This window comes from Leptodactylus fuscus, chromosome 5 (assembly GCF_031893055.1).
Source record: "Leptodactylus fuscus isolate aLepFus1 chromosome 5, aLepFus1.hap2, whole genome shotgun sequence".
NCBI classification, from domain to species: Eukaryota; Metazoa; Chordata; class Amphibia; order Anura; family Leptodactylidae; genus Leptodactylus; species Leptodactylus fuscus.
This window is the reverse complement of record NC_134269.1, coordinates 14,129,079-14,255,202: the sequence shown is the minus strand read 5'-3', so window position 1 is coordinate 14,255,202 and position 126,124 is coordinate 14,129,079. Positions and strand designations below refer to the sequence as shown.

Here is a 126,124-nt window from a genome sequence, read left to right as displayed (position 1 = left end):
AAGGCAAAGTCCCACCGCAGGAACACAGTGACTCGAGTATAAGCCTGGGGGGGGAAATGCAGCAGCTACTGGAAAATGTAAAAAATTAAAATGGTCAGAGTTTTTGGGTGCAGTAGGTGCTGGGGAAGGGGAGGGGGTGTTTTGGTTGTCTGTCTGCCCCTTCCCTGAGCTTGAGGACTGGGGTTTTTTCCCCCACTTGGAATTCAGTCTGGCTGACTATAGGGGATCTGCAGTGCTCCTATTAACCCCTTCCCGACAGAACAGGAGCACTGCAGATCCCCTATATTCAGTAGACCGGGCACTGTCAGACACAGGGATACCTAATGTGTATGTGTGTCACAGTCATTCTCTACTTTCAGCCCAGTTTTTTCAGCACAAAAACTGGGCTGAAAGATTTGGCTTATACTCGAGTATATACGGTAGGTGAAAAATATTAATGTTAAAATGAATAAGACTGATAAGATTTTGGGCTATCACTAGTCCAGGACTGCAGCTGCTCGCAGGTATACATCCTCTGAGCCCTGTGTATTCTGCCACCATCATTGAATCTCTTCCAAGCCGATCCCAGTTTAGGACGTGAGGCTTTTACCCCTCTCCAGACTGGATGTTGTACACCGCCTATGGCACGCTGCTATATACGGCAAAGATGGGGGACATAGGCTGAGCTATTGGCTATGAGGTAAGCCAGGTAGGAGAAGTTGTAATACCATTAGTGTAAAGGTAAACCATGAGAGAACCTGCTGCCGACTGCTAAAGAAACGCAACTTCATCTTCAGCAAGACAATCGCCAAGATGGAAAGCTAAAGCTGCAATGGAAGGCTTAAGATCAGCAACGCTAATGTCCTGGGGTGGACAAGTCACAGGGTCTACACCTAGAAGACCAACAAGAGGAGGTCACCAGTAATGGGGAAACCAATAGTGGAGGAACCTGCTGAAGACTACAGGAATTTTCTGTGTGATAATGACCCAGACTAAATGGCCTAAAATCATCAAAGTTCATGTCCCTAGGGCTGGACACGTCATTCTGTCTGAACCTAAGATGAAAGATAGCTGGGGAAAACCTGCTGCCGACTGCAAGAGAACCGCAACGTAAGAGTAAGAATGATTTTTAGTAGGACACTGAAATATCCTATAACGTTATAGTAGATGGTGCAGGAACCAAAGAAGATAACGAAAGAGGGGGGGGAGGAGCAGGACCTGCACATCCTCTGAGTGAGGTCCTGCGTAAGACAACAGAGTGGTATGGCCCACCGATGTCCTCACATCTTCTAGCGGAGATGGGGATAGTATGACGAAGGTTGCACAAGCCAATCTTCTGGTGGATCATATCTGGACATAAGACAAGGGGTCCTCTGCTTTCTGTAGTGTTTGAGAGAAGAAATGTGGCAGCCACAAGATGGCGCTCACGGCCAGCACAGCTTTCCCGCTACCTAATATTTTCATGTTGAAGTTCATTTTTAAGTGTGAACCAAGGCAAAAAAATAAATATATTTTTTTTTTTTATAAAATTTTATTAACAAAATGTTTATATCTATGGTTTTACACAAAATAAACAAGTTGTAATGCACGGACACAGTGAACATTACCACACACACAGCCACTCTCCTGCCTGCACTCATACAACATATACACATCAGGAAAAGAAAAGTCTCTGTCACAAACCAGGGGTCTCTGTGGTAGGGGGAGGGGATGGTTGAGGGGTCTTGCTTTCTCCGGCAGGTGGGAGAGACACAACTATATATTTTTGCATTCCACTACTGCCTCCGGTGGTGGAACCACCAACACCACTGTTCTGACCTCCTGACACCAGTTTCACGATGGGCTGGACCCCTGGGGGGCAGGGCGTAGAGGGGGAGGGGCCGCTGGAAGATGTCAGAACCTGCAAAAGAGAAAAAGGTATAAGTGAGGAGTCAAAGGAAATGAAGATTCAAGAGGAGAGAGGAAGAAAGCGAACCGCAGAGGATCAGTATCGGGTGAGGCAGAAGAAAGCAACATGGAGATGGTTAGTGAAAGCAGAGGATGACCAAGGAGGCCGGCCAAGAAGCCAAGGAAAAAGGCATGAGAGAATACAGACAGAGATAAGAGAGAAAGCAGAGAGAGGAGAGAGGCCATGATGGAAGGTAGATCGAGCCAAGGTAAGAGCCAAGAAGGAAAGTAGAGCGAGCCAAGGTAAGAGCCAAGAAGGAAAGTAGAGCGAGCCAAGGTAAGAGCCAGGAAGGAAAGTAGAGCGAGCCAAGGAAAGAGCCAAAAAGGAAAGTAGAGCGAGCCAAGGTAAGAGCCAAGAAGGAAAGTAGAGCGAACCAAGGTAAGAGCCAAGAAGGAAAGTAGAGCGAGCCAAGGTAAGAGCCAAGAAGGAAAGTAGAGCGAGCCAAGGTAAGAGCCAAGAAGGAAAGTAGAGCGAGCCAAGGAAAGAGCCAAGAAGGAAAGTAGAGCGAGCCAAGGTAAGAGCCAAGAAGGAAAGTAGAGCGAGCCAAGGTAAGAGCCAAGAAGGAAAGTAGAGCGAACCAAGGTAAGAGCCAAGAAGGAAAGTAGAGCGAGCCAAGGTAAGAGCCAAGAAGGAAAGTAGAGCGAGCCAAGGTAAGAGCCAAGAAGGAAAGTAGAGCGAGCCAAGGTAAGAGCCAAGAAGGAAAGTAGAGCGAGCCAAGGTAAGAGCCAAGAAGGAAAGTAGAGCGAGCCAAGGTAAGAGCCAAGAAGGAAAGTAGAGCGAGCCAAGGTAAGAGCCAAGAAGGAAAGTAGAGCGAGCCAAGGTAAGAGCCAAGAAGGAAAGTAGAGCGAGCCAAGGTAAGAGCCAAGAAGGAAAGTAGAGCGAGCCAAGGTAAGAGCCAAGAAGGAAAGTAGAGCGAGCCAAGGAAAGAGCCAAGAAGGAAAGTAGAGCGAGCCAAGGTAAGAGCCAAGAAGGAAAGTAGAGCAAGTCAAGAAAGAAAGTAGAGCGAGCCAAGGTAAGAGCCAAGAAGGAAAGTAGAGCGAGCCAAGGTAAGAGCCAAGAAGGAAAGTAGAGCGAGCCAAGGTAAGAGCCAAGAAGGAAAGTAGAGCGAGCCAAGGTAAGAGCCAAGAAGGAAAGTAGAGCGAGCCAAGGTAAGAGCCAAGGATGGAGCCTAGAAGGAAAGTAGAGCGAGCCAAGATTAGAGCCAAGAAGGAAAGTAGAGCGAGCCAAGGTAAGAGCCAAGAAGGAAAGTAGAGCGAGCCAAGATAAGAGCCAAGAAGGAAAGTAGAGTGAGCCAAGGTAAGAGCCAAGAAGGAAAGTAGAGCGAGCAAAAGTAAGAGCCAAGAAGGAAAGTAGAGTGAGCCAAGTTAAGAGCCAAGGATGGAGGGAGCCTAGAAGGAAAGTAGAGCGAGTCAAGAAAGAAAGTAGAGCGAGCCAAGGTAAGAGCCAGGAAGGAAAGTAGAGCGAGCCAAGGTAAGAGCCAAGAAGGAAAGTAGAGTGAGCCAAGGTAAGAGCCAAGAAGGAAAGTAGAGTGAGCCAAGGAAAGAGCCAAGAAGGAAAGTAGAGCGAGCCAAGATAAGAGCCAAGAAGGAAAGTAGAGTGAGCCAAGGTAAGAGCCAAGAAGGAAAGTAGAGCGAGCAAAAGTAAGAGCCAAGAAGGAAAGTAGAGTGAGCCAAGTTAAGAGCCAAGGATGGAGGGAGCCTAGAAGGAAAGTAAAGTAGAGCGAGTCAAGAAAGAAAGTAGAGCGAGCCAAGGTAAGAGCCAGGAAGGAAAGTAGAGCGAGCCAAGGTAAGAGCCAAGAAGGAAAGTAGAGTGAGCCAAGGAAAGAGCCAAGAAGGAAAGTAGAGCGAGCCAAGATAAGAGCCAAGAAGGAAAGTAGAGTGAGCCAAGGTAAGAGCCAAGAAGGAAAGTAGAGCGAGCAAAAGTAAGAGCCAAGAAGGAAAGTAGAGTGAGCCAAGTTAAGAGCCAAGGATGGAGGGAGCCTAGAAGGAAAGTAGAGCGAGTCAAGAAAGAAAGTAGAGCGAGCCAAGGTAAGAGCCAAGAAGGAAAGTAGAGTGAGCCAAGGTAAGAGCCAAGAAGGAAAGTAGAGTGAGCCAAGGAAAGAGCTAAGGATGGAGCCTAGAAGGAAAGTAGAGCGAGTCAAGAAGGAAAGTAGAGCGAGCCAAGGTAAGAGCCAAGAAGGAAAGTAGAGCGAGCCAAGGTAAGAGCCAAGAAGGAAAGTAGAGCGAGCCAAGGTAAGAGCCAAGAAGGAAAGTAGAGCGAGCCAAGGTAAGAGCCAAGAAGGAAAGTAGAGCGAGCCAAGGTAAGAGCCAAGAAGGAAAGTAGAGCGAGCCAAGGTAAGAGCCAAGAAGGAAAGTAGAGCGAGCCAAGGTAAGAGCCAAGAAGGAAAGTAGAGCGAGCCAAGGTAAGAGCCAAGAAGGAAAGTAGAGCGAGCCAAGGTAAGAGCCAAGAAGGAAAGTAGAGCGAGCCAAGGAAAGAGCCAAGAAGGAAAGTAGAGCGAGCCAAGGTAAGAGCCAAGAAGGAAAGTAGAGCAAGTCAAGAAAGAAAGTAGAGCGAGCCAAGGTAAGAGCCAAGAAGGAAAGTAGAGCGAGCCAAGGTAAGAGCCAAGAAAGAAAGTAGAGCGAGCCAAGGTAAGAGCCAAGAAGGAAAGTAGAGCGAGCCAAGGTAAGAGCCAAGAAGGAAAGTAGAGCGAGCCAAGGAAAGAGCCAAGAAGGAAAGTAGAGCGAGCCAAGGTAAGAGCCAAGAAGGAAAGTAGAGCAAGTCAAGAAAGAAAGTAGAGCGAGCCAAGGTAAGAGCCAAGAAGGAAAGTAGAGCGAGCCAAGGTAAGAGCCAAGAAGGAAAGTAGAGCGAGCCAAGTTAAGAGCCAAGAAGGAAAGTAGAGCGAGCCAAGGTAAGAGCCAAGAAGGAAAGTAGAGCGAGCCAAGGTAAGAGCCAAGAAGGAAAGTAGAGCGAGCCAAGGTAAGAGCCAAGAAGGAAAGTAGAGCGAGCAAAAGTAAGAGCCAAGAAGGAAAGTAGAGTGAGCCAAGTTAAGAGCCAAGGATGGAGCCTAGAAGGAAAGTAGAGCGAGCCAAGATTAGAGCCAAGAAGGAAAGTAGAGCGAGCCAAGGTAAGAGCCAAGAAGGAAAGTAGAGCGAGCCAAGATAAGAGCCAAGAAGGAAAGTAGAGCGAGCCAAGGTAAGAGCCAAGAAGGAAAGTAGAGCGAGCAAAAGTAAGAGCCAAGAAGGAAAGTAGAGTGAGCCAAGTTAAGAGCCAAGGATGGAGGGAGCCTAGAAGGAAAGTAGAGCGAGTCAAGAAAGAAAGTAGAGCGAGCCAAGGTAAGAGCCAGGAAGGAAAGTAGAGCGAGCCAAGGTAAGAGCCAAGAAGGAAAGTAGAGTGAGCCAAGGTAAGAGCCAAGAAGGAAAGTAGAGTGAGCCAAGGAAAGAGCCAAGAAGGAAAGTAGAGCGAGCCAAGATAAGAGCCAAGAAGGAAAGTAGAGTGAGCCAAGGTAAGAGCCAAGAAGGAAAGTAGAGCGAGCAAAAGTAAGAGCCAAGAAGGAAAGTAGAGTGAGCCAAGTTAAGAGCCAAGGATGGAGGGAGCCTAGAAGGAAAGTAGAGCGAGTCAAGAAAGAAAGTAGAGCGAGCCAAGGTAAGAGCCAGGAAGGAAAGTAGAGCGAGCCAAGGTAAGAGCCAAGAAGGAAAGTAGAGCGAGCCAAGGTAAGAGCCAAGAAGGAAAGTAGAGCGAGCCAAGGTAAGAGCCAAGAAGGAAAGTAGAGCGAGCCAAGGTAAGAGCCAAGAAGAAAAGTAGAGCGAGCAAAAAGGGAATGCAGAGTGAGACAAGGGAAGGGCTAAGAGGTAAAGAAAAAGGAAACAAGGGAGCATGTGGAGAGGCACAGAAAAGCAAAGAGACGGACGTCAAAGAGAGATAAGACACGGAGCAACAGAGACAGGGTGGACAAAGGCATAGGAGGAGGACGAGGAGACTTGGGCCAATGAAAAGAGACAGAAACAAGATCTACAATAAACAGAAAGTAGTATTAGAGAGTAGAAGAACATGACAAGACAGAGGCAAGGAGAAGAATGAGACAGCAGTAAGGAGAGCGGAGCACACAGCATGATGGAGAAACACAGATGAGACAATATGGAGTTACCTGGGTCCCGCTGCTCCCGGCTGAAGACACCACAATGTACTTGGTGGGTGGTGGTGACGGCTGGGTGGGAGTTGCAGAACGGGCACTCACCAAGGTCTGTACTGGCAAAGTCAAGGACCCAGTCAAGGACCCAGGCACCTTAATAATTCCTGGTGGACGAGGAGATGGCGTGATGGAGCCGGAGGATGGCTGAGAGAGGGTGAGAGTAGGACGTGGCTGAGAGAGAGGACGCAATGGAAGAAGAGACAAGATGGGGACAAGAGGAGACACAAAAAATACATCATTAGGAGTCCATGGTAAATCTTCCCCAGGTCACATGTTACCCCCAGGGAGATGCTACACTGCGACGCAATGCTTAGTGTTACCTGAGTCACTGTCAGGGTGGTCCGGTTCACCTGCGGCCCTTGTAATGCGCTCTGTGCTCTGGCCTTCATCACGTGAGAGCAGAGTGTAGGGCCCAAAAACCCGTAATCTGTCCGGTACGCATCAGGCGCGTCAGGAGGAGAGCGGAGCTTCACCAGAACCGGGGCTGTATGTTTCTGGAATATAAACATATATGGATATGGATTTCTGGACAATTGTGCAGCACCGGATGCAAAACTGGTTGTTGCCACTAGGTGGAGCTCTGTGTTTGGTTTGTAACGGGGTCAATAAAAGCCATAAATGCATATATACAGATCCCCACCTAGTGGTGAATACAGTGAGGTGCAGTGTGGACGAATAGTGTACTGCTAGACGGACAGAAAGTGAGAGGCCGCATGCAAAGAAATTATATAATGCAGTACAAGACATTACCAGCAGGAGGCTCTGCACATGGTCAGCTCCAATCTTATCAATGTTGGACAGTACGGGCCCCTCCAGGACTCCCCGCAGTCTCTCCCCCTCCACTTGTAGACGAGGAACAATCAGAGTCTTAATTACCTAAATATAGAAAAGAAGGAGATCAGACGCAAATCTGACAACACATCTCCATAACATACCGACACCCACAGCACACCCCGAAACTCACATCAGGACCGAGCTCTGCCAGGCCAGCAATAGATCCGTATCGTGTAGTCCAGGGAGTGCGGTCATCAACCCAGCTCTGCACACGAGAGGACAAACAGTATACATAAGGGCAGTATTATAGTAGTTATATTATATTGTTACTCTTGTACATATGGGCAGTATTATAGTAGAGATACAAAGTTACATACACTATAAATGATAACATATGACATTTCTATCCATATAGAACATCTCATTTTCTTTTCCTTTATTGTCTATGACTCTCTTACCTTAGTGAACGTCTTGGTTATTCGTGACTGTATGTTGTTGGTGGTCGTGCTGAAGTTCTTGCAGATCTGCGCTATAAGTCGGGCAGCAAAGTCTCTTAGAGCCCAGTGATTGTCCACATCCGGTCGTAAACACAGCTGCCGACTGACTATACAGGTCATCACTGCTGGGATCAGTTCGTGTAGCTACCAGAGAGGGAAATACAGGGTGATATTTAGGACCTGTATGTCACATAGTCTGCAGCTCATACTAGACACACGTGACATGCTCGATCGGAGACTCTGGGTGCTTACGTATTTCTCCAGGTAGAGGGTGGGGTTGTCCATCAGAGCCTTCACCATCCTCATGAGATAGATGAGCAGGGCCAGGTTATTCTGGACAACATTGACACGAACCTGAGGAAGAGAAAAGAAGCAGGTGAACAAAGCAATGAAGACTCAGAGCTGCGTGTCCCCTCTGGATAGGGAGTGGATGGCATCGACTAGTCACATCATCAAAGTGATTTTGTTGCAGAAATTTTTGTACTATTGGTTATTAATGGAGACTTCTATAGTGAGGAATCAAAGGGCTCTGACATTAGAAGCCACGACAGCGTGCTGAATGCAGAAAACCATCCAGAGGTCTAGACAATCCTCTGTGAGCTAAGCACTCCATGTTTTAGTCTGACACATTGTAACAAACTACCTCGACAGCATGGAGACTTGGGTCGCTGATCCCTTTAACTTACAGAAGATTCCTTTGGCTGGTTACAATTGTAACCATCACTCAGCTGTATGAAGTGGTCACAACATGGGCCAAACAGAAGGGTCAATAGTCGCCTCATACATAGATCATCTCATACTCACCCCTTCTGAAATGAAGGTGCTAAATCGGGGCAGCATCTGATACAGGCCAGGGTCGGTGGCAATGCTCTGCAGGGCTTCCTACAGAAGAACCATGAATGAAGCAGTGTCACCACACACATAGACATGACATGTAAGTGGACACGTTCCTGTAGGTCTACGTACCGCTCTCTTGGCCTCACAGGAGCCGACACAAGCCTCGGTGATCTCCTTGTAGTACAGCTGCTGCTCCACAGACAGCTCGTGGATACTGCGAGGCTTCAGTTTGAGAGGAGCGCCCTCTAGTATGGAGGTCTTCTTCTCCTTACCTGGAGAGAACAGAGACGTGTCATATACATGACCAATACAATGACCTATAGGCCACACGTGTCAGCGGGATGCTCACCTTTCCCGTCCACAGCATTGGCCCCCTGGCCTTTGCCTTTCAGTCCTCCGGCCTCCTCCTGTCCCGGTTTCACGGCCTTTAGTGGCTCGGTGGCCTCGACCTTCTGCTGCTCCTTAGGAACTGAAGAGGGGGAGATAAAAATTCAGTGGTAGGATAAACTACGAGGCGACAATAAGTCTCCTCCCCACGTGTGAAGGAGAAGAAGATGGAGGATGAGAGCACTCACCTGGTGGAGGGTTCTCCGGGATGGCCGGCTGTACTCCTTCTATACTCAGCCAATGAGCTGTAAGATACAGACAGGTATATGAATAATGCAAGGATCGGTCATTACCACACCTAGTGCTGTCAGGGCCAACCATGACGCCTCTGAGAAAAGCTAAGTGGAGCCACCAGAGGTAACCGACTGCACATATTATAAGGATCCGCCACCATTGCCTATCATACAGTCACTGCTTCCAATGTGGCATCACCAGGACTAACAAAATCCTCAGGTCACTCACCTTTCAAGGACACGTCGAGGGGCACACGGGGCAGGGGGGTGCTGATTATATCACACAGATCTACTTCTTTCTCCTCGTAGAAGTGCAGCTCTCGTCCTCCACCACTGGCATAGCGGAAGGGCAAGAACTCCTTGGCATGGAATCCATATATCGGCTACCGGGGTAGAGAGAGGAAGGTTATTTACATCTAGTATACACATAAGATGACAATGGGGCGGTGTACAGCACTCTACTGGCACAGGATGACCTGAACATAGCAGGTGAGCCCCTAACATGCCCCAACCTCCTTACCTCTACATTCTTCAGCTTGAGAGCGGCATCAATGTCATTGGGGGTCAGCTTCTGTCTCTTGCCAACATGCATGAACTTCATGGCATCCTGGAGGGAAGAGAAGAGGGTAAGTTATATAAGGCAGTGAAGGAGGGATGACGATGGAGGGCACTGTACCCAAATCACAGTGAATAAAGGGAACTCTGCCCTCTAGTGCTGGGGGAAGAAGAAGAGTGCTGCCCTCTAGTCCCGGGGGAATAAGAAGAGCACTGCCCTCTAGTGATGGGGAAATAAGAAGAGCGCTGCCCTCTAGTCCTGGAGGAATAAGAAGAGCGCTGCCCTCTAGTCCTGGAGGAATAAGAAGAGCGCTGCCCTCTAGTCCTGGGGGAATAGGAAGAGCGCTGCCCTCTAGTCCTGGAGGAATAAGAAGAGCGCTGCCCTCTAGTCCTGGAGGAATAAGAAGAAGAGCGCAGCCCTCTAGTCCTGGAGGAATAAGAAGAGCGCTGCCCTCTAGTCCTGGGGGAATAAGAAGAAGAGCGCTGCCCTCTAGTCCTGGGGGAATAAGAAGAAGAGCGCTGCCCTCTAGTCCTGGGGGAATAAGAAGAAGAGCGCAGCCCTCTAGTCCTGGAGGAATAAGAAGAGCGCTGCCCTCTAGTCCTGGGGGAATAGGAAGAGCGCTGCCCTCTAGTCCTGGGGGAGTAAGAAGAAGAGCGCTGCCCTCTATTCCTGTGGGAATAAGAAGAGCGCTGTCCTCTAGTCCCGGGGGGAATAAGAAGTGCACTGCCCTCTAGTCCTGGGGGAATAAGAAGAAGAGCGCTGCCCTCTAGTCCTGGGGGAATAAGAAGAAGAGCGCAGCCCTCTAGTCCTGGAGGAATAAGAAGAGCGCTGCCCTCTAGTCCTGGGGGAATAAGAAGAAGAGCGCTGCCCTCTAGTCCTGGGGGAATAAGAAGAAGAGCGCTGCCCTCTAGTCCTGGGGGAATAAGAAGAAGAGCGCAGCCCTCTAGTCCTGGAGGAATAAGAAGAGCGCTGCCCTCTAGTCCTGGGGGAATAGGAAGAGCGCTGCCCTCTAGTCCTGGGGGAGTAAGAAGAAGAGCGCTGCCCTCTATTCCTGTGGGAATAAGAAGAGCGCTGTCCTCTAGTCCCGGGGGGAATAAGAAGTGCACTGCCCTCTAGTCCTGGGGGAATAAGAAGAAGAGCGCTGCCCTCTAGTCCTGGGGGAATAAGAAGAAGAGCGCAGCCCTCTAGTCCTGGAGGAATAAGAAGAAGAGCGCTGCCCTCTAGTCCTGGGGGAGTAAGAAGAAGAGCGCTGCCCTCTATTCCTGTGGGAATAAGAAGAGCGCTGCCCTCTAGTCCTGGGGGGAATAAGAAGAAGAGCGCTGCCCTCTAGTCCTGGGGGAATAAGAAGAAGTGCGCTGCCCTCTAGTCCTGGGGGAATAAGAAGAGCACTGTCCTCTAGTCCTGGGGGAGTAAGAAGAAGAGCACTGTCCTCTAGTCCCGGGGGGAATAGGAAGAGCGCTGCCCTCTAGTCCTGGGGGAGTAAGAAGTGCGCTGCCCTCTAGTCCTGGGGGAGTAAGAAGAAGAGCGCTGCCCTCTAGTCCTGGGGGAGTAAGAAGAAGAGCGCTGCCCTCTATTCCTGTGGGAATAAGAAGAAGATCGCTGCCCTCTAGTCCTGGAGGAATAAGAAGAGCGCTGCCCTCTAGTCCTGGAGGAATAAGAAGAGCGCTGCCCTCTAGTCCTGGAGGAATAAGAAGAGCGCTGCCCTCTAGTCCTGGGGGAATAAGAAGTGCGCTGCCCTCTAGTCCTGGGGGAATAGGAAGAGCGCTGCCCTCTATTCCTGTGGGAATAAGAAGAAGAGCGCTGCCCTCTAGTCCTGGGGGAATAAGAAGAAGAGCGCTGCCCTCTAGTCCTGGAGGAATAAGAAGAGCGCTGCCCTCTAGTCCTGGGGGAATAAGAAGTGCGCTGCCCTCTAGTCCTGGGGGAATAGGAAGAGCGCTGCCCTCTAGTGCCGGGGGAATAAGAAGAGCGCTGCCCTCTAGTCCCGGGGGAAGAAGAAGAGCGCTGCCCTCTAGTCCTGGAGGAATAAGAAGAGCGCTGCCCTCTAGTCCTGGGGGAATAAGAAGTGCGCTGCCCTCTAGTCCTGGGGGAATAGGAAGAGCGCTGCCCTCTAGTCCTGGAGGAATAAGAAGAGCGCTGCCCTCTAGTCCTGGGGGAATAAGAAGTGCGCTGCCCTCTAGTCCTGGGGGAATAAGAAGTGCGCTGCCCTCTAGTCCTGGGGGAATAGGAAGAGCGCTGCCCTCTATTCCTGTGGGAATAAGAAGAGCGCAGCCCTCTAGTCCTGGGGGAATAAGAAGAAGAGCGCTGCCCTCTAGTCCTGGGGGAATAGGAAGAGCGCTGCCCTCTAGTGCTGGGGGAATAAGAAGAGCGCTGCCCTCTAGTCCTGGGGGAATAAGAAGTGCGCTGCCCTCTAGTCCTGGAGGAATAAGAAGAGCGCTGCCCTCTAGTCCTGGAGGAATAAGAAGAAGAGCGCTGCCCTCTAGTCCTGGGGGAATAGGAAGAGCGCTGCCCTCTAGTGCTGGGGGAATAAGAAGAGCGCTGCCCTCTAGTCCCGGGGGAAGAAGAAGAGCGCTGCCCTCTAGTCCTGGAGGAATAAGAAGAGCGCTGCCCTCTAGTCCTGGAGGAATAAGAAGAGCGCTGCCCTCTAGTCCTGGGGGAATAGGAAGAGCGCTGCCCTCTAGTCCTGGGGGAATAGGAAGAGCGCTGCCCTCTAGTCCTGGGGGAATAGGAAGAGCGCTGCCCTCTAGTCCTGGGGGAGTAAGAAGAAGAGCGCTGCCCTCTATTCCTGTGGGAATAAGAAGAGCACTGCCCTCTAGTCCTGGAGGAATAAGAAGAGCGCTGCCCTCTAGTCCTGGGGGAATAAGAAGAGTATTACACTTTGGATGACCTCTGACCTGGAAGACCTCCTTTATCCTGAAGCTGACTTCTTGTGCGAGCAGTTGGCACGTCTCCTCCGATATCTGTGAGACTCCTATAGACTCTGCGATCACTTTCATGGACTCGCTGGGAAGGACGGCGTTACCGATCTTCTTCCCCTCCGCCATGGCAGGAGAGCGCGTCAGGAGAGCCTGTGAGGTGAAGGAGACGCAGACATTAGGAGCTTTGATACACCAGACTGTAGGAGATCGTCATGAATAATGTTATTTATCCCCTACAGTAAACGCCCAAATTAGTGGACATTGGTCATCCCCCCACCAAAAAAAAGTGATCAAATAACTGTACAAACCGGAAAATGGCACCAACAAAAACTACAACTTTCCCTGCAAAAAAAGAGCCCCGACATCTCCATCAACAGTACAATAGTCATAGGCGTCAGAATACGGCGGTCCCGGGACATCCGTGATTTATACCAAATGGCGTTTTATTCAGTAAGATCGGTGACACCCGAAAACCGCACAGTATAGGGATCTGACACCCGGAGCAGCACAGTATAGGGATCTGACACCCGGAGCAGCACAGTATAGGGATCTGACACCCGGAGCAGCACAGTATAGGGATCTGACACCCGGAGCAGCACAGTATAGGGATCTGACACCCGGAGCAGCACAGTATAGGGATCTGACACCCGGAGCAGCACAGTATAGGGATCTGACACCCGGAGCAGCACAGTATAGGGATCTGACACCCGGAGCAGCACAGTATAGGGATCTGACACCCGGACCAGCACAGTATAGGGATCTGACACCCGGACCAGCACAGTATAGGGGTCTGACACCCGGACCAGCACAGTATAGGGGTCTGACACCCGGCACCAGCACAGTATAGGGGTCTGACACCCGGCACCAGCACAGTATAGGGGTCTGACAACCAGACCAGCACAGTATAGGGGTCTGACAACCAGACCAGCACAGTATAGGGGTCTGACACCTGGAAACCGCACAGTATAGGGGTCTGACACCCGGACCAGCACAGTATAGGGGTCTGACACCCAGAAACTGCACCGTATAGGGGTCTGACACCCAGAGCAGCACAGTAATAATAATAATTTTATTTATATAGCGACAACATATTCCGCAGCGCTGTACAATTTGTAGGGTTCAAGTACAGACAGAAAGATACATTACAAAGAAAGTCATTTCACACAATGGGACTGAGGGCCCTGCTCGCAAGAGCTTACAATCTATGAGGAAGAGGGGGTGATCAGTATGTGATCTGTGAGGATCTGACACCCGGACCCCAGCAATCACCTGTTCTAGCAGCGGACAGAGTCTCCTATTACTAGTATAGGCTGGTGCTGCCTATAACAGACGATGTGCGCGCGCTCTGGGTATTGGATTCCCACAGATCACATACTAATAACCTACACAGTGGATAATTCATCAGTCGGGGGCCACAAAACCTCATTATTGTCCAAAGTGTCCTGCGCACTTAAAGGGTTAATTCTCATGATATAGCAGAATAGGAGGGGGTGATCCTCCATAACATATGGAATAACTCTATTGGGGGGGGGGGGTATCTGACATCTCTGTTATAAGTGCGGAGGTATCTGACATCTGTTATTGGGGGGGGGGGGGCACCAAAAGGGATGCTAAATGGTAAATCTAAGGATGATGCTGCTGCAGAACTTCTTGTTACAGCATAGTACACCAAGGACAGCCATGAATCTTCCACTTTTTCTTCACAAAGAGCAGCGGCGGCGGCTGAGGTTACTATGAGGAGTAATACAGCGCCCTGATAGAGGTGACTGCTATATACAGAGCCTGCAGATACCCCAGCCCCTCCTCCCCCGGGGTCTACCCCCCTCTGTATACTATTGCACCCTCTCCCGGACATGTTATATACTATAATATCAGCCCCAGCACTTACCGCCGCTCTCCTGGACGGGCTCCTCAATTACTTCCGGTTCCAAGGTAAACTTCCGGCAGTCTCCATATCAATACTATCCTGGCAGGACGGTGTACACATGATACCTATAGCTATGACTATGGTCCCATAAAACCTCCTAGTACTATACTTCTCAGTATCTCTATGTAGAATTATACATTATTAATCGTATCACCAAGATGGCGCTCATCTCCCTGCCTAAAGCTGTTCCCGGTTCACTATGTACCTGCTAGGACCTACAAGGCGCCGCGTGATCTAGAGCGCACTGCGCACGCGCAGACCACAGACGGCGGACTTGAATCTGACGCATGCGCAGGAAATGAAAAGAGAATGCCCGCGCTGCCTGTGCGCGTGCGCGTGCGCGTCCACGTTCCCTCTCACGATTAGCATAAATCGCCCTTTCATGTCTCGCCTATGTATACGGATACGACGTAGCGCTAGGTGAGGTAGATACATAGCTGTTTTTAGTGATATATCGTGGAGGATTATGGGAGTTCTGGTGCGCCCCTCTGTCCTTTAATTGGTTGAAAGGTTTGATTGATGGACGTGCGGTCCAATCAGAATCGAGAGAGCAGACTTGTGCAGTGTTTCTGGATATATAAGGCTGGTGCAGCGTCAAGATGGAGGTGAGAGCTGTGCAGTGCCTGCCTGGTGCTCACATTGTGTTACATCACACGTATGGTTAGATCTAGGGCACAGTGTATAGGGATCGGTCACCATAGTAAACCCCTTTAAGGCACCATTGCGTGTATTATATCATCCCCATTCCAGGGCGCCTGGATTACACTCAGTGCTAAATTCACAGTCTCCAGAATAACCGTAGTTGTGCCTTTAACAGCACTCAGGGGCCCCTGGGGTCCTGCATAATATTGTGGCCCCAATTCTACAGCCCCCCCCCCCCCATTCTAACGCCTATACACTAAATTTGGGAATAATTAGAGTACTGCTCTATGCATGTAAACAGATCCACCATGTGCTGTGCAAAAGTTTTAGATGTGCGGAAAAATTGCTGCACGGTAAGAATACTTCCAGAAACAAAAGGGTTAATAGTTAACGAAGGGAATGATGAAAAGAGACATGTAAATTCCATCAATATTTGGTATGACCTTTGCCCTTCGTCACTTCTTCTCGGTACAGACCATTTTTGGCAGAACTCGGCAGAGAGGTTGTTCCCACCATCTTGGAGAACTAAGCACAGATCTTCTTGGTCCAATCTTCTGCTTGGTCCAATCCGTCTGTCTCTTGATGTCATCCCAGACGGACTAGATACAGTCCTATGAAAAAGTTTGGGCACCCCTATTAATCTTAATCATTTTTAGTTCTAAATATTTTGGTGTTTGCAACAGCCATTTCAGTTTGATATATCTAATAACTGATGGACACAGTAATATTTCAGGATTGAAATGAGGTTTATTGTACTAACAGAAAATGCGCAATATGCATTAAACCAAAATTTGACCGGTGCAAAAGTATGGGCACCCTTATCATTTTATTGATTTGAATACTCCTAACTACTTTTTACTGACTTACTGAAGCACAAAATTGGTTTTGTAACCTCACTGAGCTTTGAACTTCATAGCCAGATGTATCCAATCATGAGAAAAGGTATTTAAGGTGGCCAATTGCAAGTTGATCTCCTATTTGAATCTCCTCTGAAGAGTGGCATCATGGGCTACTCAAAACAACTCTCAAATGATCTGAAAACAAAGATTGTTCAACATAGTTGTTCAGGGGAAGGATACAAAAAGCTGTCTCAGAGATTTAACCTGTCAGTTTCCACTGTGAGGAACATAGTAAGGAAATGGAAGACCACAGGGACAGTTCTTGTTAAGCCCAGAAGTGGCAGGCCAAGAAAAATATCAGAAAGGCAGAGAAGAAGAATGGTGAGAACAGTCAAGGACAATCCACAGACCACCTCCAAAGAGCTGCAGCATCATCTTGCTGCAGATGGTGTCACTGTGCATCGGTCAACTATACAGCGCACTTTGCACAAATAGAAGCTGTATGGGAGAGTGATGAGAAAGAAGCCGTTTCTGCACGTACGCCACAAATAGAGTTGCCTGAGGTATGAAAAAGCACATTTGGACAAGGCAGCTTCATTTTGGAAACAAAAATTGAGTTGTTTGGTTATAAAAAAAAAGGCGTTATGCATGGCGTCCAAAAAGAAACAGCATTCCAAGAAAAACACATGCTACCCACTGTAAAATTTGGTGGAGGTTCCATCATGCTTTGGGGCTGTGTGGCCAATGCCGGCACCGGGAATCTTGTTAAAGTTGAGGGTCGCATGGATTCCACTCAGTATCAGCAGATTCTTGAGAATAATGTTCAAGAATCAGTGACGAAGTTGAAGTTACGCCGGGGATGGATATTTCAGCAAGACAATGATCCAAAACACCGCTCCAAATCCTCAGGCATTCATGCAGAGGAACAATTACAATGTTCTGGAATGGCCATCCCAGTCCCCAGACCTGAATATCATTGAACATCTGTGGGATGATCTGAAGCGGGCTGTCCATGCTCGGCGACCATCTAACTTAACTGAACTTGAATTGTTTGTCCAAAATCCCTTTATCCAGGATCCAGGAACTGATTAAAAGCTACAGGAAGTGACTAGAGGCTGTTATCTTTGCAAAAGGAGGATCTACTAAATATTAATGTCACTTTTCTGTTGAGGTGCCCATACTTTTGCACCGGTCAAATTTTGGTTTAATGCATATTGCACATTTTTTGTTAGTACAATAAACCTCATTTCAATCCTGAAATATTACTGTGTCCATCAGTTATTAGATATATCAAACTGAAATGGCTGTTGCAAATACCAAAATATTTAGAACTAAAAACGATTAAGATTAATAGGGGTGCCCAAACTTTTTCATAGGACTGTATACTAGAATAGCTGTTGAGACCATATCATCACGTCCTGGTCCTTGTTTACGATGAAGATCGTTCGTCGGCCACCTGTTGACTATGTACGTCCAGTCGGTTGGCGGTCGTGTGATGTTATTCATGGACGTCCCAAAAAGATCAGCGCTCATTGAATGTTGGGCATATAGCCATGGCCGTTTCCATGATACCCCTTGGCCTGGTGGTTTTGTGATCCAGCTGAGGCTGAGAACTCTTGTACCCGCTGGGTATTAGAAGACCCAACTCAGATCTGAAGTTCTTGTTAGGAGGCTTCAATCCTTCAAATCACATGTACGGAAAAATCACCAAAAAATGTCCCGTTCCTGAAGTGGTTTATGACACCGGAAAGGTCTATCCCAGGCAAAGATTTCATATCCTGATGGTTCAGAATGTCTTGTTCAAGCTCTATCGAAGAAGCACCAAGAAACGGTAATGCTGAGGACTGTAGACACAATGGTCGGCCAAGGAACCTTAGTGTATCAATGGAAGACACTTCAGACTTCTCTTGGAAACCAGAAGATGTCCAGACGGACTGGAAGAAACCATGGGGAACCATTATCTACTGCCAAAAAGCAAGACCTGGAAACAAGGCCAAGTGGCTCAAAACGATTCACAAAAACATAGGAAATGGGGTGAAGAAAAATGGCGGCGGGTCCTTCAAAATGTGAAATATTTGTCTAACCGAAGAGCAGGAGAATAATGAGTATCTGCAGGTAAATCGTGCTGGAGGTTCCTTGCACGTTTGGGGCTACATTTCATCAAATGGAATTGGGTTTGGTCAGGATTAATGGTGTCCTCAGTGCTGAGATACTTATCCATCTGGGAGGCGTCTGATGGGCTCCATATTTGTTCTCCAGCAGGACAAGAACCCCAAACCTACAGCCAATGTCATGAAGAACCATCTTCAGTGTAAAGAAGGACAAGGGGTCCTAGAAGTGATGATATGGCCCCCACAGATATAGCCCTGATCATCCAGTCTGTCTGGGATGACATGAAGAGACAGACGGATTGGAGCAAGCCTACCTCTATAGAAGATCTGTGCTGATGGGAACGACCTCCCCGCCGAGTTCTGCCAAAAACTCTTTGTAAGTGTGCGCTATATAACTATGTCATCATATTGACCGTGACCCTCTCTTTGCTCCCCCCTCTACAGTACATAACCTCTCCGCTCTCCTCCCATGATATCCCTGGATCTCCTCATTCTGTCCATATCCTCCTAGAAGGTTACTGCCGGGACGTGGGCACCGATTGCTTCCAGGCCGATGGAACGGTCACCCTCATCCGTGGCCCCTTGACAGTACTGGTGGACACCGCCGGCCCTTGGTCCCGGGATTTCATCCTTGGTTCTCTTCAGAGCCGTGGAGTCTCCCCCGAGGAGGTGACTCACGTGATTTGTACGCACGGACATTCTGATCACGTGGGCAACCTAAACCTGTTCACCAACGCTGAGATCCTGGTGTCTTACGATCTGTGGCGTGGCGGGTCTTATGTCTCTCACAACTTTCGGGGTGGAGAACCCTACTTGTTACCTGGAGGAGAAGGGTTGAAGGTTGTGCCCACCCCAGGGCATACAGGAAGTGATATTACCCTTCTGGTCCCGGGGACGACACTTGGCATGGTGGCAGTCGCCGGGGACGTATTTGAGAGAGAAGGAGATGAGGACACTTGGAGAGAACTCAGCGAAAACCCAGACATTCAAGAGAAGAGTCGGAGGAGCCTTCTGGGGTTGGCTGACGTCATTGTGCCAGGACATGGTCCGCCATTCAGGATCATTCGTGCCGGCCAGGAACCCGAGACATCGTGAACATTGGGGATCTAGATGGGGTTAGTAGGGTTGAGCCGAGCTTGAGATTTCAGGATCGTTTTTAATATCTGATTTTCGATCATTTTCCAGCCATCCCGATCGTGAAATTTGCTTGATCGGGATCCGATCTTTCCCGATCGCTCAACCCTAGGGATTAGGATGACGATCAGTCCATGTACATGGAAGTTCCTCTACACTAACCATATGGAACATGGCTGTCCAGTAATCCAGAGTGTCTGATAGTCCAGCCCCTCAGGGATTACTGTAATGTGCGACCCCGGCCCCTCAGATCTCCAAACGTTACGTTCATGGTGCTCACATAATACTTGAATCATAGCCCCACCTACAAAATGGCTGCTATCTCTGTGTGGCGGTGACACGTTCTTGTTTACCTTGTTGTTAAGAAAGTGACTTATTGTTTATATCATTATTGTTTCTGGGGAATATTTTTGAATTTATTTCTTTGTGTTAAAGGGGGTAAATATTGGGACACCCCTTCATAGACCGTGTACTCTAGACCACCAGGGAAGATGGAATAAAACCTGACACCACCCTAGACCTCCAGGGAAACAGGAGTTAGCATCACAATTACTCTAGACTAGTAGTTCTCAAACTTTCTGAAAGTGGAACCCCTTTGGGTGAGACTTTTTTTTCGGGACTCCCAGTTGCCAAACTTAGTCTCGTTCAGAGAGAAAAATCAGTCTCTAGTCTGGATTATAGCTTTATACTTCTTCTGTTCCTTTACATATGCCTGTTACACACACAGCTCTGCTACCTCCATGTTTCTCCCACACACACATCTCTGCTACCTCCATGTTTCTCCCACACACACACACATCTCTGCTACCTCCATGTTTCTCCCACACACACCTCTGCTACCTCCATGTTTCTCCCACACACACATCTCTTCTACCTCCATGTTTCTCCCACACACACATCTCTGCTACCTCCATGTTTCTCCCACACACACAGCTCTGCTACCTCCATGTTTCCCACACACACACAGCTATGCTACCTCCATGTTTCACACACAGCTCTGCTACCTCCATATTTCTCCCACACACACATCTCTGCTACCTCCATTTTTCTCCCACACACATCTCTGCTACCTCCATGTTTCTCCCACACACACAGCTATGCTACCTCCATGTTTCTCCCACACACACATCTCTGCTACCTCCATGTTTCTCCCACACACATCTCTGCTACCTCCATGTTTCTCCCACACACACATCTCTGCTACCTCCATGTTTCTCCCACACACATCTCTGCTACCTCCATGTTTCTTCCACACACCCATCTCTGCTACCTCCATATTTGCTACACATACGGCCCTGCTGTCTCAATGTACGTCAAACCCACAGCTCTACTACCGCCCCGTACATGCAAAACTCTGGTGCTTTCATGTTTTTTTTCCTTTGATACAAGCGACTACCTCCATACACTCAGCTCTGCTGCCTTCATGTGTTCCCCGCACTCTGCTCTGCTATATCCACTCTTCCTACCCGCACTTAACTCTTCTACCTTCCCCTCTACATGTAGTCCTGCACAGCTTCTACCATACACTGAGCTATTCTACGATAAGCTCAGACCCTGCATGTGACTGGTCACATTTTTGTGACAATATTAATGGTCCTCTAGTGTTCTAGACCACCAGGGAATTAGGAACTAATGCCTCCAGTATCGTAGCCCACCAGGGAATCTAGCGTCAATGTTTTTGCTACCTTAAATCTTCAAAGAAGTTGGCATTGACCTCTCTATTACACTAAACCATCCTGGGATACTAGGCATTAACACCTTGACTATTCTGAACCAACAGGGGCGTCCTCTGGGAAATGGACATTAACCTCTTTACTATCCTAGACTACCAGGGAAGTGGACGTGAATCTCTGTACTCCCCTAGACCACCAGGGATATGGACATTATCTTCTCTACTAACCCAGATTACCAGGGGAATGGACATCAACCTCTCTGCTACCCTAGACCACCAGGGAAATGGACATTAATCTCTCTACTCCCCTAGAGCACCAGGTATATGGACACTATCTTCTCTACTAACTCAGATTACCAGGGGAATGGACATTAACTTCTCCACTACCCTAGACCACCAGGGATATGGACACTATCTTCTCCACTACCCTAGACCACCAGGGATATGGACACTATCTTCTCTACTCCCCTAGACCACCAGGGAAATGGACATTAACCTCTTTACTATCCTAGACTACCAGGGAAGTAGACATGAATCTCTCTACTCCCCTAGACCACCAGGGAAATGGACATTAACCTCTCCATATCCTAGACCTCCAGGAATATGGACATTATCTTCTCTACTAACCCAGATTACCAGGGGAATGGACATCAACCTCTCCGCTACCCTAGACCACCAGGGCTGTCTGAATTTAGGCTGACATCTTTAATTTTTCACTGTTGTCTAATGATTGTGTCTTGTAGCCTGAAAACTTCTGTACTTTACTCGCTGTTTTCAAGATCTCTGCTTGCTGTCAGTGAACAGTCACGTTTGTTTCTACCTAATATTTTCTCACAGCTGAGGTTTTGCTACAATGTATTAGTATTGTGTAGTCGTAAGCGGCAGCACAGATCTCATCCGTCCTGGACTTCAGGCCTTGTACATTGCGACGTGCTGCAGCTGCGTGAGGATGACTAGACCCACTATACAATACAATAAGCTCATGGTTTGGTGGTACCAGGAGGAGGTTATTTGCATATTCCCGTACCTTGCACTCATACATGAAAATATATGCAAACCTACATGGACGTGATATTGACTGCTCTGGATCCATGCCATGTCTGTACGATTACAATGGGCCTCCGTAATGCAGACCAGGAAGTGTTGTCATAGGAACCCTGGGTCAGCGGAGCTGCAGCCGTGAGTCCTGTAAATTCAAGCACTAGTTCACATTCCTGCAGGTTATCGGTGTCCTGTTATTGTCATGGCTGGTGACGCAATGCGATGACTCGATGGTCGGGGCATCCGTCCTTATCAGCTCGTCGTGACATTCCCCGTTGTCACAGATTATTCAGAGATATCCGAATGTGTCCTCCATTGTTAGACATAATTGATTCCATATAGCGTGTTTCTCCGAAAATAAGACGGGGTCTTCTATTATTTTTTTTCTCTGAAAAAAGGGCTTATTTTTGGGGTAGGTCTTCATTTTTTCCATGAACAACAATCACACATTTGTGCAAAAATATTTTTATAAGTTTGTAGACCGGGCGTTTTCGGGCACAGGGATACCTAATAAGTATGTTTTTCACGGTAATATTTTAGTTTTATATGTATTCTAGTGAAAGTGGGGGCTTAAACTTTTATTGTTTTGGGGTTTTTTAGATTTTTTTTTAAAAACTTTTAAAATTATTAATCCCCTCCTAGGGGGCTTGAACCTGCATTCGTATTGCAGTCTATGGGAGATTATCTACATAACTATTGAGGCTGCTCATAGACCAGCCTCAATAGTAAGATTCTTATCACAGGCTCCATAAGGCTACCATGATCTCGAGATCAGAGTAGACACTGATCTTGAGCTTAAACTCCAGGCCTCCGCCGTACATTACAGCAGAGACCTGGTACAGAACGTTGTGCTACTTTGGGGAGAAGGAGGGGGGGTCACAATCAACAATGTTTGTGATCAGAGTAGACACTGATCGTGGGCATTAATTCCAGTTCTCCACTGTACATTATAGCGGAGATCTGATACAGTAGCTATAGGAGCTACTTTGGTGAGAAGGGGGGGGGGGGGGCGGTGACACTCAGCAATGTTCGAGATCAAAGTAGACACTGATTGTGGGCTTAAACTCCGGGTCTCTGCTGTACATTACAGCAGAGACCTGGTACAGAAGGTTGTGCTACTTTGATGGGGAGGGGGGGGTGTCACAATCAACAATGTTTGCGATCAGAGTAGGCACTGTTCGTGGGCATTAATTCCGGTTCTCCACGGTACATTATTGCAGAGATCTGATACAGTAGCTATAGGAGCCACTTTGGTAAGAAGGAGGGGGGGTGACACTCAACAATGTTTGAGATCAGAGTAGACCCTGATCGTGGGCATAAACTCCGGGTCTCCGCTGTACATTACAGCAGAGACCTGACACAGTAGCTATAGGAGGTTGTACAACTTTAGTGAGAAGGAGGGGGGTGTCACACTCAACAATGTTCATGATCAGAGTAGACACTGTATGCGGGCATTAACTCCGGTTCTCCACTGTACATTATAGCGGAGATCCGATGCAATAGTTATTCAGAGCAGCCGCCATCTTTAATGACCCGGCATCTGCTGTAATAGCCCAGCAGATGTCGGGAAGAGTTTAAACTAGCTAGGGCTTATTTTTGGAGTAGGGTTTATATTTCAAGCCTACCCAAAAAAAATCTGGAAAATCTAGCTAGGGCTTATTTACAGAGTAGGTCTTATTTTTGCAGAAACACGGTAGTATAGCAAGACCATGTGAGGAGTGTAACCACACACAGTCCAATAAGACGTCCAAGCCGTTCAAGAGGAAGATAGCCAGGTCTTTGTTTCAGGTTTATGTACAATGACTTATCTTTCCATGTAGGTGACCATTGGTGGTGTGCATGTGCTGACAGTGCTGTACAGTAGACTGCCTCACTGTGCCGCACAGACTTGTTTTAAGAACTTCTTACTAGGAGGATCAAGAAGAATCAGAAGATTGGGCAAGAAAATCACCTCTCACGGCAGAGCCCCAGAAAGACTAGGGGCAGATTGTCAAGGAGCAAGAGGGAGAATTGAATGGGCCACCGTGCAGAAATGGAGAGGTCCTTTGGCTCGCGTTCCTGGTGCTTCATGCTAGGGACCCCACTGGTGGCTAAAGGATTCCAGCATGTTGGATAATGTCTGGCCTTCTGAATTCATAGATACTCCAGTGACTAAGTTTATGGCCTTGGAATGGTTCTTTTACTCATTTCCCTGGTGCTTGAGGCTAGGGACCCCATTGTTGGGAGATGGGTTGGGAACCACTAAACTGCCAAAATGCTATTAGGCAGCCCCCGCGGGCGTTATCTGTAGTAATCAAAGGCTTGGGGTCCATCAAGACAAGTTGATTGAGCTGAAGGACTCCAGAGCATTTGCATTGTACACAGTGAAGTTACGATCGATACTCCATGTGTAGAGTATGGGCAATGTACTATCCTCGGATGTACATGTGCTGGAGTCCCTCAGAGGACCCAGGACCTCTTAAGACGTTGTTTTCTGCAAATACAGATGGCGGTATGTTATCGCGGCTGCTTAAAGGCATTGCTTTTACCCTCTCCCACTCTGTTCTGTGGTATTACGTAGTGCAGAGTGTATAGTTAACGCTCAAAGCCATAATAGTACCGGCGGCATTACTCCCAAAACTCGGCAGAGTTACAGGGGTCAAGAGCCGTGAGCAGCTGTCGGAGTTGGAAGATATTAAACCCCTGAGTGCTATGATTAATGGCGATCACGGCATCCAGGGACGAGATCCCCCACAATAAGATCACTGGATCTGAGGGTTTGCCATGGCAGCCATTTCTTGGCCTCCTAACTGCTTATGCACAGTTGCTGTACTATGCATTGCCATACATTGCACTGGGGATCCATGATTCAGACCTTGTACAGCGCCAAACCAATCCAAACAGGCCCATCTACATTATAGACCAAACGTACCGCCATATTGTGCCTCAGCAATAACTTCATAATACAGCATGCAACAATGTTGTCCATGGGGTACAGAAGTTCAATTTCCATCCAAAAATTTCTGTTGTCTTCATATTACAATAACATTCACCAGGCCTATGTTGTTTTTTGCCAGACTATCTAGCACCCCCCATTGCCAACCCTATCACTTTTTCTAACATTGGTCACTTGGACCTGCCCTATTAGAGAATGAGCAAATCCAGCGTAAAGAGTGTCTTGTAATGGTGGACGCACGTCCATGGTGTTGAGAGACTCTTTGTAGGACACCCTTGAGAAGGTGGACATCCCCTTTAAGACTTTGGTAGTTGGAAGAGTCATGGAAACTCTTCTTCATGTTTTGGGAGAACTCGATAAAGCATTGATCCGCCGCTGATGGAGTGTGTGACGTCATGGCTATTGATCCGCACCGAAGAAACTTCCTCCTAGACGCCTACTGTTTTTGTCATCCCGGGCAGAGTCCAGAAGGGGGTGGAGGGTTGTCAGAGGTCGCCCTCCATGTACCATCACACCATCTTATCAGTGGCACTAAACATAGCAGGTGTGTCATGTATTAAACACACTCTCTTCATGTACAACCGCCATCTTCTACAGGGTGCAGTTTGTCGGGAGAGTTGGATTACATCCGACTGTCTGAATTGATAGATACTCCGACCAGGGCTATATGGTGACAAAGAGTCCCACAGAGATCACTGTGACTCCTTCACGAATGTTCTTGGAGCCATTTTGAGACCCCTCGTGTGCCACGACCGCGACTTCTAGTTGCAAAAAGATCACTGCTCAATTTTTTGTGATGGTTACAGCACCCTAAGGGTCGCAGTGTAACACCATTCACTAAAAGAGTCGCAGGGCCCCGCGATCTTTGGTGGTGTGATGTGGTCGTAGAGAAAGTCGCCATGTTGCCCTAGTTAATACAGTTGTGCGACTTACTGGCGAGTTGCGCTTTGACTGCAAAAACATAATCGAGTCGTAGACGTGTCGCGTGCGACTACCAGTGACATCTATGATAAAGAAGAGTTGCGTGCAACTTACGAACTATGAACAGGTTTGGATTCTCTACGACCATCGCATGATAGAAATATATTGAAATTTTGTTAGGCAACTTTTTGATGGGCGACACGTGTAGCCCCACCCCTGAGGAGCAACATTCTTAAAGGGCAGGGAAAGCTGGCAGACGTCCCTTTGTGGCTTGCTTTGATATCGGCTGTCACTTGGCTTTCCCAGAAACAGATATAACTAAGAAATCGCGGAATGGTGTGGCTGATCATCAGATTTGTCACAAATAAATTCTCAAATTTATCAGGAAAGCTGGGTGGTGTGAAATATGGCTCCCACCTAGCTTTCCTAAAGTCTTGAACGGCAAGTCTGCGGGGTTATGAAGTCGTACAAGAGTGGGGGTATATTCCTGCCATACAGGAGCATGAGAAAAGTGGATGACAACCCATAGGCAGAGCCATATTGGTCATCACCCAACTTTCCCAGAAGTAGATGGCCAAGGAAACAGACAGGGATGAGAAGTCACAGTGTACGAGGCGGGGTATGATGATCGCAGTGTATGACCTGCGGAGTGGTGGCGTCCAGGGTTTTATTGCTTGTTTGATCTGTTTATGGCCTAGATAAGAAGGATCAGGCCGCAGGCAGTGACAGGCACCAACATCATATATATCTAGTATCGGCAGTAAACTATAGGAAACATCCCTGGGCTATCCCCCAATTCACACCCTAGGATTAGTGGGAACGCTCTCTGACCCGCATAGACTAAGCAGTATGGAATGACAGGTGGTGTCCATATATATCACTCAGCTTTCCAACAAGCAGAACTAGGAAATGCCTAAAAATACAAGAGGTGATACGGGTTTAGAAAAAACATGGCTGCTTCTTTTCCAGAAACAGTGCCGCCTCTGGTCATGGGTTGTGTTTGATATTGCAGCTCAGCTCCATGGAGGTGAATGGGACTGACCTGCAATACCTTACATGAACAGTGGACAAGAGTGGAGCTGTTTTATGGAAGTCAAGCATTGATATAGTGGAGCTCATGGGTATACCTACCATAGGTAGCCAATGGAACGAGAGAAATCACCCATGGTTGTCCCATTTGTTTTGCTATTGAGTGGCCAGAACCAGCGATATGCTCCGATCTGGAAGGGATAGTCACCATGACAGTCACCCACCGTTTCTATTGATATGTGCAGAGATTAGGATACTTCTAGGAGCTCCACTCAAAAAGTCACTTGTGATACAGAAGTGGACAATGAGCTCCAGCCACAATCTGATCCAACAAGTGATCGTGGCCCGGTATTGAGGAATAATATCTCCAGTACAAGGGACCATGGGGCTACCATCTGGAAAGAACACCCATATCTTCCCCCCCACTACCAGGCATGGGAGCCCTCTCCAAATATTACCCATTTATGTTGGACTGTCTAGATGTTCCTCCTTCCTAGACCCTACAGTCTTCCCCTCCCAAAATGTTTTTGACTTTATAACCTGAAGTCGTGAACACTTGCCGTTTCTAGAGATGGGTGAACCTCGTGAGATTCAACTTCCTGTTCCATTTTGACCCAAACTGGAAGTGGTATTATTATATTCTCCTGAGCTCCTTTGGGTTCCTTGCGGGTTGTCTTCTTGTCTCCTCATGTGCCACACATGACCGCTGAGTTATGGGATTTGCCAACTTCATGGCGCGTTGATGCAATCCTAATCACGAGCCTCAGCAGTCCTCTGAGATAGGTTACATCACCCAGGAGGCCAGAAGATGGTGGAGGACAACCAAAGAGGACCCTCCTCCCAAGGCCAGTACATGAATTTTGAGCTGTATGTTAGAGTGCCATGACACTGATACATCCCACATGAGTACTGAGACATAATCACAGGCCTCAACGGTTCTCCGAGGCCGATGACATCACCCAGGAGGCCAGAAGATGGTGGAGGACAACCAAAGAGGACCCCCCCCCCCAAGGGCAGTACAGAAATGTTGAGCGTATGTTAAAGTGCCATGACACTGATACACCCCACATGACTGCTGAGACCTTATCACAGGCCTCAACTGTTCTCCGAGGCCCATGACATTACCCAAGAGGTCAGAAGATGCTGAAAGAGGAACCCAAGGGAGTGCCGACTGAGGCAAGTGAGCCCATGAGGTGAGGGACACTGACTATGTGTTTATTATGTTTACACACCTCCATTTTTTATCAAGAAACACCAAAAAATAATAGTGATTCGTGGGTGGCGAACCCCAAAAGGTTTGGGTCAAACCTGAAACTTTTTGAAAATTCGAATAGAATCCATTTCTTTCCAACTGGTTTGCTCATCTCTAGCTGTAACTAGACTGCCTTTCCATGACCACTGGATAAGAACTTGCCCTGTAGTTCCAGAATGTTTTTAGTTTCCCATGAGCCTCTACTTGCAACTAGTGGCATCAGCGCTGTCCCAGATGGAAACCAACATGGGCTCCTTACAATGTGTGGTGGTGTCAGTGGAGGTAGTAAGGGAATGGTTGTGTAAAGATTTACCAGCAGGCCTCAACTAGCCCTCGTGGTAGCTGGCGGGGCAACGGGGACAACTGGCAGAATCATCTCCCTTCGCCTTCTGAGCAGTAGTCATAAGCTACGTTGTACTTGTGACCTGATAAACTATCGCTATCTGCACTGCTCTGACGTTCCTGTTATTTTTGCATGTCTTGTTATTTTTTTCCCGTCCTTAATGAGGACAATTAGGACTTGGGCTGAGATTGTTATTGCCATGTTTTGGCCTGGGGCCATTCCATTACTGTTGCACAGAAAATACACAATGTGCCCTCTGTACATTGCAATCGAGGGATGTTGGGATCTGGGAAAAGTGGTGGCATGGTGGTCACTGTGACCCGTGGAGACACCGAGTAATTCCCTGCAAACAAACTGGTGGTTCTGGGGCGTAACTAAAGTCTCCTCAGCCCTGATGCAAAAACTTAGCTTGATGCTCCTGAGCAACCTCTCCTCACAACCATCTGCAGCTTCCCATTTGTATATTCTAGCAGCATTGACATTTCCCTTTTCTTCTCCCTCTGGCCCAGACCACCATGACCACCCATCATTCCCATCTCCTTCGGTGCTCAACACATTGAAATTGTGCCCCCTCTGCACAACAGCTTCTCCAACATAATCCCTATGTGCTGCTAACTACGGTCTGCATTTGCCATTAAAAAAGTTAATGTTCTCCTTTCTGACAGTGGAAGGCTGTGCATCATAAATCTTCTCACTTCTAGTGCACCAGAGGGCAAGGAGAATACAATGCAATGCACAGACTGCTGGCCATCAAAGAAAATCAGGAGATCAAGGAAGCTTAACCCTAGTGTTTTGGGGGTGACTTGTGGGCCCCTCTGGCTTTTGGGCCCGATCACAGCTACAATCATTGTAACTCCTATAGCTACAATGATTTCATGTCGAAAGGAGACAAGGGTAACAGGGATTCCTACGGTATACATGTCAGTTCTTTTTTATTTTACCAATGTATATGAGGTTATTGGTAGACATTTTTGGAATATAATTCCGTTTAGTAGCAAAAAAGGCTATAAAGTTTTCCCTAGCAGTGATCCATTAAGCATTGCCAGGGAGAGTACCCTGTAAACCAAAACTCCCTGTGTAGCAGTTGCCAAGGGAGGGGGCAAATAGCTGTTTTATACCACCTAGAACAGTGGTTCTGGTGTCCTATGAAAGCTAATATTCTCAGCACTCATATGAGATCAAGAGCACAGTTCTAGCTATGGAAAAACAGATATCAATAGTTAAAAACGCTGCTTTCGAATGACACCAGAACCACTGAAGATGTGCCGAAGATACAGCTATTTGTAGTAACTCCAACCACTTTGACAATTGCTGCATATTTACATACTGGCAATACAAAGGTGTACAGATTTTCACTGGCAATAGCTTGCTCAGGGTTTTGCTAGGGAGGACTTTAGAGCCTTTTTTTTTCTACCAAATGATTGTAAAATAGGTTAATAAAGTAAATGTTCATCAAATACCCCCCAACACAATAGGAAAAAGAAAAGTGAAATAGTGCTTACACCTTAAAGCTACTAGTGGAACCCCTATTAAAGGGAGTAATCTCCCCCTCTTCCCAATTCACTGTTCACAAAAAGAATTAACGCTGGACCTTGAAGACCATGGAGCTCTTGCCAAGCCTAATGACTTGCTCAGCACTACCCTACGCTGAATTTGGAGAGATGGTGCAGCTCCTCCAATGCCTTGATGTCCAGACCTGACCGCACTGGTCAGTCGCCAGCTGCTGCTACGCTGTTTCCGCAATTCTCATTGAAGTAAATAAGAGTTATGGGATCTACAAAGACAGTGTCACACAGGCGTATGGGAAAGAGAGAAACCCGTGGGAACAGTGAGAATATCTGTCTTGGAAGGAACTGACTACAACTATTGTCCCTGGTGGAGCAATATGGAGAGCTCCTTCCCCATGGTGGAACAATATGGAGAGCTCCTTCCCCATGGTGGAGCAATATGGAGAGCTCCTTCCCCATGGTGGAACAATATGGAGAGCTCCTTCCTCATGGTGGAGCAATATGGAGAGCTCCTTCCCCATGGTGGAACAATATGGAGAGCTCCTTCCTCATTCTGAGCAGTAGGAAGAAGCACGTAGTAAAGCTGTACATTGTATCCTGATAAGTTATTGTTATCTGCAAACCACTATTGCGACCTTTCGGTTTTATTGCAACTATGGGGGGGGGGGTATGCAGTCTTTTTTTTTTTTTACCTTTTATACGATAAAAAAGACTATTATAATATTTTTTAGTTGTTTTTTTTTTTTTTTTTAAAAAAGCCATATTCAAAAAGCCATAGTGTTTTCATTTTTCAACTCTACGTAGGGGCATATTTTTTTGCAGGACGAGCAGTAGTTTTCATTTGTAATCTTTTGGGGTGCATTCAAATTTTTGATTCTGCTTATTCCATTTTTTTTTTTTAGTAAAAATTAAAAAAAATATCATTTTTTTTTTGTTTTTTTCTTACAGCATTCACTATGTGGTTTTTTTTTTTTTGTCATTTTTGAAAAATATTTTTTAGAATTTCATTAAATTTTTGTGTCACATTTTACTAGTGCCAGTAGGGGACTTGAATCTGCAGCCATTTGACCCCTTCAATAATATTTCTGTAGTTTTACCCTGATATCCATTCTGCTAGGCCCAGTCTTGGCCACCGCTGCCATCACGCAAAGGGGGCTGACAGAGGGAACCCTTTCCCTATGTCTCATCTCTGTGTTGCCACACTTGCTATTGACCATGGTATAGAAAGAGTTAATCTGTCAAGGATTAGAATGATCCATTCCCAACAGTTATGGCAGGAACGTGGCTATGTGGGACAGCTGGGCTCGCAGGTATAGTGGCTGTGCATGCACGATCACCATGGCCAATCTATGGCATATAGCATAATGGATATTATCATCATGGAGCGTTAAGGGATTGGCATGATGCCTTGTCTGTAGGAGTAGTTGTGCCTGGTACTGAAGTATGTGCCATTCTCTTGAACGTAGGACCCCCACAAATAAGTCATCGATGGCCAATGTTGAAGATCAGTCGCCAATGTCGGAGTATCAGAGAACCCCTACAACATTGTCCACCTCCTTTCTTGAATAAAGTTCTCTAGCTATCTGATCCTTCTCAGGCGTTCACAGGTGTAAGGGACAAGGACAGAGCATCATGGTAAATCCATAAAATTCGTAGACCTTGAACAGAAGATCAATGGGTTTCCCAGATAATGAGCAGAATATGCTGAGGACAGATTAGATACAGCTATTTATAGGTAGGCTTATTGAAGGGATTTATTTTTGTTCTTCCTGGAAAGGTCAATAAAAAAGAAAAAGTTCTTGAAAATTAACATTGGGCTTTGTAAAGGGATCCCACAAAAATGGAGGACCCGGAGACCATAGTACTGTGACCATTATGCACACTTGATGCTACCATCCACCACGTTGCCCTCTAGTTCACGGAGTTGAGTATAGCTATCTCGAAACCATGGTGTCACAGGTGGTCTGGTAAACTTTACATCCACTCCATGAAATTGTGGTGAACGTCCAGCCTCCATTTGTCAGTCAACATGTCTGGTGACCCAGTTGTGTAGCATTAAGTACCAAGTGACCCAACGCCCAGCACTAATAGTGCTGGTGGGACAGTAGTCAGTCCATGCTGATTTGTTGGCATTCACGACCCTGAGGTTCTAGTAATTCATTCTACTATTGTGATCAAGTGGTTTTCTATCCTTCTCCAGTCCACTGGTGGTTTGGTGTTATGATCTAGTGTCCATCAGTAATATATCAACTATTTAGTCTTTTCCCAAATCAATCCTTAGTGATCCAGAGATTTTGTGTCCATGTGTAGTCATCCTGTGTCCTTCCTTGGTGATCTAGCTCTATAACCGGCTGGGTGTGGGTTGGTGAAGTCTAAGATTTGTCATCAACCTTTGGTGATCCACTGGTTTGTGTTCACACATGGTTGTCTGCTGGTGCAATGTTTTATTGGTCTACCGTGGTGGTACAGTAATCCAGTGAGAACCTTGATGATCCAATGGATTGTTGGTCCTAGATTCAATTCTTGGTGATCCACTGGTTTGATGTTAATTTCTTTTGTTCTGAAGTCCATCCTTGATGATCCAGTAGTTTGATGTTCATATACTGGTATATGATGTACATTCCTGTTGTTCTAGATTCTATTCTTGGTGATCCAGTGGTTTGATGTTCATAACTTTTCTCAAAAGATTCAGGTTTGAACCCAACTTTGTGGGTACCTCAAACCTGAGAATACATGGGAAGTGCCAACATCATGATACTTGTGTTAAAGACTTATGATGTTGTCACACCTTATGTGATCACTGAGGCTAAAGACCTCATTGTACCCCAGGAGACCAGAAGTGGACCCCGAGGGTGTGTCAGACACTGTGGATGCCCAAGAGGGGTAAGGGAAGGTGAATATAAATTTTTATGTTTCTGCACCTCCACTTATTATACTCTGGGGACTGAAGAGTTCCAGGACTATAATAGTAGCACTTCTGGTTTGTGGCGAACAGGCTTAACCCAGAACAAATCTTTGTACAGAACCACCTGAAACTAAACAAATGTTCACAGGTTCGCTCATCTCTATTCTAGAGTCCTTCCTTGGTCACCCAGCAGTTTGATGTGTACTCTTGAATTATTTTAGAATTTATCCTTGGTGTCTCAGTGGTTTGATGTTCATACTTGTTGTTCTAGATACCTCTTTGGTGTTTCGGAGGTTTGATGTTCATTCTTGTCATTCTAGATTACATCCTTGGTCTCTCAGTGGTTCGATGTTCATTCTTGCCATTCTAGAGTACTTCCTTGGTGTTTCGGTGGTTTGATGTTCACTCTTACCATTCTAGACTACATCCTTGGTCTCTCAGTGGTTTGATGTTCATTCTTGCCATTCTAGAGTACCTCCTTGGTGTTTCGATGGTTTGATGTTCATTCTTGCCATTCTAGATTACATCCTTGGTGTTTTGGTGGTTTGATGTTCATTCTTGTCATTCTAGATTACATCCTTGGTCTCTCAGTGGTTTGATGTTCATTCTTGCCATTCTAGATTACCTGTTTGGTGTTTCGGAGGTTTGTTGTTCATTCTTGCCATTCTAGATTACCTCTTTGGTGTTTCGGTGGTTTGATGTTCATTCTTGTTGTTCTAGATTACATCCTTGGTCTCTCAGTGGTTTGATGTTCATTCTTGCCATTCTCGATTACCTCTTTGGTGTTTCGGAGGTTTGTTGTTCATTCTTGCCATTTTAGATTACCTCTTTGGCGTTTCGGTGGTTTGATGTTCATTCTTGTTGTTCTAGCGTACCTCTTTGGTGTTTCGGAGGTTTGTTGTTCATTCTTGCCATTCTAGATTACATCTTTGGTGATCCAGTGGTTTGCATGACTATATCTATTATTCAGTGGTGGCCTAGATGGGCCATGAACCACAGAAGTTGTGGTGTATCTCTAACCTAACATTTACTTTGTCTATTTTGGATCTTCTGGCGCTACAACGATGAAGATATTTTCTCAAATCTTTGTTCTGTTGGATCCCACGGTTCTCAAGATCCATGCTGTGCAGATGCTTTAAAGTGTCATTATTTAAGATTACAAAGTTGCCAGACCCCGAGAGACCACCTAAAATGGACCGAGTGATGGTCAGGTCTTACCATTATACTTTTTTAGATATTTTATCAGGACATCAATGTGTATGACACTGCCTCCCCCTCCCTGCGTCACCACCTGCTCCTCTCTATCGACTATGGTACAAATTCCACGATGACTCATATTTTGCTATCTATACATCTATAGGGTTGGATGTATAGATATAAGGGACCAGGATCAGTGTCCTCACCACAGTCCCAGCCTTCTCCCTCTGCTCTTAGCACCAGCTCGTCCACCACCTCTCGTCACCATGTGCACTGGGAAATGTTCCAAATTTATCGGGATCTCTTTGTTCCCCTTTTCCGTCATCTCCATCATCTGCAATTTGATCCTGCTCTTTCCGGGATGGGACCTAGAACCAGTCGAGAATGCGTCGGAGCAGTTGACGCCAGAAGTTCTGTATTTGGGGGGAGTTATCGGAGGAGGGTTACTGGTAAGATCATCATCATCTTTATAACGTCATCTGGGTCAATGTAGTCTACAATCTTGGATGTATCCTTGATTCGTCTCGAAAGTGGAGGTGCCGCCATTAGTGACCTTCAGACATGACAGAGGGCACCTGGTGTCTAGTCAGTACCTAGAACCCTCATCTCCTGAACCTAGAACCGCTGTCCTGATCACTATTTTCTCACCCCAGGTGCTTATTCCAGCCATTCACATCCAAGCCACCGGTAGAAAGGGCTGCTGCGACAACCGCTGTGGGGTGAGTACACCGACTCCAATGTGCTGCCATATGTCATGATGGCTGCTGTATCTAAGCCATTGTGTGGTGCTTAGATACAGCATCTAATCCTATCATGGGTGATACTGTCTGTTGCATCTAAGCCTATTGTGTATGATATTATCTGTTGGATCTATTCCTATCAATATATGATACTGCCTGCAGTATCTAAGCTAGTGTGTGATGTTTGCTGCTGTATCTAATCCTACCATGAGTGATACTGTCTGTTGCATCTAGGCCTATTGTGTATGACATTAGACATCTGTTGTGTTTAAGTCTATCCTGTTTGATGTTATCTGTCGTATCTAATCCAGCCATGTATTATACCATCTGCTATGTCTACGTTTATAGTGTAGAATACTATTGGCTGTATCTAAGCATATTACATGTGATACCATCTGTTGCATCTATTCATATCACATGTGATACTGCCTGTCGTACACCAATCCAATCCTATCGTGTGATACTATGTATTGTATCATAATCTAATCATTTCATGTATCTATTGTATCTAACCGTATTGTGTGATACCATCTGTTGTATCTAAGCCTATTGGGTGTGATAGTGTCTTTTGTTCCTAATCCTATCTGTTGTATCTAAGCCTATCGGGTGTGATAATCTGGTGTAGCTAATCCTATGACATGTGTTACTATCTGTTGTATCTAATCTTATACTGTGGTTCTTTCTGTTGTATCTAATCTTATTGTGTGGGATACTCTATGTCGTATCTAATCCTTTCATGTAACATTCTGTCTATGAGAGTAAAATCTTTTGTATCTAATCATATGATGTATGTTACTGTCTGCTGTATCTAATCCTATGATGTACGATACTGTCTGCTATATCTAATCCTATCATGTGTTATACTGTCTGCTGTATCTAATCCTCTGATGTATGATACTGTTTGCTGTATCTAATCCTATGATGTACGATACTGTCTGCTGTATCTAATCCATCATGTGTGATACTGTCTGCTGTATCTAATCATCTCATGTGCGATACTGTCTGCTGTATCTAATCCTATCATGTGCAATACTGTCTGCTGTATCTAATCCTATCATGTGCGATTCTGTCTGCTGTATCTAATCCTATCATGTGCAATACTGTCTGCTGTATCTAATCCTATCATGTGCGATTCTGTCTGCTGTATCTAATCCTATCATGTGCAATACTGTCTGCTGTATCTAATCCTATCCTGTACGATACTGTCTGCTGTATCTAATCCTATCATGTGCGATATTGTCTGCTGTATCTAATCCTCTCATGTGCGATACTGTCTGCTGTATCTAATCCTATCATGTGCGATACTGTCTGCTGTATCTAATCCTCTCATGTGCGATACTGTCTGCTGTATCTAATCCTATCATGTGCGATAATGTCTATTGGCTCGGTTTGATCATTCATTGTGAACGCCATAGTTAACCCCTTCTCTCCCACAGATGTTCCTGTCCATCCTCTTCGCCGTCATCGGTGTGGCTGGAGCGGCGTACGGTTTTGTGGTGTCGGTGTTTGCGATGGTGCGAGGACCCCAGTGCTTCTATGCACCAGACACCTGGGGGCGCCCCTTTTACACTAACCTGACAGATCTGGAGTAAGGATTATTACACCCTCCACTGACTCCGCCCTCTAATCTAATATAATCCTGTAACTTTACTTAAAGGGATTTTCCAGAGGGTAAAAATGTTTTAGAAGTGGCTCAGAATGGGTTAAAAAAAAATACCACCTCTCTAGTCCCCACCACTGCTGTCCCGACGCTGCCAGGTCTCTTTTTCCTGTTCCCTCTTGTCACACAGGAAATGCCTCCCAGCCAATCAGTGTCGGAGGCGGGTCCAGGCTGTGGCCAATGATTGGCTGAGAAGTTATTTCCTGTAGAGACCAGCGGGGTGTCCAGGCCGCATCGGAATGGGAGTAGTGGGGGATCAGAGAGGTGAAAACTGCCCAAAAAAAACCTGCAGGAAAATCTCTTTAATTTCAGTCCATCACGTGTTGTACTCTAGTCACACACAGAGCTGCATTCTCTAGACACCCCGAGGAGGAAATTCTTCAAATCATTGATTTTTGACTATTTAACACACCAAGTAATAGTTATGTGCCAATGGGCTGGGCCAAAAGCTGGTATAGGGCCGGTCTTAATGAATCCCCCAGCAGGGGGCAGCAGTGAGATCACAGGAAACCAGTGAAAGTAAGAATGCAGCTCTGGATGTGTTTGGTGTATAAAACTGGATTCCAGATCAGTAGGGTCCTGATTGAATAGTCTCCATGAATGGCGCCACTTATGGACCCGATTAACCCTTTATTTCTCTTCTCCAGTGATAAGAATTACCTATTTAACAAGGACTTGTGGAGTATCTGTGAGCTCCCCAAGGACGTGGTGATGTTTAACATCGTCCTGTTCTCCATGATCTTGGCCTCCTCCGGCATCTCTCTCATCCTGTGCACCATCCAGGTGATAAATGGTCTCTTTGGTACTATCTGCGGAACCTGTCGGAAAAATTAGATGGCAAGTGTGGTGAGTGTACACCTTCTATATGGGCTGACATTGGGTTGATGACATTTTGCTGGGATTTCCTGCTGGGAGAGGGGAAAAGAGCTGCTCCATCCATGGTCAGGGATAGAGATAGGCGAACCTCGTGAGATTTGTGAGATTCGTTTCGCGAATGTTCTCAAGATTCATCATCCTTTTTCGTTTGGTTTGAAGCGGTAGTGCTATTATACTTTGGGGTCTCTTCGCTCCGCACCTCCTCCCCAGAGGTCAGAAAATATAACACTCACCTTCCTTATAATACTCACCTTCCCTCACCTCGCCTGGGCTACCTTGCAATGTTTAGTGCTTTTTTGGGACCTCTTCAGTTGTCTTCTGGCCTCCTGGGTGTCATCACAGGTCCAGAGGGCTCACTGAGGCCATGAAGGGCCTTAAGAGACTACTGAGGCCTGTGATTGGGTCTCAGAGGTCACCTCGAGTGCCAATGTCATGAAGGGCCTTAGGAGACTGCTGAGGCCTTTGATTTGGTCTCAGAGGTCATGTGGGGTACCAATGTCATGGCACTTTAACATAAGTGCCATGAAGTTTGTGCGCCCCTCCTAACCATTAGGAGCCAAAACAGGCCACAGCAGGCCCCCAGGCCAGTGACGGATCCCAAAAACCTGAAGGTGACTGAAGGGGACCGCAAGTGACCCCAGGAGAGGTGAGATTAAGGGGAGAATCCATGTTTGTTAAGTTTCCGCACCCCCCTTGGCCTCCGATTATTATACTCTGTAGTCTAAAGAGACCTCACAGTATACCAGTGATTTGTGGTTGTGAGCCCCAAAAGCCCGAAATTTTTGGAAAATTCTTTGGTTACGAACCGGTTTGCTTATCTCTTGTGACTTTGGATTTTTTTGCATTATTTCAATTGATTTTTTTGTATTTGGTTTACAGACTGGGCCCGTCTATAAAACCCCTCCAGGAACGACTTACACCCTGCCCACCCACCACGCCCTCCTTATTGCTGACGTCAAGGGCTGGATCCTGTGACGAATGAAACCTGGCCAAGTGTGATCACGGACCCCAATGAGTCAGAATGAAGGGCCACCTCGACCCCAGACTGACCCTTTTTGCACTAAGGATTTTTTGGAAGTCTCGTTTGATGTGTATATATATATTCTAGTCCTATTTTATTTATGATTTATATTGATGTCATTATGTGAATAAACTAAGATTTGGATAGAGGCGTCCATTTTTAGTCCAATATTGTCCTGCAATATTTAGTCTGACCACTAAGCCTAATAATAGAGAACCACTTGCCAATTCTGTAGGGGTTTACTTTGCAGCAGTCACCTCATTTACATCACAGATAACATTACAATAGTACATAGCACGTCTATAGATAACACCACTGACCTATCATTACATCACTACTGACAATAGATGATGTCACAGCTTAACTCCTCCCCCTCCCTGCACACAGCATGTTTAGAAAACTCGCCTATAGACCTCAATGAGTCGCTCCAGACTATTGCTACCAATGGCCATGGCTATGCTGTAAAGCAGGTCACTAAATGCTGCTAATAGAGCAGAGGAGAAGCTCAAGCAAGATGGCCGCCCCCCAAAAAAACAATGGTGATACATTACTTTGAAGAATTTTTTGGCCATAAACTTAAAAAAAAAAACAACCTTTGGTGGAGTTACCCTTTAAGCCTAAACATTGTTTTGATTCATCCTTTATATCATTGTATATAGTGTATATCTACACTATCCAATTACCATTCAGTAATACCAAAGGGCGAGGCTGTGACAATCTTGATTCATTTGCATATAAAGGGGTGTGGTTAGCAGATATAGATGATATGGAACTGTTATAGGAGAATGAAGACTCACATGATGTAACCGTGGGGTGCTGGATTTAGGGTGGTGTTACCACTTAAAGCACTAAGTTTGCTAGAATATAATATTAGTGGAGTAATTACAGCTCTGCCCCCTAGTGGACTGATTTTTAATGTGGCTATGCTGTTGTCATGCAGGTGTTGCCCAACAATGACCACAGCCCCCTAACACGGTTATAAAAGATATGGCTCAAAAACAGCGCCCCTCTGACCACAGGCTGTGTGTGGTATTGCAGCTTAGCTCCATTCATTCCAATGGAGTTCAGTTACGTGGAGTACGGCAGGTCACACCCAACATGTTGTTTCAAATGCGTACCTCCCAACCGTCCCGATTTCCGCGGGACATTCACGAATTCGGTGTCCTGTCCCGTGGTCGGCGGGAGGTATGTCCTGATTTTCCGGAGGACGCCGATGAGTTGAACACATATGCGCGTAAAGCAGGAGTTGTCACAGCTCAGCTCCTGCCTTACTGCTGCCTTACTGCTGCGCTCCGGCTTCTGGCACTGGGGCAGATGAAGGGGGAGAACGGCATGACACTGGGGCAGATGAAGTGGGGGATGGCATGACCCCTGGGGCAGATGAAGGGGAGAACGGCATGACACTGGGGCAGATGAAGGGGGAGAACGGCATGACACTGGGGAAGATGAAGAAGGGGGACGGCATGACACTGGGGCAGATGAAGTGGGGGGATGGCATGACACTGGGACAGATGAAGGGGGGAGAACGGCATGACACTGGGGCAGATGAAGGGAGAGAACGGCATGACACTGGGGCAGATGAAGGGGGAGAACGGCATGACACTGGGGAAGATGAAGGGGGGGAGAACGGCATGACACTGGGGCAGATGAAGGATGGGACGGCATGACACTGGGGCAGATGAAGTGGGGGGATGGCATGACACTGCGGCAGATGAAGGGGGGAGAACGGCATGACACTGGGGCAGATGAAGGGAGAGAACGGCATGACACTGGGGCAGATGAAGGGGGGGAGAACGGCATGACACTGGGGGTAGATGAAGGGGGGACATGAATCTGGGGGCAGAGATGGGGGGACATGAATCTGGGGGCAATGATAGGGGGACATGAAACTGGGGGCAGATAAAGGGGTTATATGAAACTGTGGGAGAGATGGAGGGGGGGGAACATAATTTACATGTGACTATAGGAGGATTATAATATGTGGGGGCACATGAAAAATGAATGAGAATGGGGGAGTCAACATAAAAGTGGACGGAGCTAAGTTTGTATGCAAATGTTTTGTATTAAGCCATGTCCCTAAACCTGCCCGTGTCCCCTGTGATCCTGTTCATTCCCTCCATGTCCCTTTGTGTCCCCAAATAGTAATAGTGCCCTTTTGTGTGCAATACACAGCCTCATGCTGCCATAGTTCCCCCTACACAGTAGGCTGCTCCTTTTGTGCCCCCACAAGTATATTGCCCTCTCAGTGGCTCATGCGGAGCATATTGCCCCCTTAGTGTACTCCACAAAGGGTGATGTCCACCTTGTGGCCTCCGCACAATATCGTGCCCTTAGTGACCACCATATACTGCTGTAGTTATCCTTGCAAAGTTTGATTCTTTATTAGTGCCCCTAGTGATTCTTTAATAGCCCCTCACAGTATAATTCTCCTTTCATTTCTTTCACATAGTATAACATATTGCCCCCTTAGTGACCATTTACAGTATAATGCTCCTTAGTGGCTTTCAAACAGTATAATGGCCCCTTAATGGCTCTCCACATGATAATGCCCCTTTAGTGTACCCCACAGAGTATGAAGTCCCCTTAGTGGTCATACAGAACATAATGCCTCCTTCGTGTCCTCCACACATTTTAATGCCTTTTTAGTGGCCCTCCACAATATAATGCCCCCTAAGGGTGCATGCACACTACGTAACGCCGGGCGTGTATGAGAGCCGTACACGCCGGCGTTACAGCAGGGCTGCCGAACACTTCCCATTCACTTCAATGGGAGCGCTCGTAAACGCCGCTGTTACGAGCGCTCCCATTGAAGTGAATGGGAAGTGTTCGGCAGTCTGCTGTAATGCCGGCGTGTACGGCTCTCATACACGCCCGGCGTTACTCAGTGTGCATGCACCCTTAGTGTGCTTTACATAGTAAAATGCCCCCTTAGTGACTGTTCATGGTATAATGCTCCCTTAGTGTACCCTACATTATTTATACAGGCGTTATAATGTGACCCTCCACATTGTAATGCCTGTTAGAATACCTCACAAAATATGATGCCCTTTTAGTGTCCTATACAACATAATGCACCCTTAGTGTCCTTCACATAGTACAATTCCATCTTATAATGCCAGTATAATGCCTTCTTAGTAGTCCTCCACAGTATAATGCCCCCTTAGTGTCCTTCCATAGTATGTAGCCCCCTTAGTGTCCTTCTATAGTATGTAGCCCCTTAGTGTCCTTCCATAGTATGTAGCCCCCTTAGTGTCCTTCCATAGTATGTAGCCCCTTAGTGTCCTTCTATAGTATGTAGCCCCTTAGTGTCCTTCCATAGTATGTAGCCCCCTTAGTGTCCTTCCATAGTATGTAGTCCCCTTAGTGTCCTTCCATAGTATGTAGCCCCTTAGTATCCTTCCATAGTATGTAGCCCCTTAGTGTCCTTCTATGGTATGTAGCCCCTTAGTGTCCTTCCATAGTATGTAGCCCCTTAGTATCCTTCCACAGTATGTAGCCCCTTAGTGTCCTTCTATAGTATGTAGCCCCTTAGTGTCCTTCTATAGTATGTAGCCCCCTTAGTGTCCTTCCATAGTATGTAGCCCCCTTAGTGTCCTTCCATAGTATGTAGCCCCCTTAGTGTCTTTCCATAGTATGTAGCCCCTTAGTATCCTTCCATAGTATGTAGCCCCTTAGTGTCCTTCTATAGTATGTAGCCCCTTAGTGTCCTTCTATAGTATGTAGCCCCTTAGTGTCCTTCCATAGTATGTAGCCCCTTAGTGTCCTTCTATAGTATGTAGCCCCCTTAGTGTCCTTCCATAGTATGTAGCCCCTTAGTGTCCTTCTATAGTATGTAGACCCCTTAGTGTCCTTCCATAGTATGTAGCCCCTTAGTATCCTTCCATAGTATGTAGCCCCTTAGTGTCCTTCTATAGTATGTAGCCCCTTAGTGTCCTTCTATAGTATGTAGCCCCCTTAGTGTCCTTCTATAGTATGTAGCCCCCTTAGTGTGCTTCCATAGTATGTAGCCCCTTAGTATCCTTCCATAGTATGTAGCCCCTTAGTGTCCTTCTATAGTATGTAGCCCCTTAGTGTCCTTCTATAGTATGTAGCCCCCTTAGTGTCCTTCTATAGTATGTAGCCCCCTTAGTGTCCGTCCATAGTATGTAGCCCCTTAGTATCCTTCCATAGTATGTAGCCCCCTTAGTCTCCTTCCATAGTATGTAGCCCCCTTAGTGTCCTTCCATAGTATGTAGCCCCTTAGTGTCCTTCCATAGTATGTAGCCCCTTAGTGTCCTTCCATAGTATGTAGCCCCCTTAGTGTCCTTCCATAGTATGTAGCCCCTTAGTGTCCTTCCATAGTATGTAGCCCCTTTAGTGTCCTTCCATAGTATGTAACCCCCTTAGTGTCCTTCCATAGTATGTAGCCCCTTAGTGTCCTTCTATAGTATGTAGCCCCTTAGTGTCCTTCCATAGTATGTAGCCCCTTAGTGTCCTTCCATAGTATGTAGCCCCTTAGTGTCCTTCTATAGTATGTAGCCCCTTAGTGTCCTTCCATAGTATGTAGCCCCTTAGTGTCCTTCCATAGTATGTAGCCCCTTAGTGTCCTTCCATAGTATGTAGCCCCCTTAGTGTCCTTCCATAGTATGTAGCCCCTTAGTGTCCTTCCATAGTATGTAGCCCCTTAGTGTCCTTCCATAGTATGTAGCCCCCTTAGTGTCCTTCCATAGTATGTAGCCCCTTAGTGTCCTTCCATAGTATGTAGCCCCTTAGTGTCCTTCTATAGTATGTAGCCCCTTAGTGTCCTTCCATAGTATGTAGCCCCTTAGTGTCCTTCTATAGTATGTAACCCCCTTAGTGTCCTTCCATAGTATGTAGCCCCTTAGTATCCTTCCATAGTATGTAGCCCCTTAGTGTCTTTCTATAGTATGTAGCCCCTTAGTGTCCTTCTACAGTATGTAGCCCCTTAGTGTCCTTCCATAGTATGTAGCCCCCTTAGTGTCCTTCCATAGTATGTAGCCCCTTAGTATCCTTCCATAGTATGTAGCCTCCTTAGTGTCCTTCCATAGTATGTAGCCCCCTTAGTGTCCTTCCATAGTATGTAGCCCCTTAGTGTCCTTCCACAGTATGTAGCCCCTTAGTGTCCTTCTATAGTATGTAACCCCCTTAGTGTCCTTCCATAGTATGTAGCCCCTTAGTGTCCTTCCATAGTATGTAGCCCCTTAGTGTCCTTCCATAGTATGTAGCCCCCTTAGTGTCCTTCCATAGTATGTAGCACCCTTAGTGTCCTTCCATAGTATGTAGCCCCCTTAGTGTCCTTCCATAGTATGTAGCCCCTTAGTATCCTTCCATAGTATGTAGCCCCCTTAGTGTCCTTCCATAGTATGTAGCCCCCTTAGTGTCCTTCCATAGTATGTAGCCCCTTAGTGTCCTTCCATAGTATGTAGCCCTCTTAGTGTCCTTCCATAGTATGTAGCCCCTTAGTGTCCTTCTATAGTATGTAGCCCCTTAGTGTCCTTCCATAGTATGTAGCCCCTTAGTATCCTTCCATAGTATGTAGCCCCTTAGTGTCCTTCTATAGTATGTAGCCCCTTAGTGTCCTTCTATAGTATGTAGCCCCCTTAGTGTCCTTCTATAGTATGTAGCCCCCTTAGTGTCCTTCCATAGTATGTAGCCCCTTAGTATCCTTCCATAGTATGTAGCCCCCTTAGTGTCCTTCCATAGTATGTAGCCCCCTTAGTGTCCTTCCATAGTATGTAGCCCCTTAGTGTCCTTCTATAGTATGTAGCCCCTTAGTGTCCTTCCATAGCATGTAGCCCCTTAGTGTCCTTCCATAGCATGTAGCCCCTTAGTGTCCTTCTATAGTATGTAGCCCCTTAGTGTCCTTCCATAGTATGTAGCCCCTTAGTGTCCTTCTATAGTATGTAGCCCCTTAGCGTCCTTCTATAGTATGTAGCCCCCTTAGTGTCCTTCTATAGTATGTAGCCCCCTTAGTGTCCTTCCATAGTATGTAGCCCCTTAGTATCCTTCTATAGTATGTAGCCCCCTTAGTGTCCTTCCATAGTATGTAGCCCCTTAGTATCCTTCCATAGTATGTAGCCCCCTTAGTGTCCTTCCACAGTATGTAACCCCCTTAGTGTCCTTCCATAGTATGTAGCCCCTTAGTGTCCTTCCATAGTATGTAGCCCCCTTAGTGTCCTTCCATAGTATGTAGCCCCTTAGTGTCCTTCCATAGTATGTAGCCCCTTAGTATCCTTCCATAGTATGTAGCCTCCTTAGTGTCCTTCCATAGTATGTAGCCCCCTTAGTGTCCTTCCATAGTATGTAGCCCCTTAGTGTCCTTCCACAGTATGTAGCCCCTTAGTGTCCTTCTATAGTATGTAACCCCCTTAGTGTCCTTCCATAGTATGTAGCCCCTTAGTGTCCTTCCATAGTATGTAGCCCCTTAGTGTCCTTCCATAGTATGTAGCCCCCTTAGTGTCCTTCCATAGTATGTAGCACCCTTAGTGTCCTTCCATAGTATGTAGCCCCCTTAGTGTCCTTCCATAGTATGTAGCCCCTTAGTATCCTTCCATAGTATGTAGCCCCCTTAGTGTCCTTCCATAGTATGTAGCCCCCTTAGTGTCCTTCCATAGTATGTAGCCCCTTAGTGTCCTTCCATAGTATGTAGCCCTCTTAGTGTCCTTCCATAGTATGTAGCCCCTTAGTGTCCTTCTATAGTATGTAGCCCCTTAGTGTCCTTCCATAGTATGTAGCCCCTTAGTATCCTTCCATAGTATGTAGCCCCTTAGTGTCCTTCTATAGTATGTAGCCCCTTAGTGTCCTTCTATAGTATGTAGCCCCCTTAGTGTCCTTCTATAGTATGTAGCCCCCTTAGTGTCCTTCCATAGTATGTAGCCCCTTAGTATCCTTCCATAGTATGTAGCCCCCTTAGTGTCCTTCCATAGTATGTAGCCCCCTTAGTGTCCTTCCATAGTATGTAGCCCCTTAGTGTCCTTCTATAGTATGTAGCCCCTTAGTGTCCTTCCATAGCATGTAGCCCCTTAGTGTCCTTCCATAGCATGTAGCCCCTTAGTGTCCTTCTATAGTATGTAGCCCCTTAGTGTCCTTCCATAGTATGTAGCCCCTTAGTGTCCTTCTATAGTATGTAGCCCCTTAGCGTCCTTCTATAGTATGTAGCCCCCTTAGTGTCCTTCTATAGTATGTAGCCCCCTTAGTGTCCTTCCATAGTATGTAGCCCCTTAGTATCCTTCTATAGTATGTAGCCCCCTTAGTGTCCTTCCATAGTATGTAGCCCCTTAGTATCCTTCCATAGTATGTAGCCCCCTTAGTGTCCTTCCACAGTATGTAACCCCCTTAGTGTCCTTCCATAGTATGTAGCCCCTTAGTGTCCTTCCATAGTATGTAGCCCCCTTAGTGTCCTTCCATAGTATGTAGCCCCTTAGTGTCCTTCTATAGTATGTAGCCCCTTAGTGTCCTTCTATAGTATGTAGCCCCCTTAGTGTCCTTCTATAGTATGTAGCCCCCTTAGTGTCCTTCCATAGTATGTAGCCCCTTAGTATCCTTCCATAGTATGTAGCCCCCTTAGTGTCCTTCCATAGTATGTAGCCCCCTTAGTGTCCTTCCATAGTATGTAGCCCCTTAGTGTCCTTCTATAGTATGTAGCCCCTTAGTGTCCTTCCATAGCATGTAGCCCCTTAGTGTCCTTCCATAGCATGTAGCCCCTTAGTGTCCTTCTATAGTATGTAGCCCCTTAGTGTCCTTCCATAGTATGTAGCCCCTTAGTGTCCTTCTATAGTATGTAGCCCCTTAGCGTCCTTCTATAGTATGTAGCCCCCTTAGTGTCCTTCTATAGTATGTAGCCCCCTTAGTGTCCTTCCATAGTATGTAGCCCCTTAGTATCCTTCTATAGTATGTAGCCCCCTTAGTGTCCTTCCATAGTATGTAGCCCCTTAGTATCCTTCCATAGTATGTAGCCCCCTTAGTGTCCTTCCACAGTATGTAACCCCCTTAGTGTCCTTCCATAGTATGTAGCCCCTTAGTGTCCTTCCATAGTATGTAGCCCCCTTAGTGTCCTTCCATAGTATGTAGCCCCTTAGTGTCCTTCCATAGTATGTAGCCCCTTAGTATCCTTCCATAGTATGTAGCCCCCTTAGTGTCCTTCCATAGTATGTAGCCCCTTAGTGTCCTTCTATAGTATGTAGCCCCTTAGTGTCCTTCCATAGTATGTAGCCCCCTTAGTGTCCTTCCATAGTATGTAGCCCCTTAGTGTCCTTCCATAGTATGTAGCCCCCTTAGTGTCCTTCCTTAGTATGTAGCCCCCTTAGTGTCCTTCCATAGTATGTAGCCCCTTAGTGTCCTTCTATAGTATGTAGCCCCTTAGTGTCCTTCCATAGTATGTAGCCCCTTAGTATCCTTCCATAGTATGTAGCCCCTTAGTGTCCTTCTATAGTATGTAGCCCCTTAGTGTCCTTCTATAGTATGTAGCCCCCTTAGTGTCCTTCTATAGTATGTAGCCCCCTTAGTGTCCTTCCATAGTATGTAGCCCCTTAGTATCCTTCCATAGTATGTAGCCCCCTTAGTGTCCTTCCATAGTATGTAGCCCCCTTAGTGTCCTTCTATAGTATGTAGCCCCTTAGTGTCCTTCTATAGTATGTAGCCCCCTTAGTGTCCTTCCATAGTATGTAGCCCCCTTAGTGTCCTTCCATAGTATGTAGCCCCTTAGTGTCCTTCCATAGTATGTAGCCCCCTTAGTGTCCTTCCATAGTATGTAGCCCCCTTAGTGTCATTCCATAGTATGTAGCCCCCTTAGTGTCCTTCCATAGTATGTAGCCCCTTAGTGTCCTTCTATAGTATGTAGCCCCTTAGTGTCCTTCCATAGTATGTAGCCCCTTAGTGTCCTTTCATAGTATGTAACCCCCTTAGTGTCCTTCCATAGTATGTAGCCCCTTAGTATCCTTCCATAGTATGTAGCCCCTTAGTGTCTTTCTATAGTATGTAGCCCCTTAGTGTCCTTCTACAGTATGTAGCCCCCTTAGTGTCCTTCTATAGTATGTACCCCAATTAGTGTCCTTCCATAGTATGTAGCCCCTTAGTGTCCTTCTATAGTATGTAGCCCCCTTAGTGTCCTTCCATAGTATGTAGCCCCTTAGTGTCCTTCTATAGTATGTAGCCCCCTTAGTATCCTTCCATAGTATGTAGCCCCTTAGTATCCTTCCATAGTATGTAGCCCCTTAGTGTCCTTCTATAGTATGTAGCCCCTTAGTGTCCTTCTATAGTATGTAGCCCCCTTAGTGTCCTTCTATAGTATGTAGCCCCCTTAGTGTCCTTCCATAGTATGTAGCCCCTTAGTATCCTTCCATAGTATGTAGCCCCTTAGTGTCCTTCTATAGTATGTAGCCCCTTAGTGTCCTTCTATAGTATTTAGCCCCCTTAGTGTCCTTCTATAGTATGTAGCCCCCTTAGTGTCCTTCCATAGTATGTAGCCCCTTAGTATCCTTCCATAGTATGTAGCCCCCTTAGTGTCCTTCCATAGTATGTAGCCCCTTAGTATCCTTCCATAGTATGTAGCCCCTTAGTGTCCTTCTATAGTATGTAGCCCCTTAGTGTCCTTCTATAGTATGTAGCCCCCTTAGTGTCCTTCTATAGTATGTAGCCCCCTTAGTGTCCTTCCATAGTATGTAGCCCCTTAGTATCCTTCCATAGTATGTAGCCCCTTAGTGTCCTTCTATAGTATGTAGCCCCTTAGTGTCCTTCTATAGTATGTAGCCCCCTTAGTGTCCTTCTATAGTATGTAGCCCCCTTAGTGTCCTTCCATAGTATGTAGCCCCTTAGTATCCTTCCATAGTATGTAGCCCCCTTAGTGTCCTTCCATAGTATGTAGCCCCCTTAGTGTCCTTCCATAGTATGTAGCCCCCTTAGTGTCCTTCCATAGTATGTAGCCCCTTAGTGTCCTTCCATAGTATGTAGCCCCCTTAGTGTCCTTCCATAGTATGTAGCCCCTTAGTGTCCTTCCATAGTATGTAGCCCCCTTAGTGTCCTTCCATAGTATGTAACCCCCTTAGTGTCCTTCCATAGTATGTAGCCCCTTAGTGTCCTTCTATAGTATGTAGCCCCTTAGTGTCCTTCCATAGTATGTAGCCCCTTAGTATCCTTCCATAGTATGTAGCCCCTTAGTGTCCTTCTATAGTATGTAGCCCCTTAGTGTCCTTCTATAGTATGTAGCCCCTTAGTGTCCTTCTATAGTATGTAGCCCCCTTAGTGTCCTTCAATAGTATGTAGCCCCTTAGTATCCTTCCATAGTATGTAGCCCCCTTAGTGTCCTTCCATAGTATGTAGCCCCTTAGTGTCCTTCCATAGTATGTAGCCCCTTAGTGTCCTTCCATAGTATGTAGCCCCCTTAGTGTCCTTCCATAGTATGTAGCCCCTTAGTGTCCTTCCATAGTATGTAGCCCCCTTAGTGTCCTTCCATAGTATGTAGCCCCCTTAGTGTCCTTCCATAGTATGTAGCCCCCTTTGTGTCCTTCCATAGTATGTAGCCCCTTAGTGTCCTTCTATAGTATGTAGCCCCTTAGTGTCCTTCTATAGTATGTAACCCCCTTAGTGTCCTTCCATAGTATGTAGCCCTTTAGTATCCTTCCATAGTATGTAGCCCCTTAGTGTCTTTCTATAGTATGTAGCCCCTTAGTGTCCTTCTACAGTATGTAGCCCCTTAGTGTCCTTCCATAGTATGTAGCCCCCTTAGTGTCCTTCCATAGTATGTAGCCCCTTAGTATCCTTCCATAGTATGTAGCCCCCTTAGTGTCCTTCCATAGTATGTAGCCCCCTTAGTGTCCTTCCATAGTATGTAGCCCCTTAGTGTCCTTCCATAGTATGTAGCCCCTTAGTGTCCTTCTATAGTATGTAACCCCCTTAGTGTCCTTCCATAGTATGTAGCCCCTTAGTGTCCTTCCATAGTATGTAGCCCCTTAGTGTCCTTCCATAGTATGTAGCCCCCTTAGTGTCCTTCCATAGTATGTAGCCCCTTATTGTCCTTCCATAGTATGTAGCCCTCTTAGTGTCCTTCCATAGTATGTAGCCCCTTAGTGTCCTTCTATAGTATGTAGCCCCTTAGTGTCCTTCTATAGTATGTAGCCCCTTAGTGTCCTTCCATAGTATGTAGCCCCTTAGTATCCTTCCATAGTATGTAGCCCCTTAGTGTCCTTCTATAGTATGTAGCCCCTTAGTGTCCTTCTATAGTATGTAGCCCCCTTAGTGTCCTTCTATAGTATGTAGCCCCCTTAGTGTCCTTCCATAGTATGTAGCCCCTTAGTATCCTTCCATAGTATGTAGCCCCCTTAGTGTCCTTCCATAGTATGTAGCCCCCTTAGTGTCCTTCCATAGTATGTAGCCCCTTAGTGTCCTTCTATAGTATGTAGCCCCTTAGCGTCCTTCTATAGTATGTAGCCCCCTTAGTGTCCTTCTATAGTATGTAGCCCCCTTAGTGTCCTTCCATAGTATGTAGCCCCTTAGTATCCTTCCATAGTATGTAGCCCCCTTAGTGTCCTTCCATAGTATGTAGCCCCCTTAGTGTCCTTCCATAGTATGTAGCCCCTTAGTGTCCTTCCATAGTATGTAGCCCCCTTAGTGTCCTTCTATAGTATGTAGCCCCCTTAGTGTCCTTCTATAGTATGTAGCCCCCTTAGTGTCCTTCCATAGTATGTAGCCCCTTAGTATCCTTCCATAGTATGTAGCCCCCTTAGTGTCCTTCCATAGTATGTAGCCCCCTTAGTGTCCTTCTATAGTATGTAGCCCCTTAGTGTCCTTCCATAGTATGTAGCCCCCTTAGTGTCCTTCCATAGTATGTAGCCCCTTAGTATCCTTCCATAGTATGTAGCCCCCTTAGTGTCCTTCCATAGTATGTAGCCCCTTAGTGTCCTTCTATAGTATGTAGCCCCTTAGTGTCCTTCCATAGTATGTAGCCCCCTTAGTGTCCTTCCATAGTATGTAGCCCCTTAGTGTCCTTCAATAGTATGTAGCCCCCTTAGTGTCCTTCCTTAGTATGTAGCCCCCTTAGTGTCCTTCCATAGTATGTAGCCCCTTAGTGTCCTTCTATAGTATGTAGCCCCTTAGTGTCCTTCCATAGTATGTAGCCCCTTAGTATCCTTCCATAGTATGTAGCCCCTTAGTGTCCTTCTATAGTATGTAGCCCCTTAGTGTCCTTCTATAGTATGTAGCCCCCTTAGTGTCCTTCTATAGTATGTAGCCCCCTTAGTGTCCTTCCATAGTATGTAGCCCCTTAGTATCCTTCCATAGTATGTAGCCCCCTTAGTGTCCTTCCATAGTATGTAGCCCCCTTAGTGTCCTTCTATAGTATGTAGCCCCTTAGTGTCCTTCTATAGTATGTAGCCCCCTTAGTGTCCTTCCATAGTATGTAGCCCCCTTAGTGTCCTTTCATAGTATGTAGCCCCTTAGTGTCCTTCCATAGTATGTAGCCCCCTTAGTGTCCTTCCATAGTATGTAGCCCCCTTAGTGTCCTTCCATAGTATGTAGCCCCCTTAGTGTCCTTCCATAGTATGTAGCCCCTTAGTGTCCTTCTATAGTATGTAGCCCCTTAGTGTCCTTCCATAGTATGTAGCCCCTTAGTGTCCTTCTATAGTATGTAACCCCGTTAGTGTCCTTCCATAGTATGTAGCCCCTTAGTATCCTTCCATAGTATGTAGCCCCTTAGTGTCTTTCTATAGTATGTAGCCCCTTAGTGTCCTTCTACAGTATGTAGCCCCCTTAGTGTCCTTCTATAGTATGTACCCCAATTAGTGTCCTTCCATAGTATGTAGCCCCTTAGTGTCCTTCTATAGTATGTAGCCCCCTTAGTGTCCTTCCATAGTATGTAGCCCCTTAGTGTCCTTCTATAGTATGTAGCCCCCTTAGTGTCCTTCCATAGTATGTAGCCCCTTAGTATCCTTCCATAGTATGTAGCCCCCTTAGTGTCCTTCTATAGTATGTAGCCCCTTAGTGTCCTTCTATAGTATGTAGCCCCCTTAGTGTCCTTCTATAGTATGTAGCCCCCTTAGTGTCCTTCCATAGTATGTAGCCCCTTAGTATCCTTCCATAGTATGTAGCCCCTTAGTGTCCTTCTATAGTATGTAGCCCCTTAGTGTCCTTCTATAGTATTTAGCCCCCTTAGTGTCCTTCTATAGTATGTAGCCCCCTTAGTGTCCTTCCATAGTATGTAGCCCCTTAGTATCCTTCCATAGTATGTAGCCCCCTTAGTGTCCTTCCATAGTATGTAGCCTCTTAGTGTCCTTCTATAGTATGTAGCCCCTTAGTGTCCGTCCATAGTATGTAGCCCCTTAGTATCCTTCCATAGTATGTAGCCCCTTAGTGTCCTTCTATAGTATGTAGCCCCCTTAGTGTCCTTCTATAGTATGTAGCCCTTTTAGTGTCCTTCCATAGTATGTAGCCCCTTAGTACCCTTCCATAGTATGTAGCCCCTTAGTGTCCTTCTATAGTATGTAGCCCCCTTAGTGTCCTTCTATAGTATGTAGCCCCTTAGTGTCCTTCCATAGTATGTAGCCCCTTAGTATCCTTCCATAGTATGTAGCCCCTTAGTGTCCTTCTATAGTATGTAGCCCCCTTAGTGTCCTTCTATAGTATGTAGCCCCCTTAGTGTCCTTCCATAGTATGTAGCCCCTTAGTATCCTTCCATAGTATGTAGCCCCCTTAGTGTCCTTCCATAGTATGTAGCCCCTTAGTGTCCTTCTATAGTATGTAGCCCCTTAGTGTCCTTCCATAGTATGTAGCCCCTTAGTGTCCTTCTATAGTATGTACCCCCCTTAGTGTCCTTCCATAGTATGTAGCCCCCTTAGTGTCCTTCTATAGTATGTAGCCCCTTAGTGTCCTTCCATAGTATGTAGCCCCCTTAGTGTCCTTCCATAGTATGTAGCCCCTTAGTGTCCTTCTATAGTATGTAGCCCCCTTAGTGTCCTTCCATAGTATGTAGCCCCTTAGTGTCCTTCTATAGTTTGTAGCCCCCTTAGTGTCCTTCCATAGTATGTAGCCCTTTAGTATCCTTCCATAGTATGTAGCCCCTTAGTGTCCTTCTATAGTATGTAGCCCCTTAGTGTCCTTCTATAGTATGTAGCCCCCTTAGTGTCCTTCTATAGTATGTAGCCCCCTTAGTGTCCTTCCATAGTATGTAGCCCCTTAGTATCCTTCCATAGTATGTAGCCCCTTAGTGTCCTTCTATAGTATGTAGCCCCTTAGTGTCCTTCTATAGTATGTAGCCCCCTTAGTGTCCTTCTATAGTATGTAGCCCCCTTAGTGTCCTTCCATAGTATGTAGCCCCTTAGTATCCTTCCATAGTATGTAGCCCCCTTAGTGTCCTTCCATAGTATGTAGCCCCCTTAGTGTCCTTCCATAGTATGTAGCCCCTTAGTGTCCTTCCATAGTATGTAGCCCCTTAGTGTCCTTCCATAGTATGTAGCCCCCTTAGTGTCCTTCCATAGTATGTAGCCCCTTAGTGTCCTTCCATAGTATGTAGCCCCCTTAGTGTCCTTCCATAGTATGTAGCCCCCTTAGTGTCCTTCCATAGTATGTAGCCCCCTTAGTGTCCTTCCATAGTATGTAGCCCCTTAGTGTCCTTCTATAGTATGTAGCCCCTTAGTGTCCTTCCATAGTATGTAGCCCCTTAGTGTCCTTCTATAGTATGTAACCCCCTTAGTGTCCTTCCATAGTATGTAGCCCCTTAGTATCCTTCCATAGTATGTAGCCCCTTAGTGTCTTTCTATAGTATGTAGCCCCTTAGTGTCCTTCTACAGTATGTAGCCCCCTTAGTGTCCTTCTATAGTATGTACCCCCCTTAGTGTCCTTCCATAGTATGTAGCCCCCTTAGTGTCCTTCCATAGTATGTAGCCCCCTTAGTGTCCTTCCATAGTATGTAGCCCCCTTAGTGTCCTTCCATAGTATAATGCCCCCTTAGTGTCCGTCCATAGTATGTAGCCCCCTTAGTGTCCTTCTATAGTTTGTAGCCCCTTAGTGTCCTTCCATAGTATGTAGCCCCCTTAGTGTCCTTCCATAGTATGTAGCCCCTTAGTGTCCTTCTATAGTATATAGCCCCTTAGTGTCCTTCCATAATATGTAGCCCCCTTAGTGTCCTTCCATAGTATGTAGCCCCCTTAGTGTCCTTCCATAGTATGTAGCCCCCTTAGTGTCCTTCCATAGTATGTAGCCCCTTAGTATCCTTCCATAGTATGTAGCCCCTTAGTGTCCTTCTATAGTATGTAGCCCCTTAGTGTCCTTCTATAGTATGTAGCCCCTTAGTGTCCTTCCATAGTATGTAGCCCCTTAGTATCCTTCCATAGTATGTAGCCCCTTAGTGTCCTTCTATAGTATGTAGCCCCTTAGTGTCCTTCCATAGTATGTAGCCCCTTAGTGTCCTTCCATAGTATGTAGCCCCCTTAGTGTCCTTCCATAGTATGTAGTCCCCTTAGTGTCCTTCCATAGTATGTAGCCCCCTTAGTGTCCTTCCATAGTATGTAGTCCCCTTAGTGTCCTTCCATAGTATGTAGCCCCCTTAGTGTCCTTTCATAGTATGTAGCCCCCTTAGTGTCCTTCCATAGTATGTAGTCCCCTTAGTGTCCTTCCATAGTATGTAGCCCCTTAGTGTCCTTCCATAGTATGTAGCCCCTTAGTGTCCTTCCATAGTATGTAGCCCCCTTAGTGTCCTTCCATAGTATGTAGCCCCCTTAGTGTCCTTCCATAGTATGTAGCCTCCTTAGTGTCCTTCCATAGTATGTAGTCCCCTTAGTGTCCTTCCATAGTATGTAGTCCCCTTAGTGTCCTTCCATAGTATGTAGTCCCCTTAGTGTCCTTCCATAGTATGTAGCCCCCTTAGTGGCTCCCACATGGTATAATGTGCTTTTAGAGGCCCTTCCCACAGAGTATGATGCCCTCAAAGTGGCCCCACACATCTTTAGCCCTCAAAGTGGCCCCATACACCTTTAGTGTCCTGTATATAGGAGTTGTGTCCGAAAAAGATAGAAAACACTAGAGGGAGGACCCGGCTTCGCACGGGTATATTACATTTTATGTTTGTGTAGTGGCCCCATAAGAAATGTCCAATTTTGCACTGGTGTATTTTGTATGTGGTTTGTGTGTATGTCCATAAGCTGATTTTGGATATCAGTGAAAAACCTGTGATCAATTGTTATGGATACCTGTAGTAAAGCTGTATCTAATCCTTCCCCGTGTAGTACTGTGTTTAGACGCAAGTATCTAATGCTTGTTGGTGTGGTACTGTGTGCAGATGCACATATCTAATCCTCCGGCATGTGGTACTGTGTGCAGATGTGTGTATCTAATCCTCCCCAGTGTGGCATTGTGTGAAGAGGCACGTATCTAATTCTCCGGTAAGTGAAACTGTGTGCAGACGTGCATATCTAACCTTACGGCATGTGGTACTATGTGCAGACGCGTATCTAATCCTCTGGCGTGTGGTACTGTGTGGAGACAGGTGTATCTAATCCTCTGGCGTGAGGTATTGTGTGCAGATGCGCATATCTAATTCTCCCCCGTGTGGTACTGTGTGCTGAGATGCGTATCTAATTATCTGGCATGTGGTACTGTGTGCAGAGGCATGTATCTAATCCTCCAAAGCATGGTACTGTGTTCAGACGCACGTATCTAATCCTCCCCTGTGTGGTATTGTGTGAAGAGGTGCGTATCTAATCCTACGGCGTGTGGAACTGTGTGTAGACGTGCAAATCTAATCCTACAGCATGTGGTACTGTATGCAGACGCGTGTATCTAATCCTATGGCGTGTACAACTGTGTGAAGATGTGCGTATCTAATCGTCTGGCATGTGGAACTGTAAGCAGATGCGCGTATCTAATCCTACGGCATGTGGTACTGTGTGCAGACGTGCTTATCTAATCCTCTGGTGTGTGGAACTGTGTGTAGATGCACGTATCTAATCCTCCCCTGTGTGGTATTGTGTGATGAGGCGTGTATCTTATCCTACGGCGTGTGGAACTGTGTGTAGACGCGCGTATCTAATCCTACGGCATGTGGTACTGTGTGCAGATGCACGTATCTAATCCTCTGGCGTGTGGTACTGTGTGCTGAGATGCGTATCTAATTCTCTGGCTTGTGGTACTGTGTGCAGAGGCATGTATCTAATCCTCCAAAGTGTGGTACTGTGTGCAGACACGTATTTAATCCTCCCCTGTGTGGTATTCTGTGAAGAGGCGCGTATCTAATCTTACGGCATGTGGAACTGTGTGTAGACACGCGTGTCTAATCCTACGGCATGTGATACTATGTGCAGATGTGTGTATCTAATCCTCTGGCATGTGGTACTGTGTGCAGACACGCATATCTAATCCTCCTCGTGTGGTACTGTGTGCTTAGACGCGTATCTAATTCTCTGGCTTGTGGTACTGTGTGCAGAGGCATGTATCTAATCCTCCAAAGTGTGGTACTGTGTGCAGGCACACGTATCTAATCCTCCTCTGTGTGGTATTGTGTGAAGAGGCACGTATCTAATCCTGTGGCATGTGGTACTGTGTGCAGACGTGCGTATCTAATCCTCCCCGTGTGGTACTGTGTGCTTAGACGCGTATCTAATTCTCTGGCTTGTGGTACTGTGTGCAGACACACGTATCTAATCCTCCCCTGTGTGGTATTGTGCGAAGAGGCACGTATCTAATCCTGCGGCGTGTGGAACTGTGTGTAGACACGCGTATCTAATTCTACGGCATGTATTACTGTGTGCAGACGCGCCTATCTAATCCTACGCCATGTGGTACTGTGTGCAGACGCGCGTATCTAGTCCTCTGGTGTGTGGTACTGTGTGCAGATGTGCGTATCTAATTCTCCCCTGTGTGGTACTGTGTGCTGAGATGCGTATCTAATTCTCTGGCTTGTGGTACTGTGTGCAGAGGCATGTATCTAATCCTCCAAAGTGTGGTACTGTATGCAGACACACATATCTAATCCTCCCCTGTGTGGTATTGTGTGAAGAGGTGCGTATCTAATCGTACGGCGTGTGGAACTGTGTGTAGATGCGCGTATCTAATCCTACGGCATGTGGTACTGTGTGCAGACACGTGTATCTAATCCTCCGGCGTGTGGTACTGTGTGCAGACGCGTGTATCTAATCCTCCCTGTGTGGTACTGTGTGCTGAGACGCATATCTAATTCTCTGGCTTGTGGTACTGTGTGCAGACACACATATCTAATCCTCCCCTGTGTGGTATTGAGCGAAGAGCCACGTATCTAATCCTGCGGCATGTGGAACTGTGTGTAGACACGCGTATCTAATTCTACGGCATGTATTACTGTGTGCAGACGCGCCTATCTAATCCTACGCCATGTGGTGCTGTGTGCAGATGCGCGTATCTAATCCTCTGGCGTGTGGTACTGTGTGCAGAGGCATGTATCTAATCCTCCAAAGTGTGGTACTGTGTGCAGGCACACGTATCTAATCCTCCTCTGTGTGGTATTGTGTGAAAAGGCACGTATCTAATCCTGTGGCATGTGGTACTGTGTGCAGACGTGCGTATCTAATCCTCCCCGTGTGGTACTGTGTGCTTAGACGCGTATCTAATTCTCTGGCTTGTGGTACTGTGTGCAGACTCATGTATCTAATCCTCCCCTGTGTGGTATTGTGCGAAGAGGCACGTATCTAATCCTGCGGCATGTGGAACTGTGTGTAGACATGCATATCTAATTCTACGGCATGTATTACTGTGTGCAGACGCGCCTATCTAATCCTACGCCATGTGGTACTGTGTGCAGACGCGCGTATCTAGTCCTCTGGCGTGTGGTACTGTGTGCAGATGCGCGTATCTAATTCTCCCCTGTGTGGTACTGTGTGCTGAGATGCGTATCTAATTCTCTGTCTTGTGGTACTGTGTGCAGAGGCATGTATCTAATCCTCCAAAGTGTGGTACTGTATGCAGACACACATATCTAATCCTCCTCTGTGTGGTATTGTGTGAAGAGGTACGTATCTAATCCTACGGCATGTGGAACTGTATGTAGATGCGCGTATCTAATCCTACGGCATGTGGTACTGTGTGCAGACACGTGTATCTAATCCTCCGGCGTGTGGTACTGTCTGCAGACGCACGTATCTAATCCTCCCTGAGTGGTACTGTGTACTGAGACGCGTATCTAATTCTCTGGCTTGTGGTACTGTGTGTAGAGGCATGTATCTAATCCTCCAAAGTGTGGTACTGTTTGCAGACACACGTATCTAATCCTCCCCTGTGTGGTATTGTGTGAAGAGGCACGTATCTTATCCTACGACGTGTGGAACTGTGTGTAGATGCGTGTATCTAATCCTACGGCATGTGGTACCGTTTACAGATACGCGTATCTAATCCTCTGGCATGTGGTACTGTGTGCAGATGTGCGTATCTAATCCTCTGGCATGTGGTACTGTGTGCAGATGCGCGTATCTAATCCTTCCCTGTGTGGTATTGTGTGAAGAGGCGCGTATCTAATCCTTCGGCATGTGGTACTGTGTGCAGATGTGCATATCTTATGCTCTGGTGTGTGGAACTGTGTGCAGATGCGTATATCCAATCCTTTGGCATGTGGTACTGTGTGCAGATGCATGTATCCAATCCCCCGGCGTGTGGTACTTTGTGCAGACACGTGTATGTAATCCTTCAGCATGTGGAACTGTGTGCAGAAGCACATATTTAATCCTCTGGTTTGTGGGACTGTGTGCAGACGCGTGTATCTAATCCTCTGGCGTGTGATACTGTGTGCTGATCTGTGTATCTAATCTTCTGATGCGTGTATCTCAGTTTGGATATCAGTGTTGTATTGTGCATGTGGAGTGACCGTGTGTATTGCAGTTGGAATATGAGTGAAAGACTTGCAGGTTTGTATTGGTTAAGGGGGGGGCACTGTGTTTGGAATGCTGTATCTCAGCAACGGTACGTCCGAGCGAGTTGGAGTCTTGTCTTAAACCTTCCCGGATACCTGAAGTATCTCTGTACCAAATTTGGTGAAGATCTGTCCAGTCGTTTGGTTCGCATTAGAGAACAGACAGACAGACAGACAGACCGACAGACAGAAATTCATTTTTATAATATAGGGAGATAATACTAACGCCGTTCCCACAAATTGTCTGCTGGTCTCCAGCGACTTGTCCTGTCTCGGATTATGTCATTGTATTCCACCGTTGCAGGGTGACTGGTGGAGGAGGAATCACATCCCGCTCCATCATTGTATGTAAGTCTATATGTGGGCTGAGGCTATAGATAGAATTATAGGAGGCCCAGCTGAGTATGGGGCAGATGATGGCGGAGCCCCTACTGTCATAGGACTACTGCTGGTTTGCTCTATGGATAAGATGGCCCTGCTAGTATCTATGAAGTGGAGCCCAAGGTTAACAATCCTGATGATGTAACTGCTCAGTGACGTGAGATCTTCTGCCAGACATGGAGTATTTATCACACTCTGAACTACGAGGTGATTACGTACAATCCGGTTATTTCAGTAGTCACCAGTGATAACCCTAGTCATGAGATACTACGCGTTTCACTGCAGCCTGTTCACATGTCACTGAAGAATAGTGTACAGCGATGATTTAGTGATAATACATTTTTCTTCGATGACATGTCGTCTATTACGTCAATCTGACCCTAAAACTACCCTGAGAGCAAAAGGGTAACAATGTTGTGAACTTGCGACTTTCAGGCTCCGTATCTCACTACAGCTCGGACCGTGAGACTCCCATCACTGGTTCACTGTTTTCTTCTAAACATCTACATTTTAACTGTTTGGCTTTGACCCCAGCCTGGATCCTTCTGGGCATGCTCTAGATCAGGTTCAAGCATGTCTCAACCAAAACTTGACCCCAGGTCTCTTCTACACGTTCCCAATGTTGGTGCATACTGGGTACGAATACAGCTTTGTCTTCAACTCTATAAGTGTTGGATTGGGTTGAGGTCTGGGGACTGTGGGGGACAATCCAACACCTCTACTTCATTGTCATTGAACCATTTATTTGCTAATCTTTTGGAACACTAGGTCGTTCTTTTACTACCTATAGTACTCCAGTGTACAAAGTAACTCTTCTTGTAGGATACTCAACATATAGCTCAGCACTGAGACCACCATCTATCCTGGTCAAGTCTCCAACACCTTTGGGTGTGAAGCAACCCCATATCCTCTGCCTTCCTCCACCAAACTTGACAGTTCCTTCAATTTATCGATCTGTTGGCCTCCCTTTCCCTTGTTTCTTCCAGACCCATTTGCACTCATCGGAGTTCAGTCTATTGACTTCGTCTGGTCACTCCAAATCACCCGTTTCTAATCTTCTACCGTCTTCTTTTCCTTGTGTTGAGCCGACTTGTTGACCCCAATATTTTACCTGTACATCCACCTCTTGGCTTTTGATTGGATGGACGGACTTCATTTTGTATTCTTCCAACTGTCCTGGCACTCACATGATTCAGTTTGGTAATTTTCTTGACCGAGAGTCCACTATGGATAAGCTGGATGATGCTGTTCCTGGGAAATCTTCTTCATGGCTGATCCTCGATGTGAACCAGAGACCTTTCCCTTGGGAATCTCCTAATAACACCCTGAGCTATAGGGAATGTAAAAACAGGTTGTCAGAAGATAAAGATTTTTCCACCACCAGGAGCGAAACAGTAACAATGCAGGTAGATGACCAGAATCAGAAGAACTAATCCTATGCTAAGTCGTTGAATTCACATTGGACTGTCTATAAAATGATGGTAGTCTCACGTTCCGAGCCATAGTGGATGGTGAGATAGGGAGCGTGAAAGTCACAAGTTCTAAACATTGTTACCCTTTTGGTCATCAGCGTAACCCAAAAATTAACCCTAGACTTCTGTCTAAGATTAATCTTGATGATGCTCTAAGCCACTCTGCATTGGCCAGGGCTAGAGTAGCAAAGTCAATCTTTGCCTCAGGCAAAGGAAAGTCTAGCTTTATTGGACTCCATGTTCAGGGATATCAAGTTAATGGAAATAAATGATGGACATGGGGTCAGCAAAACACTTCATCCCAAGGACTAGGGCTCTAGGAATCCAAAAACAATGGCTTTACCGGAAAGACTTGGACACCAAATCATTGAAAGCCAAACAAAACCATTGATTTCAAAGAGCTGAGCACCAAACTAGAGTGCCACACCACTGGACACCAAACTAACCAGTGAACACCCAAACCTAGGGTAGTAGGCCAGTGATCTGTTCAGAATGGGGAACCAAGCCATTAGACCCTAAAGAACAAGACACAAAACTATACAGCACCAAAACTGGGACACCAAACCAATAGACCGCAAAGAATGGGGGCCGTTGTATGTTCCGATAATAGGACACCCCACTAAACGCTAGAGATCTGGAGACTAGACCTAATCCAGTGACCCCCCCCCCATCATATGGGTTCTATTCTTGGATGAAGATGTGGATGGGTTGGGTGTATCCACTTAATCTTGAGGCACTATAACTCGTTGGATGGGATAAGATGACGTAACTAGAAGTTGTCCCTATCGTTGTGTAGAGTAACGCAAGTCTTCAGTTTCACACCGGCCACTCCAATGTCCACAAGTTACAACTAGCATTTATGGTGTCGTCATCGTAAACTCCTGACTCTCATGTAGATAACCTTAATGAGAGACGTTATCTGTTATTGTTATAGCCCAGTTAACCCTTCATGCCACTAGTGAGGCGACTTATACCTTGTGTGTAGATCACAGTGAGTAGTAATATCGTATATAAGAGCTCATAGTCATAGTGGCCACTGGACAGAACCAACTACAGGTCATGGATAGTTTTGCAGAATAAGTTTTATTGGAATTTTTGGAAAACTAAAGCAGTGACCCATGGGCAACCAGATTTTAAATCTCAAGTCACTCTAAAATTAAAAGAAGCACGCTGACATACCATGTCTGAGGCTGGAGGCTTAGCCCATGTGTCAGCCTGATTTACCAGCCCGAATCTGGCTCGTCTAAACTGAGCTCAGCTTGTCACTGTCCGAGCCAGTGAATATGGCCGATAGATATGGGTCGCAAACCAATGGAGGGAACCAGAGGATGGGAATAGTAGTAGTGGTGGTTATGTCACAGGTAGGCCAAGGATACTCAACCAACTCCTCCTGCCCGCCTCCGAGGCTGGACACTGATGAAGGGGTCCTGTGTGATACGGGATGGTGGTGATAGATGTTCCCCCAGGGTGCTTCCAGTTGGAGAGGGGTCCTTTTTTACCATGAGCCATGTGGTGGTGTTCGGAAAGGCCCTGATGGTAAGTGCAGGAATGACCCAGGAGGCAGTGGTGTGGTTGAACCAAGATGAAACTTTACTGTGTGAACTGGTCACAGATAACTCATGCAGCTTCCCAATGGGAGTTGTAGCTTCTACTGTAGGTAGGGATGCCCAATATAATATGGTGGTATATGTTACCCTTTCTCCACTCCAAATTAACATATAATTCTCTGCCTCGCCCAATAGGGCTGAGATCAATGAAGTCCCAGGGCCCAGATACCTGAAGATATAAGGGTCCTAGATGATGGGTTCTGTGAACTACAACTTCCTCCAAACTGTAGGCACATTCTCCTCTATGAAGCTGACAGAAATTTTTCCCTGTCTCCGGCTGTATATGGCTTCTTCAGCCCAATAGACAACTTCTTCTCCCTCAGGGGCTGCAGAGGATGCACATTAGGTCTGTCTGGGTTTACGGCACCCTGCCAACTCCCTAGATTGATGCCAGCTATCCCTCCTGTTGGTCAGGTCTTGCCAAAATTGGCATTCACGGCTAACAGTGTCTATGGTATACTTTGGGAATTTTTAGGTGCACGTGGACCCTTACGAATAGAAAAATACCCCTATAGGACATCCATTTTTTAATATTGTTTAATGTAATCTCTCTATTGACACCCCTCTATTGGGATGAACAGAGGAGCCCCATTGATGGACATAGAAGATAGGAAAGTTTTGGTCCCAAATTTGTAACCTATAACAGAGGTCTGGTCAGTGAGACCTAAGACGACCTTGATAACTGCTGACTACTGCTCTTGGCCACCAATGAGATTGATGGGAGTCTTGATACCCAAACACCAACATATCATTGCCAAATGACTATGCTTTATGCTTTGTAGTAAGAATTCAAGCCAAAAAATTGGATTAAGCTCTGAAGCTTAATGGGCCCAAGGTTCTGAGACTATAATCGTACCCAGCCACAACTAGGCCAATAAGGTTCAGCAGAAGACAACCACATATGTTTCATTGGGATCTCCTTGTAGCCATTGTGCATCCTCTCCATCATCGCCAATGTGATCCAGTTCTTTCCAGGATCGGTGACTGAACCAGTGAGCAAACCAGGAGAACAGACTTCATAGTAGATCACGAACGGTCGCTTCATATAGGTCCATCAACATAGAGCCAGGCTGAGAAATAGTGACCTTTACAGCTTTTGTAAGACCTGACACCCTGAAATTTTTGGTGGTTCCTGGAGTAGTTCTTATCATGCCTCCCTAAAGCCCATTTGTGAAAACTAATGGAAAGACCGTATAATCTAGAAGATGATATATGATCTTCTTTGAAATTTTCTCAAAATTTTTTATGACCCTTGTATATGTTCTGATGTAATTGTAGCTTGGCATAAATCTGTGTCACCTGAAGTTCAAACTCCACTGTCCCGTGACTCAATATCTGTTATCTAAGGGGTTGGGTCTGGAGATATAAGAGACCAGGATCAGTGTCCTCACCACACTCCCAGCATACTCCTTCCGCTCTCATCTAGCACTTCCACCACTCATCAACATGTGTACTGGGAAATGTGCAAAATTCATCGGGATCTCCTTGTACCCATTGTGCGTCCTCTCCATCATCGCCAATGTGATCCAGTTCTTTCCAGGATGGGAGACTGAACCTGTGAGCAACCCAGGAGAACAGATGACTCCAGAAGTTATTTACCTCGGAGGGATTATCGGAGGAGGAATACTGGTGAGGGTCTTAGGGTTTTTTTTGTTTTGTTGGGTGGGAAGGTGGGGGCATACCTTAGAATATTTTTTACCTCCATTTCAAGCCAAGTCCATTTTTCATCTCTTCCTAAATCCACTACCCTCTTTTTTGATCCCAGGTACTCATTCCAGCGATTCATATCCAAGCCACCGGCCGAGAGGGCTGCTGCAACAACCGATGTGGGGTAAGTACAATGGCACTATTCCACTGAACCTTTGGCCATGCAGTACATGGTTGACTTCTAAAAACCTGGCAGAAAAGGCTACTGCCAAAGGTACATCTAGACTAGGAGGCAAATTTTGGCAATTAGAGTCAACCTGTAACCATCACCAATGGCTGTTCCATGACTAGAGTCAGAGAATTTTTGTAGTTTCTCCAAAGATTGCCACCATGAAGCCCAACTCTGGTTTTGTCTCAAGCCAGGGCAAACTTTCCATTTCAGTTTCATCAAGTACCTTGCTACAGTAGACCCACCACTATACGTGTGGACATGTAGATGGTGGAGTCCAAGTAGCACATCTCCTTAGAGGGTTCAGGATGCATAAATTCTCCCCTTTCTTTGCCTAGATGTTCCTGTCGATCATCTTTGCCGTTATTGGAGTTGCTGGATCTCTGTACGGTTTTGTGGTATCTGTGGTGGGCATGGTGAAGGGACCTCAGTGCCAATATCTGACAGGTCAAAACACGACCAGTTGGGGAAGACCATTTGACTCAAATCTTACAGAATTCAGGTAAGGGTGTAGTCCTTAGGCCCTCCTTAGGCCCTCTTATCTTTGGTGGCCAATTCTTGATACCATATGACACTTGTCCAAGTATGTTATGGTCCTGGGTCAAGACCTAACTTATCTGTAGTCATACCTTCTGGCCAGCACCTTCAGTATGTTATTGGTTAACTTTTTCTCTCCCTTTTCTCCTGCAGTGACAAAAACTACCTGTTCCACCAAGATTTATGGGATGTCTGTACGTATCCCAAGGATGTAGTGGTGTTCAACATCATCTTCTTCTCGATTGTCCTTGGTTCAACTGGTATCTCGCTTATCCTGTGCACTATCCAGGTCATCAACGGCCTGTTTGGTTGCCTCTGTGGAACCTGCCGAAAGGAGGGGATAAAGGGTGTGTATACTTATGTTTTTATATAAAGAATGTCTTATTGAGGTTCTTATAAGTCTTAGAGCCTGTAGACCAAGGGCTAATGTTTGGAGAAGGGCGCTAATACTTTTGCAAAAGTGTAAAATAAAGTTGCTAGGCGTTCCCTGTTTGTTACGAAGTATCGTTGGCACGTTAAGAGAGATTTACATAAGAAAATCAATCATCTCTTGCTACGGTACATGGTGGCACCAATGATGTGGCCCATCATGGGTGAAAGGGGGCGGGGGCGACGGTATTTACTGTCTTGTTGATAAGATTTATACTGTAAGCTGCTGACTATAGCCATATCGTAGTTGGCACTGCCACCTTCTTACCCCGGGGTCATGGGTTCGAGGTTGATTGGTTTTATTGCCTTATTGTATATCCAAAGGAGTCATTACAATTTTTTTATTACTTTTTCCAGATTGAGTCATCACTCCTCCCACTATTGTACATGAAGATGATCCCCATTATCTCCTGCCCACATCAAAGACTGCCGAGGCCTAACATGAAGCTCATGGACCCCAACGCAAAATCTGTACCAGGCCCCCCAACTATAATGGATTATTTATAGTACTGGTCTCCTCATATTGGGATCAGACATCTTATGGGCCCCTAAGGGTTCTGGGCCCCAACACAAAATCTGTCCCAAACCCCCAACTATAATGTATTATTTATAGTACTGGTCTTCTCATATTGGGACAGACACCTTATGGGCCCCTAAGGGTGCTGGGCCCCAATGCAAAATCTGAACCAGGCCTCCCAAACTATAATGTATTATTTATAGTACTGGTCTCCTCATATTGGGATCAGACACCTTATGGGCCCCTAAGGGTGCTGGGCCCCAACACAAAATCTGTCCCACACCCCCAACTATAACATATTATTTAAAGTACTGGCCTCTTCATGTTGGAAAGAGACACCTTATGGGCCCCTAATGTTCCTGGGCCCCTCCAGTTACGCCCATGAAGTGTTGGTCCTTTGATGGATCCTACTTAGTATCATAAGGGTAAGTTCACACATAGTTTTTGGGTCAGGATTTTAAGGCCGTATCCGCCTCAAAATCCTGACTCAAAAGATGGCTCCCATTGAAATCAATGGGAGCCGCTCAGAAAAAGAAGTCGGCTCCCGGAAAAAAGAAGCGAGGTGCTCATTCTTCAGGCCGAGTCACCTTGCGATTCGGCCTGAAGACACTCCTTCCTCCGGGCTAGGTCCATTCATTGGGCCTAATACAGAGCGGAGTGCACGGCTGGATGCCGGTACAGTGCACCGGCTTCCAGTCGCGGCTACCCGGCTTTTGGTCCGGAACTAGAGGTGGCCTCCGCCTCAAAAAACTACGTGTGAACTTACCCTTAGACGAAATAATTAACCCCTTATTATTACCACCGACGAGGAAGTAGCCACCTAGATGATGAGACAGAATGAAGGGTACCCCACCCCGGACTGGCTCATCCGGACTGGCTCATCCTGTATATAGCTTGTATATTTTTCTATACCACTTATATTTATGTAAATTTTTGATTAAATTGAGATTTTGCTACCAAATGTTCCTTGTGTCGCCTTCATTTTTTAATATCTTGAGTTATTTTTGTAATATTTTATGGCCTAGTAGGGTTGGGAGTCGCGGGAAGGTCTGTCATCATTGTCCGGCCTGCCTCATAAGAGACATCACTGGGAAATCTTTAGGGCAATAGAAGGCATTCTGGTTATTCCATGTTACCCCCATCCACACGACAGGGATCATTTGGCTACCCCACCAAGTACAAAGACAGGGGTCACACATTCATCCTGCCGCTCCATTCATTCCAGGGAGGTGCTGTAAAGGAGAGAATGTGACTGCCGCGAATCCGTAACCAGCCTCCCCATGTATTTGGGTATTCCAGGCACCTTCATACTTGCCATTATTGGGACCCCGATCAATTGACCAGTTATCCCTTATTCTGTGGAGGGGGTAACTTGAAATAACAAATACTGTAAAACTGATGGTTGGACCTCGAGGGGAGGTTGCATTACTCGCATTGTGTTTATCCAGGCAGAGCACCATACACTTGTGGCTAGGCCAGGTACTGCAAATCTATTCACTCGAATGAGACAGAGCTGCAATACCTAACACAGCCACAACCATATGTATGGCGCTATGCCTAGGTAAACCATAAAGGAGACACAAGCCTTCATTGCAGCAGATGGGTGGGGGTGGTGATTAGTTATTAGACTATTACGCCCCTTGTGAATCGGTGTTTAGGTCAACACGCAACTGAGCAATGATGGAGTCGCCACTGACCTGCGACATCCTCGGCGCTCCGAAGAGCTCATTTGCCTATTGACAAAAACGATGGTAACTTGCCAACAGAGACTTCTACTGAAATCTCCCTGTCTGCTCCTGAATAACCTTTTGTACATTGACATGTTCTCCTTATTACATTTAGAGGGGGGTGAATACTTTTGCAAGTTGCTAAATATGGAACTTAGGCCACCATTAGAACAATTTATTACCCTTTGCTGGGGCAGGACCTGTGGTTCAAAGTCCGGTGATCCTGGGCACACCGCACCTGCCGCCCACATACGGCGTGTTATCGAGCGCTCGCCATCTGCGCCTGTTATCAGAATTATACATATCCCTCGCCTCCGCCATCACACAAGAGGAAGCCTTGTTATCTAGTCACACTATGCAGGTGTTCCTTGGACACGGTGTGTTGGTATTATATGGAGGTCTTATGTGGTCGCGAGAGTCAGCCCACCAGTATCATCGCAGATCAAACTTCTGAAAGGGATATTCTTATACATGGGGGTCTCTTCAGACCCCAAGTATAGTAATAAGAAGACTTGGGAAGTGCGAGCCTTCCCTCGGTTCTCTTGGGCTCCTTCCCAATGTCTTTGCAGACATCTTCTGGCCTCCTGGATGATGTCAGCAGCCTCTTGGTCCTCCACAGTCAATGTCATGAGGCTTTGGCGCAAGTGTCATGACTTACGCACGCCACATAGTCATCACCAAATGACATCACCAAAGAGGCTCCGCAAGGAAGCCCAAGAGAGGCGAGGACTCCGATTATAAGACTATGAGGTCTGGAGATACCCCAGTGATTTGTGGATGGTGAACCTCAAAAACTTCGAGCTTGACCGAATCTGAAATTTTTGTAAAATTCATAACAAACCCTTATAAACCGGTTTGCCCATCTCTTACGGTCATTGAATTAGAGAATGAATGCTCTGGGGGAAATTTTGTAAGCAATTTTGACACAATTTGCGCCAAAGACCACGCCATATGGACACTCTTCAGGTAGTTTTATGACTTGTATAACAAGGGGCGTGGTTTAGTGGAAGGGCGTGGTTTGCAGGAACCAGTGTAGCTTGGTGAAACAAGGTGTGGCCTAAGTTGCACCACCGTGAGCCAAAAATATTCAAAAAATTTCATGCCATGGTGCTTGGTGTGCCCATGGTGACCCAATCACAGACCTCAGTGGTAACTCTAGGGCAAATGACATCCCCAGGAGACCCATAGAGGTATACTGGTGCAAAAACAATAGAAACAAAAATTTAGTGGGGTGTTTGAGGTCAAAAGCGGTTACAGCAGGTTGTGGAGCATGACGTCCTTGATAAGGAAAAGCCGTGAAAGGTGTTGGGTCCCCGATCCGTGATAAGAAGGCGTCACATGATCCCCACACCACAGGGACACTATTCTCTGATGACGGCATTCAGCTTTATCTCCATTATCGGAGAGTCACATGTCACATCCTACCGGAGCGGCAAAGTCCAACAAGGCAACGTCTTCTGAAACCTGGCGACGTCCAGAGGTAGTGATGCTGATGATCCCGTACTAACTACACGTACAGTACAATACTAGGAAACAGTAGGGTTTTTAAAGGGATTGTCAAATTTTTATTCAAAAATGGGTCTACTTTTTGAAAGGTAGAGAACGGCGCCACTCCAAGGCCTCATGCACACGACCTGTTTGCAGGCTGAATAAGGTCAGAATGTTTGGCAAAGTGCACTCAGGTGACATCCAATTGTACCTACCGATTCCATCCCATTCTGATGTGAAGGGGCAAATTTTTGTTATGGTAGGGAACATTGGTCCCTCCGCACCCATGGAAAGTTCCCCAGTCTGCACATTTGGCCATAGGCATGGGATGTCAACCACAAATGAAAAAAAAAATCTCCAATATTCTTGATTAAAAATACGAATATACGAATATAATGCGCTATAACTTTGTGGTAGTGGTACGAGTCCTGACTCATACTAGGAAAAAAGGGTAACACAGAACTGCTGGAGCAGACTACGCAGATTCTATTTGTAGTCTGTTACTATGAAGACACATGGGCCTATATAACATCAGGCGGAGATCTAGTAAATGAGGTTATCTACAAGGCTCATTTATTTCTTATTTTTAGAAGAAAGCTGGGTGCAAAAGTATAGAAACCCGAACTTATGAGAACTTATGTATTTCTGAAACCAGAGTGAGTCTCTGGAGCAGCTTCTTGTAAGGACCTGATGAAAGGAGCGGCTTTCTACAGAAACACATTGTGCTGTTATATCAATAAATTTATAGAATTCCTTGTGATGTTATTGTATATTGTCATGTACGGTATTATTGTATTTGTCATGTACGGTATTATTGTATATTGTCATGTACGGTATTATTGTATATTGTCATGTATGGTATTATTGTATATTGTCATGTACGGTATTATTGTATATTGTCATGTATGGTATTGTTGTATATTGTCATGTACGGTATTATTGTATATTGTCATGTACGGTATTATTGTATATTGTCATGTATGGTATTATTGTATATTGTCATGTACGGTATTATTGTATATTGTAATTTATGGTATTATTGTGTATTGTCATGTACGGTATTATTGTATATTGTCATGTACGGTATTATTGTATATTGTCATGTACGGTATTATTGTATATTGTCATGTACGGTATTATTGTATATTGCCCTGTACGGTATTATTGTATATTGTCATGTACGGTATTATTGTATATTGTCCTGTACGGTATTATTGTATATTGTCATGTATGGTATCATTGTATATTGTCATGTACGGTATCATTGTATATTGTCATGTACGGTATTATTGTATATTGTCATGCACGGTATTATTGTATATTGTCATGCATGGTATTATTGTATATTGTCATGTATAGTATTATTGTATATTGTCATGTATAGTATTATTGTATATTGTCATGTATGGTATTATTGTATATTGTCATGTATAGTATTATTGTATATTGTCATGTACGGTATTATTGTATATTGTCATGTACAGTATTATTGTATATTGTCATGTACGGTATTATTGTATATTGTCATGTATGGTATTATTGTATATTGTCATGTATAGTATTATTGTATATTGTCATGTACAGTATTATTGTATATTGTCATTTATGGTATTATTGTATATTGTTATGTACGGTATTATTGTATATTGTAATTTATGGTATTATTGTATATTGTCATCTATGGTATTATTGTATATTGTCATGTATAGTGTTATTGTATATTGTCATGTATGGTATTATTGTATGTCGTCATGTACGGTATTATTGTATATTGTCATCTATGGTATTATTCTATATTGTCATGCATGGTATTATTGTATATTGTCATGTACGGTATTATTGTATATTTTCATGTACGGTATTGTATATTGTCATCTATGGTATTATTGTATATTGTCATCTATGGTATTATTCTATATTGTCATGTATAGTATTATTGTATATTATCATGTACGGTATTATTGTATGTCATCATGTACGGTATTATTGTATATTGTCATCTATGGTATTATTCTATATTTTCATGTATAGTATTATTGTATATTGTCATGTACAGTATTATTGTATATTGTCATCTATGGTATTATTCTATATTTTCATGTATAGTATTATTGTATATTGTCATGTACGGTATTATTGTATATTGTAATTTATGGTATAATTGTATATTGTCATGTATAGTATTGTATATTATCATTTATTATATTATTGCATATCGTCATTTATTGTATTATTGTATATAATTTATTGTATATTGTCTGTTATGATATAATTGTCTATTGCTATTTATAGTATTATTGCAACTTTTCATTTACGGTATTATTACATATTGAATATTACCATGTATTCTATTGTATTCTATAATTTAATGCATTATTATATATTTTAGTTTATGCTATTATTGTATATCATAAATTGTATTATTGTTTATCATTGAAAATATTATTGGATATTACGGTATTTTTGCATATTGTCATGTACGGTATGTTATAAATTATAGTATTTTAGTTTATTGTCATTTATAGTATTATTGTAAACTGGTATTTATAGTATATTATAAATTATGGTATTATTGTATATTATCATTTATTGTACTGACAGATTGCCATTGTATTGTATTGATGAATCCCCCCATATAATAGCGGCGGTGATAGCCATGCTACTATGCTGACAGTCGGTGGGGAGTAGTATCACACCCCGTATTTGGTAGATGTATTCTTGTAGTGTTATTGTATTTCTGTGTATTAGTAGTAGTCATATTGTTATATAACTGTATACTGTATATAATGTATATCTCTATGGTATACACATGACATAACTTCATCTTGTGACTTGCTATCGGCGCTCACATCTGTCAGTGTCCCATTTATCGCCACCATATAGTGTCCAAACTCCATACCCTGACCCCACTGACTACAATCTTCAAGGCTGACTCAACTCGTGACTGTAATGTGACAGGCTGGATCTATACATATAAGCTACACCGCCCTACACCTGCTCTATTGTTCTGTTGCTCTGCCGCAGCTAGGCTGACACCATGTGCACTGGAAAGTGTTCCAAATTTATTGGGGTCGCCCTGTACCCCTTCGCCGTCATCTGCATCGTGTCCAATGCAATGCTATATTTTCCGGGGTGGAGCATGGAGGCCGCAGAGTATCCAGGGATCAAACTGACAACCGAGGTGGCCACTCTCTTAGGCATTGTCGGCGGAGGAATACTGGTGAGATCTTACATTATATGTTCAAAATTTTGGAAAAGTTCTAAAATTTCCAAAATTTTAGATTCTTTTTGAAAAATTCTGCATGTTGGTAGCATCAACCTAATAGACATGATGGTTAACAGTGGTGGTATGACGATGACGGTACCAGGTGCTCATAAGAGTCTTAACTAAGCGCCAAATATGAGAAATTTTTGAAAATCGGAACGGGTCGTAATGTAACAAATGTCTTCTGATGTTACCAGCCCAGAGCTGCATGTAGGATGTAATCTATAATGTTCTCCTCTATAGGTCCTCATACCGGCTATTCAGATTCATGCCTCTGGAAGGAAAGGCTGCTGCGGGAACAGATGGGGGGTGAGAACGGATTTATTTTTTTTACAATTGTCAAATTTGCCCATTTTTTACCTTTGAGTTGCCATACCGAGCTCAGAGTAATGCCCCACATAGGAAATATTCTTATCACCTCCGTATCTCCGTCCTCAGATGTTCCTGTCTATCCTGTGCGCTGCTATTGGACTCACCGGATCACTGTTCTGTCTTTGTATGTCTGTCGTAGCCATACACAGAGGACCCGTCTGTGGCTATTATCCTAATAATACCAACGCCCCCTCTAATGCTGGGAATGACACCCTAATCTGGGGGCGTCCTCTGGAAAACCCACTGCCAGAATACAAGTAAGAAATAGAAACAAATAAACTATGCTAAGAGAACGTAAAAAGTTATAGGAGCAGTATTATAGTAGTTATATTCTTGTACATAGGAGTAGTATTATAGTAGTTATATTCTTGTACATAGGGGGCAGTATTATAGTAGTTATATTCTTGTACACAGGAGCAGTATTATAGTAGTTATATTCTTGTACATAGGAGGTAGTATTATAGTAGTTATATTCTTGTACATAGGAGCAGTATTATAGTAGTTATATTCTTGTACATAGGAGTAGTATTATAGTAGTTATATTCTTGTACATAGGAGGTAGTATTATAGTAGTTATATTCTTGTACATAGGAGTAGTATTATAGTAGTTATATTCTTGTACATAGGAGGTAGTATTATAGTAGTTATATTCTTGTACATAGGAGTAGTATTATAGTAGTTATATTCTTGTACATAGGAGTAGTATTATAGTAGTTATATTCTTGAAGCATATAGAAAAGGATAGTAGGATCCGCTCGACCAGGTAAGTTAAAAAATAACTTTTAATCCGACATGGTTAAAAAACACACAAAAGTAAATAGATGTGAAATGACAAAAAAGAAGAAAAATGATGATTAAAACCACATTCTGATAGCTCTAGCTGACGCGTTTCAAGACGCAGGGTCTCTTACTCATAGCTTTGCTTGTATGTCTGTCGTAGCCATACACAGAGGACCCGTCTGTGGCTATTATCCTAATAATACCACCGCCCCCTCTAATGCTGGGAATGACACCCTAATCTGGGGGCGTCCTCTGGAAAACCCACTGCCAGAATACAAGTAAGAAATAGAAACAAATAAACTATGCTAAGAGAACGTAAAAAGTTATAGGAGCAGTATTATAGTAGTTATATTCTTGTACATAGGAGCAGTATTATAGTAGTTATATTCTTGTACATAGGAGTAGTATTATAGTAGTTATATTCTTGTACATAGGAGCAGTATTATAGTAGTTATATTCTTGTACATAGGAGTAGTATTATAGTAGTTATATTCTTGTACATAGGAGTAGTATTATAGTAGTTATATTCTTGTACATAGGAGGCAGTATTATAGTAGTTATATTCTTGTACATAGGAGTAGTATTATAGTAGTTATATTCTTGTACATAGGAGTAGTATTATAGTAGTTATATTCTTGTACATAGGGGGCAGTATTATAGTAGTTATATTCTTGTACATAGGAGTAGTATTATAGTAGTTATATTCTTGTACATAGGAGCAGTATTATAGTAGTTATATTCTTGTACATAGGAGTAGTATTATAGTAGTTATATTCTTGTACATAGGAGCAGTATTATAGTAGTTATATTCTTGTACATAGGAGTAGTATTATAGTAGTTATATTCTTGTACATAAGAGTAGTATTATAGTAGTTATATTCTTGTACATAGGAGCAGTATTATAGTAGTTATATTCTTGTACATAGGAGTAGTATTATAGTAGTTATATTCTTGTACATAAGAGTAGTATTATAGTAGTTATATTCTTGTACATAGGAGTAGTATTATAGTAGTTATATTCTTGTACATAGGAGTAGTATTATAGTAGTTATATTCTTGTACATAGGAGCAGTATTATAGTAGTTATATTCTTGTACATAGGGGTAGTATTATAGTAGTTATATTCTTGTACATAGGAGCAGTATTATAGTAGTTATATTCTTGTACATAGGAGCAGTATTATAGTAGTTATATTCTTGTACATAGGAGTAGTATTATAGTAGTTATATTCTTGTACATAGGAGTAGTATTATAGTAGTTATATTCTTATACATAGGAGCAGTATTATAGTAGTTATATTCTTGTACATAGGAGTAGTATTATAGTAGTTATATTCTTGTACATAGGGGGCAGTATTATAGTAGTTATATTCTTGTACATAGAGCAGTATTATAGTAGTTATATTCTTGTACATAGGAGCAGTATTATAGTAGTTATATTCTTGTACATAGGAGTAGTATTATAGTAGTTATATTCTTGTACATAGGAGTAGTATTATAGTAGTTATATTCTTGTACATAGGGGCAGTATTATAGTAGTTATAGTCTTGTACATAGGAGTAGTATTATAGTAGTTATATTCTTGTACATAGGAGCAGTATTATAGTAGTTATATTCTTGTACATAGGGGCAGTATTATAGTAGTTATAGTCTTGTACATAGGAGTAGTATTATAGTAGTTATATTCTTGTACATAGGAGCAGTATTATAGTAGTTATATTCTTGTACATAGGAGTAGTATTATAGTAATTATATTCTTGTACATAGGAGCAGTATTATAGTAGTTATATTCTTTTTAGTACAACCAACCACTTTTCTGAGCCATACATGTACCCAGAGTAATTTTACCTATCCCTATCAGCAGGTGGTGACATGGAGCACCAAAGAAAGTTTTTATGTAAACATAAGAAATCTCCTGCTTGAGAAGTTTTGGGTTGTATGATCACATCTACAAATTTTTATCTTGTTTATCCTACAGCAATGAGAACTATATCTACCATAAGGAGTCTTGGAGTATATGTGTGGAGCCCCAAGATGTGGTAGAGTTCAACGTCATCCTCTTCTCCATCCTGTTGGCCTCCAGCTCCTTTGAGGTGATTCTGTGCGCCATTCAGCTATTCAACGGTTTGTTTGGGGTCATCTTCGGCACCTGTAACAAGAAGGATGTTTCTGACTATAAGGACATGGAAAAAGATTACAGCGAGTATAATGATAAGGACACTGCGTCTATCTGCGAGAAGAAGGAAGCCAAGTGTGAGTAACTTCTCTGTATATAAATTGTGAGGCATTGTAATTTCCACATTGGCCAATAGAGGTCAGTAGAACAGATAAACATGACTGGTAGAGCAGGGGCATCTCAATTTACAGCTGCTGTAAAGATCATGGATGGGAATTTTTATTATTGATTTCTACCAAAATAGAACAGGTTTTTCTAAAGTTTTGTGGGTGATGAACCCCAAAAATTTCATCACTCACAAGAACATGCTGTACGATGGGGTAGTCAAAGTTTGCACCAGGGGCCACAAGACTTCAGGTGCTCCATTACAACTAGACTGTATATAGGGGATATGTCACCATATTGACAGGTCTTCACCATCTTTTCTCAGGTTGATGCGTCAACACTTACGCCGTTGAAAGGATGGAAGTCTTACGATAGCTTCCAATGACAATTACCAGTTCCTGTACAATCTGCAGTAGTTCTCCACCCATCTGTGCCGATCACCGATTACCCCACCATGTGCCATCAGGGCAGATATGGAAACGCAAGCTACAAGACATGAAGGACCCCACTGCAGGCCATCCCTGACTGATCGATAGATGTGGCCATACTTAAGGCTGTGGTTGGGTGACTCCATTTCCATTCTGCTTACACTATGTAGATAGAAAATCCCTGCAAGCAGGACTTTTCTCTCTGCCAATTTTGGGCGAAAACCTAGTGGACCCCTTTATAGCCTATGGAGTCCGTGGGTTTCTGCAGGTAATCGGTATTTAAGAGGATAGGGTTTCCATTTTTTGGGACCCCAAGTGGACGTAAAGAATGGAAACTCAAAACCTAGTGTGAACCTAGCGTAAGCAGAAAGGATTCTGGGAGACTGTGTTGCCACCTACATAGTCTGCCTACATAAAATTATGAAAATAAACAGAACTGAATTGTGTCTTCTCCAAAATCGACTGTTTTATACTTTTATTATATATCATTTCTTAACCCTTGAGATTCTGCATTATGTGCTTTAGCACGGTCAGTAAAAGCCTGCGAGTCCTTCTCTCATGATGACATGACGCTTGATGTCGAAACAAATCTGGGACCTGAGTCATCTCAAACAAATCAGGAACCTGAGCCACCTGAAACAAATAAGGGTCCGAGCCACCCGAAACAAATCAGGAACCTGAGCCACCTGAAACAAATCAGGGACCCGAGTCGCCCCAAACAAATCAGGGACCCGAGCCACACAAGACTAATCAGTGAATCGAGCCACCCGAAACAAATCAGGGACCTGAGTCATCCGAGACAAATCAGGGACCCAAGTCACCCCAAACAAATCAGGGACCAGAGCCACCCCAAATGAATCAGGAACCCGAGAATCCCAAAACAAATTAGGGACCCGAGCCATCCAAAACAAATCAGGGACCCGAGCCACCTGAAACAAATAAGGGTCCGAGCCACTCGAAACAAATCAGGGAACCGAGTCGCCCCAAACAAATCAGGGACCCGAGCCACCCAAAATAAATCAGGGACCCGAGCCACACGAGACTAATCAGGGACCTGAGCCATCAGAAACAAATCAGTGACCTGAGTCATCCGAGACAAATCAGGGACCCGAGCCATCCTAAACAAATCAGGGACCTGAGTCATCCGAGACAAATCAGGGACCCGAGCCATCCAAAACAAATCAGGTACCCAAGTCACCCCAAACAAATCAGGCACCAGAGCCACCCCAAATGAATCAGGAACCCGAGAATCCCAAAACAAATCAAGGACCCGAGCCACCCCAAAGGAATCAGAGCTATGAGCTACCCGAAACAAGTCAGGGACCCGAGCCACCCGAAAAAAGTCAGGGATCCGAGACAGCCGAAATGAATTAGGGACCCAAGCAACCCGGAATGAATCAGGGACCTGAGCCACCCCAAACGAATCAGGGACCCTTTCAACACCAAATAAATCAGGGACCTGAGCCACCTGAAACAAATCAGGGACCTAAGCCACCCGAAATAAGTCAGGGACCCGAGACAGCCAAAACGAATTAGGGACCCAAGCCACCCGGAATGAATCAGGGACCTGAGCCACCCCAAACTAATCAGGGACCCAAGCAACACCAAATAAATCAGGGACCTGAGCCATCCGAAACAAATCAGGGACCTAAGCCACCCGAAACAAGTCAGGGACCCGAACCACCCCGAACAAATCAAGGACTCAAGCCACCCGATACAAATCAGGGACCAGAGCTATGTATCTTGGGATTTTCGCTCATCTCTAGGCCCTACCAGAACCTCGACCTGATGGGCTGTCTACTCAATGTACAGATCTATATAAAGCTGGGACTGTTGTAGCTGTAACAATCCACAGAACAAAGCCAACATGATCTATACCACGCTGCGAATGCCAAAAACTCCTAAAATTTTAGAAACCAATATGGAATGGCTTTTGTTTCATTTTCCCTCCCAAAATCGCTGAGCTTTTGCACTAGGACTCGGAGGCTTTAGTTCTGCCCCTGAGAGATATAGTTACTTTTCTGTGACTCATGTGTGCAGAGATGTGGCTCAGAGCCTGGGGCCCCGATGCAATATCTATACTAGGACCCCCCACCTATCGTGTGTTACTGACACAGGGGCCCATGGAGTCTGATGTGGGATTGTTACCCCAGTACCCTGTATTATTGGTAGTCGGTGACATGTGAGAATCGGGGGTGTATCTAGAGAGAAAGCAGTGGTAGCAGTTGCTACTTGGCCCTAAACCTAGATGGGGCCTCAAAGGTCCCCCAGCCACATTAAATTGGACACAATTCTAAATAGAACAAAGCAGGTAGGGGGCCTATTACCAATTTTGCTTCAATGCCCCTGGTGAGCATCTATTGTTAGGTTTTGGAAAGTTCCATTCATGTAGACAAACCTAGAACCTTTGACACCAGACACAAATCTATGACCAGGTAACTATCTATCATGTGTTACTTATTATACTGGAGACTTGTTGTAGCACCCCTGTATTATTAGTAATCAGTGACGTGTGAGTGTCTACTACTAAGGAAGACGTTCTGGAATGTTCCATATATGTATGTAGACACACCTAGAACCTTTGAACTACACACAAATCTATGACCGGGCCCCTATCTATCATGTGAAACATATAATACTGGTGTCTTGTTGTAGCACCACTTGGTAGGCAGTGACGTGTGAGTTTCTATTACTACGGGGGACGTTCTGGATTTCCCATACATGTATGTAGACACACCTAGAACCTTTGACACCAGACTCTAGGAATCTGTATGGAGAAAGAGACCAACTATCTATTCCTTTACTGGTTGGACTGCTGACTGAGACAGTATCAAATAAGAAAGGCTTAGATACTCTGGATTAGCAGATAGTATCACACCACAAAGGATTAGATACACAGATCACACTTCAACTATATGGGGGAGATTTATTGTCCCTTACATACCAGTTGCAATGTTTGTTTGTTTGTTTTTTGCACAAGTTGGGATTTTTGTCAAAAAATTGCAACTTTCTTCACTTTTATGAGGGTGATGAGCGGGCGTGGCATGGGCAGGGCCACCATCCTGCCAGATTTATGATTATTTACCTATGCCAGAACGTGGGCCTGATTTATGAGGAGTACACATTGTCATGCATCAGATGTACCCTCTACCGGGGCAGGGGGTATGAAGATCGGTGCCAAAAACATCATTCTTCATAAATATCCCAATGGACTCAGAAGACAGTATCACATGATAGACTTAGATACGCAGGCCAAGCAGACAGGATCACATGATAGACTTAGATACGCAGGCCAAGCAGACAGGATCACATGATAGACTTAGATACGCAGGCCAAGCAGACAGGAGCACATGACAGACTTAGATACGCAGGCCAAGCAGACAGGATCACATGATAGACTTAGATACGCAGGCCAAGCAGACAGGATCACATGATAGACTTAGATACGCAGGCCAAGCAGACAGGATCACATGATAGACTTAGATACGCAGGCCAAGCAGACAGGATCACATGATAGACTTAGATACACAGGCCAAGCAGACAGGAGCACATGATAGACTTAGATACGCAGGCCAAGCAGACAGGATCACATGATAGACTTAGATACGCAGGCCAAGCAGACAGGATCACATGATAGACTTAGATACGCAGGCCAAGCAGACAGGATCACATGATAGACTTAGATACGCAGGCCAAGCAGACAGGATCACATGATAGACTTAGATACGCAGGCCAAGCAGACAGGATCACATGATAGACTTAGATACGCAGGCCAAGCAGACAGGATCACATGATAGACTTAGATACGCAGGCCAAGCAGACAGGATCACATGATAGACTTAGATACGCAGGCCAAGCAGACAGGAGCACACGAGCGGAGATGTCCATCTGTGATGCCAAACTTGAATGCCAGTGGAACAACACATCAAGGACAAAACCTCACGGACCCGGCACATCGGGAATTATCAGCCATAAATAAGTATAAAATACACACTTCTGTAACAAAATATAGAAGTGCAAGGAACAGACCGGGACAGTAGATAAATCCTCCATCCACACCGCCTAAGAGCTCCTATCCCATCATCACAACAACTCTGTGAAAAACGGCCTCTTACTTCAGGGACAAAGATTCAGCGATCCAAAATGGCATCCAAAAACAACAAATGGCCTCAATAGTGCAAAGGTCAGCAATAATAATACCGTAAGTCGATGGTTACATGAGGTTACAGAGTAACATGTGAACTAGACCCCAAGCCCAACCTCGCTCCTCCTGGAATGTCCTGACCTGCTCCGACTATCAAGAACAGAGAATAATAATCGGAGACCCAGAGGAATACAAACATAACGAACTACTGTTACTTACCTATCTGCCGGCTCTGCTTTATTCTCCGTTGCTGTCGGCCATCTTCCAGGACGTCATGTGACCGTGGCCCTGCATCGCGGGTCATATGACATCACGCAAGTAGCCAGGCCGAAGCCTGCCCGGAGTCTGGAGAGGTAAGTAACAATGTTTTTATGTTTCCTTACCTCTCCCGGGCCTCTGATCGTTATAGTCGGGGGTCTGAAAAGACCCAACAAGTATAATAGTGCTTGTGGGGCCCGCACCGTCACTTACTGATCCCGGCCCTATTAAAAAAAAAAAAAACAACGCAGCGGCAGCGGCTGTCGCCAGGCCCCCTAATGTCCCTGTGGCAGCTGCTACCACCGCTACCCCAGTAGTTATGCCACTGGATTAGATACACCTCCTCAGCAGACTGTATCACACATGAGAGGATTAGATACACAGCTCAGCAGACAGCATTATACATGATAGGAAGAGATACACGGCTCAGTATACAGTATCACACGGGATAGGAAGAGATACACAGCTCAGTATACAGTATCACACAGGATAGGATTAGATACACAGCTCAGTATACAGTATCACACAGGATAGGATTAGATACACAGCTCAGTATACAGTATCACACAGGATAGGATTAGATACACAGCTCAGTATACAGTATCACACAGGATAGGATTAGATACACAGCTCAGTATACAGTATCACACAGGATAGGATTAGATACACGGCTCAGTATACAGTATCACACAGGATAGGATTAGATACACAGCTCAGTATACAGTATCACACGATAGGATTAGATACAGCTCAGTATACAGTATCACACAGGATAGGATTAGATACACAGCTCAGTATACAGTATCACACGATAGGATTAGATACAGCTCAGTATACAGTATCACACAGGATAGGATTAGATACACAGCTCAGTATACAGTATCACACAGGATAGGATTAGATACACAGCTCAGTATACAGTATCACACAGGATAGGATTAGATACACATCTCAGTATACAGTATCACACGGGATAGGATTAGATACAGCGCAGTATACAGTATCACATAGGATAGGATTAGATACACAGCTCAGTATACAGTATCACACGATAGGATTAGATACAGCGCAGTATACAGTATCACATAGGATAGGATTAGATACACAGCTCAGTATACAGTATCACACGGGATAGGATTAGATACACGGCTCAGTATACAGTATCACACAGGATAGGATTAGATACACAGCTCAGTATACAGTATCACACGGGATAGGATTAGATACAGCGCAGTATACAGTATCACATAGGATAGGATTAGATACACAGCTCAGTATACAGTATCACACGATAGGATTAGATACAGCGCAGTATACAGTATCACATAGGATAGGATTAGATACACAGCTCAGTATACAGTATCACACGGGATAGGATTAGATACACAGCTCAGTATACAGTATCACACGATAGGATTAGATACAGCGCAGTATACAGTATCACATAGGATAGGATTAGATACACAGCTCAGTATACAGTATCACACAGGATAGGATTAGATACACAGCTCAGTATACAGTATCACACAGGATAAGATTAGATACACAGCTCAGTATACAGTATCACACAGGAGAGGATTAGATACACGGCTCAGTATACAGTATCACACAGGATAGGAAGAGATACACAGCTCAGTATACAGTATCACACAGGATAGGATTAGATACACAGCTCAGTATACAGTATCACACAGGAGAGGATTAGATACACAGCTCAGTATACAGTATCACACAGGATAGGATTAGATACACAGCTCAGTATACAGTATCACACGGGATAGGATTAGATACACAGCTCAGTATACAGTATCACACAGGATAGGATTAGATACACAGCTCAGTATACAGTATCACACAGGATAGGATTAGATACACAGCTCAGTATACAGTATCACACAGGAGAGGATTAGATACACAGCTCAGTATACAGTATCACACAGGATAGGATTAGATACACAGCTCAGTATACAGTATCACACAGGATAGGATTAGATACACAGCTCAGTATACAGTATCACACGGGATAGGATTAGATACACAGCTCAGTATACAGTATCACACAGGATAGGATTAGATACACAGCTCAGTATACAGTATCACACAGGATAGGATTAGATACACAGCTCAGTATACAGTATCACACAGGATAGGATTAGATACACAGCTCAGTAGACAGTATTACACAGGATAGGAAGAGATACACAGCTCAGTATACAGTATCACACAGGATAGGATTAGATACACAGCTCAGCAGACAGTATCACACAGGATAGGATTAGATACAGCTCAGTATACAGTATCACACAGGATAGGATTAGATACATAGCTCAGTATACAGTATCACACAGGATAGGATTAGATACACCGCTCAGTATACAGTATCACACAGGATAGGATTAGATACACCGCTCAGTATACAGTATCACACAGGATAGGATTAGATACACCGCTCAGTATACAGTATCACACAGGATAGGATTAGATACACAGCTCAGTATACAGTATCACACAGGATGGGATTAGATACATAATCATGACGTCACACAGGTATATAGCTATTACTACAGTGTTTGTATTATCTCTGGGAATGTCGGGTTCAAACTTCACAGGATTGTGCGGTAGTGTCTCACACAGCAATAAGGAAGAGGCCATCACTGAGGAGCTCCTTACCCCGACGTCTCCGGGGACCTCCTTTACTTTTAACCCCTTTCATTTTCATCCCTATTTCCCCCTACAGCCATGTGCACGGGAGACTGCGCCAAGTTTATCGGGGTGTCCCTGTACCCCTTCTGTGCCCTGTGCATTGTCTGTAATATATTACTGCTCTTCCCGGGATGGAGCACTGACGCGGTGAATGACCCCCAGCAGAAGCTCACACCTGAGGTGCTCTACCTAGGGGGGCTAATGGGGAGCGGATTACTGGTAAGTGAATGACTGTATTATGTGGGGACCATATGGCAGCATTATGTGGTATTATATAGTCTGTTATGTGGATTAAGGGTAATATTTGGTTGTTTTATATAATTTTGGGTACTACAGTGTATGGCAGTATGTGGGTAGTGGGTAGAGTACTATGTGGATGCTTTATATGATTTGCGTACTATAGGGCAGTATTCTGGGATTCTTTAAGGTAGTAGTATTGTATAGAAACGGCATATAACTTTATTATTATATGGTGGTATTTTAAGGGCTGTATATGGCGCTATTATTTTGACTCTTTATGATAGTATTATATGGGTTATTATTTCAATACTTTATATATGTGGATACGATATGGCAGTATATAAGGGTTCCGTAAGGTAGCAATTTGGAAATCGGGTTGAACCAATGATCGGAAATTGGATTTTGAAATCTCAAGATCGGCTCAACCCTACAAGTGACTTTTCCCATAGAGAAGCATTGACTAGGGTTGATCGATCGGGATCGGGAAAGATCGAATCCCGATCGGCGATCGAACAAATTTTATGATCGCGATGGGCTGGAAAATGATCGAAATTGGATTTTAAAATCGATCCTGAAATTTCAAGATCGGCTCAACCGTAGCTGCTACTTTTTAAAAAATGGGTGTAGGGCGCGTGTGCTGTGGACGGGGCCATTTGGCACATACTATGGTAGGTGTTGTAGTTCTTCACATCCTCTGCCTGACTGCTACGTGGACACGGTACTCTGCCCTCACTAACTCATCTTTTTCACCCCCTAGGTCCTAATTCCTGCCATTTGCATCCAGTACACTGGCCGTAAAGGAAAACTTAACAACCGAATTGGGGTATGATCACGATGGCAGCAAAACCGGATGTTTTAAGATCATGTTCCCATTGTGTTGAATGTTAGGGTGGGTGGCGGTTTAAAAAAAATCCACCCACTATTGAAGCAAGATTTACCGGCCCCAAGCTTCAATATAGATCCGGATCTTAAATTGAGGGAACATTACCAGTCAGAGTTACTGAGGAGTCTCAGAATTATAACAAGTGTCCAACAAGATCACAGAACCAAAACAACCAAACCAGTGATTGTGTCGTCCATAGTGGACCATGACTGGTGACGTGTATGGATCATATACACTAGAAGTTGGCAAATCCCCAGAAACTCAGCCATATAATCCTGCAGAATCACCAATGTAGATCAAGAGTTGATGCAAGATGGGTTTGATGAGGCCGTCAAGGCTAGAAGGTCCTCCTGCTTCCAACACAATGACCAGCAGAAGACAACCCCATCAGTGAAGCAGATCATATAAGGGTCATGCAAGTCATAAAAATAGAGAGACACGGAATGGGTCCTCTGATATATGAGTATCTGAAGAAATTGGTAAAGATCGAAGGTAGTACAGGCCTACTAAGGAACCAGAGATCCTCTTGAGGGCATAAACCTTGACCAGATATCAGACCCTGCCATATGACGCTCACAATATTGAAGAAAAATTCATCGGAAATTTGTCTTAAAGGTGTTTTATAAGATTATTAAGTTAGTAGCCTGACTTTAGGATAGGTATGAAGTTGGTGGAGGTCCGACTCTCGGCACCACCATCAATCAGCTGGCTAGTGTGGCTTGTTGGGCAGACCCTTCTGGTGGGCCTAAGGTATCCATCGTAACTTCCAAAGTCAATGAAACAGATCCCGGATTGCTTTGGCCCATCAGAAGACTGGATGATATATTCGAGTAAAGACAAGATACCACTGCTGCAAAAATTTTACGACAGTCCTTCAGGAGACAACCTCAGTGAAGTGGAGTGAAGTGTATTTAGTCTCATCTTCCTCTTGTTTGGTGACAGCTTGCCACGTATTGGGCAGCGATCTCCACAGTGGCCTCTTCTTCTCCCAGTAGGATGTAGAGTTTCCTCTTCTCGTCTGCAGATATGAAGTCTGGGATGTGGGCAGAGAGTCTTTGGTAGTAGACGGCCCTCACAGCTGAGTATTTGGTGCAGTGTAGCAGGAAGTGGGTCTCGTCTTCTAGAGCCCCCTAGACACAAGGGACTTTAAAGAATCCTTGTCCCAGCACAAAACTCCTCCATGAATTTCTGTCATGGTACAAGGGTCTTCAAGAATTCCTCATCCTGGCACAAGGGTTCTTTAAGGATTTCTCATTATGGCAAAAGAGTCTTCAAGGAATCCTTGTCCTGGCAGAATGATATTCAACAAATCCATGCACGGCACAAGGTTCTTCAAGGATTCTTCTCCCAGACCCAAGGGTCTTCAACGAATTTTCATCCAGACAAAAGGGTCTTTAAGGAATCCTTGTCCCAGCTGAAGGGTCTTCAAGAAATTCTTGTCCCGGCACAAGGGTCTTCAAGGATTTGTCGTCCTGGCACAAGCATCTTCAAAGAATCCTCATCCTGGTGCAAAGGTCTTTAAGGATTCCTCATCCCACCAAAACAGTCTTCAAATAATTCACCTTCAAACACAAGGGTCTTTCAGGAATCCTTATCCTGACACAAAGATCTTCAAAGAATCTTTGCATGGCACAAGGGTCTTCAAGGAATCTTCATTCCAACCCAAAGGTCTTCAAGAAATCCTCATCTAGCTTCTTAATATATAAACATTATTTTGAGAAGTCATTATTAATAATTTATTTTTATAGTACCGAACATGAATAAAGTTCCTTGACTATGTCTTCTTCTCCATAGATGTTGGTCTCCATCGTCTTGGCGGCAGTTGCTGTTTGTGGATCCATCTATGGATTTGTCACCTCGTTGCTGGGTCTCCTCTATGGCCCCCGATGTTATTACACCTTCCTCAATGGTGAAAAACGCTGGACAATCCCCTTCAAACGAGAAAAGGAATTTTTAGAGTAAGTGTCCAATATGAAGGAGAAGGAGAATTGCCACATATCTTATGGCAATACCCAAGACGTACCCAGATAGTTGTAAAAATACAGGCACTACTACTACTACTGTGTGTTATAGTCTGACGCAGTGTCTTCTTCTCGCAGTCTGGAGCGCAGCTACCTGTTCCAAAGAGAGTCCTGGTCCCGATGTGCCGAACCAGTAGGTGTGGTTGAGTTCAATGTCATCTTCTTTGCCACCATCATGGTGGCCAGCGCCATTCAAATCGTCCTCTGCGTCATTCAGATGGTTAATGGCTTGTTCGGCTTCCTCTGCGGGACCTGCCAAAGGAAATTTTACTAGACAGTGATTGTGAGTTGTTATCGGTGAGCGTTATTTTTAAGACTCTGTGCCCTGCTAGGCACACACTGACCACTAGGTGGGCACAAGATACACAATACTCAAGTCAAGATCCAATACAACAACATAGATGTCAACCGGGGAGGGCCCTTTACGGGATGATGTACAACCTCTGGGTTGTGACAATAATGGGTGTGGCCTATCTGAGGGTGTGGCTTGTATAACAGGGCTTGGCTAAATAAGTTTACATCCCCTATACCAAGGAGTTTTTGTACACAGGATCAGTGGTGGTCCGACTTCCAGCCCCCCCACCCCACCCCCAACAATATATAAATATATAAATCTGTATGCAGAGAGCTCCCTCTAGTGGTGCCTGGAGGCAATGAGAATTACAGTATATAGTTCCGCAGAGTATTTCAGAGCCCTGTAAGAGAAAAACTGAGCTGTGACTGCTGTACAGAAATGTTATGAAATTATTCAATTATAAAGACATTTTTACAGACATTGTTATTATTTATCTGTTTACTAAGATTTTATATTCTTGTACTACAGGAGTGAGAAGAGGAGGAGAACAATCTATAGGATCCCCTCCCCCATCGTCTCATCATGCGATTTATTAAAGTTTTTGCCAACAGAAGTGATTTGTAAAAAGTGATGAAATGGACGAGAAAAACGTGCGAGATCCTTGACTGTGGATACCAAAGGATACATGAAATGTGAATAAATCAGTCTATATCTGTAGTCATGGGTAATGTGTGTTATTCTGAGAGTTCACATGTTCAGCTCATTGCATCATCCTGCATTATACTCCAGAGCTGCGCTCACTATTCTGCTGGTACAGTCACTGTGTATATACATTACATTACTGATCCTGTATTATACTCCAGAGCTGCGCTCACTATTCTGCTGGTGCAGTCACTGTGTACATACATTACATTACTTATCCTGTGTTATACTCCAGAGCTGCGCTCACTATTCTGCTGGTGCAGTCACTGTGTACATACATTACATTACTTATCCTGTATTATACCCCAGAGCTGCGCTCACTATTCTGCTGGTACAGTCACTGTGTACATACATTACATTACTTATCTTGTATTATACTCCAGAGCTGCGCTCACTATTCTGCCGGTGCAGTCACTGTGTACATACATTACATTACTTATCCTGTATTATACTCCAGAGCTGCGCTCATTATTCTGCTGGTACAGTCACTGTGTATATACATTACATTACTTATCCTGTATTATACTCCAAAGCTGCGCTCACTATTCAGCTGGTGCAGTCACTGTGTACATACATTACATTACTTATCCTGTATTATACTCCAAAGCTGCGCTCACTATTCTGCTGGTGCAGTCACTGTGTACATACATTACATTACTTATCCTGTATTATACTCCAGAGCTGCGCTCACTATTCTGCTGTGCAGTCACTGTGTACATACATTACATTACTTATCCTGTATTATACTCCAGAGCTGCACTCACTATTCTGCTGGTGCAGTCACTGTGTACATACATTACATTACTTATCCTGTATTATACCCCAGAGCTGCGCTCACTATTCTGCTGGTACAGTCACTGTGTATATACATTACATTACTTATCCTGTATTATACCCCAGAGCTGCGCTCACTATTCTGCTGGTACAGTCACTGTGTACATACATTACATTACTTATCCTGTATTATACTCCAGAGCTGCGCTCTCTATTCTGCTGGTGCAGTCACTGTGTACATACATTACATTACTTATCCTGTATTATACTCCAAAGCTGCGCTCACTATTCAGCTGGTGCAGTCACTGTGTACATACATTACATTACTTATCCTGTATTATACTCCAGAGCTGCGCTCACTATTCTGCTGGTGCAGTCACTGTGTACATACATTACATTACTTATCCTGTATTATACTCCAGAGCTGCGCTCACTATTCTGCTGTGCAGTCACTGTGTACATACATTACATTACTTATCCTGTATTATACTCCAGAGCTGTGCTCACTATTCTGCTGTGCAGTCACTGTGTACATACATTACATTACTTATCCTGTATTATACTCCAGAGCTGCGCTCACTATTCTGCCGGTACAGTCACTGTGTACATACATTACATTACTTATCCTGTATTATACTCCAGAGCTGCGCTCACTATTCTGCTGGTGCAGTCACTGTGTACATACATTACATTACTTATCCTGTATTATACTGCAGAGCTGCGCTCACTATTCTGCTGGTACAGTCATTGTGTACATACATTACTTATCCTGTATTATACTGCAAAGCTGCGCTCACTATTCTGCTGGTACAGTCACTGTGTACATACATTACATTACTTATCCTGTATTATACTCCAGAGCTGCGCTCACTATTCTGCTGTGCAGTCACTGTGTACATACATTACATTACTTATCCTGTATTATACTCCAGACCTGCGCTCACTATTCTGCTGGTGCAGTCACTGTGTACATACATTACATTACTTATCCTGTATTATACTCCAGAGCTGCGCTCACTATTCTGCTGGTGCAGTCACTGTGTACATACATTACATTACTTATCCTGTATTATACTCCAAAGCTGCGCTCACTATTCTGCTGGTACAGTCACTGTGTATATACATTACATTACTGATCCTGTATTATACTCCAGAGCTGCTCTCACTATTCTGCTGTGCAGTCACTGTGTACATACATTACATTACTTATCCTGTATTATACTCCAGAGCTGCGCTCACTATTCTGCTGGTACAGTCACTGTGTACATACATTACATTACTTATCCTGTATTATACTCCAGAGCTGCGCTCACTATTCTGCTGGTGCAGTCACTGTGTACATACATTACATTACTTATCCTGTATTATACTGCAGAGCTGCGCTCACTATTCTGCTGGTACAGTCATTGTGTACATACATTACATTACTTATCCTGTATTATACTGCTCACTATTCTGCTGGTACAGTCACTGTGTATATACATTACATTACTTATCCTGTATTATACTCCAGAGCTGCGCTCACTATTCTGCTGGTGCAGTCACTGTGTACATACATTACATTACTTATCCTGTATTATACCCCAGAGCTGCGCTCACTATTCTGCTGGTACAGTCACTGTGTACATACATTACATTACTTATCCTGTATTATACTCCAGAGCTGTGCTCACTATTCTGCTGTGCAGTCACTGTGTACATACATTACATTACTTATCCTGTATTATACTCCAGAGCTGCGCTCACTATTCTGCTGGTACAGTCACTGTGTACATACATTACATTACTTATCCTGTAGTATACTCCAGAGCTGCACTCACTATTCTGCTGGTACAGTCACTGTGTACATACATTACATTACTTATCCTGTATTATACTCCAGAGCTGTGCTCACTATTCTGCTGTGCAGTCACTGTGTACATACATTACATTACTTATCCTGTATTATACTCCAGAGCTGCACTCACTATTCTGCTGGTGCAGTTGCTGTGTACATACATTACATTACTTATCCTGTATTATACTCCAAAGCTGCGCTCACTATTCTGCTGGTACAGTCACTGTGTATATACATTACATTACTTATCCTGTATTATACTCCAGAGCTGCACTCACTATTCTGCTGGTGCAGTCGCTGTGTACATACATTACATTACTTATCCTGTATTATACTCCAAAGCTGCGCTCACTATTCTGCTGGTACAGTCACTGTGTATATACATTACATTACTTATCCTGTATTATACTCCAAAGCTGCGCTCACTATTCTGCTGGTGCAGTCACTGTGTACATACATTACATTACTTATCCTGTATTATACTCCAGAGCTGCGCTCACTATTCTGCTGGTACAGTCACTGTGTACATACATTACATTACTTATCCTGTATTATACTCCAGAGCTGTGCTCACTATTCTGCTGTGCAGTCACTGTGTACATACATTACATTACTTATCCTGTATTATACTCCAGAGCTGCGCTCACTATTCTGCTGGTACAGTCACTGTGTACATACATTACATTACTTATCCTGTATTATACTCCAGAGCTGCGCTCACTATTCTGCTGGTACAGTCACTGTGTACATACATTACATTACTTATCCTGTATTATACTCCAGAGCTGCGCTCACTATTCTGCTCGTGCAGTCACTGTGTACATACATTACAGCGACCAGACCAGTCAAGGTGGGATTCCAGCCCAACAGAGAACTTCCACCTGGAGTTCTGCAAATACCTGCTACATGTCCATCGCAACACCACCAACATAGCCTGCAGGGCAGAGCTAGGCAGACTCCCCCTATGGCTCACCATACAGAAGAGGGCGCTAGCTTTCCAGGCACACATCCAGGGGAGCGACTCCTACCACCACCAAGCCTGGCTAAGCCACCTGAGCAAACCAGACACTCACCAACCAAACAGCAGCCAACCACCAAACCAAAAACACCAAGAGATGATAACCAAGGCCGAAATAAAGGCAACCACAGAGGCAAACAGAGAGCGGTACATTGAAGAATGGAGAAACGAAATAAATAACTCCAAGAAACTCACCGTGTACCAATCCCTACAAAGGGACTACACCATGGCCACCTACCTGGAGAGAATACGCCACCCCAAGCACAGACAGACCCTGAGCCGATACAGACTGAGCGCCCACAACCTAGAGATAGAGACGGGGCGATACAGACAGACGTACAAGCCACAGGAGAAGAGACTGTGCCAGCACTGTGACCAGGGGGCCCTAGAAGACGAGACCCACTTCCTGCTACACTGCACCAAATACTCAGCTATGAGGGCCGTCTACTACCAAAGACTCTCTGCCCACATCCCAGACTTCATATCTGCAGACGAGAAGAGGAAACTCTACATCCTACTGGGAGAAGAAGAGGCCACTGTGGAGATCGCTGCCCAATACGTGTCCAGCTGTCACCAAACAAGAGGAAGATGAGACTCCATGGACTGTTATATTTATCCTAAAACACCCGCCCCACCCACCCCCACCCCCACCTCCCCATATAGCAGCCACCAACGAAGAGGAAGATGAGACTCCATGGACTGTTATAACCGAACCCCCCCCCCCCCCATACCCACCACCCACCCAACCCAACTCCCCACCCACCCACCCACTTTACTAGCTTTGGCAATGCCAAATACCTATTCGGACGTGCCAATAAAGCATTTTTTTGATTTGATTTTGATTTGATTTGATTACATTACATTACTTATCCTGTATTATACTCCAGAGCTGCGCTCACTATTCTGCTGGTACAGTCACTGTGTACATACATACATTATATTACTTACCCTGTATTATACTCCAGAGCTGCGCTCACTATTCTGCTGGTACAGTCATTGTGTACATACATTACATTACTTATCCTGTATTATACTGCAGAGCTGCGCTCACTATTCTGCTGGTACAGTCACTGTGTATATACATTACATTACTTATCCTGTATTATACTCCAGAGCTGCGCTCACTATTCTGCTGGTGCAGTCACTGTGTACATATATTACATTGCTTATCCTGTATTATTCTCCATACTGCGCTCACTATTCTGCTGGTGCAGTCACTGTGTACATACATTACATTACTTATCCTGTATTATTCTCCATACTGCGCTCACTATTCAGCTGGTGCAGTCACTGTGTACATACATTACATTACTTATCCTGTATTATACTCCAGAGCTGCGCTCACTATTCTGCTGGTACAGTCACTGTGTACATACATTACATTCCTGTATTATACTCCAGAGCTGCGCTCACTATTCTGCTGGTGCAGTCACTGTGTACATATATTACATCTTATATATCATATTGGACAGAGGTGTAACTTGAAGTCCCCAGTGCGAAATCTGTAATGGCTGAAGTAATGGTGGTGTTATAAAAGGCAGCAGCGGCTTCTGCGTTCTGGAGTGAGGAGATGTCAGCGAGTGGTAGGAGAGAGTCTTAGAGCGTGCGGATGTCAATGTGGTTAAAGAGGAGAGGGCAGAGAATGTCGCAGGTTGTGGTCAGAGAGCGTGGATGGAGAGTTAGAGAGGCTGCATATGGAGCATAGGTGGGGGAATATGAGGTTTAGCGTGTGCTCCAGGGGCGTAACTACTGCCGTAGCAGCGGAGGCGGCTGCCACAGGGCCCGGGATACTAGGTCTGGTGACAGCCGCTACCGCTGCAGATTTTTTTTTTTTAAATAGGCAGTTACCTGCTGGTGTAACTCCACCATGTAACGGGCCTTATGTACTGCAGAGTCGGGGGCTGCCTGAAGAAGGAGAGGAGCTGCCTCCTCCATGGTCCATCTTTTAACAGTAGTAAAGCTAGCAATTGCTGCCTTCACTACTGCACCGAAGCAGGGGCCGCCTGCTGTCCGGGCCCCAGCTGCCTCCCAGCACTTGCAGAGTGACAGCAGGCAGGAGAAACTTCTATCTCCTGCCCGCTGTCCCCAGGCCCTGTGCCGGCATCTATACTAGTAGATTGAAGGACCTTAGACATGACGTCATCAAAGGTCCCTTAATCTACTAACATAGACTCAGTGACTTTTGTGGGCGGAGCTACCCGGATTGTACAGGTCAGTGTACAATGGGGGGAATGGGTTATAGGCTGTGAGGAAGAGGGGTACATGGGGGTGCAGGCTGTGGGTGAGAAAGTCTGCACCCCCATTCCTTCCTTTCTCACATACAGCCTGCACACCTATGTACCCCTACTACTCACATTCTGCACCCCCCATTCTGCCCTATGTGAGCAAAGATGGGGAATGGGGGTGTAGGCTGTGTGTGAGCAAGAGGGGTACATGGGCGTGCAGGCTGTGTGTGAGGAAAGAGGGTGACCTGGGGGCGCAGGCTGTGTGTGAGCAAGAGGGGTACATGGGCGTGCAGGCTGTGTGTGAGGAAAGAGGGTGACCTGGGGGCGCAGGCTGTGTGTGAGCAAGAGGGGTACATGGGCGTGCAGGCTTTGTGTGAGGAAAGAGGGTGACCTGGGGGCGCAGGCTGTGTGTGAGCAAGAGGGGTACATGGGCGTGCAGGCTGTGTGTGAGGAAAGAGGGTGACCTGGGGGCGCAGGCTGTGTGTGAGCAAGAGGGGTATATGGGCGTGCAGGCTGTGTGTGAGGAAAGAGGGTGACCTGGGGGCGCAGGCTGTGTGTGAGGAAAGAGGGTGACCTGGGGGCGCAGGCTGTGTGTGAGGAAAGAGGGTGACCTGGGGGCGCAGGCTGTGTGTGAGCAAGAGGGGTATATGGGCGTGCAGGCTGTGTGTGAGCAAAGAGGGTGACCTGGGCGTGCAGGCGGTGTGTGAGGAAAGAGAGTGACCTGGGGGCGCAGGCTGTGGGTGAAAAACAAGGGGGAATGGGGGTGCAGGCTGTGGGTGAGCAAGAGTGGGGAGTTCCCCCCTCCAGATCACCCTCTTGCTCGCACACAACTTGCACCCCCATTTCTCCTCTTGCTTATACACACCCTGCACCCCACGTCACCCTCTTATTCACAAACACCCCTGCACGCCCATGTACCCCTCTTGGAGGGGGCCCCATGTCAAAAGTTCACCAAGGGGCCCCGCCATTCCTAGTTATGCCACTGGTGTGCCCCTTTATGTGGGTGGACGAGGAGGACCATTGGGAGAGATCAAAGGAGGCAGTGGGGACAGGAGGCTGGAAGTGGGGGGTGGTCTGTGTTAGTGGGGATGTTGAAATCGCCCATGATGATAATGGGGGTGTCTGGATAGAAAGTGCATTAGCCAGGTGGTGAAGTGGTCAGTGAAGGCAGCAGTCTCTGTTAGACAATAGATAGGTTTTGTTTCAGTAGGTTTTTGTTCCCTTGTGGTCCAGTTCTGGTCATATTCTGGTCTGCACACCTTGAGTCAGACTTTGAGGTCTCAATGACCTATGTGCGTATACAAACTGGCAAACCTTTGTATCAGGTGTGAATAGGGGTGTGGATACAAGCAGATAGAATCAGGAGCAGAATCAAAGAACAATCAGGTGAGAAAAGGGGAGGACGCAGCAGGGAAAGAGAGAGGGACTCCAAAGTGAATACAGATACAACAAAGTGGACAACATCATACCCAAGAAAGGACTGATAGTAACACCCAGCAGAGGGGGAGCTGTGGTTGAAGTTGGAGTGAATTTAGGTGCTGGGTCCGAATGGCAGAAACATTCCAACTATTGCCATGTGGGGGAGCTATTACTTCATGGGGCACTCTCTCCATATGGGGTCGGATTACTGTACGGGATACTATAGGGGCACTATGACTTAGTATAAGGACACTAATACTGTGCGGATACATTTATTTATCAGGTAGTATCACACGACAGGCTCCGATACACTAGGTCAGGAAGCGGTAGAACACGACCGGGCTTAGATACACGGCAGATGTATAACACATGAGAGCACTGCGGCTGGGGATGGCAGTAGGATGATGATGGGGGGAGTAGTGCTGTGTATCTCACACTATCTCTGTCCTTCCTGCCCCGTCACACACTTGTATAGAGGAAGTACATATCAGATGATGGATCTTGTGGTTTCTAACTTTCTGCTTCAGTTACACACAGCTAGATCCAGTGTCCGCCTCGGCCCATGTGTCCTCTGAGTCCGGTGAGCATCCATGCTTCTTATCCTGTATTATATACGTACCCCAGGATCACTGGGTCTTCTCAGCACCTTGTGGGCGGGTGTCACATGGGCACTGTCTCTAGTCCAGATATCTCCGATAACAAGTAACACGATCTATTACTACATTAACGGTCAAGGCTAGAGATGAGAGAACACTGCTCGATGGAATATCAGGGTGTTTGAGGTATTTGATTCCAATCGAATACCACGAGGCAAACGCACTAAAAATTCGTATCCCCTCCCACCTTCCCTGGCGCTTTTTTTGCACCAATAACTGTGCAGGGGAGGTGTGACAGGAACTACGACAACGGAGGCACTGGGAAAAAAAATCGGAAAAAGGAATTGCCGGACGAAATCAGGTGACCTCCAATTTATACGAATGGTGGATTTAATATCCGGTTCATATGAGACTGTGAACTATGTGACTGTGAGACAGGAACAGATGTACAGGCAGGGTTAGCTAGGGAATACCTTTATTTAGGTGGGAATGTTACTCACCCAGGTCTTTGGGGCTCTATCTGGTCGGGATCCCTGTCAGCTTGTGATATGCGCGAGCTGACTTTTTCCCATAGGAATGCATTGACCAGCGTTGATTGGCTGAATGCCATACAGAGTACAGCATTCGGCCAATCAACGCTGGTTCTGCCGGAGGCTCGTCTGTGAGGAGGCGGAGTCTTAGATCGGGCCAGAATGGAGACTGCTGTGGACCGATGCATTGACCAGCGTTGATTGGCCGAATGCCATACAGAGTACAGCATTCGGCCAATCAACGCTGGTTCTGCTGGAGGAGGCGGAGTCTAAGATCGGTCCACAGCAGTCTCCATTCTAGTCCGATCTTAGACTCCGCCTCCTCACAGACGAGCCTCTGGCAGAACCAGCGGTGATTGGCCGAATGCTGTACTCTGTATGGCATTCGGCCAATCAACGCTAGTCAATGCATTCCTATGGGAAAAAGTCAGTTCTCGCATATCGCAAGCTGACAGAGATCCCGACATACAGTCCTATGAAAAAGTTTGGGCACCCCTATTAATCTTAATCATTTTTAGTTCTAAATATTTTGGTGTTTGCAACAGCCATTTCAGTTTGATATATCTAATAACTGATGGACACAGTAATATTTCAGGATTGAAATGAGGTTTATTGTACTAACAGAAAATGCGCAATATGCATTAAACCAAAATTTGACCGGTGCAAAAATATGGGCACCTCAACAGAAAAGTGACATTAATATTTAGTACATCCTCCTTTTGCAAAGATAACAGCCTCTAGTCACTTCCTGTAGCTTTTAATCAGTTCCTGGATCCTGGATGAAGGGATTTTGGACCATTTCTTTCTACAAAACAATTCAAGTTCAGTTAAGTTTGATGGTCGCCGAGCATGGACAGCCCGCTCTCAAATGATCTGAAAACAAAGATTGTTCAACATAGTTGTTCAGGGGAAGGATACAAAACGTTGTCTCAGAGATTTAACCTGTCAGTTTCCACTGTGAGGAACATAGTAAGGAAATGGAAGAGCACAGGGACAGTTCTTGTTAAGCCCAGAAGTGGCAGGCCAAGAAAAATATCAGAAAGGCAGAGAAGAAGAATGGTGAGAACAGTCAAGGACAATCCACAGACCACCTCCAAAGAGCTGCAGCATCATCTTGCTGCAGATGGTGTCACTGTGCATCGGTCAACTATACAGCGCACTTTGCACAAGGAGAAGCTGTATGGGAGAGTGATGAGAAAGAAGCCGTTTCTGCACGTACGCCACAAATAGAGTTGCCTGAGGTATGAAAAAGCACATTTGGACAAGGCAGCTTCATTTTGGAAACAAAAATTGAGTTGTTTGGTTATAAAAAAAGGCGTTATGCATGGCGTCCAAAAAGAAACAGCATTCCAAGAAAAACACATGCTACCCACTGTAAAATTTGGTGGAGGTTCCATCATGCTTTGGGGCTGTGTGGCCAATGCCGGCACCGGGAATCTTGTTAAAGTTGAGGGTCGCATGGATTCCACTCAGTATCAGCAGATTCTTGAGAATAATGTTCAAGAATCAGTGACGAAGTTGAAGTTACGCCGGGGATGGATATTTCAGCAAGACAATGATCCAAAACACTGCTCCAAATCAACTCAGGCATTCATGCAGAGGAACAATTACAATGTTCTGGAATGGCCATCCCAGTCCCCAGACCTGAATATCATTGAACATCTGTGGGATGATTTGAAGCGGGCTGTCCATGCTCGGCGACCATGTAACTTAACTGAACTTGAATTGTTTGTCCAAAATACCTTTATCCAGGAACTGATTAAAAGCTACAGGAAGCGACTAGAGGCTGTTATCTTTGCAAAAGGAGGATCTACTAAATATTAATGTCACTTTTCTGTTGAGGTGCCCATACTTTTGCACCGGTCAAATTTTGGTTTAATGCATATTGCACATTTTCTGTTAGTACAATAAACCTCATTTCAATCCTGAAATATTACTGTGTCCATCAGTTATTAGATATATCAAACTGAAATGGCTGCTGCAAATACCAAAATATTTAGAACTAAAAATGATTAAGATTAATAGGGGTGCCCAAACTTTTTCATAGGACTGTAATACAGTGATTTGGGCTTGTTAGATGCCCCCAGACATGCTTCCCCTGCTGTCCCAGTTGCATTCCAGGGTGTTGTCATTATTTCCTGGGGTGACTCTCCTGAGTCGAAAAGTGGGATCCCCTGAAACTAGCATTTTTTCCCCATAGACTATAATGGGGTTCGATATTTGTTCGAATAGTCGAATATTGAGCGGCTATTCTAAACGAATATTGAATATTTTACTGTTCGCTCATCTCTAGTCAAGACTAGTTTGTAGGTTAGTGGGTGCGAAGGGGCTACAAAAAACCTCTAGGGGTACTTACATCTATATGGTGGAAAACCATGAATAACCATGTGGACTTAACGGAGGCACCATCATGGAACGGGGAGGAATCTGCTAAACTTATGAGGATAGAGGGTCAAATAAATTGGACAAAACATGGTAAAAACCCGCTGCAGACCCCAGAATTGCAACTTTGGAGACATGTCCCATCATTACGTCCTGTAGGTTCTCTCCGTGTAAAGAAGTCCTTGAAGACGTTCTACAGCCGTTGACATGGAGGACGGTGATGACAACCCCCGCAACCCACTGCTGAGCGTCGTCCAGGAGTCGTTCTTACCAAAGACTGTTTCAAGTAAGTGCACGTGATCCTTCAATAGAGTAAAGCCGGCCATCAGGCCCCACGCAGGAGAGGTGCCCTTGTGGTCAGATATAAAGCTTCGGTCTTCTCGGGAGGGGATATTAAAAGGCACCAGTGATATAGATATCCAAATCTATGGTATAGGCAGAGCGGGTGGTCTCAAAAATTGAGGTAAGGTCCAGGAGGGCACTAGTGAAGAGCCCAGTTAAAGGGAGTCTGTCATCACATTCCACTTCCATAGTTAGGGTCACATGATGACGTCTGGTCCCATTAAGTGTGAAAATCTTGGCTTTAGCTCGCAGGTTCTCGAGAGTGACCTCGGTTTCTTCTTCTTACAGTTGCTCTGAAGTGTATCTTGGTCGGGATAAATATTTCCAGTATTGTAATCGGTGAGTTGCCCACTTGTCTTCTGTTCTTCAGCACGTAAATCCCATCAATATTTGGTGTGACCTTTGCCCTTTGCCTTCCATCAGTTCTTCTCGGTACTTGCAGATAATTATTGACTGACACTCTTTGTAGTCGCTGCAAAGTCTGTAGGGAAACCTGGCAACAAGTGTTCACGTCTCCTGCAGGTGAAATTAAGTATTACATTATACTAACTGAAGTCAATAGGTTATCTGTATAATGCAGAACAGGGACAGGTCGTCCAGACAGGGACAGGTCCTCCAGAGAAGGACAGGTCATCCAGGCAGGGACAGGTCCTTCAGAGGGACAGGTCATCCAGACAAGGACAGGTCTTCCAGACAGGGACAGGTCCTCCAGAGAAGGACAGGTCCTCCAGGCAGGGATAGGTCCTTCAGAGAGGGACAGGTCATCCAGACAGGAACAGGTCATCCAGACAGGAACAGGTCATCCAGACAGGGACAGGTCCTCCAGAGAAGGACAGGTCCTCCAGGCAGGGATAGGTCCTTCAGAGAGGGACAGGTCATCCAGACAGGAACAGGTCATCCAGACAGGGACAGATCCTCTAGAGAGGGACAGGTCCTTCAGACAGGGACAGGTCCTCCAGAGAAGGACAGGTCATCCAGGCAGGGATAGGTCCTTCAGAGAAGGACAGGTCATCCAGACAGGGACAGATCCTCTAGAGAGGGACAGGTCCTCCAGACAGGGACAGGTCCTCTAGAGAAGCACAGGTCCTCCAGAGAGGGAAAGGTCATCCAGAGAGGGACAGGTCTTCCAGAGAGGGACAGGTCTTCCAGACAGGGACAGGCCCTCCAAACAGGGACAGGTCCTCCAAACAGGGATAGGTGCTTCAGAGAAGGACAGGTCATCCAGACAGGAACAGGTCCTCCAGACAGGGACAGGTCCTCCAGCGAAGGAGAGATGCTCCAAACAGGGACAGGTCCTCCACAGAAAGACAGGTCCTCCAGAGAGGGACAGGTCCTCTAGACAAGGAGACACTCCTTGTAGCTTCTTCAGTCTGGTTACTTGATGTAGAGATATCCTGTTATGTACGCATGCTGTAGACTTAAATGGACTCCAGTGGATGGTCCTCATGGTGTGCACCCCCTTACTATCTCCCGCTTCCCCTTTGCCCATTCCTTGTCCTTAAAGGGAGTGTGTGACCAGACCCCAACATACCATATAACTGATACATAGGTTCGTCCTCCGGCTCTCGGCCCAGTCAGAATCATGGGCTGGGGTCCTGTGACGTCATCCAGGACACCGAAAGAGGCCAGACAAGGACCAAAGAGGACCGTTAGAGCCCAGAATGTAAAAGTAATTTGTGGGTGGCAAACCCCTAAAATTTTTGGAAAACTCATGATGTCACAAATCGATGCTCTACTCATGGGCAGAGTGCGCACAAATACTTCAGTATGGCCAACGTGACAGTGTGAAAACAGGACAGGCCTTCAGCTTCAGGGGAGACACAACTTGTCCTTATAGGTAATGGGGATACAAAAACAACTAGAGCGCAGCTCTGGAGGTGACTATACAGTACGAGAGGAGCACACAATTATATATATACTGTATATATCTTATACCGAACTATAAACTACACTGAGATTGTCTTCTTCTATCTTTCTCCACCCCAGGAGTGATCTACTTCAATGACTGCCCTGGACAGCCCCTCATCCCCTACTATCTCATCGTTTCCGGGGGGGCGTCACTCTTGTACCTCTTCATGACCTGCCTGCCGTGTATAGACAGTGATCGGGTCACAACTATCAATCTGGCCAATCTCTGTGCCCAGGGCTTAATGATCTTATTCCTCTTCGCCTTCTTTATAGTAGGTGAGTATCCAAGTGGGGAACGTGATGGCGAAGACCCAACCACAGGCGGTTTCACCTGGGACCGTGACCTCACAGAAGAGGACCAAAGACATGGGGGGTGCCTGGGGCCTGGAGGATAGCAGGGGGTTACAGTAGGTAGTGCAGGCAGTACAATGTTGGCCAAAGGTATTGGCCCCCCTGCAATTCTGTCAGATAATCCTCGTTGTCTTCCAGATAATGATTACAAGCACAAACTGGTAATATCTTCATTTATTTTGCTTGCAATGAAAAAACACAAAAGAGAATGGAAAAAAAAGTTACATCATTGATCATTTTACACAAAACTCCAGAACTGGTGCAGACAGAAGTATTGGCGCCCTCAGCCTAATACTTGGTAGCACAACCTTTAGACACAATAACTGCGCACAACCGCTTCCGCTAACCAGCAATGAGTTTCTTACAAGGCTCTGCTGGAATCTTAGACCATTCTTCTTTGGCAAACTGCTCGCGGTCCCCCCTGAGATGTGAAGGGGGCCTTCTCCAAACTGCCACCAAGAGATCTCTCCCCCTCCCCCACAGGTGTTCTATGGGATTCAGGGCTGGACTCATTGCTGCCACTTTACAAGTCTCCAGGGCTTTCTCTCACCACCATTTTCTAGTGCTGACCTGAAGTGTGTTTTGGGTCCTTGTCCTGCTGGAAGACCCCTGACCTCTGAGGGAGACCCAGCTTTCTCACACTGGGCCCTACATTATGCTGCACAATGTGTTGGTCGTCTTCAGACTTCATAATGCCATGCACACGGTCAAGCAGTCCAGTGCCAGAGGCAGCAAAGCAACCCCAAACCATCAGGGACCTCCGCCATGTCTGACTGTAGGGGGCGTCTTCTTTTCTTTGAAGGCCTCTCTTTTTTTCCTGTAAACTCTATGTTGAGGCCTTTTCCTACTTTTGTCTCCTCTGACCAGAGAACATTCTTCCAGAACGGCTTTGGCTTTCTCAGGTAAGTTTTGGCAAACTCCAGCCTGGCTTTTTTATGTCTCTGGGTAAGAAGTGGGGTCTTCCTGGGTCTCCTACCATACAGTCCCTTCTCATTCAGACGCTGACGCTGGATAGTACGGGGTGACACTGTTGTACCCTTGGACTGCAGGGCAGCTTGGACTTGTTTGGACGTTAGTCGAGGTTCTTTATCCGCCATCCGCACAATCTTGCGTTGAAATCTCTCGTCCATGTTTCTTTTGCGTCCACATCTAGGGAGGTTAGCCACAGGGCCATGGGCTTTACACTTCTTGATGACACTGCACACGGTAGACACAGGAACATTCAGGTCTTTGGAGATGGACTTGTAGCCTTGAGATTGCTCATGCTTCCACACAATTTTGCTTCTCTAGTCCTCAGACAGTTCTTTGGTCTTCTTTCTTTTCTCCATGCTCAATGTGGTCACACAAGGACACAGGGCAGAGGTGGAGTCAACTTTAATCCATTTCAACTGGCTGCAAGTGTGATTTAGTTATTGCCACCACCTGTTAGGTGCCTCAGGTAAGTAACAGGTGCTGTTAATTACACAAATTAGAGAAGCATCACATGCAACAACAGTGCCAATACTTTTGTCCACCCCCTTTTTTATGTTTGGTGTGGAATTATATCCAATTTGCCTTTTTGACAATTCTTTTTGTGGTTTTCCATTGAAGACAAATTAAATGAAGATAATACCAAAGAATTTGTGATTGCAATAATTTTCTGGAAGAACCATGAGTATTATCTGACAGAATTGCAGGGGTGCCAATATTTTTGGCAACACTGTATATGGAGGATAGCGGGGGTTACAGTAGGTAGTGCAGGCAGTATATGGAGGATAGCGGGGGTTACAGTAGGTAGTGCAGGCAGTATATGGAGGATAGCGGGGGTTACAGTAGGTAGTGCAGGCAGTATATGGAGGATAGCGGGGGTTACAGTAGGTAGTGCAGGCAGTATATGGAGGATAGCGGGGGTTACAGTAGGTAGTGCAGGCAGTATATGGAGGATAGCAGGGGGTTACAGTAGGTAGTGCAGGCAGTATATGGAGGATAGCAGGGGGTTACAGTACACTAGCCTCATGTTCACCTTTCTATCTTCTGCAGGAAATGTTTGGGTATATTCTTTATACAATGAACCCTGGAATGATCCGCGGAGCCCTTCTCGATGCCAGCGGGTGCTGTACCTGTACGCCTTCTGGATGATCACCCTCTGCCACCTCTGCTTCTTAGTCCTGCTCTCCACCTACCTCTGCTTACTGCTCTGCCTCCTAATCCTAAAAAAGTCGATTATAGGGGGTCGCCTCAGCTAAACCCCCATGACAACTATCTCCTGTTATGGTCAGCTCCTCTAAGGGGTCCCTGAAATCTCTGACTACCCCTTTACTGCCCTTCATGCACCCATGAGAACAGAGGCACCTGGCCCTTAAGTGTTATCATAGGGACATTGAGCCTCATAGCAAATGATCTGAATCCAATAAACTGTAATAAGAGATTCTATTGGTTGTTATGGAGCGTCCCTATGATAACACTGAGCGGCTACAGCCCTGCAGCAGGAAGTGTTGTCATAGGGGCACAGAAAGCCTTCTTACAGGAAATGTGTCATGTCAAGAGATTTCCTGCTCAATTCCATGACTCAGTAAGATTTCATCCTACATTATCAATGGGACATTCGATAGGATTTACCTTTGTGTGATGTACTGCCCCCTAGTGGTCAATGACAAGTCCAGTTCTCCGGGGTCTCCTCTCTGCCCCGTCATGGACTCCAAATCTCCCCAAAACCAGTAACAAACACAAGACTTTATGTAGGAAGAAAGTGCAAGAAACTGCAAATAGAAGACAATAGCCAGAACAGAGCGCCCCCTGCTGCCCCTTACATGTACTCTATACGTAATGCTTCAAATAAACTGATTACATGAAAATGTAAAAAAAAATATGTTTTTTTGCCTTGTTTTTTTTTTGCTCCAGCACACTGTATGGACTCCGAAACGTCCCTTTAAAAACATGCTGGTGGTTTTTGCAAATTTATTCCAATGGGTTTTCCAAGGCAGAATCCGCCTGTAGATCGTCCATGTCGCTTTATTCCCCTCTAGCTCAGAAAATCAACTAGAGGAAAAAATTTGCTACTGACTCCCAATGAAATGAACATGAGGCGTTTTCTGCAAAAAACCCTGTGTGAACAGAGCCTGAGAATGTCAGGTGCCATCCCGCCGCCCCAGGCAGCAACTTCTAAATTTAATTCAAGCACATCCTGAGAGTGCAGATGTAGTGGGATACAACGCCAGCGAAACATCAGCTCCACCACTCACCCTGGGGAAGGCGGATGTGATATAGAGACCACACGCCTGCTGCGCAGACCCTGCAGATACCTACATGGGAGAGGTGAGAGCTTTATTGTTTCTGTGACAGGACTTCCCTCTTTGGGGAGCACTGTATTGTGTGTAGGGGGGTATTATGGGACATTATACTGTATGCAGGGGCCACTATGGGGGATAATACTGTGTGCAGGGGCCACTATGGGGGATAATACTGTGTGCAGGGGCCACTATGGGACATAATACTGTGTGCAGGGGCCACTATGGGACATAATACTGTGTGCAGGGGCCACTATGGGGGATAATACTGTGTGCAGGGGCCACTATGGGACATAATACTGTGTGCAGGGGCCACTATGGGGGATAATACTGTGTGCAGGGGCCACTATGGGGATAATAGTGTGTGCAGGAGCCACTATGGGGTATAATACTGTGTGCAGGGGCCACTATGGGGCATAATACTGTGTGCAGGGGCCACTATGGGACATAATACTGTGTGCAGGGGCCACTATGGGGCATAATACTGTGTGCAGGGGCCACTATGGGGCATAATACTGTGTGTAGGGGCCACTATGGGACATAATACTGTGTGCAGGGGCCACTATGGGGCATAATACTGTGTGTAGGGGCCACTATGGGACATAATACTGTGTGCAGGGGCCACTATGGGACATAATACTGTGTGCAGGGGCCACTATGGGGTATAATACTGTATGCAGGGGCCACTAAGGGACATAATACTGTATGCAGGGGCCACTATGGGACATAATACTGTGTGCAGGGGCCACTATGGGGTATAATACTGTGTGCAGGGGCCACTAAGGGACATAATACTGTATGCAGGGGCCACTATGGGACATAATACTGTGTGCAGGGGCCACTATGGGGGATAATACTGTGTGCAAGGGCCACTATGGAACATAATACTGTGTGCAGGGGCCACTAAGGGGCATAATACTGTGTGCAGGGGCCACTAAGGGGCATAATACTGTGTGCAGGGGCCACTATGGGGGATAATACTGTGTGCAGGGGCCACTATGGGGCATAATACTGTGTGCAGGGGCCACTATGGGGCATAATACTGTGTGCAGGGGCCACTATGGGACATAATACTGTGTGCAGGGGCCACTATGGGGCATAATACTGTGTGTAGGGGCCACTATGGGACATAATACTGTGTGTAGGGGCCACTATGGGACATAATACTGTGTGCAGGGGCCACTATGGGGCATAATACTGTGTGTAGGGGCCACTATGGGACATAATACTGTGTGCAGGGGCCACTATGGGACATAATACTGTGTGTAGGGGCCACTATGGGACATTATTCTGTGTGCAGGGGCCACTATGGGGGATAATACTGTGTGCAGGGGCCACTATGGGGTATAATACTGTGTGCAGGGGCCACTAAGGGACATAATACTGTATGCAGGGGCCACTATGGGACATAATACTGTGTCCAGGGGCCACTATGGGGTATAATACTGTGTGCAGGGGCCACTAAGGGACATAATACTGTGTGCAAGGGCCACTATGGGACATAATACTGTGTGCAGGGGCCACTATGGGACATAATACTGTGTGCAGGGGCCACTATGGGACATAATACTGTGTGCAAGGGCCACTATGGCACATAATACTGTGTGCAGGGGCCACTATGGGACATAATACTGTGTGCAGGGGCCACTATGGGACATAATACTGTGTGCAGGGGCCACTATGGGGCATAATACTGTGTGTAGGGGCCACTATGGGACATAATACTGTGTGCAGGGGCCACTATGGGACATAATACTGTGTGCAGGGGCCACTATGGGGCATAATACTGTGTGTAGGGGCCACTATGGGACATAATACTGTGTGCAGGGGCCACTATGAGGCATAATACTGTGTGCAGGGGCCACTATGGGACATAATACTGTGTGCAGGGGCCACTATGGGGCATAATACTGTGTGTAGGGGCCACTATGGGACATAATACTGTGTGTAGGGGCCACTATGGGACATAATACTGTGTGCAGGGGCCACTATGGGGCATAATACTGTGTGTAGGGGCCACTATGGGACATAATACTGTGTGCAGGGGCCACTATGGGACATAATACTGTGTGCAGGGGCCACTATGGGGGATAATACTGTGTGCAGGGGCCACTAAGGGACATAATACTGTATGCAGGGGCCACTATGGGACATAATACTGTATGCAGGGGCCACTATGGGACATAATACTGTGTGCAGGGGCCACTATGGGACATAATACTGTGTGCAGGGGCCACTATGGGGTATAATACTGTGTGCAGGGGCCACTAAGGGACATAATACTGTATGCAGGGGCCACTATGGGACATAATGCTGTGTGCAGGGGCCACTATGGGGTATAATACTGTGTGCAGGGGCCACTAAGGGACATAATACTGTATGCAGGGGCCACTATGGGACATAATACTGTGTGCAGGGGCCACTATGGGGGATAATACTGTGTGCAAGGGCCACTATGGGACATAATACTGTGTGCAGGGGCCACTATGGGGCATAATACTGTGTGCAGGGACCACTATGGGACATAATACTGTGTGCAGGGGCCACTATGGGACATAATACTGTATGCAGGGGCCACTATGGGGCATAATACTGTGTGCAGGGGCCACTATGGGGGATAATACTGTGTGCAGGGGCCACTATGGGACATAATACTGAGTGCAGGGGCCACTATGGGGCATAATACTGTGTACAGGGGCCACTATGGGGGATAATACTGTGTGCAGGGGCCACTATGGGGCATAATACTGTATGCAGGGGTCACTATGGGACATAATACTGTGTGCAGGGGCCACTATGGGGGATAATACTGTGTGCAGGGGCCACTATGGGGCATAATACTGTGTGTAGGGGCCACTATGGGGGATAATACTGTGTGCAGGGGCCACTATGGGGGATAATACTGTGTGCAGGGGCCACTATGGGGCATAATACTGTGTGTAGGGGCCACTATGGGACATAATACTGTGTGCAGGGGCCACTATGGGACATAATACTGTCTGCAGGGGCCACTATGGGACATAATACTGTGTGCAGGGGCCACTATGGGGTACAATACTGTGTACTGGGGCCACTATGGGACATAATACTGTGTGCAGGGGCCACTATGGGGGGGGGGGTGTCACTTAAGCCTATCAGAAAACACATTTCAAATGGTCTTAGGAACAGAGATACCGCTCCCATACCTCTCAACCTTCCCGAATTCCGGGTCATGTGCCGCAGTCTCGGTCAGTGGGAGGTATGCCCCGGATTCAACTCGTCTGCATCCGCATAGGATATAGATGAGTTGAATACAGTGATGAAACAGGAGCGCACAGCCCCCACCTCACCTCCCTATGTGCTCTGGGAGCTGTAGGCGCAGTGTGATGATGTCACTTACATTGCGCCTGTAGCTCCCAGGACAAGAGACTGCAGACTGCGCAGCCGGGGAGAGAGGAGGGGGAGGAGCAGTAGTTATGGTAAACGTTTGCAGCTCTAGACTGACATGACGGGGGACAATATATTGGGGGGCATATAAGGAGGACATTAAACTTTGGGGGCAGGTAGAGGGGGCAATAAACTATGGGGACAGACGGAGATGGGGGGGGGACATTAAACTGGGGCAGCAACAACATGAAGTAGCAATAAAGGTAATTTTATGGTTGGGGGGTCTCCACAACACCAGGAGTTGTATGGAAGGGTTGAGCCCCCTGCCTTAAGGGTTTGCTCTGGCTTTCTCCAGCAGATTTGTCCCTCTTTGTGTCCTCGGGCCCAGCACTAACTGTTACGGGGCCCTGTAGTCGCCACGGACTGTTCACAAACTCGGTCCACGCTTACACAATAATAACATCTCCGCCTCAGAGTCGCCCTGCCAATACTAAAAACTATGTCTCCTCGATAGGAGCCATGATGCGTGAGCCATTTTCCTAAGACTCCATTCATCTCCGACTTCAGTAATATGGCGGCCGTCCCTATACGCACGGGGGACTTCCCTACCTATAGATTTGACTACGTATTTTCCTAAGCACGTGACACGCAAAACAGCGATAAGAGACAACCAATCCGAGCGCTCCTACAAAGATTGACACGTACGCTGACGAATCAAATTGAAGACCCCCGGCATGTGACTCTCCAAAGTCGGGCGGGGTTATCTGTGAGTGACAGGGCATTCAGCCAGTCGTGTAACCGTTATCTGGGAGCAGCCTATAGGAAGCGGAGGGGGGCGGAGCTATAGAGCATAGGAGGAAGTGGTCGGGAGTGTTCGCAGCGGACATGGTGGGTGATGATCATTTGTTATTAAGAATGGCCAGTAAAGAGTACAGTACTTACCTGGGCGGGTGGATAGCGGGGTGCACGGTACGAATGCTCGCTGGGCTTTTCTAGGGGGTCATAACCGTTCATTGGTAGCCATTGCCGTGGTCGTCACCCAGCTTTCTATAGCCACTGGGTGTCTTTTATGACTAAATAGTCAATCCCACCCCGGCTCCTCGTTATACAGTGCGCTGACTTGGCCGTGTCAGTCTTCACTGCAGATTAGACATTGTATTCATGAAGCAGAGGGCTCTGGCTGAACAAGACAAGGCCCCTAACCTGATGTCTGTTTGTTTCTTAGACGTCCACCCTGACTCAGGGTCTGGAGCGGATCCCGGATCAGTTGGGCTACCTGGTGATGAGCGAGGATGGCGTGCTGGCGGTAAGTATGGCGGCAGAAATTGGGGTCATCGGTTAAGGTCAGACCTTGGCGTGTTTTTTTTAATCCACTCGTGTCCTCAGAGCGCGGGCGACCTGGAGAACGACGAGCAATTGGCCGGCGTGATCAGAGAGATGGTGACCACCGCCTGCGGCTTCCAAGGCCTCGGGGATCAGATACCCTTCAAGCGGATGAGCAGTGAGTCACGTGTGATGTCTTAAAGGGGCGGTAGAGAATAATAGCTTGTATAGGAGGGCCTTAAAGGGATTTATGTTACCTTCATGCACCAGTTATGTTTTGCTTTCTTACCTGGGGAGATCGGGACTGAGATCATGTGATCAGAATCCTTATCTGGGTTGTCCCGACTCCTCCACTTTCTCCCGTTTTCACAGTTAGTGACCTGTGCCATGTTGGCCGGGTGACTCGGGCTCGAATCCAGCGATCGGGCATAAAAAATAAATCTCTGGTGCATATAAGTAAGCTAAATCTCCCCAGACAAGCCCTTTAAGTAGGGGCGTGGCTAATATAACCTGATCTCCATCTTGTCTCCTCCCCCGCAGTTGTCTTCGGGGAACACTCCTTCCTCGTCACCGTCTCTGGCCAGAAGATCTACGTGCTGAAGCGTCAGAACGTGGTGCGGGAGCCGATCAGCGTGTAGCAGCCATTGTTGGACTTTTTTTTCTGATTTGTATAGAATGAAGTAAATTCTGGGGGTTCGTCCGGGATGGCTCCTCCCCTGAAGATTATTCTGTTTACTGTGCTTTATATATAAAGTTTTATTAAAAGCTCAAGGATTAATCCAGTAAGTTAAACCCTTACCAGCCTGTCTCTGTACCTATGGTGTCTCTTACTACATTTTACAGCTGAGGGTTTGTTACAATTGCATCCAGGCTAGATCTATTTTTCACGTTGCTCCAAGAACTGGTTGCAGCGCCACCCTTTGCCATGGGTGGCATCTGGTGTTACAGCTCAGTGCTGTTGAACTGAATGGGTTAGGCTTATTAATTGAATACTAACCACAGCGCCATGTTTTGTACAGTGGCCATGCTTGGTATTGCAACTCAGCCCCATTCACTTGAACATTCAAGTGCTGCCCTCTAGCGGGCAGGAATCATGCAAAATGCAGAAATGGTTGTACACAAGGCTGAAAAACATGGCTGCCAGAACCTTTGTAAATAACTGGGATGGGGCATTTCGGGCAGGCAGGATAGCGGCCATGACCCTTGACCTGTAATGTGACCTTTGCCTATTTAAAGGGCTGTTCCTATCTGATAAAGTGATGGCTACAGTGGTAGGATACGGCTGGAGGGATCTGATCTCTTTTTGAGAACGAAGGGGCTACAGTGCTAGGCCCCATTCAAGTGTATGGCTGCAGTTCTTCAAGGGGTGTTCTGGGATTCGACATTCGGATAGATCATCCATATGTGATGGGTGAGGTGGGGGTGACACTTGGGATCCTACAGCTGCTTGTGCTGATGATATCACATGGTACAGCAGTGGCTCAGTCCCATTCAAGTGTAATACCATGCACAGCCACTGGACTATGTGCAACTATGGACTTTTTTCTGATTTATATAGGATGAAGTAAATTCTGGGGGTTCGTCCGGGATGGCTCCTCCCCTGAAGATTATTCTGTTTACTGTGCTTTATATATAAAGTTTTATTAAAAGCTCAAGGATTAATCCAGTAAGTTAAACCCTTACCAGCCTGTCTCTGTACCTATGGTGTCTCAAATCTGAACACTAAGACCTCCCTCAATCAGCTGACCCAGCACTAATTAAAGGGGTTGTCCAGGACTGATACAGTGATATCACCTCCACTGGTCACATGACCATGATGCAGCTCAGTCCCATTTAATTGAACGGGGCTAAGCTGCCATACCATGTGCTGCCACCGTACAATGTACGGTGCTGTGGTTAATTGTGGCAATCAATATCCTAGTACAGGACAACCCCTTTAAATCCACGAAAATCCCTTTAAATGGAAACACAATGCTGAATTGGGGCAGTGCCCGCTTTATTCTCACCCTTGCCCGGGGGGGGTCCTACAGATTAAAAAAAATCGTGACAATGTCCCGTCCCACTAATGCTGCAGGGCGCGCTATAAATCGGAGGCGCAGGCGTTGGGGGTGGAGTCGAGTTCTGTATTTCGTTTGTTCAAAATAAATTATAAAACGCATAAAATAAGAAGGTAAAGTGCCACAAATAAAAGATAAAAACTTCCAGTGTGAACGGTCGCCGAAGGGGCACAGAAAGCACTCAAGTATTGGCAGGAATGTTTGGGGGGGCGGTAAGTGCAATTGAGGGGGAGGGGAGCAGGGGGATCACCCTAACATATTGGCAAGTAACTAATGGAACACGTGAATCCCCCCCCCCATATGGTATGTTCCAGGGCTCTTAAAGGGGAACACCACCCAAAACTAGAATTTCGCTTTGGGCGGAGTTACCAATTTCTCCTTCTTCCAATCCAAGCCCGGACCCCTGAGACCAGGAGAGCCCTGCGGACAAAGCTGTAAGGCAGTGACGGGGGCAGGGCTGTGGTCTGACAACCCCAAAGTAAAGACCCCCCTGATCTCAGACGTGGACTGGTTAGAAGGTGTAGGGAAGGGAGGGAACTCCCTGTCTAGCCAAAGTCTACAGTGTAAGTAGAGTTCCCCTTTAATGTATATTCCAGTGATGACCTTTAACCTGCAATGTCACATGACACAACTGGTGTTCAGTCTTTTCTCCTCTCATTATGTTTTTGGTCCATTCTATGTAAATGCAAAGGGAACAGCGATCCCTACTGTCTGCGGTATCCAGTGTATGTCACTGAAACCTACTTTCACAATTTCCAGTGTAAAAAGCATCTCACCAACTGAAGCGTGCAGTGTAGGGAGCGTCAGCCCTTCCACCTGAAGCGTACAGTGCAGGGAGCGTCAGCCCTTCCACCTGCAGGGTAGGGAGCGTCAGCCCTTCCACCTGAAGCGTGCAGTGTAGGGAGCGTCAACCCTTCCACCTGAAGCGTGCAGTGTAGGGAGCGTCAGCCCTTCCACCTGAAGCGTGCAGTGTAGGGAGCGTCAGCCCTTCCACCTGCAGGGTAGGGAGCGTCAGCCCTTTCACCTGCAGTGTAGGGAGCGTCAGCCCTTCCACCTGAAGCGTGCAGTGTAGGGAGCGTCAGCCCTTCCACCTGAAGCGTGCAGTGTAGGGAGCGTCAGCCCTTCCACCTGCAGGGTAGGGAGCGTCAGCCCTTTCACCTGCAGTGTAGGGAGCGTCAGCCCTTCCACCTGCGGCGTCCAGTGTAGGGAGCGTCAGCCCTTCCACCTGCGGCGTCCAGTGCAGGGAGCGTCAGCCCTTCCACCTGCGGCGTGCAGTGTAGGGAGCGTCAGCCCTTCCACCTGCGGCGTCCAGTGTAGGGAGCGTCAGCCCTTCCACCTGCGGCGTCCAGTGCAGGGAGCGTCAGCCCTTCCACCTGCGGCGTGCAGTGTAGGGAGCGTCAGCCCTTCCACCTGCGGCGTGCAGTGTAGGGAGCGTCAGCCCTTCCACCTGCGGCGTGCAGTGTAGGGAGCGTCAGCCCTTCCACCTGCGGCGTCCAGTGCAGGGAGCGTCAGCCCTTCCACCTGCGGCGTGCAGTGCAGGGAGCGTCAGCCCTTCCACCTGCGGCGTGCAGTGTAGGGAGCGTCAGCCCTTCCACCTGCGGCGTGCAGTGTAGGGAGCGTCAGCCCTTCCACCTGCGGCGTGCAGTGTAGGGAGCGTCAGCCCTTCCACCTGCGGCGTGCAGTGTAGGGAGCGTCAGCCCTTCCACCTGCGGCGTGCAGTGTAGGGAGCGTCAGCCCTTCCACCTGCGGCGTGCAGTGTAGGGAGCGTCAGCCCTTCCACCTGCGGCGTGCAGTGTAGGGAGCGTCAGCCCTTCCACCTGCGGCGTGCAGTGCAGGGAGCGTCAGCCCTTCCACCTGCGGCGTCCAGTGCAGGGAGCGTCAGCCCTTCCACCTGCGGCGTGCAGTGTAGGGAGCGTCAGCCCTTCCACCTGCGGCGTGCAGTGTAGGGAGCGTCAGCCCTTCCACCTGCGGCGTGCAGTGTAGGGAGCGTCAGCCCTTCCACCTGCGGCGTGCAGTGTAGGGAGCGTCAGCCCTTCCACCTGCGGCGTGCAGTGTAGGGAGCGTCAGCCCTTCCACCTGAAGCGTGCAGTGCAGGGAGCGTCAGCCCTTCCACCTGCGGCGTCCAGTGTAGGGAGCGTCAGCCCTTCCACCTGCGGCGTCCAGTGCAGGGAGCGTCAGCCCTTCCACCTGCGGCGTGCAGTGTAGGGAGCGTCAGCCCTTCCACCTGCGGCGTCCAGTGCAGGGAGTGTCAGCCCTTCCACCTGCGGCGTGCAGTGTAGGGAGCGTCAGCCCTTCCACCTGCGGCGTGCAGTGTAGGGAGCATCAGCCCTTCCACCTGCGGCGTGCAGTGTAGGGAGCGTCAGCCCTTCCACCTGAAGCGTGCAGTGCAGGGAGCGTCAGCCCTTCCACCTGCAGCGTCCAGTGGAGGGAGCATTAGTTTCTCCCCACTGCAGTACCTTGTGCATGGAGCTTTCCCTGCAGTGTCCAGTAGAGGGCGCACTAGTCTGACTAGGCCTACAGGTATGAATACTGGCATTGATCTAAGCAGACACTCCTATAAAACCCTTGTGACCTCCAGTGACCTCCGGGGGTCGCGGCCTATTAGTATAACAGCAGTGAGGACTCCCCATTACACTAATTCTTTGGCACTGGAAGATCCTCCCACATGACTAAGTGTACCGTACAAAAACAAAGGCACCCTATGGGGGAGGGGGCCCAGCTTACTAACTTTCCCCCAGGTTGTCTTCTGACACGTCCCTTTAAGTGGCGGACCCTGACAGCGCTCCATCCACTCCCCCCCCCCCCCCAACAAATCAGGTGGAGATTCCCTTTAAAAATAGCTTACCTATTACTAAGCACTCTGCCACCTAGTGGCCACTTATTGCTAATAGGCTCCATGTCTGAGGACCTGATGCTCCGGTACTTGTAATATCCTATGTACCAGATGGACTAAAACCTGCGTACCCGCCCCTCCCCCCGGGGTCAAAGCGTACCGCATAACTAATGCTAAAATAGACAAGTATGGAGCGCCCGCACAACTCAGAGCTGCTGAAGTGCAGTGCAACACAGCAAGCAGCAGGTAACCAGAGGTGCAGTGCAGCACAGCAACCAGCAGGTGACCAAGCAGAGGTGCAGTGCAACACAGCAGGTGACCATACACAGGTGCAGTTCTGCACAACAACCAGCAGGTGACCAAGCAGAGGTGCAGTGTGGCACAACAACCAGCAGGTGACCATACACAGGTGCAGTGCAGCACAGCAACCAGCAGGTGACCAAGCAGAGGTGCAGTGCAGCACAGCAACCAGCAGGTGACCAAGCAGAGGTGCAGTGCGGCACAGCAACCAGCAGTTAAAGCTGCACACTCCAAGCTACCCCGCCCCGCCTGAATACTCTGCAGGCACATTCCTGGCCGTCCACAATCTGACGTCTCCACAATTTTGGCATTTGATCAGATACACAGAATAACCTGAATTTCCCGTTGCTGCCGCTTGTACCTATTAAAATAAAACCTGACCTGTAATATTATATAAAAAGGAGCGTCCCTGCCATAAGTGCTCGCCTATGGTGCTGGGCAGCGCCCCCTATTGTCCCACATGGAGGGTTCCAGTGTATATACTGACAGTAACGTGTAAACCGGCTTTTGTATGGGAATTACTTATGGAGTGGACCCGCAGCTCAGGGTCATGTGCAAAATGAGGGCGATCCTGGGTGAGTGCAAGTGCCGGGGGTCTGAAATGTATCAATTAAAATAAAAACCAGCAAAAAAATGTAAACATAAAAAATCCTGAATGTCCGGAAGAGATGGCGCGGAAAACGGCAGGATACAGTACGTTATGCCATCGTTTCCAGGCATCACAAGGAGGGAATTTCACCCCAGTAGTACATTTAGCCCATCCCAACCCTATTCTTTGGGCCCTTGTCCCGCCCACACGGGCAGGGCTCACTCGCACTTCCTGCACACACGGGCAGGGCTCGCTCACACGTCACATCCACATGTGCAGGGCTCACTTGCACTTCCCGCCCACATGGGGAGGACTCACTCGCACTTCATGCTCACACGGGCAGGACTCACTCGCACTACCTGCTCACACGAGCAGGGGTCAATCACACTTCCCGCCCATATGGGCAGGGCTTACTCGCACTTCCTGCGCACACGGGCAGTGCTGACTCGCACTTCTCACCCACACGGGCAGGACTCACCTGCACTTCCTGCTCACACGGGCAGGGTTCACTCACACTTCCCGCTCACACGGGCAGGGCTCACTCGCACTTCCTGCTCACACGGGCAGGGCTCACTCGCAATACCTGCTCACACGAGCAGGGTTCACTCACACTTCCTGCCCACACGGGCAGAGTTCAATCACACTTCCTGCCCATATAGGCAGGGCTCACTCGCACTTCTTGCCCACACGGGCAGGACTCACTTGCACTTCCTGCTCACAAGGGCAGGGTTCACTCATACGGGCAGGGCTCACTCGCACTTCCTGCCCACACGAGCAGGGCTCACTCACAATTCTCCAACCACGTAGCCTGCTTGGTTCCAGATCCCTCCCCTGTAGTTCCCCGACCAGCACAGGCTGCATTTGGCCCCATTACCCATCTCATAGGGCTACGTCCGGCTCCGCACAGCCCCTCACTATAGGCTGAAACCCCCATCCAGCAGAGTCTATTTGGCTCCGGCTCTTGGTGGCCCTTTAATCCCCATCCAGGATTTGGCTGAATCTCCAAGCTGCTTGGTCCACACATCCCAGACTTTTTTTGGCTTCCCCTTCCACATTCAGGTAGGCAGGGGGGCGCAGCTCCTCCTTGACGTTGTTGGGGACTGTGGGAGGGGTCACTGGACCGGATTCACCACCAGGACTTTGCATTGGCGTTTTGCAATTTTATCCAGAGAAAGAGCAGCTCGCTCGGGGGGCAGGTACAGAGGTCGACCCAAGGGGGATCCCACAGGCGGGGTTATGGCGCGCCTCTCCATCACACTTCCAGTTCTGAAAGGGGAGAACAAAACGTAAGGCACAAAGGCTGCCACCATCTGCCTCCTGCTCCACCCTAGTACACCATCCCCTCCCCCCCCCCAGTACACTCCAGAAAAATAGTCCACCGATTCTACAACTCTTACTGCAATTTACAGCTCCTCCTGTCACTTGCAGTACCACTTTTAAACACTGCCTGCTTTAAAGATCTGCCACAGAGAACAATGCAACAGCGCCCCCAGCTCAGTACAGCTGGAAATAACGACCCAGATGTTACTATCCAGGAGTGTCTCTTACCTGATGAGCTGTCCACGAGGAGGCTGCTGGTGAGAGAAGGACTGCGACCTCCCTAGAGCACCCCCTTGCTGCTGTCTCTCTAGATCCCTCAAGGCAGGACTGCTGGGACTACTCCGACGTGAGACGGGACGAGCGTCCGGAGGGGCCTGAGACACACTGGCCGTGAACTGCAGCTTCAGCTTCATGTGCTGGGAGAGCTGCGGGGATGACAGTGTAGTGTGTGAGTGGTGACACCAGGGGGCGCCAGATTATTTTATATAAGTGTCAGGGTGTCACTGCTCTGTACCCCGAGTGTCAGCCTGTCACTGCTCTGTACCCCGAGTGTCAGCGTGTCACTGCTCTGTACCCCGAGTGTCAGCGTGTCACTATTCTGTACCCCGAGTGTCAGCGTGTCACTGCTCTGTACCCCGAGTGTCAGCGTGTCACTATTCTGTACCCCGAGTGTCAGCGTGTCACTATTCTGTACCCCGAGTGTCAGCGTGTCACTGCTCTGTACCCCGAGTGTCAGCGTGTCACTATTCTGTACCCCGAGTGTCAGCGTGTCATTACTCTGTACCCCGAGTGTCAGCGTGTCACTATTCTGTACCCCGAGTGTCAGCGTGTCATTACTCTGTACCCCGAGTGTCAGCCTGTCACTGCTCTGTACCCCGAGTGTCAGCGTGTCACTGCTCTGTACCCCGAGTGTCAGCGTGTCACTGCTCTGTACCCCGAGTGTCAGCGTGTCACTGCTCTGTACCCCGAGTGTCAGCGTGTCACTGCTCTGTACCCCGAGTGTCAGCGTGTCACTATTCTGTACCCCGAGTGTCAGCGTGTCACTGCTCTGTACCCCGAGTGTCAGCGTGTCACTATTCTGTACCCCGAGTGTCAGCGTGTCACTATTCTGTACCCCGAGTGTCAGCGTGTCACTATTCTGTACCCCGAGTGTCAGCGTGTCATTACTCTGTACCCCGAGTGTCAGCCTGTCATTACTCTGTACCCCGAGTGTCAGCGTGTCATTACTCTGTACCCCGAGTGTCAGCCTGTCATTACTCTGTACCCCGAGTGTCAGCCTGTCATTACTCTGTACCCCGAGTGTCAGTGTGTCACTACTCTGTAGTCATTAACCTGTACCCCAGTTGTCAGCGTGTCATTGTCTTGTACCCCAAATATAAGGGCTGCTGGTTTGTTGGGTCCAGTTGTCACTTCTCTGCTGCACCTAGGACACTTCTCACCTCAAACAGTCCGGCTTTTAGCGCCATGAATGTGACGCCGATGGTCACGGAGCTTCCTTTCCTACAGAAGCCCAGACTGTTTATTGGGGTGTAACACACGACAGCCTCCTGCGCTGCTTGGGTCAGCCTCCGCTCCTCTTCTGACAGACACCTGCCTGTGAGGAGAATACGGCACATTACATGAGGCTCCCTCCCCTCCCTAGTACTAGCCACCCCCACCTTGTACAATACTCACCAGCCGCTGTCATGTTGGTATCTGGGGTCCAGACCAGCCGCACAGCTAAGAAGTCCTGCAGGTCGTTCAGCAGAGTATAGGTGACCCGAAATGGAGTGTGCGCCTGTACCGGTGAGTCACAGCGTGCCGTCATCACAAACCGCGGCCTCTCCAGGCGAATACTAGGGAGCCTGCAATGGAAAGAAGCCATGAGGACCTGGAGGAGTTACTGCTGGCGCCATCTATAGGCACCTGCAGGTATCAGGCTGACTTACTTGTAATGGGTGTATATTCCAGATGTAAATGGCAGCTTTGGGGTGGACCAATGAATGATAGCAATTAAAGGAACCTCCAAACCCTGAGGAGCAAGAAGAAGACGGTGATGTCCAGCAGACTAGTTATTTTTAAAGTGCTTTACACTGCAGCTCTGCTCCATTACATCATACATGCCATTCACAGTGTCACAGTGAATACTCGATGCACTGTGGCTCACCTCTTTGGCATCCTCAGGGGGGCGCTCTCCTGTCTGCAGCTGGAATAGGAAGTTGTGCTCCTCCAGGGAGCAGAGCATGCTGGGTAACTGGGACGAGCAGCTGTGCAGGCGTAGGAAGGAAGCCATACTGACATCTCCAGACTGGTGACTGGACGGAGAGAAGAGGACACCTTATGGAGGGAGGGCAAACGGGTGGCATAGGAGACAGGGCACACGGTACCATCACACCCTCTTACCAGACATTGTCCACAAGGAGCACGGACCCGTCGGGCATGACGGGCAGGTAACTGGCATTGAAGTTGGGGAGTATCCGCACGTCCCGAATACAGAGTTCATCCTGAGAGGAGGTGTTCAGCACTGAGAGGGAGAAAGATGGGGTGAGGGTGGAGGTACGACCCTGACACTCACCTTCACTGTCCCCCGCATCTCCGCCATCTCACCTTTCAGAGCTGTGAGGTGTTTCCCGGACACGTTGATCTGACGGCACCTGAGGGTGGGAGGTGGGAGCACGGTGAGGAGAGTACTCACTGCGAGAGAGAAGAGAGGTCAGTCAGGAGGAAGGGAGGGGGCGCTAATGTTATCACAGAAAACTACAGGAGGCAGGAGCTGGGTGGGGAGGAGGAAGAACCAGACATGGAAGGAGAAGGTGGAAGAAGATTGAATGGGGAAGAACCAGAACATGGAAGGAGAAGGTGGAAGAAAATGGACTGAAGACATAGAACGAGGAAGAGAAGGAAGAACCAGATTAGGACGTAGAAGGAGGAGGATGAACCAGACATGGAAGGAGGAGGTGAAAGAAAATGGACGGAAGAAGAACCAGACATAGAATGAGGAAGAGAAGGAAGAACCAGATTAGGATGTAGATGGAGGAGAAAGAACCAGACATGGAAGGAGGAGGTGGAAGAATATGGAATAAGGAAGAGGAGGAAGAAACAGAACAGGACATGGAAGGAGGAGGAAGAATAAGACAGGAAAGGAGCAATATGAGAAGGAATATTTGCAGACATGGAAGGAGGGAGAACAAGATGTGGAAGGAGGAAGAAGAAAAAAAAAAAGTGGAAGGAAAAGCAAAATCGAGACATGGAAAGAGATGGAGGAGGAAGAATACGACATAGAAGGAGGTTGTGGAAGAATATGGAATAAGGAAGAGGTGGAAGAAACAAAACAGGACATGGAAGGAGACAGAAGAACCAGATATGGAAGGAGGTTGTGGAAGAAGATTGAATGAGGAAGAACAAGAACAGAACATGGAAGGAGAAGGTGGAAGAAAATGGACTGAAGACATAGAATGAGGAAGAGAAGGAAGAACCAGACATGGAAGGAGGAGGTGGAAGAATATGGAAGAAGGAAGAGGTGGAAGAAACATGGACGTGGAAGGAGGTTGTGGAAGAATAAGACAGAAGAGAAGCAAGATGAGAAGGAATATTTGCAGACATGGAAGGAGGGAGAACAAGACGTGGAAGAACTAGATATGAGGGAGAAGATAGATAAGACAGAACGGACAAGGAAAATGGAGGAGAAATGGGAACAGGGAAGGAGGACCAGACGTGGAAAAGATGATGGAAGTAAGATACAGTAGAAGCAGACGAGTCTCTCAGCAGGAGTCTTTTGTCATGTTCTGCGCCCTCTGTGTAGTCATCTCTTCACCGATGCGGCGTTTTCAGTGACATGTATGTCTAATGTCTACTATTTGTTGCCTCTAATCTTCATGACATGTAATGGGGAGGTGTTTGGATCTGGTAGTAGATAAAAGAGCGCCCCTGTCACCATGTGACCATAAGAGGAAGTGCAGGAGACCACAGGAAACCTGCCGGTGACAGATAAGCTCCTCGCCCGCCCGCCCTCACCTCTCTGACATACATTACTGGCCTGATTATTCTGGCTTATGCTTTGGAGATGGGCGCAGTGTTCACAGGGTTGTAGTTAGCCCTGTCAGATTATTAAGTTTGGTATATTGTTTCCCCCCCCCCCCCCCATGTGTATTAGTAGGACCCCTTGAAGTCACCTTGAGCCTTGAAGGTCGCCTGCTCCTCCTTGAAGATTTGACCTGGAGTGGAGTTGAGCAGCAGGGAGCGATACCCCAGAGTCTTCACCCGAGACTGCTCGGAGTCCCTTTTCCAGACAGTGACCACAATCTGTGGGAGGGGAACACAAGAAAGGCCTCATCATGCACTGAGGGATCGTGACCACAAGGCGGCATCTGTCTAATGTACAAGCACATGCATATGCCCTTGTCCTGTTCTCACAGCTGAGGGGGAGTTACAATGTATCTAATTACAATGTAATCTTGTGTTTTAACAGAGAAACGTCCGACAGCGCCCCCTGCCTGCTGTCACCTGGCACTTACTTTAGCTTTGACAGTAGTGGGTGGCAGGCGATCCAGAGACACAGAAAGGGGGAAGATGACCTCATCGCAGGATACTACGGGGTCCGTGACAGGCGTCTGAAAGAAAGAGGGAAGAGGATGATGGAAATGACAGGTCAGATAGACATGGAGGTGATCGACTGGCAAAAGGGCGAGGGGAGAAGATGTGAGGGTCAGCAGATGGCAGCCAAGCATAGGCAACATTCTAGGAAAGGAGACGGGGCCAAGTGATAGGACTAGGACAGCAAAGTAACGGGGAAGGAGCAGAATAGTGATAGGCTACATGGGACAGATGGCGGGTGATGGGAGAAAGGGCAGGACTGGCAGAGTTACAGGGGACAGAATTGTAGCTGTATGGGGGCAGGTGACGGCGGATGGACAGACAGATAACGGGGTAGGAGTTGTGGTGTGACAGGTAACAGGATGGGAGGGGGTAGGAGCAACAGGGTGACGAGTAGAGGGTTGGACTGACAGAGTGGGAGTAGGCGGGATGCCAGGCGGGAGTATCGGGGGGACAGGTGATGGGGCTGACTGGCAGGAGGGATGACAGGTAGGTGTATCGGGGGTACAGATGATAGGGGCTGGACTGGTAGAGTGGGAGTAGGCGGGATGCCAGGTAGGAGTATCGGGAGGGGGGGGGGACTGGCAGGGTGACAGGTAGGAGTATCAGGGGGCTGGAGCAGAAGGTGATGGGTACAGTGTTGGGATGACAGGTAGGAGAAGGAGGGCTGACAGGTAAGAGCAGCAGGGGGACAGGTGATGGTTGCTGGACTGGTAGGGTTGGAGGGATGACAGGTAGGCGTATCGGGGGGACACATGATGGGGGCTGGACTGGCAGGATGACAGGGTAGGAGTAGGTGGGATGACAGGTAAGAGCAGCAGGGCTGGATTGGCAGGTAGGAGTATCAGGGGGTTGGAGCAGAAGGTGATGGGTACAGGTTGGGCTGACAGGTAGGAGCAGCAGGGGGACAGATGACTGGGCTGGACTGGCAGGGTGACAGGGTAGGATGACAGGTAGGAGCAGCAGGGGGACAGATGACTGGGCTGGACTGGCAGGATAGGAGCAGCAGGGGGACAGATGACTGGGCTGGACTGGCAGGATAGGAGCAGCAGGGGGACAGATGACTGGGCTGGACGGGCAGGATAGGAGCAGGAGGGCTGACAGGTAGGAGCAGGAGGGGACAGATGACTGGGCTGGACTGGCAGGGTGACAGGGTAGGATGACAGGTAGGCGTATCGGGGGTACAGGTGATGGGGCTGGACGGGCAGGGTGACCGGGCAGAAGGTGAGGGGTGCAGGGTATTGGGCTCCTGCCAGTCCCGGTGTCAGGGGTCGGCCCCTCACTCACCCCCGGCCCGGCGGGCTGCTGCTGGCTGAGGATGGCTCTGCACCCCCGGTACGCTCCGCCGCTCTCCCCGTCCTCCTCCTCCTCCAGCTCTTCTCCCGGGCACACACTGGCCAGGGCGGACAGAGAGGCCGCCAGCGGGGCCCACGAGCAATTCTCAGTCCCCGGGCTCTCCTGAGAGCTGTCCCCGCGGCAGCAGGCCTCCGGCCCCGCCCTGTCCTGGCTGACCTCCCCGCCACTCCGGAGCCGCAATACCAGCAAGAAGCGCAGCGTCTCTCCCAGGTAGAGGTGATTGCGGCGGGGAAGGGAGCGGTACCGGCCCGGGAGATCCGCCGGCAACACGGGACATGCCGGGAAGATCATCGAGTAATCGCACTGCGACTCCATGATGAGACCCCGGCAGGGGAGAGCGAGCGAGCGCCGAGTGATGGCGCCCAGCCCTGCAGTGCGCATGCGGAGTGCCGAGAGGGAGCGTCACCTAGCAACAGGCCTGATCAGTCGGCACTGACATGCTGTATCTAATCCCATCACGTGTCATACTATGGACTGTGTATCTAATCCCATCACGTGTCATACTATGGACTGTGTATCTAATCCCATCACGTGTCATACTATGGACTGTGTATCTAATCCCATCACGTGTCATACTATGGACTGTGTATCTAATCCCATCACGTGTCATACTATGGACTGTGTATCTAATCCCATCACGTGTCATACTATGGACTGTTGTATCTAATCCCATCACGTGTCATACTATGGACTGTTGTATCTAATCCCATCACGTGTCATACTATGGACTGTTGTATCTAATCCCATCACGTGTCATACTATGGACTGTTGTATCTAATCCCATCACGTGTGATACTATGGACTGTTGTATCTAATCCCATCACGTGTGATACTATGGACTGTGTATCTAATCCCATCACGTGTCATACTATGGACTGTTGTATCTAATCCCATCACGTGTCATACTATGGACTGTTGTATCTAATCCCATCACGTGTCATACTATGGACTGTTGTATCTAATCCCATCACGTGTCATACTATGGACTGTTGTATCTAATCCCATCACGTGTCATACTATGGACTGTTGTATCTAATCCCATCACGTGTGATACTATGGACTGTGTATCTAATCCCATCACGTGTCATACTATGGACTGTTGTATCTAATCCCATCACGTGTCATACTATGGACTGTGTATCTAATCCCATCACGTGTCATACTATGGACTGTGTATCTAATCCCATCACGTGTCATACTATGGACTGTGTATCTAATCCCATCACGTGTCATACTATGGACTGTTGTATCTAATCCCATCACGTGTGATACTATGGACTGTGTATCTAATCCCATCACGTGTCATACTATGGACTGTTGTATCTAATCCCATCACGTGTCATACTATGGACTGTTGTATCTAATCCCATCACGTGTCATACTATGGACTGTGTATCTAATCCCATCACGTGTCATACTATGGACTGTGTATCTAATCCCATCACGTGTCATACTATGGACTGTGTATCTAATCCCATCACGTGTCATACTATGGACTGTGTATCTAATCCCATCACGTGTCATACTATGGACTGTGTATCTAATCCCATCACGTGTCATACTATGGACTGTGTATCTAATCCCATCACGTGTCATACTATGGACTGTGTATCTAATCCCATCACGTGTGATACTATGGACTGTGTATCTAATCCCATCACGTGTCATACTATGGACTGTGTATCTAATCCCATCACGTGTCATACTATGGACTGTGTATCTAATCCCATCACGTGTCATACTATGGACTGTGTATCTAATCCCATCACGTGTCATACTATGGACTGTGTATCTAATCCCATCACGTGTCATACTATGGACTGTGTATCTAATCCCATCACGTGTCATACTATGGACTGTGTATCTAATCCCATCACGTGTCATACTATGGACTGTGTATCTAATCCCATCACGTGTCATACTATGGACTGTGTATCTAATCCCATCACGTGTCATACTATGGACTGTGTATCTAATCCCATCACGTGTGTGTCACGGGATGGTTAGAGTCTATACTATAGGCAATGTGTAATATATATTTCATGTGGAATGTATTCTCTAACCTGTTATATACATCAGTGTGTAGTTGGCTGATTAGGGTCTAGTGTGTTAGCACATTGTATGCAAATACCTCTAACTAGTGAGGACCAGTGAGGACAATGGGTGGAGATAATCTGATCAGTGTCTCCAAGAAGATGTTGGATGGTGCATTGTCCATAGTAGACAGGGAGTCTGCTCTCCTTGGTATAGGTGAGGGGGGAAGGATCTGTGACTCAGCCCTTCCCACCCACAGATAGAGGAAGTAACAGTTTAGTATATAGTTGTAGCTGCAGTTAGTATGTGTTAGCCGGCCTGTGCACAGCTCTGTAGAGAGCCAGGATTTAGTTACAGGACCAAGGAACCAAAGTTATCATTGGATTGTGACTTCTGTGGACTTATTGTTATTACGGTTGATGTGACCGCCGCCGGCTACTAACTTTGTGGATTACAATAAATTGCTGTTGTCTCCCGACCTCTTGCGTCCGTGTTGATTCAAAAGACCATCCGGAGGAAGACGTATACCTTTGCTCTGTGACAACTGGTTGGCAGCGGTGGGATCAACAGTGGACAGCGAGATGGACTACAGCAGCCCAGCGATTAATGGAGCCACAACCTCAGAATACAGGAACTGGACTATGGCAAGTCTACAAGTAAGGGCCCGAGAACTAAACCTGAGTTACCAGGGAAGAACGAAAGAGCAACTGATCGAGGCACTGGAGGAGATGACCCTGCAAAGCGACCATGAGGAGGGCTGCCCCCAGGAGACAGTAGAGATACAGGAGTGGCAGGTACAGACCCAAAAGAGCAGATGGGTTGTTTTGTATGAGGAGGAATTGGCAGTGCTGGGGCTAGGAGCAACTGCAGAGCAAAGGAGTAGAGCGTTACAGAGGGCTCAGGAAACGGAGAAGGAGGAACAGAGAATGGCGCATGAAAAGGAAAGAATGGCGCATGAAATGCGAATGGCTGAGATAACTATGAGGAATTATAATCGAACGCCGACCCCCAGCCCAACAGTGAGAGAACCACCATATGTCTCCCATAAACACTTCAAGACCTTTGATGAAGCGGCTGGGGATGTTGATGGATATTTTCAGGACTTCGAACACCAGTGCCGCCTGATGGAAGTCCCAGAGAAGGATTGGGTCCGGTATCTGGTGGGGCATCTACGAGATGGGGCTGCGGAAGCTCTCAGAGCCATGGACCCTAGTGATCAGCGGGACTATGAGGCCATTAAAAGAGCGGTGCAGAAGTATTATGCAGTCACTCCAGAGACCTACCGAGTTCAGTTCCGCTCTTTGTCTTACAATGGGGGAAGCTCCTTCCACATGTTCGCCCACAAGTTGAAGCAAGCATGCAAGCGCTGGCTAGAAGGAGAGGAGGCTGTCACAGTCGATAAGGTTCTCCAAGTCATACTTAAGGAACAGTTCTTTTCCCAGTGCCCCGCTGAGATCCGTGAGTGGGTGCTGGAACGGAACCCAGCCACAGTTGAGCAAGCTGCTTCTCTTGCAGATGAGGGCCTGACCATCAAGCCGCAGTGGAAGAGGTTGTTTGCAGAGGAGCGGAAAACTACCACAGTCCGCCAGACACCCTTCAGCCAGCCACCCACCTTTCGTGTCCGGCCTCAGGATTACAATTCCCCCTCTACCCCTGCCCCAGCCCATCGGCCTCCAGCTATGAACAACCCTGTCCCTAGACAACGACCTACTGGAAGAATGCTAGAGCGCAGATGTTTTGGGTGTGGGCGGCCTGGACATTTGCAAGCTAGTTGCCCTGCTAACATGGGGGCACGGGCCACCGTGGCATCCCGGCCTATTCACTACCTGGGAACCACCCCTAGGACAGAAAGTTTGGCCCCATTTCCAGATGACTCCATGAATGACCCATCTGTTCCACCTCCAGGGGTCTATGGGATTCAGCCTTCCTCCACACATCCCGCAAACCTTCAGAGGAAGCACTTGCAGGAGGTCCTACTGGATGGCCGAACAGTTGTTGGATTCCGGGACTCGGGAGCTTTCCTAACGGTAGCGGACCCCCGAGTTGTGCGACCCGAGGCCCTAGAGGAGGGCCCTGGCATTTCTATCAAGTTGGCAGGGGGTACTCGGAAACATATTCCTAAAGCTACCGTGGAACTCGACTATGGTTATGGACCAAAACGATGCACAATTGGTGTGATGAGCGGGCTGCCGGCCGATGTTCTGTTAGGCAACGATGTTGGAAATCTACAGTGCCACTTTGTGGGAGCAGTGACCCGAAGCCAAGCTCAGAGAGACGCCAACATGGATCGACCGGATTTTCTGCCAGATGCCAGCCTTTCAACCCTACAACTTTACCATTCAGTACCGCCGAGGGAACCAACACCAGAACACAGATGGGTTATCCCGGCAGGAGGACATATGAGCTATAGAGACTGATGTGCATTCCCCAATTTACCTGTGTAGGCCAATTGTGTCATGCACATGTTTTGACAGGGGGAGGGGTTGTCACGGGATGGTTAGAGTCTATACTATAGGCCATGTGTAATATATATTTCATGTGGAATGTATTCTCTAACCTGTTATATACATCAATGTGTAGTTGGCTGATTGGGGTCTAGTGTGTTAGCACATTGTATGCAAATACCTCTAACTAGTGAGGACAATGGGTGGAGATAATCTGATCAGTGTCTCCAAGAAGATGTTGGACGGTGCATTGTCCATAGTAGACAGGGAGTCTGCTCTCCTTGGTATAGGTGAGGGGGGAAGGATCTGTGACTCAGCCCTTCCCACCCACAGATATAGGTGTAACAGTCTTAGTATATAGTTGTAGCTGGAGTTAGTATGTGTTAGCCGGCCTGTGCACAGCTCTGCAGAGAGCCAGGATATAGTTACAGGACCAAGGAACCAAAGTTATCATTGGATTGTGACTTCTGTGGACTTATTGTTATTACGGTTGATGTGACCGCTGCCGGCTACTAACTTTGTGGATTACAATAAATTGCTGTTGTCTCCCGACCTCTTGCGTCCGTGTTGATTCAAAAGACCTTCCGGAGGAAGACGTATACCTTTGCTCCGTGACAGTGTGATACTATGGACTGTGTATCTAATCCCATCACGTGTGATACTATGGACTGTGTATCTAATCCCATTACGTGTGATACTATGGACTGTGTATCTAATCCCATCACGTTTCATACTATGGACTGTTGTATCTAATCCCATCACGTGTGATACTATGGACTGTGTATCTAATCCCATCACGTGTCATACTATGGACTGTGTATCTAATCCCATCACGTGTGATACTATGGACTGTGTATCTAATCCCATCACGTGTCATACTATGGACTGTGTATCTAATCCCATCACGTGTCATACTATGGACTGTGTATCTAAGCCTAACGTGTCATACTATGGACTGTTGAATCTAATCCC

General features: G+C 46.6%; 8 protein-coding genes and 1 pseudogene across 12 annotated transcripts; 7 read left to right on the top strand and 2 right to left on the bottom strand.

The window, feature by feature from the left end:
• Nucleotides 1–1,538: 1,538 nt before the first annotated feature.
• Nucleotides 1,539–14,255, bottom strand: TAF6 (TATA-box binding protein associated factor 6). Its single transcript, XM_075272469.1, has 15 exons — nucleotides 14,183–14,255; nucleotides 12,271–12,444; nucleotides 9,344–9,430; nucleotides 9,053–9,206; nucleotides 8,779–8,835; nucleotides 8,553–8,672; nucleotides 8,333–8,475; nucleotides 8,171–8,248; nucleotides 7,619–7,720; nucleotides 7,328–7,510; nucleotides 7,060–7,134; nucleotides 6,846–6,971; nucleotides 6,416–6,589; nucleotides 6,051–6,266; nucleotides 1,539–1,879 (listed from the first exon to the last, which is right to left on the bottom strand). The coding sequence occupies exons 2-15, from the start codon at nucleotides 12,418–12,420 to the stop codon at nucleotides 1,655–1,657; spliced, it is 1,890 nt and encodes a 629-aa protein (XP_075128570.1). The 5' UTR covers nucleotides 12,421–12,444; nucleotides 14,183–14,255; the 3' UTR covers nucleotides 1,539–1,654.
• Nucleotides 14,256–14,774: 519 nt separating this feature from the next.
• MBLAC1 (metallo-beta-lactamase domain containing 1) lies at nucleotides 14,775–19,572 on the top strand. Of its 2 annotated transcripts, none has more exons than XM_075272470.1 (2): nucleotides 14,775–14,826; nucleotides 18,258–19,572. In XM_075272470.1, exons 1-2 carry the CDS (start codon nucleotides 14,821–14,823, stop codon nucleotides 18,906–18,908), a joined length of 657 nt encoding a protein of 218 aa, XP_075128571.1. In that variant the 5' UTR covers nucleotides 14,775–14,820; the 3' UTR covers nucleotides 18,909–19,572. The 2 variants fall into 2 exon arrangements, with proteins under 2 accessions (XP_075128571.1, XP_075128572.1); XM_075272471.1 differs by lacking the exon at nucleotides 14,775–14,826 and adding an exon at nucleotides 14,835–14,881.
• A 14,308-nt stretch (nucleotides 19,573–33,880) lies between these two features.
• LOC142202378 (transmembrane 4 L6 family member 4-like) lies at nucleotides 33,881–36,984 on the top strand (annotated as a pseudogene).
• A 25,777-nt stretch (nucleotides 36,985–62,761) lies between these two features.
• On the top strand, nucleotides 62,762–65,685 carry LOC142202376 (transmembrane 4 L6 family member 4-like). The gene is made up of 5 exons (XM_075272468.1): nucleotides 62,762–62,994; nucleotides 63,131–63,196; nucleotides 63,580–63,743; nucleotides 63,932–64,125; nucleotides 64,565–65,685. The coding sequence occupies exons 1-5, from the start codon at nucleotides 62,812–62,814 to the stop codon at nucleotides 64,567–64,569; spliced, it is 612 nt and encodes a 203-aa protein (XP_075128569.1). The 5' UTR covers nucleotides 62,762–62,811; the 3' UTR covers nucleotides 64,570–65,685.
• A 5,291-nt stretch (nucleotides 65,686–70,976) lies between these two features.
• Nucleotides 70,977–74,996, top strand: LOC142202375 (transmembrane 4 L6 family member 5-like). The gene is made up of 5 exons (XM_075272467.1): nucleotides 70,977–71,159; nucleotides 71,448–71,513; nucleotides 71,643–71,833; nucleotides 74,334–74,608; nucleotides 74,962–74,996. The coding sequence occupies exons 1-5, from the start codon at nucleotides 70,977–70,979 to the stop codon at nucleotides 74,964–74,966; spliced, it is 720 nt and encodes a 239-aa protein (XP_075128568.1). The 3' UTR covers nucleotides 74,967–74,996.
• A 7,107-nt stretch (nucleotides 74,997–82,103) lies between these two features.
• Nucleotides 82,104–86,325, top strand: LOC142204707 (transmembrane 4 L6 family member 5-like). Of its 3 annotated transcripts, none has more exons than XM_075276018.1 (5): nucleotides 82,104–82,388; nucleotides 83,167–83,232; nucleotides 85,087–85,250; nucleotides 85,392–85,450; nucleotides 86,137–86,325. In XM_075276018.1, the coding sequence occupies exons 1-5, from the start codon at nucleotides 82,206–82,208 to the stop codon at nucleotides 86,202–86,204; spliced, it is 540 nt and encodes a 179-aa protein (XP_075132119.1). In that variant the 5' UTR covers nucleotides 82,104–82,205; the 3' UTR covers nucleotides 86,205–86,325. The 3 variants fall into 3 exon arrangements, with proteins under 3 accessions (XP_075132119.1, XP_075132118.1, XP_075132117.1); XM_075276017.1 differs by having other exon boundaries at nucleotides 85,392–85,596; XM_075276016.1 differs by having other exon boundaries at nucleotides 85,392–85,610; nucleotides 86,137–86,222.
• Nucleotides 86,326–97,289: 10,964 nt separating this feature from the next.
• Nucleotides 97,290–101,917, top strand: LOC142204706 (transmembrane protein 272-like). Its single transcript, XM_075276015.1, has 4 exons — nucleotides 97,290–97,377; nucleotides 97,722–97,772; nucleotides 99,420–99,617; nucleotides 101,712–101,917. The coding sequence occupies exons 1-4, from the start codon at nucleotides 97,299–97,301 to the stop codon at nucleotides 101,915–101,917; spliced, it is 534 nt and encodes a 177-aa protein (XP_075132116.1). The 5' UTR covers nucleotides 97,290–97,298.
• Nucleotides 101,918–107,128: 5,211 nt separating this feature from the next.
• LAMTOR4 (late endosomal/lysosomal adaptor, MAPK and MTOR activator 4) lies at nucleotides 107,129–108,448 on the top strand. Of its 2 annotated transcripts, none has more exons than XM_075276014.1 (4): nucleotides 107,129–107,212; nucleotides 107,550–107,630; nucleotides 107,711–107,825; nucleotides 108,188–108,448. In XM_075276014.1, exons 1-4 carry the CDS (start codon nucleotides 107,210–107,212, stop codon nucleotides 108,283–108,285), a joined length of 297 nt encoding a protein of 98 aa, XP_075132115.1. In that variant the 5' UTR covers nucleotides 107,129–107,209; the 3' UTR covers nucleotides 108,286–108,448. The 2 variants fall into 2 exon arrangements, with proteins under 2 accessions (XP_075132115.1, XP_075132113.1); XM_075276012.1 differs by having other exon boundaries at nucleotides 107,182–107,293.
• A 3,715-nt stretch (nucleotides 108,449–112,163) lies between these two features.
• On the bottom strand, nucleotides 112,164–121,029 carry TRAPPC14 (trafficking protein particle complex subunit 14). The gene is made up of 11 exons (XM_075272466.1): nucleotides 120,606–121,029; nucleotides 119,240–119,335; nucleotides 118,898–119,027; nucleotides 117,333–117,419; nucleotides 117,129–117,249; nucleotides 116,893–117,040; nucleotides 116,675–116,757; nucleotides 116,421–116,590; nucleotides 116,186–116,340; nucleotides 114,975–115,171; nucleotides 112,164–114,692 (listed from the first exon to the last, which is right to left on the bottom strand). The coding sequence occupies exons 1-11, from the start codon at nucleotides 120,987–120,989 to the stop codon at nucleotides 114,539–114,541; spliced, it is 1,725 nt and encodes a 574-aa protein (XP_075128567.1). The 5' UTR covers nucleotides 120,990–121,029; the 3' UTR covers nucleotides 112,164–114,538.
• Between the last annotated feature and the right edge of the window lie 5,095 nt (nucleotides 121,030–126,124).

What these genes read in the sequence shown, in the direction of transcription:
- TAF6 (XM_075272469.1), bottom strand. Translation starts at nt 12,420, where the DNA reads ATGGCGGAGGGGAAGAAGATCGGTAACGCCGTCCTTCCCAGCGAGTCC. An exon ending in CCCTCTACCTGGAGAAATAC is followed by an intron (nt 7,511 to 7,618) that starts GTAAGCACCCAG and finishes CCTCTCTGGTAG; the next exon opens with CTACACGAACTGATCCCAGC. An exon ending in CCGGGAGCAGCGGGACCCAG is followed by an intron (nt 1,880 to 6,050) that starts GTAACTCCATAT and finishes TCTCTTTTGCAG; the next exon opens with GTTCTGACATCTTCCAGCGG.
- LOC142202376 (XM_075272468.1), top strand. Translation starts at nt 62,812, where the DNA reads ATGTGTACTGGGAAATGTGCAAAATTCATCGGGATCTCCTTGTACCCA. An exon ending in GCTGCAACAACCGATGTGGG is followed by an intron (nt 63,197 to 63,579) that starts GTAAGTACAATG and finishes TTCTTTGCCTAG; the next exon opens with ATGTTCCTGTCGATCATCTT. An exon ending in TCAAATCTTACAGAATTCAG is followed by an intron (nt 63,744 to 63,931) that starts GTAAGGGTGTAG and finishes TTTCTCCTGCAG; the next exon opens with TGACAAAAACTACCTGTTCC.
- LOC142202375 (XM_075272467.1), top strand. Translation starts at nt 70,977, where the DNA reads ATGTGCACTGGAAAGTGTTCCAAATTTATTGGGGTCGCCCTGTACCCC. An exon ending in GCTGCGGGAACAGATGGGGG is followed by an intron (nt 71,514 to 71,642) that starts GTGAGAACGGAT and finishes CTCCGTCCTCAG; the next exon opens with ATGTTCCTGTCTATCCTGTG. An exon ending in AACCCACTGCCAGAATACAA is followed by an intron (nt 71,834 to 74,333) that starts GTAAGAAATAGA and finishes TTTATCCTACAG; the next exon opens with CAATGAGAACTATATCTACC.
- LOC142204707 (XM_075276017.1), top strand. Translation starts at nt 82,206, where the DNA reads ATGTGCACGGGAGACTGCGCCAAGTTTATCGGGGTGTCCCTGTACCCC. An exon ending in TAATGGGGAGCGGATTACTG is followed by an intron (nt 82,389 to 83,166) that starts GTAAGTGAATGA and finishes TTCACCCCCTAG; the next exon opens with GTCCTAATTCCTGCCATTTG. An exon ending in CGAGAAAAGGAATTTTTAGA is followed by an intron (nt 85,251 to 85,391) that starts GTAAGTGTCCAA and finishes TTCTTCTCGCAG; the next exon opens with TCTGGAGCGCAGCTACCTGT.
- LOC142204706 (XM_075276015.1), top strand. Translation starts at nt 97,299, where the DNA reads ATGGAGGACGGTGATGACAACCCCCGCAACCCACTGCTGAGCGTCGTC. An exon ending in CTTACCAAAGACTGTTTCAA is followed by an intron (nt 97,378 to 97,721) that starts GTAAGTGCACGT and finishes TTCTTCTTACAG; the next exon opens with TTGCTCTGAAGTGTATCTTG. An exon ending in CTTCGCCTTCTTTATAGTAG is followed by an intron (nt 99,618 to 101,711) that starts GTGAGTATCCAA and finishes TATCTTCTGCAG; the next exon opens with GAAATGTTTGGGTATATTCT.
- LAMTOR4 (XM_075276012.1), top strand. Translation starts at nt 107,210, where the DNA reads ATGGTGGGTGATGATCATTTGTTATTAAGAATGGCCAGTAAAGAGTAC. An exon ending in GCGAGGATGGCGTGCTGGCG is followed by an intron (nt 107,631 to 107,710) that starts GTAAGTATGGCG and finishes TCGTGTCCTCAG; the next exon opens with AGCGCGGGCGACCTGGAGAA. An exon ending in ACCCTTCAAGCGGATGAGCA is followed by an intron (nt 107,826 to 108,187) that starts GTGAGTCACGTG and finishes CCTCCCCCGCAG; the next exon opens with TTGTCTTCGGGGAACACTCC.
- TRAPPC14 (XM_075272466.1), bottom strand. Translation starts at nt 120,989, where the DNA reads ATGGAGTCGCAGTGCGATTACTCGATGATCTTCCCGGCATGTCCCGTG. An exon ending in AGCAGCCCGCCGGGCCGGGG is followed by an intron (nt 119,336 to 120,605) that starts GTGAGTGAGGGG and finishes TCTTTCTTTCAG; the next exon opens with ACGCCTGTCACGGACCCCGT. An exon ending in CTCCTTGTGGACAATGTCTG is followed by an intron (nt 117,041 to 117,128) that starts GTAAGAGGGTGT and finishes CTCTCCGTCCAG; the next exon opens with TCACCAGTCTGGAGATGTCA.